General features: G+C 38.0%; 1 protein-coding gene and 1 pseudogene across 4 annotated transcripts; both read right to left on the minus strand.

The window, feature by feature from the left end:
- Positions 1–35,028: 35,028 nt before the first annotated feature.
- SMAD9 (SMAD family member 9) lies at positions 35,029–120,988 on the minus strand. 3 transcript variants are annotated; one of them, XM_081130521.1, is made up of 6 exons: positions 120,962–120,988; positions 73,565–74,201; positions 62,557–62,814; positions 56,710–56,931; positions 43,305–43,561; positions 35,029–38,499 (listed from the first exon to the last, which is right to left on the minus strand). In XM_081130521.1, exons 2-6 carry the CDS (start codon positions 73,974–73,976, stop codon positions 38,356–38,358), a joined length of 1,293 nt encoding a protein of 430 aa, XP_080986647.1. In that variant the 5' UTR covers positions 73,977–74,201; positions 120,962–120,988; the 3' UTR covers positions 35,029–38,355. The 3 variants fall into 3 exon arrangements, with proteins under 3 accessions (XP_080986647.1, XP_080986648.1, XP_080986649.1); XM_081130522.1 differs by lacking the exon at positions 120,962–120,988 and adding an exon at positions 120,813–120,859; XM_081130523.1 differs by lacking the exon at positions 120,962–120,988 and adding an exon at positions 99,079–99,129.
- Positions 47,280–48,427, minus strand: LOC308553970 (autophagy protein 5 pseudogene; annotated as a pseudogene). The gene has a single exon. The product of its transcript is annotated as an autophagy protein 5 pseudogene (transcript).
- Positions 120,989–144,179: the final 23,191 nt, after the last annotated feature.

Genomic DNA, 144,179 nt, shown 5'->3' on the forward strand with positions numbered 1-144,179 from the left:
TACCTTTTTTCCTTCTTTCGTAGAAATTGGATTTTTGGTTGGGAACAGTCACACAATATAGCTGATTCTCACAGAAGATCATGCCGAAGAATCCAGAGACAAATGATTTTTGGATGATTTCATTTATATATAGTACAAAAGCAGGTGAAACTATTAACCTTAGAACACAGAGGAGTGGTTACCCTTGGAAGGGTGTAGAGGGAAGGTTCTGAGGTTCTTGTAGTACTGTATTCTTTTTTTTGTCCTGGATGCTAGTTATGCCTGGGTGTTCTGTTAATGAAAGTTCAGCAAGTTATACACTTATGATTTTTGCACTTTTCGGTATATATTTTTTACTTCAATTTTTTAAACTGTTAAGACTGTCATTTGGCCCTTGCGACAGGGTGTGGCTATGTGAGTAAGTTATGGCCAGGAGGAGAAGAGAGCCCATTTCCCTTCTTCCTCTATCCTGCCGCTCGGAATATGGACAAAGCAGCAGATCATTTGTAGGACAAATGAGGGCAATTCATTGGGGAAGGTAGAACAAGATAAAAAGATCTTGTGTCCTTGGATGGCCTTGGGGAGCAGAGCCACCAACCTAACCTAGGACCCCGTTTTTGGACTACTAAGTAAAAAGAGAGACTATCTTGTGTCTGCCATAGCTATTATGATATGTCTATTACATTCAACCAAACCTTTATCCTAAGTAATACTACAGGTTACAGGATTGATGAGTAGCATCAAAGATTTGGCCTCCTAGAAACCAGTGATCTATAACGGCATTCTGCAGTTATGTGAAACTGTTTCATGGGACTGAACCAGCCATAGTAGCAGGAAAGATAGATTGCAATTTTATCCTGAATTCATTTAATGGAAGGAGATGAGGAGGAAAATAGGATGCTTTTGAGACAGTACTTTCAATAATAGAAGATGTGTTCTGGCTCAGCATAAAAGAAATGATGCCAACAGGGAATGGAGTTTTCTATGACATTGTAGAGCAAGTTTAGGAAGAATAAGAAAGCATGAGATATTTAAACTAGCAAACAGTACTAATTACAATGAATTAGTGACTGCCCCAATTTTGATTATACTCTATAACAGCATGTATATCAACAAATTAAACACTTTGAAATCCTCAGGTATAAACCATTCCCAGGCTTTCACTTGAAGAGCATGATGTGGTGGGAGTGAGTAAATAAGCCTGTAGATTTAACGACAGAAAAATCACTCAGGAAGGGCTCACTTCAGGGAGAAACCCACAGTGATTTTGGTTCTGCTCATCAACCAGCAGCTCTAGGGTATTGCAAAAACTTGTTAAAAAGTGATAATGAAAGGAAAAGGAAAGAAAAAACTATAAAAGATGTTTTTCTACAGGAGTAGTTAATCCAAACTACCATGGAGAAAAAGGAGACAACCAACTAGATGGACCTCAAATGAAGGTCCGACAAAGGCATTATTGACCAAAAATTATAAGTGGACTGTAATTAAAGATTTAATTATGACTAGGCAAATACAGTCAAACCTCCATTCTTGAATGTCTCCCATCTCGAACAATTTATTTCTTGACCAAGTTCATGGAAAAATGTGTTGGTTGTCAAACAAAACTTCAGTTATTGAGCCAACAACCCTTTCATGCTGAAAACCTGTATGATCAATCATGCATCAGTCACCAGTCTTTCAGGCGAAAAACAAAGGAGAGAATGCTCAAGTATGAGTCAGTTAGCTGCTAAATCTCATGTTAACATCTCAGGAAATTGTGCTGTGAATATTTTTGTGTTTTTCTGCTTTTGTTGCTGCTTATTATTATTAAATATGTACAGTAAGTCACCGTAGGTCCTAAGAACGTTAGTGATAGCAGCAAAGTGAAAAGTTGTGAGAACAACAATAGGGCTTAAAAAGGAAATAATTGCAAAGTATAGAGGTGTTCCTGTGTCTGATTGGCTACCCTGTATGGCATGGTGAAACAGATGATTAGTACAATTTTAAATTGTGAGTCCATCAAGAGTGCTGATGTTGCTAAGAGTGTGAAAGTGCTCACGAAACAGCAATCACTGGCAATTGAAGGTTAAAATGGAATCATGTAGGGGTCTGGAATGGATTAATTCAATTTACATTATTTCTAATGGGAAAAAAATGATTCAGTTTTAGAACAAATTGCTTCTCTAACAGATTTCCAGAACAAATTAAATTAGAGAACCAAGGTTCCACTGTACAAAGAATCATAACTAATGTTACCAAAAATTATACATGAAGTACATACATGCACACATACAAAATTGACAGTTGCTTCCATAAAGGAAATTGGTGCTCAAGGCACTGGTGCTCTGGGTTAGGGGAATGGGGAACTCAGCAGTTGGGAGACCATCTTTTATAAAAATAATCCTTTGTACTCCTTGAATTTTTATCATGCACGTATGACATTTTCAAAATGTTTTATTATTATAAACTGAAATCTTGTTACAAATTGAGAAGAGCATACAGTTTATTCTTTTTACTTTGCTTTCTATGTCATTTATGGGAAGAAATACGTTTTTATTAATGAATCTTTATTTCCATATACATAGCACTTATTTATAGTGTGATTTCCTTCCTGCTGTTTTTTACCATCTATTCTAAGGCCCAAAATGCATACTTCTCTACTGGAGGTGCATGAAGAAAGCATAAGCTAAAGACAGCATGACAAAATGATACCAAGTTTCTAGCCCTTTATTTTCAAAACAGTTCTGCATACATACTTGCTCTTCACAACAATCCCATAGTGTATGCACAACAATTATACATACAGGGTTGTCCCAAAAAATATATACAAACTTTGATTATAAAGTCAGTGTTTATTAACATACAGTTCAATTTCAAAATTTAAAAGAATCTACAGAAACGAATGATTTTTTTGCCAATGCCCATTTTCAAACTGATGACCATTCTGGCCTAAGCATTGCTGATAGCATGAAGCAATGGAATCTCAAACATCAAGAATCATTTTATTCAGTATGTGTACTTTTATTGTTTACTTTTATTGTTTTATTTTTGTGTACTTTCAAGTCATTGACTGTTGCTCGTTTTGTACCATATACTTTATCTTTTATGTTTTCCTATAAAAAAAGTCTAGTGGCACTTTAGGATAAATTTTCTTTGTTCAAAGCTTAGTCTGGCTTTACTCATTATTTCAAATCAGTTAAACCTGAAAAGGAGTGAAAATTGAGTTATCAGCTGTTCAAGTGTGTGTACATTTTTTTGGGACAGCCTATAGCTGCAGAGACAGTCTTGCAGAGATTAAGTTGCTTGCTCAAGATTGCACAGATACTGAACTGAAGTCCAGTTTTTCTGATTCCAAGTTACTGCACACAGTTGTAGGTAGTATAATCCATGTAGGTAATTATGGTGAGGCCAGTACAATTTGAACATGTATTTTGCATTTGACAGTGAATGCAACATCCTTGGGACATAAGAATAAAGCCTTTATGTATTAATCCTTGAATTTCAGAATTTTTTAAAAGATAAATTTTATTTAAAACAACCATAATTATGTTACTTTAAAAAGTATTCTTACATGTGCTAATTCATTTGAACCTCAAAACATGGCAAGGCAAGTTTTATTGTCCTTAATTTTGGATGAGGAAAGATACTCAGAGAGGTTAAGTGACTTATAAAACAGTGTTACTGCTAGAGGCAGAGCCAAGATTAGAACCTAAGTCTTCTGTTTCCATAAATGATGCTTTTTCCACAGTAGAATGTTGTTACTAAAGTAGGAGCTAACACTTTTAAATGTACAGTTTTGAGCACAGTAGGCACTTCAATAAATGCTAACTTTTTAAATACTTTACACACACCCATAAATAATTTATATAAATATATCAATGTAATATTGTATATACTGAGAGGTTTTTTGTTTAGGCTCCCACTTTTGTTCCTTTTCTAGATTCTTCCACTTTCTCTCCCATGCACTGTCCAACCTCCAGGTTGTCAGCAATCCAGCATGTATTCTTCCTTATTTTTTCCACACTCATGTAATTTTATATATCTATACACATTTTGCAAATGCCATTTTTATATAAAAATGTGGCCATGTTATACTACGTCAATATATTGCTTTTTTATGCACCAGTACTGTGTAGAAGCCCCTTAATCACATAACTCTAATTCATTCCAAAAGGTGGCTGCAGAGCCTCTTATGATGTGAATGCACCATCATAGTCAGTCATTCCACCATTGATGGGCATTCAGTTGGTGTCCAATTCTTGACCACTATGAACAATGCTGCAACAAACATCCTTGTAATGTGTCTTTATATACCAGTGTATACTGGTGGTTCTATAGCCTTTTGATAGATTCTCAAAAGTGAGAATTGCTGGGTGAAGGGGGATTATATATATATCTTTCCTTTAAATAGACATTGTTATTTTCCTTTTCCCCCAAAAGGCTCTACCACTTCACATGTTTATCAGCAGTAAGGAAAAATTTATTTTCCTCACATCTTTGTCAGCAGTAGGAGTTATCATTCTTTATTAACTCTTGCCTTTTTGATAGATATGTACTGCTAATTGTTACATTTATTAGCATTTCCCTGAATAGTGGTAAATCTGAACACCTTTTTTATGTGTTTGTTGATTATTTAGATTTTCTCTTCTGTGAATTGCCTTGTTTTATCTTTTGTCTGTTTTTTCATTAAGCTCCCATTTTCTATGCAATGTGCAAAAGTCTGGTGAATATCATGAAAACCCCATGTCATTTGTATTCTTTTTTTCTAAATCTAAAATTGGTCCGTTTACTTTTTTTCATGGTATCTTTTGCCATACAAGCTTTTAATTTTTTTATATTTCAATGCTTGACATTTCTTTTATGGCTTCTGAGTTTCCAGTGTTGTTCTAAAAGGTCTCAACTTGGAATTTTCCAATGATTACTGATTTATAATTTCCTGTTTCTTTGTCTAAAATTAGAAAATATAATATGAATATTGTCAAATAATCCAAGTTTCTTTTGTACAACTAATTGACATGGGAAATTTAATATTCTCTCTTTTTTTTAATCAGATACTCCCTCCTATTTTTCCTTAGCTTTAAAAACAAATATTATAATTATGACAGCAGATTCATTAGGACTTGTGTTCAGATAGCAATTTATTTGAAAATGAGCTGAACTGTCATTTGTTTAGCAAACTTCCCTCACTTAGAAAAAAATTATTAAATACTGCTTTTATTGAGTTCCCAAATTGTTTTAAAACATTTTAGTGAAAATATTTGGCATCTTTAATAATTAGATGAGTTGATTTCATCTTCCAATCAGGATATGGGCTACTTCCCCTATTATCTTTGACATATAGTACTCTATCCTCCTACTAATCATTTTTGTTATTCCAAAGCATTGGAAATGAACTTTATCATTTACTGCAACAATATAAAGGTTTCCTCTTCATAGCTTTACCCCAGTAAAACAGAAATGCATGCAGCCTGTCTTAAGGTGTATTCACTAAGCACAGATGCTGATTTTCATGAGCTATTAGTAGTTTGGGTTTAAGAGGAACTAAGAGTATGTGCAGCAGGAAAACAAAACCAGAGGGCTGAGGAAAATAACCAGAAAGGAAGTTATGACTAGTGATTTTTTTCTGCTTGTTTTTCCCTCTAATAATTGCATCTTGTATCATTCACTGTCCTCAAATTGAAGATCGCTGTCAGCACTAATAAGATTTTATACCTGTTGCCTTTGAAAATCTAATAAGAAACTAGATATGTTAATAATAATAAATTATTAAATACTTATACAAGATATATTACTACTGTAGTAATATAATCATAATATACATACTTGCACTTTACAATCATGTTGATTAGAGTCATCTGTGGGGTGATTGAGTGTAATTGTGACAGCATTATTTCTTTTCAGAAAATGAGTCTCTTTTTTAATCCTTGCCTGAGGATATTTTTTCTATTGCTTTTCAGAGAGAGTGGAAAGGAAAGAGAGAGACATTGATGTGAGAGAGACACATTGATTGGCTGCCTCCCGCACATGCCCTGACTTAGGCCGGAGATCAAGCCTTCAACCGAGGTATGTGCCCTTGGCCAAAATCGAACCCAGAACCCTTCAGTCTACAGGCGGACACTCTAACCACTGAGCCAAACCAGCTAGGGCCAGAAAAAGAGTCTTAGATCAGTATCTTTCTAAGATCATAAGGAGTTTTTGGTAAAATGGAAACTCTAGTTTGCTTTTTGCAGGGTAGTGCTCAGAAACCCTTCTTTTCAGTCTCCTATAATATTTTCAAAGCCTTCATGACATGAACACCTGACTTCTGTGCTTAATAAGTAGACTCTTATAGCCAGGGATATGAAGTCAGAGAAGAGCCAAGAATTTCTCTTTCCTGGGTACTGTTTCCTTATGTTACTGTGTTTCCTGTTTTTTCCATTTTTAAAAAATTTATATTACTGAAAGTATTACAGGTATCCCATTTTTTACCCCCATTGATCCCCTCCACCTCACTCCCACCCCCACCCCAGGCCTTTACCCCATTATTGTCTGTGTCCATGGGTTATGCATATATGCATATAACTTCTTTGGTTAATCTCTTACCACCCTCCACCCCCCTTCCCTCTGAAATATGACTATCTGTTGCATGCTTCAATGTCTCTGAATCTATTTAGTTTGTCAGGTTTTTTTGTTCATTATCATCTTCTTAAAGAAGACCCTTCAACATTTCATGTAGCACTGGTCTGATGGTGATGAACTCCTTTAGCTTTTTCTTATCTGTGAAGCTCTTTATCTGATTTCATTTCTAAATGACAGGTTTGCTGGGTAGAGTAATCTTGGTTGTAGGCCCTTTCTTTTCATCACTTTGAATATTTCTTGCCACTCCCTTCTGGCCTGCAAAGTTTCTGTTGAGAAATCAGCTGACAGTTGTATGGATGCTCCCTTGTAGGTAACCTTGTAGGTAAATGCTTTTCTTTTGCTGCTTTTAAGATTCTCTCTTTATCTTTAACCTTTGGCATTTTAATTAGGATGTACCTTGGTGTGGGCCTCTTTGGGTTCCTCTTGTTTGGGACTCTCTGTGCTTCCTGGACTTGTAAGTCTATTTCTTTCCCCAGGTAGGGGAAGTTTTCTGTCATTATTTTTTCAAATAGGTTTTCAATTTCTTACTCTATCTTTTCTCCTTCTGGCACCCCAATAATACAAATGTTGGGTCTCTTGAAGTTGTCCCAGAGACTCCTTACACTATCTTCATATTTCTAGATTTTGTTTTCTTTTTGCACTTCTGGTTGGGTGTTTTGTGTTTCCTCATAGTCCAAATTGCTGATTTGATTCTCAGAGTCCTCTTCTCTACTGTTGCTTCCCTGTAAATTATTCTTCATTTCAGTTGGTGTAGCCTTCATTTCTAATTGGTACTTTATGTCATTGAAGATCTCACTAGTTTCTTTAATAGTCTTACTAAGATCCTTGAGCATCCTTATAACCGTTATTCTGAACTCTGTATCTAGCTTGCTTGGCTCTAATTCATTTAGTTCCTTTTCTGGAGAATTCTTCTGTTCTTTCCTTTGTAACATGTTTCTTTGATTCCACATTTTGGCTGCTTCCAGGTGTTTGTTTCTATGTATTAGGTAGAGCTGCTATGTCTTCTGGAATTTGTAGAGTGGTTTTGTGTAATAGGTGTCTGTACGGTACAGTGGTTCAGCCTCCCCAGTCACCCAAGCTGGGCTTGCTAGATGCTCCCCTGTGTGGGCTGTGTGCACTGTCCTATTGTAGTTGATCCTTGGTTGCTGTTGGCATCACTGGAAGGAGTTGACCCCAGGCCAATTGGCTGTGAAGACTAGCTGCAACTACAGCCAAATAGCTGCTGTGCTGGAGACACCCCTCTAGAGCAGGATTTACTTCAGTGGGGCTTTGGTGTTCACCAAGTGCACCCCTTGAGTGTGTCACTTGTGGATGTGGTAGGATTGTAATCCAGCATGGTCAAGTCTGACCACCCGGGGCACTGTCTCTGTGGTCTCAAAAGGTGCAAAGTCAGCCTCTGCCTGTGCCTTGCCCAGGGCCACCCAGCATGAGCTACACAGCAATCTGTAGTTGGCTGCTACTTGTGGTGGCTTGGAGGTGTGCTGGAGAGGCCAAGCTATGAACCAATGCAGGCTGCCCCTAGTGCCAAGCCTAGGGCCACTTATCAAGATGTGCAGGGCACACTGAGGCCAGCTGTTGCTTGTTGAGAGATTTTAGGAAAGTCCTAAGCATGAGGCTCGAGAGGCCACTTGCATAGAAAAGCCACTGGAAATGGCTTGGATGAGCTTGCAAGCAGGGAAGGGTGGGGACTCTGGGAATCACCAGGGTGGGGCCAAAGGTCTGAGTCAGGTGATGGAGATTCAAATATGGTGCCTGCCTGCTGGCTCTGTCGGGGGGAGGGCTCACCAGAGGAGCAATGGCTTCTGCCAGCTCTTCTGTCTGGGAGAAAGCTACCCCTCCACCTCTCACCCAATTTCAGGCAAGTTAGTTCCGCCCCGAATGACCCAGGTTCCTTTCAAACTTCTGTCCAGCACTGGAGTTCAGAGGGAGCACGTCTGAGTTAGTCCCTGCACTGGCCCTTTAAGAGGAGCTGCCTGGGACTCTAGCAGCCTCCACATCACTCTGCCACAACCCCCACTGGTTTTCACAGCCCGAAGTTGTGGGGACTTCTCTTCCTGGCCCTGGAACCCTGGGCTGGGGGTTCTATGGTGGGGCTTGGACCCCTTGCTCCCCCAGGAAACCTCCACTGCTGAGATATCCCTCCCAGTTTTAAACTGCAGCACCTGGTATGGGAGCATGGCTGCATCTCTATGATTCAGCCCCCATCTCCTGGGTTTAAATTGTGGCACTGGGTGTAGGCTTGCAGTCAAGTCTCTGAGATTCAGCTCCAGCCTGCCCATGTCTCCTCCTCTCCTACTGATCTCGTTGCTTCTTCAGTTCCCTGGTTGTAGGAATTCTGTTCAGCTAGATATCAGGAGGTTCTTAATGATGGCTGTTCTGTATTTTAGTTGTAATTTTGATGTGGTTGTGGGAGGCAGCAGGTACTGTGGTTACCTACACCCCCATCTTGTTGTCTCACTATTTCTTTTTCACTTCTTTAATGCCAGCACCCTTTGCTCACTTTGATCTCTGTTCAGTATACTTACTTCCTTCCTTCTCCCAGACTATGTGGGAATGCTTGCCATTTTGGTTGCTAGAAATAAAGCAATCAATTCCAATCTCCTATATTTTTACACCAGAGGTGAGCTATTACATTTCTGAGCAAGGTTAGAGTGGAGGCAGTAAGGCAGCATTGGCTTCTGAGGGCTGTGCCAAGACCAGCCACTGCTGCTCCTGGCACCATCACTGAGGTGATCCCAGCACCTGACCCAAGGTGAGCTACAAGTCGACTGTGAATATTCACCCGCATATTCAAAATGTCACTTCTGTGACGTTTCTACCTTTAAATGAGGCATAAAGTACACCTAACTTCTCACTTTATTGAACAATTCCTGCTTTGTTAGTCATTGGAAAGTGACTACGACAGCCCCTGCCCATTCTGAAGGCAACGAGAACTTAAACTGAGACCACAGAGCAACTCTCAGGTGCCCAGTTTGGATGGGAGGTCTGGGTGCTTTCTGACCAGCAAAGCACCAGATCCTGGAATGTTCTCTAGCTGAAAGCTGAAGGTCAAGTGCTGGGATCACCTCAGTGACTATGCCAGAAGCAGCAGTGGCTGGTCTTGGCACAGCCCGCAGAGGCCAATGCTGCCGTACTGCCTCCACTCTAACCTTGCTCAGAAATGTAATAGCTCACCTCTGGTATAAAAGTAATAGGAGGTGGAAATTGTTTTATTTCTAGCAACCAAAATGGCAAGCCTTCCCACATAGTCTGGGAGAAGGAATTAAGTATATTGAATAGAGATCTCTTAAGTATCTGACGTATTGGCAAAGCAAATTGAGTCAGGATACTAATCAGAACCAGAGTAGCTTATTTCACTTAGCATAATACTTTCTAGTTCCCTCCATGCTGTCCCAAAAGTTAAAAGATTCTTCTTTTTTAAAGCTGCATAGTATTCCATGGTGTAAATGTGCCACAGCATTTTTATCCACTCATCCACTGATGGACACGTGGACTGTTTCCAGAACTCAGCTCTTATAAATTGCTCTGCTATGAACATAGGGGTGCAAAAGTTCTTTGTGATTGGTGCTTTGAGTTTCTTAGGATATATTCCTAGAAGTGGGATCACTGGGTCAAGTAATATAATAACAAAATAAACTGATGAACAAAATGGATCCAGAGTCATAGAAGCATGGAGCAGACTTAGGGATGACAGAGGAAAGGTGGGGATGGGGGAGTGGGTGGAGAAAGAATAATAAAAGAACTTATATTTTTATAAGCATAACCTATGGACACAGACGCTGGTCTGGAGAAGGCCTGGGGGTGGGGTGGATGAGGGGTGGAGGGGATCAATGGGGGGTAAAAAGGGGATATCTGTAATATTTTCAACAATAAAGATAAACTTAAAAAAAAAAGAATACAACCTAAAAAAAAAAATTTTAAAAGTTCATATGGGAGACATATGAAAAGGAAAAAGAAAAAAAAAGAACCAGAGTAGCAACCATATAATAAATTGTAGGTGCTTTCACATCAATGTGCCTGAACTTTGTGACAAGAAGCTACTCACACCCAAAGCCTCTTCATGAAAGAAAGGCAAAGTTTCATCAATGTTTCAAATATGGGAATGAGGTTATGTGTACTGTTTCAGTAACCTAACACCCTACTCAAAATCATAGTGGCTTAAAATGGCAACCTTTTTGTTCCTGTTCACAACCTTGTGGTTGGCTGAGTTTTAGCTGAGCTATTCTGGTAGTCAGGCATAGGGTGTTTCATGAGGCTGCATTCACATGGGAGCATGGCTGTGATTGGAATGTTCAAGATGGCCTCTCTGCCTCTAGAGCAGGGGTGGGAAACCTTTTTTCTTCCAAGGGCCATTGGATATTTATAACATCATTCGCAGACCATACAAAATTATCAACTTAAAAATTAGCCTGCTATATTTGGTAAAACATTTAATTAACCCACCCCTAAAGTGATGACTGGAACTGCTTCTTTGGTGAGGTGTGTGATGTTAGCTGGTATTGATGATGTTGCTACTTGCAAATGTTTTTCCAGGTTTGTGTCAGTCAGTCTGGAGCACAGTTGACTCTTTGTGATGGTAAATTTTGAAAAGAACTGCTCGCAGTGGTAAGTTGTTCCAAACACAGGTGCATATTTCAATGCATGACTCCTCAAAGTGGGAAATTTATTATTGCTTAGTAATGTTTATAGAACTCAAGCAGTGGGAGGTTGTTGTATCTAGCTTTCAGCTCATCATGGCTTGCAGCTGAATGATTTCATGTTGTAGGTTATCAGGCACATCAGCTGGTTCCACATTAAACAGTGTAGGAAAGATGTTCAATTTCATTTGTTTACTTTTCACATCCTTGAATCTTCTATTAAATGCCTCAAATAGTTTTGCACATTCACCAGCATATTCAAGTGTCCTAGAAGGTTTTTGTTCTTCCAGATTGGAGAAATGCACTGTGTTATTCCTTTCAAGTTGCACTTTCCACAGCCTTAATTTAGCTTTAAATGATTTCACGTTTGAAAGCAGGAAGATGAGAAGCTGGTTGGGGCTCTGGAGCTTGATGTCCAGCTCTGAGAGGTACTTGGAACACTAGATCACACAGCCACTTGCTATCATTGAGTTCCCTGACAGGTTTTCCCTTCATCTCCTTAAACTGTTTGACTTCATCCTGTATTTCATAAAAACCCATGAGCATGTCCCACGACTCAGTCACCACACTTTACAGTGATAAGCAAGATCACGGTACTCAGAGTCAAGATCATTCAGTAACCCTTAAACCCTGTGCTTGTGACAAAATTTATACCTGACACTACTGTTGACATCACATTGTTGAGCTACAATGACTGTGCACAGAGACTTTCTTGGTGTATGATGCAGTGGCATATAATTAAATCACTTAGCTCAGTTCTTTCTTGACAAATGCAATTAACCCATTCTGTGAGCCAACCATGGATGGAGCCCCAGCTGTAGTAAGGCCACTTACCTTTTCAAATGTTAGCTTAAATTTTTTCATTGATAAAACAAGTCCCTCAATCAAGCCCTCACCTCTTGTAGTGCCATGCATGGCTTCCAATGACAGCAGTTCCTCTCTTGTGTCAAACTACAGTTATCCTACAAAAGAAAATGACCTTTTGAGCAGTTTTTTGTCCATCCTCTCATTACAAGCCAGAGAGAAACATTGGAAATCTGTGGAATCCTTCAGTGTTTTTTCAATACCTTGTGCTAAGTCAGTAATCTGATCTGACATGGTTCTCCAAGATAAACTAACACTAAAACAGTTTTATTTTGGTGCTAAAAACTCCACAGAAGCCACCATGCATTCTTTCACAAACTCCCTGTACATGAGGCCTCTTTGCGATTTGCTTGCTCAGCATTAAACTCATCTGAATAATGTTGTCTCTGTCACGATGAGGCCTAGTGAAAGCTGCTTGTTGTGATTCCAAACTCTGATGAAGAGCATTGCTTTTATCCAGACTCATTTGGACTCCCAATTCCTTGAGTTTAGCATGTTTTGAGCTGTAATGACACTCCAGATTGGCTTTTTTTGTTACTGTACTACTAACACATTGCCACAAGCTAGGCACACAGGTTTGCCTTTGACTTCAACAAAAAAATAATCATTTGTTCATTTCTCTTGTGAAGATCAAAACTCAGCATCAACTTTGCTTTGCTTTGTAGTCACCATTTGTACGATGTCACAACACTTAAGTTTTTATAACTATCCAGTATGTGTGTTGTCAGCAACTGGATTATTTTGATTTGATCACTGTTCTAATCCTGCATCTTGGATTTGGAATATATCCAATGTTTGTATCATTGACTCTTGAGGTCTTTTCTGTGTACTGTAATTTCCTTAATCTTCATCTGAGATTCAGTTTTGGGGAGGATTGTTGATTGTGGATGTGTGGATAAAGGTTGGATTGGAGTTATCATCTGTGTCAACAAAGAAGGTGACAACATTGTCATCAATCAACAGAGGCAAGGTCATCAATGTCATGAGGAATCATCTCATTGCATCACATCTAACCATCACTGGATCATTGTAGTTTGGCCACAGTGTGTTAATACTTTTGCAACATGTGCACTCCCAGCCTGCCTACCACTGACTGTCCTCTGAGTCACCACAATACAAGCAGACAGGCCACAGGGAGCCAAGGCAGAAACATATATGTCGGTCTCGTCATGTACTCTTATGTGTCCTGTCTCTCCCTTAATGGATGTTCCTTGCTTTCCCCTCAAAATTTACATTATTATTATGATTCACTTAATATAAATTTATGTTGCTATGGAAAAAGCTCCTAGGATATTGAATTTCAAGTCCCACCTGCAGTTGCCTTGACAGGGCCAGACTAAGTGATTTCTTGGGCATTATTGGCCCACAGGCCAGGCGTCTCCCATCCCTGCTCTAGAATTAGGGTTTGGCAAGCTATGAAACCATTCCCCAGGCCAGATGCCACAGGCTGAGAATCATTTTACATTTTTAAATGGTTGGGAAAAAAGCAAAATAAAAATATTCTGTGACATATGAAAGTTATATGAAATTTAAATTTTGGTGTCCAAAAACTTTTATTAGCACAAAGGCATACTCATCTGCTTACATACTGTGTGTTGCTGCTTTTGCACTGCAGTGGCAGAGCTGAGTAGTCACAACAGTCAACAGAGGCCACAGGGCTCGAAAGATGAAAATATTTACTATCTAGCCCTTTATAGAAAATGTCTCCTTACTCTTGCTCCTAGCTTTCTCCACAGATAAATGTTCTTCATTAAATATCAGTGGATTATTTTTAGAATGGTTAGGGTTTTATTTATTTCTAACTGGTGAGATTAGAGATAAGTTAGCCTGTTATTTGCAAGCATTATGTGCAAATAACATTGCAGCTGTGAGAAATTTGGGGCTTAAAAGTCAAACTGAATATAATTTTTATTATATTTACTCCATTTAATATCATTTTTCAGACCATTGAAGTAATTCTGAGGCCATGCCTAATATTTTTATCAGAGACATGCAAATAATGGAACCATCAATGGTCATACAGAAGTAAAGTTGCAGAATTGGAGGGTTTTTTTAAATACCACTTAAGAATGATTAACTTGGTGTGGCAACATCAGAATTCCTTATGCTTCTTGTCTTTACTAAAATACATATTTTGAAAATAAATGCTTAGAATAAAAAAATTTTAACTGTTTAACTGTAAAAGCTACATTTACTACTGCTGTGCAACTGAATATATATTGTTGACCCCTCAACAACACAGGTTTGAACTGTGTGGGTCCACTTACATGTGGATTTTTTCCCAATAGATATGTACAGGACTGTAAATGTATTTTCTCTTACTTATGATTTTCTCTTTTTTGCTTGAAATTTTAAAAAAATTAATTAAGTTTATTGGGATAACATTGGTTAATAACATTAAATAAATTTCAGGTGTACAATTTTATAATACATCTGTATACTCTATTGAATGCTCACTACCCAAAGTCTAGTCTCCTTCTGTCACCTTGTATTTGACTCTTTGTTCTGTCCCCATCCCCCTTCCCCTCTGGTGAGCATAATTCAGTTGTTTGTATTTATGAGTTTGGGGTGTTTTTGTTATTGTTTGCTTGTTAGTTTGTTGTTTTTTGTTTTATATTCCACATATGAATGAAATCATACAGTTCTTGTCCTTTTCTGTGTGACTTATTTTACTTAGCATGATTCTCTCAAGATCTACTCATGTTCTCACCAATGGCAATATTTCATCTTATTGATGGCCAAATAGTATTCTATTGCATATTATTTACCACATCTTCTTTATCCAATCACCTATCGAAGGACACTTGGATTGTTTCCATGTCTTGGCTATTATAAATAATGCTCCAATGAACACAAGGAACATATATCTTTACAAAAAAAAGTTTTCAAAATTTTCAGGTATATACTCAGAAGAGGGATTGGTGGGTCATATGGTAGCTCTTGTCTTAATTTTTGAGGCACCTCAATACTGTTTTCCATAGTGGCTGTACCAATTTACATTCCCACCAGCAGTGTTCTAGGGATCCCTTTCCCCACATCCCCTCCACTTGCTATTTTTTGTCTTATTGATAATACCCATTCTAACAACTGTGAGTTGTCTTATTGTAGTTTTGATATGCATTTCCATTATAACGTGATGTTGAGCATCTTCTCATATATCTTTTGACCATCTCTATCTTCATGAGAAAAGTATATATTCAGGTCCTCTGTTCATTTTTTAAATCAGATTGTTATTGTTGAGTGGTATTATAATACAAATAAATAATATAAAAATAAAACAAAAAATGTTAAGTTGTATAGATAATAGTTATATTGTCTATTTTGGATAATAGCCCCTTCTCGGAGGTATCATTTGCAAATATCTTCTCCTAGTTGGTTGGTTGGCATTTTGTTTACTTAATGGTTTCTTTTGTTGTGCAGATGCTTTTTAGTTTAATGTAGTCCCATTCGTTTATTTTTGCTTTTAATTCTTTTGTCTTTAGTGTCAATTTCACACACAAAAACCTTCTGAGACCAACATTCATAAGTTTAATGCCTAAGTTTTCTTCTATGTATTTTATTGTTTCCAGTCTTATAGTCAAGCCTTTAATTCATTTTGAGTTAATTTTTGTGTATGCTGTCAGATAGCACTCTAGTTTCACTCTACTGAATGAGGCTTTCCAGTTTGCCAGCACCATTTATTAAAAAGTTCTTTCCTTTCTCCATTTCTAGCCTTGGCTCCTTTGTCAAAAATTATTTGCCTATATATGTGTGGGTTTATTTCTGGACTCTCATTTCCAATCTTTTGATCTTGTGTCTGGTTTTCTGCCAATACCATACTGTTTTGATTACTGTAGCTTTGAAATATAGTTTGAAGTCAGGGAGTATGATACTTTTTCTTTTGTCTCAGGATTGCTTTGGCTACTCAAAGACTTTTGTGTTTCCATACAAATTTGAGGATTTTTTTTTGTTCTACTTCTGAAAGAAATTCTATTGGGATTTTGATGGGGATTGCATTAAATCTGTATATTGCTAGGTCATATGGAAATGTTAACAATGTGAATTCTTCCAGTCCATGAACACTCAATATCTTTCCATTTCTTTCTCTTTTTCATTATCTTTCAACAGCGTCTTGTAGTTTTCGGTGTATAGGTCCTTCACTTCCTTTGTTAAGCCTATTCCTAGGTATTTTATTCTTTTTATTATTTTTTATCATTTAAAAATATGTTTTTATTGATTTTAGAAAGAGAGGAAGGGAGAGGGAGAAAGAAACATCAATGAACTGATCTGCTGCCTCCTGCACACCCTCTACTGATGATCAAGTCTGCAACCTGGGCATGTGCTCTGACCTGCAATTGAACTGGTGACCTCTCGATGCATGGGATGATGCTCAACCAATTGAGCCACACCTGCCAGAGCCTGTATTTTACTCTTTTTCTTGATGTGAGATTATTTCCTTCATTTTCTGATATTTTGTTAGTATAAGAAATAGATCCAATTTTTTAATTTATTGTTTCTAATCATTTTTTTGGTGGCAATTCTAAGGGTTTTTATACATAGAACCATTTCATCTGAAAATAGTAACAGTTTATTTCTTCATTCCCAGTTTGGATGTGGGGCATTTGGGTCCCCTACTAAAATTGTATTTTTGTTAGTTTCTCCCTTTAGGTCTATTAGTATTTCCTTCATATATGTTGGTGCTCCCAGGTTGGGTGCATATATATATGGATGTTATATTTTGTTGATGAACTATCCCATTCATCATTATAAAATGCCCATCTTTGTTTCTTGTTAGCTTTGTTATCTTGAAATCTATTTTGTCAGATATAAGTACTGCTAACCCCACTTTTCTCTGAATGCCATTTACTTGGAGTATCATCTTCCATCCCTTCACTTTGAGCCTATGTTGTCCTTGGAGCTGAGATGAGTCTCCTGCTGGCAACACATAGTTGGGTTTGTTTTTTAATCCATCCTGCTATTCTGTGCCTTTAGATTGGTGAGTTCAGTCCATTTACATATAGCGTGATTATTGATATATGAGAACTTACTACAGCTATTTTATCTTTTGTTTTCTGGTAGCTCCGTGTCTCCATTTTTTTTTTTTCCAAGTGGTTCTGTCTGCTATTTTATTTGGTGCTTTTCTATATATTTTTTTCCATTTCCTCTTTTTGTATGTATCATGTCTCAGCTGGTGGATTTTGTTTTGTGTAAGATGTCTCATACATATAGTAGTACATTTTTTTTTCCTGATTGCATTTTTTTCTTCTTTTTTGTTTGTTATAGTTATATATATATGTATATATATATATTAACATATCTTTATTGTTGAAAATATTACAGATATCTCCCTTTTTCTTCCCCTATTGATCCCCTCTGCCCTGAAGACACCTACTGCCCCAGGCCTTCCCCACACTATTGTCTGTGTCCATGAGTTATGCATAGATGCATATAAGTTCTTTGATTAATTTTTCCCCACCAACTCCCCCACCCCCACCTTCCCACTGAGATTTATCAGTCTGTTCCATGCTTCTATGTTTCTGGATCTATTTTGTTCCTCAGTCTATTTTATTAGATTCCACAAATGAGTGAGATCATATAAAATTGAATCAGGAGATTAAAGATGGTGGTGGACTGAGTGGAAGCTACACTGACACTCTCCCAGGAACAAACTGGAATTACAACTAAAATATTGAAAAACCATCCTGAAGAGTCAACTGCTACTGAAGATAAGCTGGAGAGAACCCTCATAACCCAGGAGGAAAAGTGGAAACTGCATAGAGACAGGTAGGAGGTGAGGAGTTATGAGAGGGCTGGCTGGGCTCCCATAAGCACCAACTGAAGGTCCAGAAGAATATCTCAGCTGTGGGGGGGAGTTCCCACTAAGGACACTGGGGCCTAAACCCCAGGCTGGGAATCCCAGCAAGAGCACCAGAACTGAGAAAGGTGCCCACATAACATCTGGCTGTGAAAGGCAGCGGGGTTTCTGTCCACTAGAGAGAAATGGCTGTAAAGGCAGGCACCCTCTTAAAGGGCCAACACACAAAGTTTCATGTGCAGCTACTAACATTGGACTCCAGCAGGGAGAGGGCAGAGTGGACTGGAACTGTGTGAGGAGAATCTAGGGTTGTGGGATCTGGAGGTAGAGCTCAGAGGGCACCCCTCGGGATTCCTGTGCCTAGTCATTCCCCCATACTGCAGAGACAGAATTTACCTTTCAAACAGCTTTTGTTGAAGGGGAAGCAATTGCCTCATCCTGCCGGAAAACCCTCTCCCTGTCCCATGGAGTTTCTACAGCCTGAGGCTCATTAAGAGAATCAGATTAATCAGCCTGCAGGCAGAGGCAGACCTCAGAGTGCTTTGAGTCTTTGCCTGATCTGCTTCTGGACCCAGGCCTTGAAAAACAGACTGGTGTACATCTTGACCCTGTTCAAATGCACTCAGTCCCAACAAAGGGGACCTCAAGCTATGGGTTGTTGATAGCTCCAAAGACGAGTCACAAACAGCATCTGACATTGGCCTGTACTAGGGACCATCCAAAAAGATTGAGAGTCCTAGCAGCCTACCTAATACATAGAAAAAAACCCAAATAGACAGCCAAAATAGGGAGACAAAAAGCAAGCCCCAAATGAAAGAACAAAAGAAGTCTCCAGAAAAGAGTTAAATGAAATGGAGATAAGCGATCTAGCAAATATACAGTTTAGAATAATGATTGTAAGGATGCTCAACAGCATGAGAAAAGAAATGGAAAGAATTAAGAAAATGAAAAATGACATAGCAGAAATAAAAAATACATTGGAAGAAATAAATAGCAGATAGAGGAAACTGAGGATTAGATCAACAAATCAGAAGACAGGGTAGAAAAAAATCACTCAATCAGAGATCCAAACAGAAAAATCAATTAAAAAACAGGACAACAGTCTAAGGGAACTGTGAGACAACATGAAACGTAACGATGTTTGCATCATAGAAGTGCCAGAGGAGGTCAAAAGTAAGCAAGGGTTAGAGAACCTCTGAAGAAATAATAGCAGAAAACTTTTCTAACCTGGTCAAGGAAAAAACTACACAAGTTCAGGAGGCACAGAGAGTTCCAAGCAAGAAGAACCTAAAGAGGCCCATGCCCAGACACATCACAATTTAAATGCAAAATTTTAAGACAGAGAATTTTAAAAGCAGCAATAGAAAAACAGTCTGTTACTTACAAAGGACCTTTCATAAAGCTGTCAGCTGACTTCTCAGGAGAAACTCTACAGGCCAGAAGGGAATGGCATAAAGTATTCAAGGTAATGCACAACAAGGACCTGAAACCAAAACTATTCTATCCAGCAAGGCTATCATTCATAACAGATCGTGAAATAAAGAGCTTCCCACACAAAAAAAGGCTAAAGGAATTTATTATCACCAAACTAGCATTGCAGGAAATGTTAAAGGGACTGATGTAATTAGAAGTAGAAATAGCATTGCAAGAAATATTAAAGGGGCTACTGTAATAATAATAATAAATAGAGAAAAACATAGGCATAAAGAATTAGAATGGCAATAAATAAGGACCTATCAATAATAACCTTAAGGGCTTTACAACTGATGAAATTGAAGCTGTAATAAAAAAAACTCTCAGCAAACAAAAGCCCTGGTCCAGATGACTTCACATGGGAGCTTTCTAATTCTTTAATTCATAGGGTTAGATAGTTTACTAAAAATTTTCTTGCTTTTTGAGGTAGGCCTATAGAGCTATGAATTTTCCTCTCAGGACTGCTTTCATTGTGTCCAATAGATTTTGGGTTGTGTGTTCATTTTCATTTGTTTGCAGGAAGGTTTTTTTTTCTTTCTTGATCTTGTTGGTAACCCATTCATTGTTTAAAAACATGCTATTCAGCTTCCATGTGTTTGAATGTCTTGGGGTGTTTTTACTGTAGTTAATTTCTAATTTTGTGCTTTTGTGATCTGAGATACTTGATGTAATTTCAATCTCCTTGAACTTGTAGAGACTTGTTTTGTGTCGTAATATACATCCTTGAGTATGACTCATGTGCACTTGAGAGGAATGTATGTTCTGCAGCTTTGGGGTGAAATGTTCTGTAAATATCAGTTAAATCCATCTGATCTAGTGTGTCAATTAGAGTCATTGTTTCCTTATTGACTTTTTGTCTGGAAGATCTGTCCAGTGAGTTCAGTGGGGTGTTAAAATCCCAGACTATGAATTTATTGCTGTTGATCTCTTCCTTAAAGTCCTTAAGGTTATTATTGATAGGTCCTTGTTTATTGTCATTTTAATTCTTTAAGCCTATGTTTCTTTCTCTATTTCTTATTATTATAGCAGTCCCTTTAACATTTATTTTAGTGCTGGCTTAGTGGTGATAAACTCTTTAGTCTTTTTGTGTCTGGAAAGCTCTTTATTTCCTCATCTATTTTTTTTTCTTTTTTTTTGTTTGTATTTTTTAAATTTTATTTTTGTTTAAAATATTACAGATGCCCCTTTTTCTCCCCAATGACCCATTCCACCCTGTCCCATCCCTCTCCCCAGTCCCTCTCCCCACCATTGTCCATGTCCTTGGGTTGTGCATATATGCATATAAGTTCTTTGGTTAATCTCTCCCCCTCCACCCACCCACCCTCCCTCTGACATTCGTCAGTCTCATCTATGCTTTCATATCATTGAATCTATTCTGTTCATCAGTTTATTAAGTTCTTTAGATTCCACGTATAAGTGAGATCATGTGATGTTTGTCTTTCACTGTCTGGCTTATTTCACTTAGCATAATTTTCTCTAGGTCCATCCATATTTTGAATGATAGCCTTGCTGGTTAAAGCAGTCTTGGCTTCAGATTCTTGTTTTGCATTACCTTGACTACTTCATCCCATTCCCTCTGGTCTGTAGAGTTTCTCCTGAGAAGTCATCTGACAACCTTATGGGGAGCTCCTCTGTAGGTAACTGATTGCTTTTCTCTTGCTGCCTTTAATATTCTCTCTTTGTCATGAATTTTTGGCATTTTAATTATGATGTGTCTGGGCATGGGCCTCTTTGGGTTTTTTTGCTTAGGACTCTCTGTGCCTCCTGAACATGTGTAGTTTTTTCCTTGACCAGGTTAGGAAAGTTTTCTGCCATTATTTCTTCTAACAAATTCTCTATCACTTGCTTATTTTCTTCCCAGATTGGCATTCCTATAAATATATTACGTTTCATGTTTTCCCACAGCTCCTTTAAACTGTTTTTTGTTTTGGATCTCTAATTCTTTTTTTCTATCCTGTCTTCTAATTCACTGATCCAATCCCGACCTTCCTCTAATCTGCTGTTTATTCCTTCTAATGTACTCTTTATTTCTGTTATGTCATTTTTCATTTCTCTCTGGTCATTTTTCATGCTTTTGAGCATCCCTACAATCAGTATTCTGAATTCTATATCTGATAATTTGCTTATCTCCATTCCCTTTAGCTCTTTTTCTGGAGACTTCTCTTTTTCTTTCATTTGGGGCTTGTTTTTTTGTCTCTCCATTTGGCTGCCTATTTGGGTTCTTTCTTTGTGTTAGGTAGATCTTCTAATCTTTTTGGAGGGTCTGTGGTGCAGGCCACTGTCAGATGCTATTTGTGACTGGCCTTGAGTACCTTGTTTGGGGCTATCAACAACTCATGGCTTGTGGTTACCTATGCTAGGCTGGCTTGTTTTTTTCTCTGCTGAGACTGGGTGGGTATGAACAGGGCCAAGATGCACACCAAAGTCATCTTTTCCAAGGCTGGGTTCCAGAAGCTGATCAGGCATACTCAAAGCTCCCAGGGGTCCACCTCTGCCTGCAGGCTGATTCACATTTGTCTCTTAATGAGCCTCAGGGCACATCAATGTGTTAACTCTACAGGGTGGATCAAGAGGTTTTTCAGTGGGTGGGGCAATTGCTTCTCCACCCCCACCCCAGGCAAAAGCTGCCTGGCTGGCAAAGGTCTGCCTGAAAACTGTGTCCTCTGCATTATGGTGGAATGAGTCAGGACAGGAATCCAGATGTGCACCCTATGAGATCTGTATCCAGAGCCCAAAACCCCACATTCTTGTCACACAGTTTTAGTCCACTCAGCACTCCCTCTGCCAGAGCCCAAGGTGAGTGGCAGCACACAAAACTTTGTATGTTGGTCCTTTAACAGGGTACTTTCTTTTCTAGCTGTCTCTCCCTGGCAGACAGAAACCCTGCTGTTTTTTGCAGCCACATGTTTTGTGGGTATCTTTCTCAGTTCTGGTGCTCTGGGCTGGGAAGCCCAGGTTGGGGTTTAGGCCCCAGAGTCCTCATTGGGAACCCCTACAGCTGAGATTCCCCTCCGGACCTTCAGCTGCTGCCTATGGGAGCCATGCCAGCCCTCTCAGGCATCCCCAATTTCTACCAGTCTCTATGCAGTCTCTGCTTTAGTCTTTGGTTATGAGGGTTCTCTCGGGCTCATCTTCAGTTGCAGTTGATTCTTCAGGATGTTTTTTCCATATTTTAGTTGTAATTCCAGTTTGTTCCTGGGAAAGTGTCAGTGTAGCTTCCACTCAATCTGCTGCCATTTTGGAATCTACTTGATTATGTCTTATTTACATTTACCTGTACATGTCCAGTCCTTTTTCTGCTCCCTTTTTATAATTTTGTCACGAATAATCCCTTTTTATGTTGTGTATTTTTTTTTTTCCAAAATTGCTGTAGTTATAGTTATTTTTAATGGCTTCCCCCTTTTAACCTTTATGTTATAATTGTTTAATATCCTCTTATAAAGTACAGTTACAATAGTTACTTTTGTCTGTTAGTCATATTAAAGATTTTTAACTTTTTTCCTTTTTTTTATAGTAAAAGACTTCTTTTCCACATTTCCTGTAATGCAGATCTTGTGGTGGTAAATTATCTCAGCATTTGTTTTTCTGGGAAAGCGTTTATTTCTTCTTCCTATCCAATGGATAATTTTGCTGGATATATTATCCTTGACTAATGGTTCCTCTCTTTATATTTTGAATACTTACTTCCACTTTCTCTTGGCTTGTAATATTCCTACTGAAAAATCTGATGGGTTTTAATGGGGTTTCTTTTGTAGTTTGCTGTCTTCTTTCCCCCGTGGATGCCTTGAGAGTTCTTTCTTTGTCATTAATTTTTGACATTTTTTTCTTTTTTTTAAATTGAAATTTTTTGAGTGACATTGGTTAATAAAATTATATAGGTTTCAAGTTTACAATTATATAATACATCACCTGTATATTGTATTGTGCATTCACGTCCCCAAGTCAAATCTCTTTCCATTACCATTTACCTTCCCTTTATCCTCTTCTACCTCCCCCCACCCCCTTTCCCTCTGGTAATCACCATACTGTTTTCTGTGTCTATTTTTGACAGTTTTAACAAAATGTATTTTGGAGGTCTTTTTGCATAGAGATAATTAGGTATTCTGTTAGCATCTGATATTTTGTAGTCCAGTTCTTTTCATAGGTTTGAGACATTCTCATCAATTTCTTTGAGTAGCCTCTCCATTTCCTTCTTCTCTTATTCTTCTGGTATACCTCCTTAATCTTACGTTGCTCTTTCTAATGTAGTCAGATAGTTCTCATGGGGTTATTTCATATTCTAAATCTTAGTTCTAACTCTTCCTACTGAGTCATTTCTAGGTTTCTCTTTAAGCTCGCTAATTCTCTCTTACATCTGTACTGCTGTATTTCCACTGTTCTCTAACAGATTCCTCATTTTATTTATTCGGTTCTTCAGCTCTAGGATTTTTGTTTGTCCTTTTTTATAGTTTTAACATCTTAGGCAAAGTACTCCTTTTGTTCACTAATTTTATTCCTGAACCCACTGAAATGTCTTTCTGTTTTAATCTCATTGAGTTTCTTCATAACTATATACCTTAAACTTCCTGTCACTTAAATTACAGATTTCCATGACTTTAGGTTTAGGTTCTGGAGCCTTTTCATTTCTATTTCCATGTTACCTTGGTTGTTCATGATAATTGATGGATTATTTCTCTGCTTGTACATTTGAGGTACTGAACTATTTTCTTTCTTAGGTACTATTTTGCTCTTAGCAATTTAACATATTAATCAGTAGAATAATCTCTTTTGTTTTATAGTAGATGCTGCTATACTATATGTTTTTACTTTCTTACCCATGCTATTTCTGCCTCTGAGGTCATGGTGAAGTGGCTTCACTTTTGTTGAGGAAAATGCCACACACTGGTGTGTTGGGTGTCCCCTGTGTGACCAACTTGCTTCAGATACTGGGCACCCCCTCCATGGTGGGGGAATGTGGCAGGTACTATAGAACCCATTTTGTGGGCTTCCAGCACTCCTTATTGCTATGGCTACTGCTGTATTGTTGCAATTGTCCCTACTACATGTTCTGGGCTCTACTGGAATGGTCAGGGAAAGGAAGACAAATTTATGATTTCATGCCTCTGTCTCCCTGCCACCAATGGCTGCCAGCACCACTGTACTGATTTTGGGTGTTTTTAAATGTTATTTTTGTTTAAAATATTACAGATGTCCCTTTTTCCCCCAGTGACCCATCCCATCCCCCTCCCCAGTCCCTCACTCCACCATTGTCCATGTCCTTGGTTGTGCATATATGCATATGAATTCTTTGGTTACTCTCTCCCCCTCCACCCACCCACCTTCCTCCATCCCTCTGACATTCATCAGTCTCATCTCTGCTTCCATGTCATTGAATCTATTTTGTTCATCAGTTTATTAAGTTCTTTAGATTCCACATATAAGTGAGATCATGTGATGTTTGTCTTTCGCTGCCTGGCTTATTTCCCTTAGCATAATATTCTCCAGGTCCATCCATACTGTCCCAAAGGGTACGAGATTCTTCTTCTTTACAGCTGTGTAGTGTTCCAAGGTGTAAATGTCCCACAACTTTTTTATCCACTCATCTACTGATAGGCACTTGGGCTGTATCCAGATCTTAGCTATTGTAAATTGTACCGCTGTGAACATAGGGGTGCATGTATTCTTTCTGCTTAATGTTTCAGGATTCTTAGGATACGTTCCTAGGAGTGGAATCACTGGGTCAAACAGCAACTCCATTTTTAATTATTTGAGTAACCTCCATACTATTTTCCATAGTGGTTGCACCAGTCTGCATTTCCACCATCAGTGTACTAGGGCTCCCCTTTCTCCACATCCTCACCAGCACATGTCATTTGTTGATTGTAGATGGAAGCCATTCTGACAGGTGTGAAGTGATACCTCATTGTGGTTTTAATTTGCATCTCTCTGATGATTAGATAAATTGAGGATTTTCTCATATGTCTCTTGGCCATCTGTATGTCCTCTTTGGAGAAGTATCTATTCAAGTCCTTTGCCCATTTCTTAATTGGGTTGTTTGTCTTCCTCTTGCTGAGTAATATGAGTTCTTTGTACACTTTGGAAATTAGCCCTGTATCAGATACATCCTTGGCAAATATGTTTTCCGAGACCGTGGGGGTTCCTTTGTATTTTTAGGCTGATTTCTTTTGCCATGCAGAAGATTTTAGTTTGATGTAGTCCCATATGTTTATTTTTTATTTTGTTTCTCTTGCCCTAGGAGATGTTTCAGTGAAAATTCCACTACGTGGGATATCTGTTACTTTACTGCCTATGTTTTCTTCCAGGATTTTTATGATTTCGTGACTTATATTTAAGTCTTTTATCCATTTTGAGTTATTTTTGTGTATGGTGAAAGTTGGTGGTCTACTTTCATTTTTTTGCATGTATCTGTCCAATTGTCCCAGCACCACTTATTGAAGAGACTGACTTTACTCCATTGGATACTCTTGCCTTCTTTGTCAAATATTAACTGACCATAATGACGTGGGTCTATTTTTGAGGTCTCTGTTCTGTTCCATTGATCTATATGCCTGTTCTTGTACCAATACCAGGCCGTTTTGATTACAGTGTCTTTGTAATACAGTTTGAAGTCCGGTAATGTGACCCCTGCCACTCTGTTCTTTTATTTCCAGATGGCTGCAGCTATTTGGGCTCTTTTTTGGTTCCATATATTTTTGAAATGTTTGTTCTTTGTCTGTGAAATATGCTGTTGGTATTTTAATAGGAATTGCATTGAATTTATAAATTGCTTTGGGTAGTATGGACATTTTAATAATAATAATTCTTCCAATCCATGAGCATGGTATATTTTTCCACTTGTTTAAATCTTCCTCTATTTTTTTTTTCAGTGTCACATAGTTTTCTGAGTACAGGTCTTTTACATCCGTGGTAAAGTTTATTCCTAGGTATCTTATTTTTTAGTTGCAATGGTAAATGGTATTGCTTTTTTAGTTTCTCTCTCTGAAAGTTCATTGTTGGTGTATAAGAGTGCCATTGATTTCCGGATGTTGATTTTATATCCAGCTATCTTGCCAAATTCATTTATCAAATCTAGCAGTACTTTGATGGAGTCTTTAAGGTTTTCTATATACACTATCATGTCATCTGCAAATAATGACAGTTTTACTTCCTCCTTTCCAATTTGGATACCTTTTATGTTTTCTTTCTATCTGATGGCTATGGCGAAAACTTCCAGTGCTATGTTGAATAAGATTGGTGAAAGTGGACATACCTGTCTTGTTCCGGTTTTTAATGGAAATGGTTTTAGTTTTTGCCCATTGAGTATGATGTTGGCTGTAGGTCTGTCATATATGGCCTTTATTAATTTGAAGTATGATCCCTCTATTGCCACTTTGCTGAGAGTTTTTATCAGAAATGGATGCTAAATTTTGTTGAATGCTTTTCCTGCATCTATTGATATGATCATATGATTTTTGTCCATTTTTTTTTTTATGTGATGTATCACATGTATTGATTTGCGGATGTTGTACCAGCCTTTCATCCCTGGAATAAATCCCACTTGATCATGATGTATGATCTTTATAATGTATTGCTGGATCCAGTTTGCTGGTATTTTAGTGAGGATTTTCACATCTGTGTTCATCAGAGATATTGGCCTGTAATTTTCTTTCTTTGTAGTATCTTTTTCTGGTTTTGGGATTAGGATGATGCTGGCCTCATAAAAAGAGTTTGGGAGTTTTCCCTCCTCTTGAATTTTCTGGAATAGTTTGAATAGAATAGGTGTTAATTCTTCTTTGAATGTTTGGTAAAACTCTCCTGTAAATCCATCTGGTCCAGGACTCTTGTTTGCTGGGAGTTTTTTGATTACTGCTTCCATTTCATTAGTTGTTATCAGCCTATTCAGGTTTTTCTGCCTCTTCTTGATTCAGCTTTAGAAGGTTGTATGCTTCTAGGAATTTGTCCATTTCCCACATGTTGTCCAATTTGTTAGCATATAGTTGCTCATAATATTTTTTTACAATTATTGTATTTCTGTTGGGTCAGTTGTTATATCGCCTCTTTCATTTCTGATTTTACCTATTTGGGTGCTCTCTCTTTGTTTCTTAGTGAGTCTGGCTAAGGGTGCATCAATCTTATTAACCTTTTCAAAGAACCAGCTCTTGGTTTCATTGATTTTTTGTATTTTTTTTTAGTCTCTATGTAATTAATTTCTGTTCTGATTTTTATTATTTCCTTCCTTCCTTCTACTTCTTTGGGGCTTTTCTTGCTGTTCTCATTCTACTTCTTTTAGTTATTGTGTTAGATGGTTCATAAGATCTTTTTCTTGTGTCTTGAGATAGGCCTGTAATGCTATTAATTTTTCTCTCAGGACTGCTTATGCCGTGTTCCATAGATTTTGGGTAGTTGTCGGTTCATTTTTGTTACTTTCCATGAAGTGTTTAATTTTTTCCTTGATCTTATTGGTAACCCATTCATTGTTTAATAACATGCTATTTAGCCTCCATGTGTTTGAATATTTTTGAGTTTTTTTATAGTGGTTGATTTCTAGTTTCATGGAATTGTGATCTGACAAGATGCTTGATATGATTTCAATCTTCTTATATTTGTAGAGACTTGCCTAATGCCCTAACATGTGGTCTATTTTTGAGAATGTTCCATGTGCACTTGAGAAGAATGTGTTTTCTGCTGCCTTGGAGTGAAATGTTCTGTAAATGTTAATTAAATCCATTAGGTCTAGTGAGTATTTTAAGGTCTGTGTTTCCCTGTTTTTTGTCTTGATGATCTGTCCAGTGCTGACAGTGGGGTGTTAAAGTCTCCCACTAAGATTGTGTTGCTGTTTTCCCTTCAAAGTCCCCCAAGAAATTTTTTATAGGTTTATGTGTTCCTATATTGGGTGCATAAATGTTTATAAGGGTTACTGCCTCCTCCTGGATTGATCCCTTTAGTATTATGTAGTGACCTTTTTTGTCTCTTGTTATGGTCTTTTTTTTGAAGTCTGTTTTGTCAGAAATAAGAATTGCTACTCCAGCTTCCTTTTCCTTTCCATTTGCATGGAATATTTTACTCCATCCCTTCACTTTTAGCCTGTGTGAGTCTTTTGCTCTCAGATGGTTCTCTTGTAGACAGCATATATTTGGGTCCTGTTTTCTGATCCACTCAACTACCCAATGTCTTTTGATTGGACAATTTATTCCGTTTATATTTAAGGTTACTATTGATATCAACTTATTTAATGCCGTTTTCCCCCTTTATGCTGATGTACCTTTCTCTCACTATGCCTTCTTTTTCTTAAAGCAGTCCTTTTAGCATTTCTTGCAATGCTGGTTTGGTGGTACTGAACTCCTTTAGCCTTTTTTTCTTTTTTCTGGGAAGCTCTTTATTTCACCTTCAAATTTAAATGATAGCCTTGCTGGATAAAGCAATCTTGGTAGCATGTTCTTGCTTTTCATTACTTGGAGAACTTCATGCCACTCCCTTCTGGCCTGAAGAGTTTCTGTTGAGAAATCAGCTGTCAGCCTTATGGGGGGGGGGGGGGTCCCTTGTAGGTCACTGCTTGTGTCCCTCTTGCAGCCTTCAATATTTTCTCTTTGTCCTTGCCATTTGCCATTTTAATTATGATGTGTCTTGGAGTGGGTCTCTTTGGGTCCCTCTTGTTTGGAACCCTCTGTGCTTCTTGAACTTGTGTGGCTTTCTCCTTCGCCAGCCTAGGGAAGTTTTCTATCATTATTTCCTCCACCTAGTTCTCTATCCCTTGCTCTCTTTCCTCTCCCTCTGGCACTCCTATATGTGAATGTTCTTTTGCTTCATGTTGTTCCAAAGCTCCCTTAGACTGTCCTCATGTTTTTAAGTGTTTTTACTTTTTGCTGCTCTGATTGTGTGATTTTCTCTACTTTGTCTTCTAAGTCACTTATTCTATCCTCTGCTTCATTGAGCCTGCTTTTAATTCCTTCCAGTGCATTCTTGATATCAGATACAGCATTCTTTATCTCTGAGTTTTGTTTATGGTATGTATCTCTTTTTTCACGTTTTCACTAAGGTCCTCTATCTTATCTTCTAGTGTCTTCTTAAGTTCCTTGAACACCTTCATAATCAATACTCTGAACTCTGTTTCTTATAAATTGCTTAACTCCATCTCATCAAAGTCTTTGTCTGCTGATTTTTCCTTTTCTTTAATTTGGGGTTGTTTCTTTGTCTCCCCATTTTGGTAGGTCTTAGTGTTTGTATCTCTATATTAGATATATTTGCTGTCTGTGGGATGGGATTTTGTCTTGTGGGTCCAGTGGAGCACAGAGGTGTGTTTTCCTTATAGTTCTGAGCTCTTTGCTCTAGGTGTATTCCTCTCCTGGGTATCCCTTTTTTGGTTTCTTTATGTTCTCCTGTTGTGGTTGGGTTTAGATTGTTGATCAGTCCTTGGAAGGACCCTACTCTCAGGTTGGGTAACTGTGTCTCATCCCCAACCTCATCATGTAAGCTGTTGTATAGATGCTGACAAGGCAGGACACAACTAAACTTCCAGGAAACAAGATGTATCTTACAAAATATCTTGACAGTCACAATGAAAACAACCCACATGTATACAGAACTGGGAGAGTGAAAGGAAAACATACACACACACAAAAATGCTTAAAAAAAAGAAAGAGAGAAAGAAAAGTAACGCTTAGAGAGAGTGATGTATATTGTTGTTAATACTGGTGATAATTTAGAAAATAATAATAAACTAAAATGTAAAAAATAGAGAAACTACTGGGAGATAACAGAAGCAGAGAATAGATTCTGAAATAACGGCCAGCAAAAAATTAAGGGAGAGAATAAGAATAGGATAATAGTTCAAAATGAGAAACAAAAATACAATAAAGAGAATAAGAGAAACTAACAATCAAACAAAAAGGCAGGAAGACGGAAGGTTGGATAACAAAAGAACAAAAAAAAAAAGCAGAAAAAGAAAAAAGAAAAAGAAATAAAAGTTATGCCAATGGATCGAGAGGAGAGAGAGAGATATAGCCCAGGCAGTGAGGGAGTCCAGTAAGAGATTTGGTCGAAGCTATAGAGGAAAGCAGTAACCTTGGTTATAATGATAAAGTCCCAGTCATTAAGCAGGGATATCAAGAAAGTCTTGATAGTAGAAGCAAGGATAAAACAAAACAAAGCAAATAACCAAAACAAAACTAAAAACAAGCTAAGCAAGACAAAATCTTTTTATAAAAAAAAGAGAAAAAATTTAGTTAAAAAATGTTTTTAAAAAAAGAATTAAAAAAAATTATTATAAAATTTTAAAAAGAAGAAAAAACAAATTTTCTCCACTTTCTCTTCTTCCTAAGGAAAAAAGAGAAAAAACAAACACACACACACACACACACAAACAACAAAAAATACAAACCAAAACCAGAAAAACAGAAGAAAAAAAGAGAGTCAATCAGGTGAGTTTCTTCTGGGTAACTTATGTTGTCTGAGGGTCACTGTTTTGTATGCTGATTTCAGTTCTCCTAGGATGTACTTGTGTATAACCCAATGTGAGTTGCTGTGTAGATTTGGCTCTGGTGTCCTTAGGTAGATGGTTGATCTGAGGCTCTTTGTGGAACACCTCCTCTTGTCAGCTTTTTTGCAACCTCGTAGTTGCCTGGTCTTACTCCAGTGTCTTCTGTAGAGTCTTTAGGTTGCAGGGTGGCTAGTGTAGCTCAGGGTATAACTCCCCTTACAGGTTTTGCTGTCAGGTGCTCACTCTGTGGGAGTTAGTCTCTGTTCCACCACCAGCTCCTCAGTCCCTACCTTGTCCTCTGATTCTAGTTCTCCTTGCTCTGACCTGCTGCAGCTTCAGATTGATTTCAGCCTGTTACCTTTTCTGTATGGGCAATTTCAGCAGCCAGGCTCGGTGGTTCAATTAAAAACACATTCTGGTGAGCCCTTTGCCTGCCCAGCCCCCAGCAGGGGTTTTTAGCTTTTCCTCCAGTTCCCAAACAGTCCCTGAGAGCCTTATTCTAGTAATGTTCTTCCGTGAGCTACTTTCCCTTCCCCCTCAGGACTGTGCCCTGCAGGTGTGTCTGCGGCTTCAGTGAGCTGGACCTGCCTCTTTCCTGTTGGGGCAGTGCTCCTGGCTGCTGGAGAGGCCGGTGGGCTCCTCCCCTCCCTGCTCAGCTCTGGTTGGCTGGTTGCACCAGGCCCGCCCCTCAGACCATCTACTGTGCAAATCCCAATCCCAGCCTCCCGTGGTCTGTCTGCACAGTTCACGCAGGGAAGGTGGGAGCCAGTTCCTCTATCAAACTCACAAACGCACAAAGCAACACACAGGCCGAGAGTCTGCCCTGCAAGGTCCTGCCGACTGTTCACCAAGGTACCCAGCGGGAAGGGACTGAAGGCTTCAAGCAGCTCCCCGCACTGCAGGTCTCAGCTAAGCTGGGGCAGCTTCACACACCTCCACAGTGCCCCTCAGGGCTGGTCACAGATCCCAGCCTCTCCTCACCAGGAGCTCAGGGTGGGAGGGCTCGTCCCCTCCCCCATGGCACACAGATTCAGCGCTTTCTGGGGCTCAACATAATGCCCCACAGGGAGGCAGAGGGTCCCCGTGTGCGGCTGCTCAGCATAGTCCTCTGGTCCCTTACCACTTGGGTGCTATAGATCTTGGGACAGCCTTCCCTATTGTTGGCACCTGAGCATTAGACGCTGCCATTAGAAGCTTTGTTTCACTAGGAAGGCACCGTCCACCATTAGGGGCTTTGTTGCCTAGGAAGTGCCTACTTCTTCAGGACTCACTGCTCCCCTGGGTCCCTCTGCCCTGTGCCCGGGGCACTCCTTCCCTCTCGTTGCTCCGGGTGTAGGATCCCTGCTTTTGGATGCCATCTGCACTCCCAAGGGGAGGGAGGTTTGCAGCCTCCAAGCCTCTGGGCTTGGAGCCCAGAACAGGCTTCAGGGGGGACTCCCCCTTCCTACGCCCCCCCCTCTCTTACCAGACTCCGTGATGTTTCTTCAGTGCTCCCCACTCACACTCTGTCCACTCAGGTATGTTTCTCTGGTTTTTCCAAGCTGGCTATGTAAGATTTTAGGAGTAAATTGAGTCTGTGGCTGGAAGTGGGGGCGCTCTGCTGCTTCTCATAGTGCTGCCATCTTCCCCTCCCTGTACTGTTTAAAGTGTCCCACTGCCTCTACTATGCTGGGCTGCAATGGGGAGTGGGAAAATGAGCTCCCTTTTCCCAGAGGGACATTGCCTATGCCCCTCTTACACTCCAGGCCATAGTGTGAGGACTTCAGCCATAGTTATCCACCACTACCACACTCACTGAAGCTGCAGTGGTGTCAAATTGTGACTGCGACCACTGTCCCTGTCCTTCCCCTTTCCTGTTTTCCCTAACTTGTTACAATAAGTCCACTTTCAGATGCAGATGTAAGTATCTTTCAGGCATGTTTGTGCTGAACTGGGGATCTGTTGTGTTATAGTTGTCCAACTTGTAGATTCAAGGGGAGAAATAAAGGAGTCTTCTCACTTTGCCATGATACTGACATCACTCCCTTATGATTTTCTTAATAACATTTTTTCTCTAGCTTACTTTTTTGTAAGAATACAGTATATAATACATATAGCACAAAAAATACATGCCAATTGACTGTTATCAGTAAGGCTTCTGGTCAACAGTAGGCTATCAGTAGTTAAGTTTTGGGGGAGTGAAAAGTTATATGTGGATTTTTCACTGCATGGGGATTAGTGCCTCCTAACCCCAGCATGTTCAAGGGTCAGCTGTATTTACAAACTAAATCATGAGCATGCTTCTGTGATTCCCATTACTTACAGCATAGTCACTGGACTTGCAATTATTCTTATTTTGAAGAAGAGGAATAAAATACTTGCTGATATTTGAAAAGGAGAATTGAAAATAAATACCATTTCTGCCTTTACAATGTGACCCCAAATGCATTTCTAAACACACAATAGCTGAAGAATGATGAGCATGAATACACAATCCTTACCCATAAAGAGCTTCCTTCCTGGTAGAGAGACAAGTAAACAATGTGGTGAAAAAATTGGTAACTGATCATTGATGAGCACAATTTATGATGGGAGCCCAGAGAATAGGCACCTAATCTTGTTTAGGAATGTCTAGAATGAGTTGCTAAGGGAATAAATGAGAAGGAAGGCAAGTTGGATCAGCCCAGAAGCCTTCCTGAGTACCCCCAGGACCTGATGGAGAAATGTCATTCCTGGGTTCTCCAGCAGCTCATCAAACTGATAGCACAGTGACCCTTACTGGTTTACTTGTTCATCCTCCCTCACAAACTGGTAAGCTTCTTTAAGGCAAAACACTGTGTTGTCACTGTTATCTACACTGCCGACCCAGTAGCATCTGATAAGTGAATATATGAAAGTTTTCAGGATGATGACTCCTACTCTAAGATGGACTAATGTTTAAGGACAATATTTTATGTCAGCGATTTTCAACTGGTATGCCTCAAGAATTTTTAAAACATGCAATACCTGACTAGTCAGGGGCACTGAACTCTTTTCCCTTAGACTGTCAAATAAATAAATGACAACAGCAACACAACAATAGCTGTCTGGTGTGAATGAATCAAAATTATACCTTTTCTTTTTGTCATATCAGCAAAAAAAATTTTTTTTTGGTGTGCCACAGAATTTTAGTAATTAGTTTATCTAAGATGAAAAAGGTTGAAAATCATTGTTTTATGTCTATACCATGATATATTAAAAATCTCTACCTGTTAGTGTTTGAAATGCTAGTACCAAATACTAGATGTAAAAACAGGGTCAGTCACCATGGGAGATGCAAAGACAAACAAGACACAATCACTGTTCTCCATAAACTTACACCTTCAACTGGAGCTTTCTTAATTCCCGCCTTTATCTATCTGACTCAGAATATCTGTTTCATTTGCTTAAATTTTGGAATTCCACGAAATATTTCTTTTGAATAAAGAGCTCCATTTCTTTTTTTTTTTTTTTTTAAAGAAAAACCTTTAAAAAATGCTTATTTTTCTTTTTAAAATTTTTTATTGATTAATTTTAGAGAAAGAGAGGAAGAGAGAAAAAAGCATTGATTTGTTGTTCCACTTACTGATGCATTCATTGGTTGATTCTTGTATGTGTCCTGACTACTGGGGATTGAACCTTAACCTTGGCATATTGGGATGATGCTCCAGCCAACTGAGTTACCAGGTCAGGGCAAAAAAAAAAAAAAAAAAAAAAAAAAAAAGAAAGGAAAACCTCGATCAAGTTATTAAAAAGACAGACTAAGTTTTTTTCTCAATATTGTTACATATTCCACCCTTTATGTTAAGGAATGGAAGGAAATTTAAATGGAGGGAATTGAAAATTTATATTTTTAGAGCTCTTGGATTTCATTGTAGTTTTTCCTTACTAGCCTTCTTTAGCACTTTTCCAATAGGTAATATATAGCAATATACAGATGTTTACAATAAAATTGTTCATGCTTTCCTGTTTATTGCAGAATCATTTAATATTTGCTATTCAGAAAAAAAAGCTTCTATGCATATCCTCTCTAAAATAACAGCAAAGTATCTTCAAGATTCTATATTTAATGCCTGTCATCCCCAAATGCTTAATTTAAAACCATTACCTATAACATATTGGACTTTAAAAGCATACTATTTTCAAAACAAGATGGTTTAAGATCATCCTAAGAACCCATGTGCTGTGAATCCTGCTATGAGGTTTGCAGGGGAAAATGAGCCAAAAGGCATGAAGGTACAGTATTCTTTATTATAAATAATCAGATAACAGTACAAGTGTGCATTTGAAGGATAGTTGAAACCTAGGTATTATAATAAAAAACATGACTTAAATAGAAGTAGTTTTTTTTGTGTTTTACATTAATTTGAACTTATCCTTAACATATGCCAGGATCACCTAATCTTGAAAGCTGTTAAATTATAACAGGGAAAGACAAAATTTGGTATGCATGTTATATTTTGCTTTATTTACTAAATATATATAACAAATATTCAGGACACGTTAAAGTTAAGCAGGTGCTTAAAGTCTAGCAAGTGATATTTATAAAATGCTTGTGTTTTTGTTATAGGGTGTTCAGTTCCTTAGAAGACAATGAAAAGGGAATTCTAAATGCTAGGTTGTATCCCAGCTTTTCCTGACTTATACTGAGTGTAAAAAAACCCAAAACATACAGTCAGTGTGTTGAACAGTGACATCATTATAGTTCCAAAGCACTAGAAGACATTAAAAGATCATCTAACTAACACTTTTTACATCTCAATTTTTTTTAACAAGAAACCCCTTCCCCCCCAAACAAACAAACAAACAAACAAACAAAAACAGGCTGAAACAACAGGATAAAGTTCTGGGTCTTGTGAGCCAAAATGTTATTATTCTCTATTGCGCAACCCTTGTCCATGGCAATGCTGAACATGTTATGTTTAGCATCAGTGATGCATTCACTGGCTTAGCATGTCTACTTTGCTAGTTATCCTATAAAAGAATGCTATTACATTTTTTTGTATTGTCTACCTAAAGGAATTAATGCAAATGAGCACATTTGTAAGTCTAAAATAAAATACCGTACTACAGCTTTTGACAACTATTACCAGAAAATAATTTTAAAGGCTGATTAAAATGTGACTATGTTACAATGACTGAAGGGTTAACTTCTCATCAATTGTAAATTTTCTAAATTTCACACATATCCTAATAAAAGCTTTTGGTGAGACATGACTGATGATGATCCATATGTATCATTTTAATAATTTATTTTTCAAATAAATAATTTAGGTTCACTGGAATATTTTGTCCTGGTTTCCCAAAGCTATATGAAAATAAAAGTTTTTTAAATGTTGTTTACAAATAAGCAGTTCTGATTAATTCTGTAAAGGTATAAGATTATCAAAGGATAATTATGATCAAGAAAGCTATGTTTGATCCCTGGATCAAAAACCATGTGGTGTACTTGCTGCTCTCTCATGGAATGATACTCATCTGAGGAAGATTCACTATATTAATGCCCTTTCCAAGAAAAAAGGGAGATGGAAAATTAATAGAAAATAGAAGCAACAGGAGGAGAAAAAATACTTTGAGACATAGAAGAAAAGTAGCATTTATCCAAAGAAGCCTTCATCCATTACCTGATTGCTCAGAAGAGAAGGGAAATAAGTTTCAAAAAAAGATAATTAAGAAATCAATACCTTTTCTTAAGCTAAGAAAGATGGCACATTTTGCTTTGTTTTGCAAGTTCTGAAACATGAAGATGTCTACACAAACAGATTTACTATCAGACTCTCAGTCCCAGAGGGCTGGGCTGTCTCTTGTTTACATTTGTTCCACAGCACCTAACATTGTACCTGACACATGCAGGTGCACAATACATAGTTGATGAAACAATAAACTACAGGGTTTTCTAAACACTAAATGGGCCACCTAGTCTACAAGTAAAATGTAATATTTATTATCTGTTATATATATGAAAGTTTATATCAGATAATACTAGTCATTATAAGAGGTGACAGTAGTAGCTCACTCATATTTTTTTCACATGATCATTTCTACCTTGAATACAATTTAATGAGAAACAACAACTGGGTGCACTAATGCTAGAAAGAGTTGAGATAGAATGTATAAATGAAGAAACCTCTTGGATTACTGAAGTTACCATCTGTTACAAGCATAATTACCTTCTTAAATTTTATATTTTTAAGAAGTGGAAAATATTTTTTCAAGCAATGCAGTGTTTAGTGGGTATGAGAGTGCAGTACCTAGAAATTTGGGGGATTTTCCTCTTTATTATCCAAGGGTAAATAAAAACAGGTTTTTAATACTGTGTGTTTTTTAAATGTACCACTGTTCCCCAGAAATTATAGAGATTATGAAATTATTGTCACTTTACTTGGAAAGTTATTTCCAGGTATGAGGCTTTAGCTTTATAAGAAGTTACCAAATTTGACCAGTAGATAATTTATTCAATAGAGACACTAAGTTAAATAACTCATAAATTTGATCCCAGCAATGTGTCTTAATTTTCCCAAAAGTCTTCACCATTGTTTTAGTAACCTATAAATAGTTAATATTTGCCAACAGGCAAGGAAAGGGCCCTCAAGTAGAGGCTTTTAATGTGGGAATGTGAGAAGGTATAAGTAAACATATGATGCTTTTGCCCAACCCTCATTTTTTACCTATTTCTTCCTTACACAGGACCTACATACATGATCTTGGAGATCCCTGTACAAACTCAGAAGTCTTCAGGACTGCCTGCATGAACGGGAGCCTCATTTCCAATGTGGAAAGCAGGAGTCTCCATGGGTGATTTTGAGACTAAGTTCTGGTCTTACAGTTTGGGAATATAGCTCATTTCATGCTATTTTCATATTTATCTTGCCACATCAGCCTCATTTTTTTATAGATGTAGATTATGAGGCAACATGACTTCAGCTTTACAGCTTGTTTCTTTTCCAATCACAGTTTAAATTTGTTTAAAATGAACCGTTAATATGCGCACAATTGTCCACCTATAAGTATTTCAACTTCAGAAATAAAGCTTATGTGTCTTATCTTACATAATTGATTATATAAGCTTGATTTTTTTTCTTGCCAATAGCACTAAAAGTGAAATCATTTAAATTATATGGGTTTGGTTGCCTCATTTTGTCTAAAAGTGTTATTTACTCTAATGCTGCTAGTACTCGACTTTTACTATATAAACAGTTTTAGTATTTTTCTGGTAGGCCATGCAACATGACTTATAATAACTTGGCTGACTAAAGATGCGTTTTATTCTGCCAACACCCTTCAAATACTATTGACAGAGTTGCCTCTCTTTGTTTCCTCCCACAGAAGAAGCTGCTGCTTCTTACATCATAGTCATGAAAAATCTACTTTCCTAATTGTATTATACTGGCATCAGGTTAACTAGAAAGCACAAAACAAATGGTGATAAAATAGATGAATAGTATATATTATATGTATTTACACATATACTTAGACACTTTAGTTAATTGCAAATCTGAAATGATATAAGCCACTGCCTGCAACAGCATCAATTCTATAGAAACATGGATTAAGACCTCTTAAGACACTGAAGAAATTGGGTTATGTGGAGAGCCCATTTGAGTCAGAACTTTGTCCAGCCACTGCAGTGGACCATGAAGATGAATCTCAATCCAGCAGGGGGTGCTCGTGACATCCTGGCGATGGTACTCAGCTCCCCAACCCTGAAAAGCAAGAGTGGAGCCAAGAGTGAGTGTCAGACTTTACAGTCAGCCTCCAGAGGCACAAGACAGAGCTCTGTGCACACCTAGCACACACACAGAATAGCTCCTGAGACCTTAGAGAACATAAACTCCACCTTCCTGTAAGTACTTTTGCATCAATCAGATACTCTAAGATGAGTCCAAATCAATGCTTCTCTTTGAGTTCACAACTAAATACATGGACCTAGACATGGTTGGGCTCCAGTCACATCAGAAACACTGGCAAATCATTATCTCTTCTACAAGGAAAGTAATTTGGCCTTACATTCACCCCTTTAAGACTAAAGACAGTGTTTTGCACAAAATGGTAGCTACATACCAAAGATGGATCTGAAACTTGTAAAGAAAGAACTAGAGGGTGTTCTTGATTTTTCAGGATTGATTAACAAAGTTTGTTCCTCCTCTCTCTCTGCTCACTTTTGGCAATTTCTTGTTTATTACCATTTATAGAAGAGCCAGCAAATAAATAAATAGATAAATAAGTTTGTATGTTTTTATCTGCATGAGAAGTTATTTTTAAAATGAGGAGAGATCTAGTCAAGCAAATTAGTTTTGTTATTGGGAACAATGATTCTCTATAGAGTTATTTAAAACTTGGATTTCAAACGCCATGCTGCCTGATCACACTTTACATTTATGACCAGAAACTTCAAGTGGACCTTTGATGCTACTTGGAAATCATAGCACTCCCCCAGTCCATTTACTCTCCCATTTCCCCCACTCCTTCACCTACTCCCCCCAGCATGCTTACAACAGATTTTCTTCTTTCCTAGTTTAATGAGAGAAATGAAGCAATCAGAAGAGAATTTCCACAGCACCTGTACCCAAAGATCTTACTATAGATTATCTACGTTTCCAAATAAGCCATCCACTTGTGCATGATTCACTTGTGCATAAAACTCACTCACCTTTCTGGGGACAGCATTCCAGAAGCTCTCCACATTCTCTCCTGCAAACTTTTTCTTTCTATTGGATCATTCCCATCAAAGTACAAACATGCTGAAATATCACCCGTCTTCAAAATACTTCTCTTGGCCCGACAACCACCACAGATTACTGTCCTATATCTTTGATCCCCTTTCTAGGAAAAGCTTTAAAAAAGAGTCATCTGCACTGGCTGTCAATTCCTCTTCTTCCATTCTCCCTTAAATGCATTCTAATAAGCACTTCACCTCAGCATTTCAACAATATTTTTCCTGTCAAGATAGATAAAACCCTTTATATTGCTCAAATTAATGGTCAGCTTTCAGTCTTCATGTCACTTGGGCAGTACTTGCTTTAGTTCATCCCCTCTCCTCCTCAATGTACTTTCTACTTTGGCTTACAAAGGATCTTTCTTTCTTGGTTTTACTACTACTTTGCTGGTTGCACATTCTAAGTTTTCTTTGCTGGTTCTTTCTATTCTCCACTATATTTTAACACTGAAGTGTCCCAGGACCCCATCCTGGAACCCCTTATCTTCTCTGTTTAAACTCAGACTGTTGGTGATCTCATCCAGGCTCATGGAGTTCAATTCTGTCCATATGCTGACAATTCCCAAATTTACATATCCACCCCAGCATTCTCTCTGCAAGTCCAGACTAACTTGTACATCTAACTGCCTACTCAGTATCTGCTTGGATGTGTGACAAACATCTCAAAGTTATTATCACTAAAATGGAACTCTTAGTCTTATGTCCAAACCTGAGACACCAGCATCTTCTCCATCTTGGTTGAAGGCAACTTCCTCTAATTCCTCTCTTTTTCTCATACCACACATCAAATCGACCTTCACATTCAGATCCTTCCTCTTCTCACCACTTCCATTGGAACTCTCCTAGTGGGAGCAACCATCCTCTCTCATCTGAATATTGCTATAGCCTCCTAACTGGTCCCCCTACTTCCAACCGTGCCTGTATAATATGTGTCCTCCACACAGCAGCCAGAAGGATCCTTTAAAAGCCTAAATCAGCCCGGCCAGGTGTGGCTCAGCGGTTGAGCTTCGACCTAGGATCCAAGCGATCAGGGTTTGATTCCCGGTCAGGGCACATGCCTCAGTTGTGGGCTTGATCAATGACTCTCTCATCATTGATGTTTCTATCTCTCTCTCTCCCTCTTCTTTCCTCTCTCTGAAATCAATAAATATATATTAAAAAAAAAAAAGCCTAAATCAGATCATGAAAATCCTCTGCTCAAATCCCTGCAATGGATCCCCTTCTCTTTAGAGTAAAAGCCAAAACCCTCGCAGTGGCTTACAAAGCACTGATCTGGTTCTGTTACTGTTCTGATCTCACCTGCCCCTCACTCATTACGCTCCAGTCACATCAGTCTCCTTGCTTCTACAAATTCCTAGGCATGTTCTTGCTTCTTGCTGTAGGGCTTGCCCTTCCCTGTGTGTCTACTGCTCTTCCCCCAGATATCCTTATGATTAACTCTCTTGTGTCATTCAAGTCTTTGCTCATATTTCATCTCTTCAGTGAGACCTCCCCTGACCACCTTGTTCAAACTTGCAATCTACCCCTTCCCCAGCACTCCAATTTCCTTTACCTTGCTCTACATTTTCTCTTTACACTCAAATTCTTTATTATACTTGTTTATTGTCTGTCTCTCCTTCTACAATATTGACTTTATGAGGGCAGAGGTCTCTGTGTAATCATTGATGTATTCCAATTCCTAGAATGGTGCCTGGCCTGGCACATGATAGGTGCTCAACAAATATTTGTTGACTGATGAAATGAGTTTTAGGATTAGTAAAAATTAGAGCTGAAAGAGACCTTAAATATGATCTAGTCTATCACCCTCCAATAGTAGTCACTAGTGTTTAGTCATCTATAATTTATTTCAATTTTATTTTTTAAAAATTCTAATACTGTGTTTTACTCAACCCAGTATATCCAAAATATTATATCAATATGTAATCAATATGAAATTATTAATGAAATATTTTATATTCTTTTTGTTTATACTGTCTTTTCCCCCCGTTTTATTGAGATATAATTGATATACAACATTGTATCAGTTTTAGGTATACAACATAATGATTTGGTATATGTATATACTGCAAAATGATTACCACAATAAGTTTAGTTAAGATCCATCACCCCCCATCCCTTTTTTTTCATCTGATGAGAGCTTTTAAATTCTTTTAAACTGATCATCTGCAGTTATATTTGCTAAGGATTTTTTTTAAAGTCCCTGCAATATTAGTAATAGTTTGTTTTCTGTGAATTGTGCAGCTTTATGATTTAAATGTTGAATATCTAATAAATATGTCTAGTTGATTTTAGGAAAATCAGATTTCTATGCAAGTATATATTATAGTGAAATAATTACCTCTGAGATACTGGCATTTCATCCTAATTTTAAAAACAAAGGGCTGGAAAAATAACCGTTCAATTATTTATTTTTATTTTTATTTTTTAAAATATCTTTATTGATTTCAGAGAGAGGAAAGGAAAGGGAGAGAGAGAGAAAGAGAGAGAGAAACATCAACGATGAGAGAGTCATTGATCAGCTGTCTCCTGCACGCCCCCGACTGGGAATTGAACCCGCAACCCGGGCATGTGCCCTGACCGGGAATCGAACCCTGATCGCCTGGATCTTAGGTCTACACTCAACCACTGAGCCACGCCCAGCCAGGCTAACCGTTCAATTTAAATGATCATTTGTTAATGGCAATTTAATGCCCTCTGCTGAGTCTAAAGCACCAGAAATTAAAAAGAATTTCCAGGTGTTAATTTTTTTACAATGTAAAGATGTTTTTCACAGCTTACCAGTAAAACTGAATAAAACTGCTTTGTCATAACAAAAGAGAAATGGTTTCAAGAAGCCATTTTTTAAAATTGGAAACTGTATTCTTGATTTTTTTAAATTAGTAAAATTAAAAATACAATAAAAACAATTTAAGTACAGAAAAAAGGGACAATTCTTTTTCATGGTAATTATAAAGGACTAATAAAATTTACTTTGAAAAACACCTAGAACAAGCCATACTGATTCCTTGGATGGATATTTGAAAATGTAAAAATTGTGTCAATATACCCAGGTACTTTGATAAATAAGCTAACACCTTGAAATATTATAATTATTTGCAATCACTTTACAAGAGATGAAACAGTAGATGTTGAAACTGAAGCTTTTAACTTCAATGTGCAAATCCAGCTGTAACTTCCTTAGTTCTCCAACCTTCACATCAACTTTAATAAGATCTAATTTGAGAAATTTAATAAGTATTCATAAACAGAACATTACTACTCTCTCAGAATTACTCATACCCACCATGTTTCTAACCCAATTTGTTTATGCTTTTATGAAAGCACTTAATTTACAGTGTCATGTATTAGAGTCAGTTATGTTTTGTAGCTTATTTATAAATATTACCTCTTTCATTTGCCTGCATGCTTTCTAAGAGTTAGAAGAGTCTTTAATTTCATTCAAGCAAATTCATCAACATTTATTAAGTTACAATCGTGCTTGACAATTTGAGGGATGGAAATATCTCTGTAGCATTGCGTCTTATATAAGTATTACTGTCATTTTATCTTCTGCACTAAAATAAAATAACTACTTTAAGTTGTTTTTCCTTCAAAAGTGTTATCTTCAAGAATTTTATAATTGCTAAACGAGAGATTATACTCACAGAGGAGCTCTTCCTAAAAACAATTAAATAGACTTCCCAAAAAACCTGCTGTCTACTAGAACTGGCTGTGTAACTGCCATACCAACCAAAGAATGTCTTTTTTGTTTTTCATTTTCCATCTTACAATCTGGAAGCAAGCACTCCTTACCTTAACAAAACTCATCCGGATAGTGCACATCTTAGTTAACTCATAGACGACTTCAAATCCATGGTGAACTGACTGAGCAAGTAGCTGAGCAAAGAGCTGGTTGTTGAAGATCTTGAGGCTGCAACCACTGGGGATCTTGCAGACAGTGGCTGGGTGGAAACCATGCTGATAATTGCAGTTCCGGCTCTGGACAAAGATGCTGCTGTCACTCACACACTCAGCATAGACCTCTCCCCCAATGTAATATAAATGCACACCTACAAGGCAAAAACAGTCTTCAAACACCTGCAACATATTTAGCTTAGGTATAACACCATTATCTTCTCATTGATCTTTGTAACCTCAACGGATGTGACTACCTACTGAGGTTAATTTTCATATCACCAATCATAGATTTATAAGATACGTGACCCAAATGTCAACTTGTTTTAATTACAATCTGTGCTTTTTCCATGAGTCCATTTAAAAGTGGATTGCAACCCATGTGTACAATCATTGCCAAGAACAAGTAAGTCAGCTCCTTCCATCATTTTCTCAATCTCACACCCATTTACTCTAAAAGTAAGCTCATAATACTAGATACAAAATGAATACATAATGGAGAAAACATCAAATAGTCCTTCAGGTACATATATAAATAAAAAAATTAAAACTGGACACAGGTAATGTGAAAAATGTTACTTAAGTGTATACATTAAACCTACTTCAGAGGTTGTCCATTCGTTGTCCAACAAAATCCATTCGTTGTCCAGTTTCACTTTCTCTCACATTCTTGGAATTAGAAGGCACTGCTCACACTAGTTTTTATTCCAAATTAAATTTGAGTTATTTCCCTTCAAATTTCTGGGTTTGGAATTAAATACCAGAACAAATTTTATTTTACCAACAATTATAAAGCCATTTCTCTTAACAAATACCTCAGAGACCTAATTCATTTTAAAGCTTATCATCTTCTACTGTAGATCATAGAAATAATGCTTATTTTTTACTTATAAAAATGAAATTCTTGCCACATTTTCAGATATAGACAATCAAATGTAGCTTATGTTACTTTTGTTAGGGGCAAAAATATTAATCATGTTCTGTTAACCATAATTTTTAGCTATAGTTATAAGAAACGTTAATCATGCTCTATAAACTGTGATTGTTCTGTTCTGATTAAAGAAAGCACATTCTGACCTGGTTGAGAGTTGTATGACCTAGGACATGGGAGTTAAATTTGGAATGTGGTCCATTCTCCAGTTCCCAGAGCTGCCTATCATCCTGGGAAGATTAACAGCCTTATTCCCAAAACAATGGAGTCCTGGAGGCACCCACCCTTTTCGACCTCCAGCCCTCATTGCCTGTAACCTGTTAGCATTATACCTTGCCTACTTCCCCATGCCTGTAATTCTTACTTTCCCGTGTAATCTTTGTCCTTCGACTAACCTAAGCAGCTGCCTTATGGGGGCCAGTAGAGCAGATTTTCATGGATGACCTCCTGCTCTCCCATATTGCCAGCAATATTGGAATAAACACTCATATATGAGTCAATCTTGTCTCTGCTTAATTGGCTCAATTAGTGACAGGCCTCCTGAATCCATTCATTGTCCAGTTTCACTTTCTCTCACATTCTTGGAATTAGAAGGCATTGCTCACACTAGTTTTTAATCCAAATTAAATTTGAGTTATTTCCCTTCAAATTTCTGCGTTTGGAATTCAACATAAATTTATAGTAAGGGATTGGAGTTAGATAAAATGAAGAAGCTCTAGTCTAGTGGATATTAAATACCAGAACAAATTTTCTCCAACCTTTTAACGGAAATAAAATTCTCCACCACTAGGTGTCAACATAATTGTAAAATCAATCATCCTACAGTTACAAGGTATTTGTAGAAATGAACCGAAATATAATTACAGTGATATACTTTAGATTCCCTCAAAATAAAGTACATTTTTAACCCCCCTCCAGGGGTTCTCTGACCCAAGTTTGCATAATTTGCATTTAGGAAACATTTCTGAGACAGCTGCTCCATTTCTTTGTCAGGTTCTAAAGAAGCACTTGAAACATTTTCTATGTGAATACCTTCCAACATATCTATTATTTCTTTTCCCCATCTTCTTTCCCTTAATCCAATTTTAGAAAAAAATAGTTTTTAGGATTATGTATTCCAACCATATCAGTCTGAAGAAACTGATCCAGCACAGATAAAGCACAGCTCTTGATATGCAGGCCAAGTTTCCTCTCACGCTGCCCAGATCAGACTTGCTCCCTTCTCTTCTTTCAACCTTCCTCTCTTTTTTTTTCTCATATTCTTTATTCACTGTCCCTGAATGGCCTGGGGTCTGACACCCATGGCTCAGGCCCTGAGGGGTAGGCAGAAGGATGGTCCTAATTGGAAGGGACATAGTTACTTGGCTGGATATTATGGAGGGGCACCTCCAAACCCTGACTTCCTTGAACAACCTTGTGAATACCAGATGATAGGTCTGCCTCTGGGGTGCTTATGGTGTTTCAAAAGAGGGAGTAAGGTACTGAAAGAGGGGAGAGTGGGGCTGCTAAGTGTTTAGTATGTATTTGAATTGAATGACCTTCAAATATATAATTCTCCCAAACCTATTAAGGAGAATAGTAAGATTTGTTATCTGACGTGGATCTTTATTTAGGAGATAATTTTCAATCTTGTTTAGGTCTTATCTGAAACCACAGCCAGTAGGCAGAATAACAAAGCAGAGAAGAGAGTCGGCACGTAGGCAGTAGTTTAGCATACTGAGCAAGAAAAGAGAGCAGAACCAATGGGATGGGGATGAGCACATGGAAGGCTGAGCCAGCTCTGAGCACCACAAGGATGAAATTCAACCCCAATGTGAAGGAGTCTGGCTTTAGCTAGAGACAGCAGCATCTAAAGAAGAGTCAAGTAGACACATGATTTTATTTGCAAACATATAATAGGCCAAAATAGTGGCTTCATATGTGTTCTTTTAATTGATTTTTTTAGAGAGAGGAAGTGAGAGGGAGAGAGAGAGATAAATCTATGTGAAAGAGAAACATCAATTGGCTGCCTCTGGAACTCACCCTGACCAGGGATCAAACCCACAACCTGTGCATGTGCCCCAACCAGGAATCGAGCTGGCGACATTTTGGTGCATGGGACAATGCTCAGCCAACTGAGCTGCACCAGCCAGGGCCAAAATGGTGCCTTTAAACCACATATATTAGATTCTAGATGGTCACAAAGAATAGTAAGCAATAAGGATAAATGCCCAAAGAAAGCACAATCTGAGATGCCATGAGAACCAAGGCAGTATGGTCCTCAGGCAAGTTCTACCCATACGTTGGGCTGCATCTTTCTTTTTCTTTTTTTCTCTTTTTTTCATATTTTGAAGCTTTATTTAAAAATCTCTCACTGTTCATTATCAAAGTTACAAGATTGCTTGCATACCAACAGACAGACTGTAAACATAGGAAATTTTCATTAAGGAAAGATGGGTTTACTGTAATTTGATCTTTTATAAAAAATTGCTGCAAGTTATTGATAACAGAATTTCTCTTCTACTTTCTTAAGTCTAATTCTCTTGAAAATTAAACCAATGTTTCCACTCCCTGAAGCTAAATTTCAACCATGGTCACCTTAGGAAATACCCCTGTTTATTTGTTAATCAGAAATACAAACTGAGTGGCACATATTTCCATTTTCTTCTTAGGCCAAAGGTTTTGGCTTCATTGTATTTTACAAGAAAACAAGACTTGCAGTGGTCCTGTAAAGTCTTTCCTGTCGCAGCTGAGGTTTAAAGATGGCAGTGGAGGAAAGCAGTGGTGATGCAAAGCAAGACCAGCCCCCAGTGCCCTTATCAGACAGGGAATCTTTTTCCTGTTTGGCTTGCAGCAGGGTTTCTGGTCAGGTTGCCTCCACCAAAACTGACTGAAGCAGAAAGGTGACAATCTATGGTAAATCCTATGTAAGGGCAATTCTGTTCAAGCAAATAGTCAGTCCTTCAATCTGTTGGTTGTGGGAATGATACTAATATGGAGAAAATTATCTGGGTAGCTCAGATGTTCACTCAGCCACTGTGGAGGTGTTTCCAACATTGGCTCAATTCCATGAATCATCACTTGATTCTTTTTTCCCCCATCTTGCAGGACAAACTTCTTTGAGGAAATCTCCTAATGTGTGCAATTGTCCATCTGTAGCCACAGGACAAAAAAGCTTCTGAATGAAAGTTGTTCAGTCGTTGTCTAATATATTCTAAAAAGGATGTAACGAAATCCATTTTCTTCTGCAGGATATTCCATGAGTTTCTGATTGATGGCCCAAAACTGGTCAAATCTATCATTATGTAATCCCATCCAGAGCTGCTTGTGATCTTTTTTCTGCATTTCATCGATTACTTGACTTTTGTGCTTTAGAGCATCAGCTTCTTTCACACAATACATAAAATGAGCTTCAACTGCGTCTTTAGATGGACAATGCAGAAGGTCCTTTTCTGGAAAACTCATTTCAGTGGTGTGCCTTCATGTTCAAACCATATCTCACTAATGTCTTCTTGTCTCATAACCTTCTGAAAGTGCTTCTTCACTTTGTCAGTTACCAACATCAAGTAACTTACTCTTGGCAAAAGCAAATAATATAGTTCTGCCTCTTGTTCAGTTATCTCATCCTGATACAAGGTGAGGCAAGTTGGAATTCGTCCAAACCACACATCTCGAAGCACATTTTTGTCACCTGTCATTCTTCCAGTGGTTAAAGCAGTACATATGGGCAAAATTCTTTTTTAGCCAAAGTTAAACAGAAGCGCTGGCTCCTCCTCCGGCCTCCTGCACGGGTGAAGATGACCTGGGTCCTTCAGTGGTGCAGGGTGCTTCGGGCTGCATCTTTCTTTATCTGAGCTTTCCATTTGTGTGTGACTGATGCCCACCTTTTATGAGATTAGGGAGGTGGGGGTCCTGTGTTGTGCTTAATTAAGACCAGAGATATGTTGTGTTTGATCTGGGCCTGTTGAGTCTGACTGCTAGAGCGTTCCCTTTTCATCCTCTTCTGTAGCCTTGAATGACAGAGGAGAAGCTGGGAGGAGGGCAGGTTAATTAAGCTGATGAGAGGGTTCTAATGTTCTGGAATCTACTAATAGTCAGAAGAGGAAGTCTGTGTCCTTATGGGGAAGGAATCCTCTCTTGAAGGGGAAGGAGGGAAAATACTACCACAGAGAGTAATCTCATTACCCCAACCCTCTGTCCAGAGACTGAGGCATCTCCATTCTGCTTAGGAAAAAAAACCCTAAACTTACTTGCACAAACTCAACACCTTCCTTTGTGATTGATCTTCCCCTTGCCTCTGTTGCCCTTTCTTCTGCACAACTATTTTGAAATTGGGATCATCTGGAGCTTTAAAAAGTGCATATTTCTGGGTGTAATAGTGTTTGAAATGTTCCAACATAAAAAATGTTTTGATCAAAAAATAATAATATAAAAGTACAGATTTCCAGATCCACACCAAGGGTTTGGGTCAGAGGATGGAGGTGGGCCCTCCACAGGATTGTACCTGCAGGTGTGCACTGGGCAACTCCAGGGTTTGCCTCAGTATTCCCAGATCTGTGTACGTAATTATTACAAGCCTTCTCCAACAGATGGCATAACTTCTCTAGAGAAAGAGGCTCCTAATTCACACAAAGCAGCCTCTACCTTATAGCAAGGTTGATTCCCTAAACCTGTACTCAAAAACATATAAGTCTCTCTGAACAACATGATGAACAGGTAAGTTTGTGTACAACCGAGCTACTGAATGCCCCACCTTTGCCATTTGCACCTCAGTGACTCTCACCAGGCTGGGCTGCATGCAAGGCTTCTCTCTCACCATAGCTTCTGGGATCCTGGCATGCCCTCACAGACCTCCTCCCAGCCCATCCTCACCTGAACAAAGTCCATTAGAGAAAATTTAGAAAATGCAAACACTGAAAATAAAAATCAGCCCCAAATCCAGAGCCAGAAATAATCAAAGCTAAACACTTGTTATATGTCTTTCAGTCAGTTATGTGCATTTTTAAAGCAAAATTAGAATTATACTTTATAGGATGTTTTATAACTTTTATCATTTATTAAGATATTGTGGACACTTTCTTATGATATTAAGTATTCTGCAACGTCAAGTTTAATGACTGCAATAGTATGACATTCTATGTTATTATTATATATATATATATATTTAGGATTTGCTTTAGAATGAGAAACCTTACACTTGTTCAAAGGCAGAATGGAAAGGGCATTTTGAGACAAGAAAACAAAGTCCATTGGAAAAGGAAGCAATCCAAAATCACCTTGAAGTGCAAACTGTCTTTCCAAGAAACTGACAAACCAAATTCTGGCCCCAGGGTAACTCTTTTTATAAAATAGGAAGAATTACTGGAATTCTTCAGAACTTGAAATAGGATTAAGAGAGAGAGAGAGAGAGAGAGAGAGAGAGAGAGAAACAAGGGAAGAAAGAAAAAAATCATCAAAAGGTGAAAAACTAGCTCTAAAAACAATTCATTGACTTGGTATACATGATGATGATATTCAGGAAAGGTTTGGTTTGCCTCAGTAAGTTCAATAATTGGGGTAAATGCCTGAAAAATTATCATAACTACCGATTTCTTTCCCACTAAGGAATGAATACCTGATAGGTAAATGCAACATATATACACCTGCAAAAGTGAAATGTACCTGTCTTGGTCAAGTGTCATTTTCATGCCAAGAACCTGGAACAGGCTCATTACAAACTGCTAACTCCAGTTACAGCACAAATCATAAGTGCTCAGAAATGAGTGTACTACTTTTTAAAAAATTTTTATTGTTGAAATATTACAGATGTCCCCCCCACCACCATTGATCCCCTCCACCCTGCACATCCCTCTCCAGGCCTTTACCACACTATTGCCTGTGTCCCTGGGTTCTGCATATATGCATATAAGTTCTTTGGTTAATCTCTTCCCTACCACCTCACCACCCTGCCTTCTCTCTGATATTCATCAGTCTGTTTCATGCTTCTATATCTCTGGATCTATTTTGTTCACTGGTTAATTTTGTTCATTAGATTCCACATATGAGTAAGATTATGTGATGCTTGTCTTTCTCTTACAGGCTTATTTCCCTTAGCATAATACTCTCCAAGTCCCACCATGCTGTCTCAAAGAGTAAGGGATTCTTTTTCACAGCTGCATGGCATTCCATGGTATAAATGTCTGAGAACATGCTTGATATGATTGCAGTATTCTTAAACTTGTAGAGAATTGTTTTCAATACTAACACGTGGTCTCTCTTTGAGAACGTCTTATGTACACTTGAGAAGAATGTATTTATATAGTTTTGGTATGAAATGTTCTGTAAATGTCTATTAAATCCATCTGATATAGTGTGTCATTTAGAGCCATTGTTTCCTTGTTGATTTTTGGTCTGAGATCTATCCAGTGAAGTCAGTAGGGTGTTCAAGTCCTCTACTATGACTGTATTCCTGTTGATCTCTGCTTTAAAGTCCTCCAGAAGTTCTTTGGGTTTTTTTCCAGCCTGTGGATTTTGTTCTGAGATGGGTCTCTTATAGAAAGCATATATTTGGGTCATGTTTTCTTATCCATTCAGCTACCTTATGTCTTTTGATTGAAGCATTTAATCCATTTATATTTAAAGTTATTATTGATAGGTACTTACCAATTGCCATTTTAATTCTTTATACCTATGTTTCTCTCTCTATTTCTACTTCTTACTATACCAGTTCCTTTAACATTTCCTGCAATGCTGGTTTGGAGGTGATAAACTCCTTTAGTCTTTTTTGTTTGGGAAGCTCTTTATTTCACCATCCATTTTGAATGAAAGCCTTGCTGGATAGAGTATTCTTAGTTTCAGATCCTTGCTTTTCATTACCTTGAATACTTCATGCTATTCCTTCTGGACAGTAGAGTTTCTGATGAGAAATCAGCTGACAGCCTTATAGGAGCTCCTTTATAGGTAACAGATTGTTTTTCTCTTGCTGTCTTTAAGATTCTCTCTGTCTTGAATTTTGGGCACATTAATGTGTCTGGGTGTGGTTCTCTTTGGGTTCTTCTTGCTTGGGACTCTCTGTGCCTCATGAACTTGTGTGACTTTTTCCTTAACCAGGTTAGGGAAGTTTTCTGCCATTATTTCTTCAAACATGTTCTCTTACCCTTGCTTACTTTTTACATCTTCTGGTAGTCCTATGATGCGACTATTGTTACTTTTCATGTTGTCCCACAGCTCCCTTAAACTGTCCTCCTGTTTTTGAGTAGTTTTTCTTTTTGGATCTCTGAATGAGTGATATTTTTCTACCCTGATCCAATCCTCAACTTCCCTTAATCTGCCGTTTATTATTTTCAGTGTTTTTTTGAAAATTTCTACTATGTCATTCTTGATTTCCTTCATAGTTTTCAAGTCTTTTCTCATACTGTTGAGCATCCTTATGATCAGTACTCTGAACTCTATATTTGATAGATTGCTTATGACTATTTCATTTTGCTCTTCTTCTGGAGACTTCTCTTGTTCTTTCATTTGGGGTTTTTTTTTTGTCTCCCCATTTTGGGTGCCTGTTCAGGTCTGTTTCTATGTATTGGGTAGATCTTCTAGGTCTTCCAGTCTTTTGGATGGTCTCTGGTGCAGGCCGTTGTCAGATGCTATTTGTGACTGGCCTTGGATACCCTGTTTTGAGCTATCAGTGATCCACAGCTTGTGGCTCCCTCTGCTGAGGCTGGGTGCATTAGGAAAGGACCAACACATGCACCAAGGTCTGCTTTTCCAAGTCCTGGGTCTAGAAGCAAATCAGGCAAAGACTCAAAGCACTCAAAGACTGATTATTATTCTTAGTCTCCTAATGAGCTTCAGGCTGTAGACCACAGCAAGGTCTAAACTCCACAGGGTGGGGTAAGAGGTTTTCCAGTGGGCTGGGCAACTGCTTCCCCCCTAGGCTGCCTGGATGTTAAATGTCTGTCTGTAAAAGGTATCTTCTGCCATAAAGGGGAATGACTCAGTACAGGAATCCAGACATGTGTCCTGTGAGCTCTATCTCTAGAGCCCACAACCCTAGATCCCTCACATGGCTCTGGTCCCCTCTGCCCTCTCTCTTCCGGAGTCCAAGTTGAGTGGCTACACACAAAACTTCGTGCCTTGACCCTTTAAGAGGGTCCCTGCATTTCTTGCCACCCTTCCCTGGAAGATATAAACCCAGCTGCTTTGCACAGCCATGTTATGTGGGTACCTTTCTCAGTTCTGGTGCTCTGGGGTGGGGATCCCAGCTTGCAGTTTAGGTCCAGAGATCTCAGTGGAAGCCTCCCACAATTGAACTATCCCTCTAGACCTTCAGCTGTTGTCTATGAGAGCCCAGCCAGTCCTTGTGCCTCTGCAATTCCTACTGGTCTCTATGCAGTCTCCACTTTAGGTCCTTAGTCATAAAGGTCCTCTACAGCTAGTCTTCAGTTGTTTATTCACCATGATTTTTCTATATTTTAGTTGTAATTCCAATTTGGTCCTGGGAGAGTGTCAGTGTAGCTTCCACTTAATCAGCCACTATCTTGGAATCTCGATGATTGTACTATTGATTATGATTATCTTAAGTCATGCCTTTCTAATAACATATACAACCCTACCTCGATTATCTTAAGAGCACATCTCTGTTCATTCAGTCAATTCCAAATGTGCTTTTCTTAATTATTTGGAAATAGGTGCCATCCTAAAAACCATTGTAAAAAAGCAGGCAACTATTATACTCCAATTACCTAGACTGCATATTTATTCCATCATTACTAAATCACAAGAAATGACCTTTGCTTTATTTTTGGCAGTCATATATAGGTGTTGTATGTCAGTAGTTCTTTTTTCTATAAAGATCCTTATTATTCTCCTATGGGCTTCTGTGTAACTTTCAGTGCAGTACTCCTTTTCTAGAATATTTTTTAAGGAAAACATAAAATTTCCTCTAATTAACATTTTTAAAGTAAATCACTGTAAAATTCAAGCCTTTATTTTTAGTAGGGCCTTATTTCAACATCTCAGAGTTGACTATGAGTTACCACTGCTGTGGCATATGCTAGGTATTTTCATTACATATAGAAAGGTTCAGTTCTTCACACAATGCATTATGAGGGGTATCAAGATAAAAAGGCAGGAGGGTTCCCTCCCTTCCAGTAGAGGGGAGCAACTGGGCCTGGGAAACAGCCACGGGTGCAATTCCCTGGCATCACTCATGTGATCATGTGTAAGCTACTGAACTCTGAGCTTCAGTTGTCTCATCTGTGAAATGGCACTAAGAAAACCTAACTTACAAGGTTAATATAAAAATAATACATGCAAGTGTATGGTAGCATGTCTTACACAGATTAGGTAATCAGTGGGGGTAGATATCAATCATTTGAAAGAGTTCAAGTGGTTTGCCTAGTTTTCAGGGAAAAATATGGATAGACTTTATATTAGAATGCATTGTTCCAGGGTCTTCAGGGTATTGCCTCTGATATTTAATTGGTAGTCTCTGGTATGCTAGCACTAACTTGCTAATGACAATTTAAAGCATTTTCTAGTGAGGTCAAAGTAATAGGTTTGATTCCTTTTGCACCAGCTAACTGTTGCAAGGCAATAAATAAATACTTTGTACTAGTCTCACCATCTCACAGAAAGCAGGGTGAAAGAGCATGTATGAGAGAGTCAGCATAGTGGTATTGACCACTAGAGAAAACAAGTCGAAGTACATGCTCTGCTGAGAGGGTAGTGGCATTAACTTCCTTAGGAGGATCAGCCATCTGAGCTAACTTTAGTGGCAAGGAACACAAACCAGACATGGTCTCAAAGCTAATTGATAACTATTGAGGGGAGAAATGGCTGGGATAGAAACCTTTCACCCTTGCCCCTCTTCTACAGTTTAATATTAATATAGCACCCAGCCGATCCTTTTAAAGTGAAAACTCAGATCAGTAAACTCAATTTAAATCTACCTTCCCATTTCTCACAGCATCACAGTGGAAGCACTCAAATCATACAGGGTCTCGTTCGGCCTCTCCTTCTATGACTTTCCCATCTGCTTACTCACTCTGTTCCACTCTCCCTGGCTTCCCTCTGGTTTCTCCAGTATGCCACACAAAGCAGACAAGATCTGGTTCTGCCTCATCTATGACCTGCTTACTCACTCTGTTCTACTCTCCCTAGTTTCCTGCCTGTTTCTACAGGATGCCAGGAAGGTTTCCGGGCCTTTGCACCTGCTGTTCCCTGTGCTTGGAAAGTGTTCCCCCAGATATTCACACTGCTAATTCCCACTTTAGCTCCCTGTTCCAATGTTACCTTCTAAGGAAGGACTTCCCTGGCTACCCTGTTCTAAATTATAACATACCCTTCACCACCCTCTTCCCCTCTTTTATCTCTAAACACTTATCATTTGACATATTATATATATTTCTTTTCTGTCTTTTCTTAGTAATTCGTGATTCACAAAGGCAGGAAATTTTTGTCATCTTTGTTTGGTTTGTTTCCCACTGCTGCATCCTTAGTGGCAGAATAATCTGGATAAGAGTAGATGCTCAATAAATTTTTGAGAGATGAATGTGTATCTCTGAAATCTAAGTCTCTATTAATTAACTCACAGAGCAAGTTGATTTATTCACTAATTTAAGAGTGCATTGTATTGCAAATTTATTCAGGCTTGTGCTCCAGGAAGCCATGCCATTCTGAACCAAATAATCCACAGGAGTACCTGAAAAACAGTCCTCTGACCCCATAGAAGACTGATACCTCTTGCTTTAAAACTATTCCAAGCCAACCCTAGCCAGTGTGGCTCAGTTGTCTGGGTGTTATCCATGTACCAAGTGAGAGTGGACTGCCCTTCCATCCAAGTAACCCCTTAGTTAAGCTTTCTTAAGCTCCTGCTCCTATGGTTTCTTAACCCTGTGGGTCAGCTCTCAGCCAACAACAGAGAACATCAACTCTCCATGTCTATACAGCAGCACCTTAAATAACATACTTGCAGAACAGTTCCCAGAATGCATTAAATACTCCTTCAATATTTTAACTCTATCTTTTGATCAAGTGGCATCAGTAGAAGACTAATAGGTAGACAAATCTGCAAAGCTCCTCAGCAAACAGCTCCACAACACTACATTTTAATGTTCTGCCTTTAGATTTTACTTGAAGATTCTTATTAAAAAAACACTTGAAAGTAAAGCCATACCTGAGAAATTTGTTTAAAAATTCAATAAAAGTAAAAGTATTATTTCTATTGAGGACTTGTTATATCTCCCCCTTTGAAATAAAAATTACATTACAGATTGAGTGTCCCTTTTTTGACCTCCCTGTCAAGGAAATATAGAATGAAATTTTAATCACAATCACAATGCTAACCCTAAGGATTACATGCTTGTATTTTTCTCCCCCTCGACTCCAGTTTCTGATTTTCTATTTTTCATTTATCACTTAACTGCAAAGGTTTCTTGGAAACCACTTCAAAGCCATATGGGAAAATACAGGATATAAATAAATGTAAAGTAGTTACAGTTGTAACCATTAAGAGTCAACATCAATGAATGAATTCAACCTGTTTCTAATCAATGGCTTGTACATTTACTACAACAGGAGACACTTAGAAGGTATGTTAAGAAGAATATTAGAATGCATAACTAAGTGAAATAATGAATCTCCCCTGGAAATTTGAAAGAAAAGGCTCATGTGACTCTTTTTCTGAGGTGGTCTAAGTGCTGGATGGGGAGAGAAAAGATCAAATGACTCTGAAGGTTCTGTACACCTGTGAATCAAGTAGAGTCTGACACGACAGTGGACAGCCAGGAGTAACTCAGATACTACAAAAGAAAAGAAAAGGAAAAAGGAAAAGAAAAGAAAAAAAAAGAGAAAAGAAAATGATTTAAAAAGTAAAATAATAAAATAAAATGATTTAAAGATCCTCAACCAGGCTTCACTGGGATTTGCAACCGTTGAATTCTGCCAATAAAGGAAGCTTCAAAAATATCACTGACCAGTCCCAGTGAGGCCCGTGCCCATGGGCTGTTGTAACAATGCCTGGATATAGGCCAGCCCCAATCACTTCCAAACATAAATAAGTCAGGATGTATAACTCCCTAGTTTCTAAGTCTCCAAAAGTAACTTTACCTCAAGTAAATAATCAGCTAGCCAGAATTCTTCTTCTTCAGAAGTTATCTTATTAAGCATCTTTGGGCAACTCAAAAATAATTCACAATCCTTTTCATCAATAATTTCGTCCTGCATTCATATTTATCATCTTATTTGTTTTCATAATATGAACCCTATGCCACCCCACAGAAGATGCCATCCCCACTTTGTAGGCAGTGAAGCCCAGCCCTGTGCCATCCCAATATGTTACAAGCCAATGCAAGGCCTGTTTTTTCCCCCATGTTTTAGCTCAGAAGAACAGAAAAATAAATTACATATTTCTTTTACCCTTTCCTATATGTCTCCTGGTATTTTCTATTGTTGAGTTTCTGTTTACATTAGAAAGAAGTCCAAGACAGAATCTGTTCCTGTTATTTGAAGGGTCTGTGAATCCATCTATAAGTATACTTCGGGAGGAAGCCTGGAACATCTCACCAACTCGGTTGTTCAGTTCATAGTAGGCAACTGAGCACCAGTGCTGTGGCTCCTCGTAGCAAACTGGCCGAAAGTCTGAAAGAAAATGAACCGGATAGCACATCACTACCATTGTGCTTTGGCTTCCCATCTCCTGATTCCATCAGGAAATATAGATTAATGTTGTTAAGCAAAAAGTTGGCTGCAAGACCAAGTGAGCTGCTTTATAATCATTTCAAATCTGTCACTTTAATGAAAACTGTTTGTGGTAAACTTATCTGGGCAATGCATCTGTGGTAGAGGCCACAGACCTAGTGATTCTCCCATAGTTACAGTATTTGTACCCATATTTATGAGTATTGAGGGGGCCAAGCAAACAAGGATATGAGTGGATCCATGTAAACTTCATCACCCCTAAAGGAAACACAGCTTAAAGGAAACTGGCAGGTCACTTCATCTCCACATGTGAAAAATAGCATATTATTGTTACTGTGTGCCAAACTGAGTCCCTGTGGCAAAGAGTACCGTTTTCTAACAAACTAAAGATGAAATAAAATAGTTTGGATATGACAAAACCAAATCAGAAACAATGGATAGAATTTTAAATTATTTGAGAAAGAAAAGTCTACCTAAATAAACTCACATTTTCTTTAATGTACATATAGAATAGTTAGTTATAACATAAAAATATTTTAAGTAGAGCTGTATATTTCATTAGGAAATACATGAATGTTATGTTTTCACCCCAAACTTTCAGTTAAGTGACCAAGAAAAGTTCAGAGTTCTTTCTTTCTTTGTCACCCACACTCATTCTCGGCCTGTTGATTGTATAATCTTCCTTTTCTTTGAATATCCTTGAAATTCTTGTATTTAGAGTGTGTTCTATTATGCACTGAATACAAATTTATAAAACAGGTAAATTAGGGGGTTATCTGATTTACAAAAAATCTTTAACTTAGAATTCACTTGGGAATACTTTAAGTAGTAAACTTCTTTGGACCCTCCCCACTCAGTGTGGTTCATAGAACTGCAGGCCTGCATCACCTGGGAACTTGTTAAGAATGCAAATTCTTGACCCCCCAACCCAGATCCAGGGTATCAAAATCTTATTTATACAAGATCACCCCTTGCTCTATCTGAACATTAAAGTAGAGCAGCATTTTTCTAGCCTATTGTAAGACACAAACAAAATTTTGTAAAAACCCTATTTACATCTATTTCTAAGAGCACCCTTCTAAAGCCAATGAAAGACACCACTCTAAATCTATAGTAAAAACAGAAATGGGAAAAAATTGCTAACTTCTTAATATCCAATTCCATAATAAACAGCAAGAATTACAAAACTCTAAATGTTAAGTTAAAATAAAAAATTAACTTATTCTAGTAAACAGGATGATAAACAAAATGTCCACTCTATCATACTGAGGAATGCCAGTTAAAATGCAAAGATAGTCATGCTATCAGCTCCTCTTAAAACACTTGGGAAATAGAAGGCCAGCACATTTGGTTTGGTTTTGGTTTTTGATTTGCTTTATTTTGGGATAATAGGAAACACTCCCGGAAAATAGCTACACTTTTGTCTGCAAATTTACCTCCATTAGGCATTGATAGCACTAAATGACTATCAGCTGTGGCATCTATAAGTCAGCCATTCTGCTTCCCTGGGGTTTCTGTGGCAAGATAAGACAGGGCTGGTGTGTTGACTACAAGAAAGCAGTACAACAAAGGAATGTCAGACTGATAAACTACACAAAGACAATCTGACCCAACCTTTTTGACCATTAACTCCTTAGCTTGGTGGACTGTGTTTTTAGTAGAGAGACCGGTAACATAATAAAGCTATTATGAAGTAACATTGTGAGTGTCCTACAGGGGAAGTGGGCTGTCCTAAACTCCTCACCAAAGGATTGATTAGTTTTCCCTCTGACTTATGAGTTATCATTGAGTTCAAATGGCTTCACAAGATTTTCAAACCTAGCAGCTGTTCTCCTAGCTTTTCTCAACAGCAGAAGAGTCTGTTGTTTTCTGGCTTTCATAACAAAGCCAAACCTTCTTTGAACTAAGCTTAATTTTCAGTTCCTCTGTTGTCATGGGTTGTACAATGGCCACAGCAATATCCTGTCTCTGAGATAGTTCAAATATGCCCCTAAAACACAGGACAGCTGAAACCTGATTATAACCTTGAACCCAAGGCACACTGAAAAGGGTTCTTCTCCCCAAATATCAGTCCTATGGACAGTGATCATGGTTAAGAAAATGGTATGCAATCAAGTAGATAATATCTTATCAAAAATGAATTCATTACACAATAAAAACTCCTGAGGCAGAAGAAAAGCTCTTTAGAGAGGACCTCAGAATAACTGCTTCCTTCTGTATACATTCCTAATGTCAATTTGTTATATAATCAATAGCTAAAAATTTGGATCAGTCTGCTTTGGTTGAATTGTCCATTCAAATAGTTTTTACACTTAAATGTGCATAGAAATCACCAGTGGAATTTGTTAAAAATGCAGATTCTGCCCCAACTGGTGTGGCTCAGTTGGTTAAGCATTGTCCTGTGCACCACAACGTCACTGATTTGATTCCAGGTCAGGGCACATGCGTAGGTTGTGGGTCCAAACTCCAGTCAGGTTATGCATGGGAGGCAGCCAATTGATGTTTCTCTCTCTCACTCTCTCTCTCTCTCTCTCTCTTTCACTCTCTCCCTCTCTCTCCCCCCTCCCTCCCTCCTTCTCTCCCTAAAATTAATAAAAACATATTATAAATAAATAAATAAATAAATAAATAAATAAATAAATAATAAATAAATGCAGGTTCCTGGCCCAACCCCCAGGAATTCTTAGTCTATATATCAGTGGTTGGATACAGCCATGTGTGTATGTTTTAGCAGGCGCTGCAGGTGGTGAAGTGACCACACCGAATAACCATGGATAAGGCATTTCCCTTTGAGAAAATGAACTATAATGCTGGTGAAAAAGTTATAAAGCAAAGTCACCCTTCTGCAGGTCCTGGAGTAAATCTATCTATAAAATTAAGGGGCTTAATATAAAGTGTTACCGTGTGACCCAGCTGTTCCACAATTAGGTATATTCCCACATAAAAGCAGGGACTCAAACAGATACTTGGACATCAATGTTCATAGCAGCATTATTCACAATAGCCAAAAGATGGAAAGAACACAAATATCCATAAACCAATAAATGGATTTTTTTAAGTGTGGTATATCCATATAATGGAATATTGTTCAGTCACACAAATGAAGTAACTGATAAATGCTACAACATAGATGAACTGTGAAAACACTATGCTGACTTAAATAAGCCAGACACACAAAGACAAATATGGTATGATTCCATTTATATGAGGTACCTTAGAATAGGCAAATTCAATATATAGAGACAGAAAGTAGATTAGAGGTTACCCAGGGGCTGGAGGAAGGCAGGGAATGAGAACTTATTGTTTAATGAGTACAGACTCTCTGTTTAGGGTGATGAAACTATTTTAGAAATAGATGTGGTGATGGTTGTGCAACATTGTGAATATACTTAATGTTACTTAAAAATGGTTAAAACTGCAAATTTTACATGATATGTATTTTATCACATGCCTGTAGCAACTTAAAAAATATAATACAACATATGAAAAAACATTGAATTGTACACTTTAAATGGTTGAGTTTTGTGACATATGAATTATATCTCAATAAGGCTATTTAAAAAGTTTAAGGAGCTGAGCCAGTTAATCTCAAAAATTCCTTCTATTGTTATTTAGCCTTAGATCTGTTACTTAGGTTGGCATTTTGTTGTTAATCATTCAGAAAAGAATTATTTTCTTTGAAATTAAAAATGCTGTTCCCTTTGTGAGAAACTAACCAGCTTCTGCATAGATCTTGGCGTCTGTCCTTCATGGGAGGGAAGAAGAAAAAGAAATCAACCTGTTAGTTTAACAAGTGCAGGAACACAAACCTAATACAGGAAATCTTTATAGCACAAATGTGTTTTATGTAAATGTATATTTTGCAACATAATTATCCTCTAATACCTTAACTGGGGCTCTGTCCTCAAATGAGTTCTCTTTCTGTTGCTGTCCCTTTCTCAGTGAATATAGCCACTTGCAAGACTACAACGGCCTCCTCCAGTCTGTAAATGACTCCTGCCACATCTCAGCCTTCACCCCCACATCAGGTCCTGGTGATTCTGCCACCTCAAATTCATTGCCTTTTTTCTGTCCCCATAACCCTTCTTTAGTTCAAGTCCTTATAATTACTTGCCTGGATTGCTAAGACCTTTATCATACTTGTCACTTATTTACATGATTGTGCTCAATAGTCATTGCCTCTGGAAGGTGAGAGACCATTGTAATCAACCATTGTACTTCTAGCACCAGCACAGTGCCTGGTACTTAGCAGGTGCTCAGTCATTACTTACTGACTCAATAAAATCTGGATCTATGACCCCAAGCTCTTCTCCCAAGTTCCAAATGTGAGTGTTATTAACTAATCAGCAACTTCTGCATTTTAGGCTCTAAACTAGGCATACAAAAGATAAAATTACTGACAGACACACACAAAATTATATAATACAGTGTGATAAAGTTAAATAGTAGATGTATATGTAAAATAGATGTACTGCAGAGTGGGCAAAAGGAAGAACGGAATAACTCAAAGGGGAGGAGGCAACTTCTTTACCTTCCCACATTTTATGAATTCTTTGAGGGCAGGACAATTTTTATTAATCTTTTCATTTTCCTTTAGGCACCCTAAGGCAACGCTTGCATATAGTATGAGTTCAATATCCATTAAATAAATAAATATATGAAGAAATGAATGAGGCAGGTCACAACATCTAGGACCAAATGCATTTATGCATGCCTGTAGGAACTTGTTCGCTCAGGATATAATTTTCTCACATCATGAGGTAAATAAAATCTTTTTTTCATTATCTAACTTATGCCCACTTTATAGGTGTGATAGTACATGCAATTCTCACAATGGGCTTGGTTCTCCCTCTCCATTCTACATGCTTTTTCAATTCAGCAAATATCAATTGACTAGGTCTGCCCAGCCAGGCATGGCTCAGCGGTTGAGCATCGACCTAGGATCCAGGCGATCAGGGTTCGATTCCTGGTCAGGGCACATGCCCGGGTTGCGGGCTGCAGCTGATCAATGACTCTCTCATTGTTGATGTTTCTATCTCTATCTCTCCCTCTCCCTTCCTCTCTCTGAAATCAATAAAGATGTATTTAAAAAAAAAAAAAATTGACTAGTTCTACCTTCAGATGCTGTGCTTGCATCCCATAGAAAAAAGAGAGAATGCACTGCCTGGAATTGGGGCCTCCCTCTGTCCTACACATCTTTTGTAGGAAGGACACCCTTTGATTGTTGAAAGCAGCAATCACACCGCTTGCCCTCAGGCCAAGTCTGTCCGCTGAGTCTAGAACAATCTTTTATAATCTTATTGCTACTGCCTTTTTAAAAAAAAATCCCTTGAAATGCTATCAAATTCACTTAGTTTCTGAGAGCTTCCAGGGGATTAGAACCAAAAACCAGAGCAAAGACATGTCGACCATCTTAGAGGCAGGGCAGGGTCCAAGAGCCCACAGGAGATTGCCATGTGAACTGTAAAGCTCCACATGAATGTCAGTTACAGTGATTAAAATTATGATGGTCACACCATAAATGTGTTGAGTTGTATTCCACAAAGACTGGCAGCTTTTACTGACCTGAGTGTTGATAGGGGTTTTCTGGCTCGGAAGGGCTTCCTGGGGAGTGAGGGTGGCTGGCCATGCACGAGGACTGCAAGAATGCTTGCCCTGGTGAGGGAGGGAATGCAGAGCACGGAGGCTGCTGGAAAGAGTCAGGATAAGTGGCGTTGTGCGGCATGAGTGGCTCACTGTAGAGGGAGGCACTGCGGAACTTGGCCAGAAGGCTGAGCTGGGGGTTATATTCACTGTGTCTCGGCACCAATACAGGCGGCAGCACTAGCATGAGAAAGAAACCAGTGGGTTAGAGCTGAACTTTGGCTCCTCAGCACAAGACAGAGTGGACACCTGCTGTTTTTGTCCAATTTTTGATGATAAAGCTGTCTTTCCTCTGGGAAGTACTGTTTCACCATTCTTTGTGCTCATCATGAAATTATCAGTTGTAGTCCCATCTCTTCCCAAAAAGTGAGCTTGTGAATAAAGCTAAACCAATGGTTTCTCTCCTTAAAGCCTGAATCTTAAACAGAAAGTAACAACAGAAATTTCTCCTCTATAGAGGAGAATTATTGTGAGGTCAGCACTCTAAAGAGAAACTGTTTATTCATTCCTACCACAGAAATTAGCAAAGCTGCCCTATTACTTCATCTTCTGGACACTTATTGTTCATATCTTCCTTTGATTCTGCCAATAAAGTGTTTGTTTTTTGGGGGGAGGTTAAGGCAAAATAGGTTTTTATTGCCTGTGATAAAACCATAAGTGATGTACAAAATATTTTTTCCTCAGAGGCCATGTTGAATTATTTGGATGACCAACATAAAATTTAGCTGCAGTAGTGCTACTAAAGTAAAAATATTCTATCTTTCTTTACCAGAAAGATTTAAAGGCAACTAAAAGTTATTTGGTAAAAGATAAACAGTGAGTAATAATACAAGTGAATAAGTAAAAAGTAAGCAGCAATAAAGAACTTATAAATAAAGCCTGTTCACTTAGTATGTTCCTTGTGGGTTACATACTTTAAAAATAGCATGAGTTTTCTTGATTCTGACTCTAAACAAAAACTCATGAATTGATGCAATTCTCAAGGGCAAGCACTGTCCAGGCATTCATGGCTCCTGTTGACTTCTAAAGTGTCACAATGCCCAATAGAAAGAAGGTATTCCATAAGTGTCATTGAGGTGCAACCTATGACCAATGTAAAAGCAGACAGAGAAACACAGAAAACAGGAGGAAATAATCAAAGAAATAGCCAAAGAAAATTTTCCAGAACTATAGAAGAATCCATGTCAACAGACTGAAGAGAGCCAGAGTGCACAGCCCAATGAATGAAAAAAGATCTAAACCTGGTCATATCATATTGAATTTCAAACATCTAGACAAGTGGAATGTTCTAAAAGCTACCAGAGGACCACTTCAAAGTCACCTATAAAGAAATGAGAATTGAACTAACTTATGATGTCCCATCACCAATACTGAATGCTAGAAGGCAATGGACCAGTCTCTTCTAAGGGAAAATAATTCTTATCCCCAAATCCCACAATAGAAATCAATAGAATTGCCAAAACATAACTATAAACCAAAATATAAATATTAAGAATTGAGAGAAGAAAGAAAGAAGGCAATATAAATTAGATAAATCCTCATTTTTTTATGTTAGAATCAGTGAAATTATATTAAGGTGATAAATTTGGAAACTGATGTATTATATTATATAAAGTTACCTCCATAATTTTTAGTAATAATAGAGGGAAATAGAAAAAGAACAAAGCAAGAATGATTAAAAGAGGTTGTTCTTAGAGATGGATGGGGTAGCTCTTGTTTTTAATCACACTGTTGATTTCTTACCACCTGCAAGTATTGATAAAATCTTTCATAAAAAGTAAATGTTTTCAAGTAAACAGACAACAGCAACCACAAAGTCTACCATTTACCTACCACAGTACATTTATCTCCTTCTTAACAAGCAATAATTTTCAGTTCTACATGTGGATTATAAACTCAAACAGGTGAACGAAAAGTTAGAAACTAAACAACAGGCGAGAGTAGCAGAGAAAATGATCCCTTCTCCCTTTAAAAGTTGTATTTATATATACTGCTTATGACATTAGAGAATAAACACTCAACATCACCATGCAAAAACGACCTGGACAATAAGCCTCTGAATTTCCTTTTATGTATTTTATGAATATGCAAGAATAAAAAGATGACTTGCCTCATTAATAGTCTGAAAGTGAGGGGCTGACAAAGTAGTAAATGACTTATGGCTTCTTTTCAATGATGCTTCTTCATCACAGTGTTAACGAAGTTCAAATAAACACTCATTTTTCTTTTTTAGTGAAGAAGAATTTGAATAATCTCTGTGACTTCAGTTTTCATGTGAGATATCTACAGTGCATTCCTACCATTGATAAACAAAATGCCTCATTGTCTCCTGAATGCAGATACTTCTATCTTCATGGCATGCAGAACTGAGGCACCAAAAGAAAAGAAAGAATATGTTTTTCTTTATTGAAACAAATATCGTGACAATATATTTTTACCATATGGGTAAAACCAAAACCAGTAAATATTTATGAAGAAAACTGATGGTATCATCCTGGTTATTTGGCCAAAATGGCTCAGCTACCTTAGATCTGTACTGATCATATTTTTAAATACTTTTATTCAAAACATAGCTGTCTGAGCCCATTTGGTCTGCCATAACAGAAATACCATAGCGACTGGGTGGCTTATAAACAACAGAAATTTACAGTTCTGGAAGCTGGGAAGTCCGAGATCAGGGTGCAGCATGGTTGGGTTCTGGTGAGAGCCCTCTTCATGGTTGCAGAGGGCCATCTTCTCACTGTGTCCTCACATGGGGGAAGGGGCCAGAGATCTCTCCAGGGCCCCTTTATAAGAGCACTAATCTTATTCATGAAGTTCTGCCCTCATGACCTAATCACCCATCAGAGGCCCCACCTGTTAATACCATCACCTTAGGCATTAGGTTTTCAACATAGGTATTTTAAGGGAACACAGACATTCCATTTATAGCAATAGCTATACCTAAATAGCAAATTCCATTTCTACATCTCAACTGCTACTTGCAAATATGATGTAGTGAGCTTACACACATTTCTTTCAAAAATTTATGCCACCTTTTAACTACCACACTATCTTGATATTTAAGTAAGGGAAAATAGTGGGAGGAGTTACTGGCATATATGGGGGTGAAAGAGCTGCAAAAAGCTTTTGTATCTTTTTCACAAAACATGTGGTTTTAATAGAGCACGAGTATTTAACGTAAAGTAGAAATTACAGGATAGATTCCAAGATGGCTGCAAAGTAGCTGGAAGCTGTGTCCACTTGTTCCCAGCCCGAAACCAGATTTACAGCTAAATTACAGAACAATCGACCTGAAAAACCAATTGAAGGCTAGTGAAACTGAAATATTAAAAACAAAGATCTACAGAAGAAGTCACATAAAGACAGGTAGGAAGGGTGGAGAAGTGGAAAGGGAGCGCTCCCTCATGCAGGTGTGGTGGCTGCTGAGAAGCTGGAGGGATACTGCAGCTGCAGAGCTCCCTCCGGTAGGAGCATGTGGACTCAACCCCATGCAGGAATCCCCAACTCAGAACAGAGACAGGAAGAGGAGCCTACATGGTGTCTGGCAGTGGGAGTCAATAGGGATTCGGACTGCCTGGGAGACTTGGACTGCACCCTCTCAAGGAAAGAGCACTCCTTAAGTTACAGCGCCAGCACAGGGGGTTCACCCTGGACTCTGGCTGATGGAGAGGCTACACTGCTCTATTTGTGTCCTATGGAGAGATTTGCTGGCTACACCTAGCAGTGACTTTAAAGGGCCCTCTGTTTTCTGGTGAGGCTTTTGGCAGAGACCTAGACAGTGACTAAACTTTGTGGCTTGGGAAAGAGGAAAATTTCCCCAACCTCAAGTGTAGGGCTGGCACCACTCCCCCACCTGTGGAGCCCCTAGGCCTGCCCCATCCTGCTGGGTTCAGCAGCGCAGGGGTGCTGCACAGGGCTGGGACTTTTTACCCTCTCCTAGTGGGTGGGTTTGGAGCTTGAGCGGAGTTGAGGCTTTTGGCCCCACCCTGCTCACACCAGCACGTGGAGATGAGAATGCCTCGCAGGGCTGACCTTTGGCCCTGCCCTGTTTGGTTCAGCAGCATAAGCAGTGGTGCAGGAAGCAGTGCAGGGCTGGGTTTTTGGGACTGTGTCTCCCAGAGAGGGTTCTGTCCAGGAGCCAGACGGGCGAGTACAGGGCTGTGTGACTACGCTGCAGGGAGGCAAATCCAGGTTCCCCTCTGAGTTCAGACTACACTATCCTAGGAAGGAGAAGAGGAACCCGTCCCCTCTTACAGTTTGTGGGCACCACCCGCAACAGGAGGCTGTTTGGATCAGCCCTGCCAAGTCCCATGTATCGCCACTGAGTGTAGTTCCATGGGAGAAGGGAGAGCAGCTCAGAGTGAGGACATTCTTCAATCTCTAAAATAAATAGATAGGTAGATAAATAATATATCCATGGGTGAAGATTTTTTTAAAATGATACACAAGGAACTTAGTGATGCCTACAACAGCATGAAAAAGGATATAGAAACCATGAGTAAGTACCAGTCTGAAATGAAGAATACCATATCTGATATCAAGGATACACTGGAAGGAATAAAAAGCAGGTTGAATAAAGCAGACAACTGAATAACAAATTTGGAAGACAATGTAGGGGAAAAAAATCCAATCAGAGCAGCAAAAAGAGAATGAATTAAAAAGAATGAGTATAGTTTAAGGAAATGTTGGGACAACATGAAATGTAACAACATCTGCATCATAGTGGTGCCAGGAAGTGAGCAAGGGATAGAGAAGGTGTTTGAAGAAATAATGGCAGAAAATTTCCTTAACCTGGTGAAAGAAAAAGTCACAAAAGTTCAGGAAGCACAGAGAGTCCCAATCAAGATGAACAAAGAGACCCACACCAAGACACATCATAATTAAAATGGCAAAGGTTAAAGGCAAAGGGAGGATCTTAAAAGCACCAAGAGAGGCACAGTTAGTTACTAACAAGGAAACTCCCATTAAGCTGTCAGCAGATTTCTCAACAGAAACACTTCAGGCCAGGAGGAATTGGATGAAGTATTCAAAGTAATGAAAAACAAAGACTACTCTATCCAGCAATGCTATCATTTAAAATTGAAAGCAAAGTAAAGAGCTTCTCAGACCAAAAAAAGCCTAAAGGAGTTCATTATCATGAAATAAATATTGCAAATAATGTTAAAGGGACTGCTTTAAGAAGAAGATATATATAGAGAGAAGAACATAGGCACAAAGAAAAAAATGGCAATAACTAAGGACCTATCAATAGCCTTAAATGTAAATGGATTAAATGCTCTAATTAAAAGACATTGGGTAGGTGAATGGATAAGAAAACAGCACCCATATTTATGCTGTCTACAAGACACACTCAGAACAAAAGATTCATACACAATGAAAGTGAAAGGATGAAAAAAATATATACCATACAAATGGAAATGAGAAAAAAAAAGCTGGGGTAGCAATACTTACATCTGACAAAAGAGAGACTAAAAAGCAATACAAAAGGTCGATGAAAGTAAGAATTGGTTCTTTGAAAAGATAAACAAGATTGATGAAACTTTAGCCAAGCTCATCAAGAAACAGAGAGGACCTAAATAAATGAAATCAGATATGAAAGAGGAGAAGTAATAACTGACATCACAAAAATACAAAGAATTGTAATAAAATACTACGAACAACTATATGCCAATAAATTGGACAACCTGGGTGAAATGGACAAATTCTTAGAGACATACAATCTTCCAAATCTAAATCAGGAAGAATAAAAAAACCTGAATAGACAGATTACAAGTAATGAAATTGAAGGAGTAATCAAAGAACTCCCAGCAAACAAAAGTCCAGGGTTGGATAGCTTCAAACAATCAAAGAAAAACTAACACCTATCATCCTCAAACTACTCCAAATAATTCAAGAGAGAAGAATTCCAAGCTCATTTTACAAGGCCACAATTTTCTAATTCTAAAACTAGATAAAGACACTACAGAGAAAGAAAACTATAGGCCAATATCCCTGATGAACATAGATCGTAAAATCCTCAACAAAATATTAGCAAATCGGATCTAGCAATATATTAAAAAGATCACACACCATAATCAAGTGGGATTTATTCTGGGGATTCAAAGTTGGTACATTATCCACAAATCAATAAATGTGATACATCACATAAACAAAATGAAGGATAAAAATCACATGATCATATCAATAGATGCAAGAAAAGTATTTGGTAAAATTGATTTATGGAAGAACTACAGCAAAGTGGGAATAGAGGGATCATACCTCACCATAATAAAGGCCATATATGAAAAAATCTACAGCCAACATCACACTCAATGGGCAAAAATTAAAAATGTTTTCCTGTCTAGATCAGGAACTAGAAAGGGATGTCTGCTTTCACCACTCTTACTGAACATAGTACTGGGAGTCCTAGCCCCAGTGATCAGACAAGAAGAAGAAATAAATAGTATCCACATTGGAAAGGAAGAAATAAAACTTTAATTATTCACAGATGATATGATCTTGTACAAAGGAAACCTTAAAGATTCCACCAAAAAACTGCTAGATCTAATCAATGAATTCAGTGAAGTCACAGGATACATAATTAATATTCAGAAATTTGCAGCATTTTCATATACCAACAATGAAATATCAGAAAGAGAAACTAAGAAAACAATCCCATTTACTATTGCAACATAACCAAAATAAGGTACCTAGGAATAAATTTAATACAGGAGGTAAGTGACCTATACTTTTAAAACAATATGACATTGAAGAGAGAAGATACAAATAAGTGGAAACATATACAGTGTTCAAAAAATTAACATCATTAAAATGTCCACACTACACAAAGCAATCTATAGATTCAATGCAATCCCTATACCAATGTCATATTTCACAGACCTAGAAAAAATACTCTAATATTTATATGGAACCAAAAAAAAAAAAAAAAAAAAAAACCCTGAAACCTCAGTAATCCTGAGCAAAAAGAACAAAGTTGGAGGTATCACAATGCCTGATATCAAACTATACTACAAGGTCATAGTAATCAAAACAGCTTGGTACTGGCACAAGAGCAGGCATATGGATCAATGGAACAGAGCAGAGAGCCCTGAAATCAATCCATGCCTTTATGGATTATTTGTATTTGACAAAGGAGGCAAGAACATACAATGGAATAAAAACAACCTGTTCTATAAATGGTGTTGGGAAAATTGGACTGATACATGCAAAAAAATAAAACTAGACCACCAACTTATACCATACACAAGAATAAACTCAAAATAGACTAAAGACTTAAATGGAAGTAACAAAGCCATAAAAATACTAGAAGAAAACATAATCAGTAAAATCTCAAACATCTCTTGTAGTAATACTTTTGCTGACATATTGCCTCGGACAAGGGAAACAAAGGAGGAAATATACAAATGAAACTACATCAAACTTAAAAGCTTCTGTACAGCAAAAGAAACCATCAACAAAATGAAAAGACAACCCACTGTATGAGAAAACATCTTTGCCAATGACACATCTGATAAAGGGTTAATTTCCAAAATATATAAAGAATTTATATAGCTCAACACCAGATGACAAATAATCCAATTTTAAAATGGGCATAGGACCTTAAGAGACACTTCTCCAAAGAAGACATATAGATGGCCAATAGATATTTAAAAAAAAGCTCAACATCACTAACCATCAAAGAGATGAAAATTACAACTACAATGAGGTATCACCTCACACCTGCCAGAATGGTCATCATCATCAGTAAATCAACAAATGACAAGTGCTACTGAGGATGTGGAGAAAGGGGAACCTTATTGCACAATTTGTGGGAATGCACACCAGTTCAGCCACTGTGGGATAAAATAAAGATCATCCCCACAAAAATTAAAAATGGAACTGTCATTTGACCCAGTGATCCCACTTCTGGGAATATATCCTCAGAATCCAGAAAAAACAATCAGAAAGAATATATGTACCCCTATGATCATTGCAGCATTATTTACAATAGCCAAGATCTGAAAACAGTCCAAGTGCCCATCAGTATATGAGTGGATAAAAAAAGCGGTGGTATATTTACACAATGGAATACTACATAGCCATAAAAAAGGAGATCTTACCTTTTGCAACAGCATGGATGGACCTGGAGATTATTATGCTAAGTGCGATAAGCCAGAGAAAAACAAATAACATATGATCTCACTTATATGTGTAATCTAATGAACAAAATAAACTGGCTAACTGACTGACTGCTGTCAGAGGAGAGGGAGATGGAAGGGACCAGATGAAAGAAAGTGAAGAGATTAGCCAAAAAACATATATGCAAAACCCATAAACACAGAGAACAGTGAGGTGATGGCCAGAGAGAAGGGGAGGGCAGGGGATGGGTGGATGTGGGCAAAGGGGGAGAAAATGGGGACATCTGTAATATTGTCAACAATAAAAATAAAATGAAAAAAAGAAAACAGAAATTGATAGAAAAAAATCAATAAAAAGAAAAGAAATTACACTCCTGAAATAACCTTCAGTCACATGGAGTAAAACCATTGTGTGCCACAAAAACATTTTTTGCACAGCTTCTCCCAGACGTGAGACACACAAAGTGGCCTGAAGAAGAAAGGTGACATTTCACAAACTGTTAGGTGCCAGTCCATGAAGGTAGAAGTATTTATAATGAAAATTAATGGTTAAAAACTTTAATAGCAATTTGACAGAGTAATTCTGTTATCAATGGGGTGCCATCTGCATCTCCCCTATTATTGGTAGAAGTAGTTTTTGGGGTGCCACTGGGAAAAGAATTTCTTGAGGCCCCCACAGGATGGGGTTTCATGGGTTTCATGGGAAGTTTTATTAATGGTGTAAAGTTAAGGGGGTTCCTTTCCAAGGTCCCATCTTCTTCTATCTCGCCATAGAAAAAGCCCAGTCTTACCTTAAGCAGGGCTAGGATTAAAGCCGCTGCCCAGAGTCTCCACTCCATATTAAGTAGAGTACAGTTTAGCACCTGGATAACTTAGCTTGTCTCACAGCTGCAGACCACTGAGTGTGGGGTCTGAATGGCCATGGGCCATGCAGCTGCTTAAGACTACATGGCATGCAAGTGGGGGTCATGGAACAACAGAGTGCAAGAGCCAGCAAAATTTGAGAGATTTCAAAGGGGAAACATAAGCTTTATAATAATCAGTGAACCAGCAAACTTGCTTAACATTAGTATATTAATTGTTCTCAAAATATTAACTTTAAATATGGCCAGAAAGTTAGATATAAAATCTCCTTTTTATACAAAAAAAATCAAGTTAGGAAATTTAAAAACCTTAAAATTTACTACAATCTTTACCCACCTTTCATTTTGGAAACTCAAACCTAAAATATGATATGAAATCTACCTGCCATATGTAAAAACACTACCATTCATAAAAGAACCTTACATAATATGAAACACTAAAATATCAAATAATCCTGTAAAATTAGGTATTTGAGTATTCAAAAGGAAAACAGATACATTTTACAAGATAGCTTTTACAACTCTATTACTCAGGAAGAGACATGATTTCTTTTTTTTCTTTCTTTTTTTAAAACTTATCTTTATTGTTGAAAGTATTACAGATGTCCCTACCTCCCTGCCCCCACATTGATCCCCTCCACCCTGCCCTCCCACTCCAGACATGATTTCTTAATGAACATTTTTCCATTGGGTGTATTTTAAATGCTTAATATAACTCAAATCTTTGAAACAAAAAAAGAATCAAGTTGTTTCTGTCATGAACTCAGACACTAATGACTTTTTAAGTATGCAAAGAGAGCCCAGAGGGAAACAGGAAAGAAGGGAAGAGAGCAAAGACTTATATGATTTAGGGAATATGCATTAGATTTGACAGGAGAGTGGGACTTTCTCATCACAATTTTATACAGGGCCTCAATCCCAGGAAGAAGTAACTGTGAAAGGCATTCACATCCAGGCAGGTGACTTCCTTGACTATGGTTTTACAAGATGATGGCAAGATTTGGGAGTCTGAGATGTTGCCTAGAAAGTCTGCTGTAGGCTGGGCACAAAGCACTTACCAGTACTACTGTAAGGTTAACTGAACCTCCTTGACCAAGTGACTGGCTGCACTCCCACCATGGCCTGTCTACCTCGACAGAACTGTCTCCTAATGGACACGGTCATTTCCCTGAGTTCCTGGAATGAGGCAGATGGCCAATCAGGGAGAGGAAGCTCTCGTAAAAATTTATTCCTATAGACACAAGAACACGCAATCTAAAGAAAAGTGCAAACTGTTATAGCCAGTGTGAAGGAACGAAGATCCACACCAGACTTCTCCAAAAGGGAGGTGAACTGTATATACACATACATACACATCCAGATGTGTGAAGAGTTTAGGGCAATAGTTTCTTATATTTAAAATCATATTTAAGAACAACTGCCAGCTTCCCTCAGTCCCCTATTGTTTTCAGTCCTAGAAGGATTTCCAGCAACTATTTCATTGGCTGTTTTCAGACCCAGAAATGAGATACCTCCACTTACCTAAGCTTGGGGAAAATGACAGCAAAGAAACTTCTTTAGTTTACTTCAGTTCAGTTCAGTTGAGGGAGAGGGGTCAGAGAGGAGGATTTTTTTTTTTTTTTCCAGTTAATCATATCAAGGCCATATTAAGACCCTTAAACACCCCCAAAACTGGAAAAACATCATGATGATGACTCCAAAACAAATGAAAACAAAACTGCATTTTCAAAATCACATAGAGTTTACATATACGCTGAAATGAAAATCCTTCTTTCTAGATTTTTCTCAGCACCAAATTTTGGATTAGTTCCTCAAAATTGACTTCCTCCTTCTCTCTTCTGGTGACTGGGGTGGTCCTCGTATTGCTTATGACCCATAACTCTCTATCAACTGGGACATACCTCCTTAACTTTTAAAATAAACCATGATTTCATGAAGAAAACTCACCTGGCATCTCCACCCGGCAGTAGTGATAGGGGTTAATGCACACCTCTTTCTGCTTGGAGCCAAATGGGAACTCACAGCACTCCAGGGGCTTCAACTCATGGTGAGACTGGAGATCAGGCCAACGCCACACTCGGCAATAAATAACATGAGGCAAACCCTTGCGGTGGGACACCTGCAGCCGCCCGTCCAAGGACCGAGGAATCGTAACACATTTGCTGGGCTGCCCTGGACAACTGAGAGCCCTCTCCAGCTCATCCATGGCTCCTTTCTTCTTCTTTAGCTTCTTCACTAAAGAGTCTACTGCCTTCTCTGCCCACTTTTCCTCTTCATCTCCTTGCTTCCAGCCTAGCAGTCTCTTCACTGCTGGGCTGGTGAAGGAAAAGAGAGAGCTGATGGGGGTGCTGGAGTGCATAAGAGGTGGACTGCCAGTGTCCAATGCAAACAGGAACTGAATAGACAGAAATTCACTTCCTGAAGGGCTAAGGGAAGTAAGCTGCAAGTAATTTTCCAGGGATTTATAGGTACAAACTCTACAGGGATGTCACAGGTCTTTCTTTTCTTCTGGTAATCACTGTGAATGACTCAGATTGGGAAGCATGATGAATTTCTCCTAATCCCTGGAATGGACTGGCAAACTCTGAAAAACAAGACAAGACTTCAGTTAGCTTAATCAAGATAATTTTCAGAAAAGGTTAAAGTTGAATATAAGGGAGAAAATATTTTTCGAATGTTTGACTTGAAAACTCTTAGTCATCTTAATTCCTCCCTCTCATTTATCCCCTATATCCAAGTCTTGGTATTTCCGCCCTCAAAATTTCTATCAAATTTTGAGTTTTCTTCTCCATTTCCACCAATATCTGAGGCATAACCCATCTCATTACTCACCTTTAGTACTGAGACAAACTATAAAGTAGCTTCTCTCTTCTAATTCTACTCTATTTTCCCCCACATTTTCTTTAATTCTTACCTGAGAATATGTTTATTGATTTTTAGAGATAGGGAGAGAGAGAAAAACAAATAAACATCAATGTGAGAAACACCACCGATCAGTTGCGTTCTGTATGTACCCTGGCCAGGTATCAAACCCAAGTATGTGCCCTGATCCGGAATGGCACTTGCAGTCTTTTGGTGTATAGGATGATGGTCCAATAACTGAGCCACACGGCCAGGGATAAATACAATTTTTAACAGGTCATTTGCCTATTTAAGAAATTACAGCCCAGCGGGGCCTGTCTCAGCAGTTGAGCATCGACCTATGATCCGGGAGGTCAGGGTTCAATTCCTGGACAGGGCACATGCCCGGGTTGTGGGCTGGATCCCCAGTGGGGGGCATGCAGGAGGCAGCCAATCAATGACTCTCATCATTGATGTTTCTATCTCTCTCTCCCTCTCCTTCCTCTCTCTGAAATTAATAAAAACATATTTTTAAAAAAAGAGAGAGAAGAAAAGAAATTACAGTGGCTCTTTGGTTTCCTAAATATAAACTTTTCTGCTTCTGTTTCTAGGGTCTCCAAAATCTTTCCTCAACATACTCATACTTCTTCCTTTCTCATTTATAATTTGCACAAATAATCCATCTCTGTTGTAGAATATATAAATGAAAAAGGAAACAACTAGGACCGCAAATAATCTCACCACTCAAATGTTCTTCCAAACTACTTTATAGGACAGTGGTTCTGAAAGGGACTCTGGGGGTTGCAAGGTCCTCTCTTTCTCAACTACATATCTGAGTCATTCAATTTCCTCATGTACTTCAAATCAAACAACATATCACAACAGACTTTACGCAAAATCAAATGTGAGAATTCAAGTGTCATCCATCAAACCAGCCATTAAAGAGATTTTCAAAGATAGAAAATAACACTCTTCTCACAATTTTTTAAATTTAAAATTATTTTTAATTGCTTAACAAGTAGAAACACAATCAGTTACAATTAATTAAAACATTAAACAACTCAATTACTTTTTTAAGGGTTATGATGAAAAGTTTCAGTTACTCTCTACCATATATGCTCCAAAATCTTCCTAATAGAGCATCAGTGTACCTCACACCTGTGTGTGGAACCTCTGGCACAGAGGTGTTGTTTCCTCTTCCCCATATTTGTTTAACTACACCTCTCTCCCGAATGTCTTTTATGCTCCACACTATTGTGCAAGCTCCTGCAGGTGTCTAAAAGGTCTATCTCAGTGACTACATCCTAAGGCCTTAATTGACCAATTTAATTAAAAGCACGATGTGGTCATTTTGGAAAAATGAATGGTAAATTCTCAAGCTATAATATCTACTTAAAAAAATATACACAAGCAGGTAGAGTAGACTAGACATCTTAAGAAATAAAAACACAAATTGACTTCCAATGTCTATTGAAAAGAGTATACTAATAAAAAAACACAGCAATACTATTTTTTCCCAGCAATGCTATTTCACAGTAAAATATGTAATTGCAGAAAAAGAACAAAATTATAGCCATGATTCTTTTCTTTAAAAATTTTCAGTTTGGCAATTACTACTCAAAAATTTGGGATAACATTCCTGATCAAATAACATGAAGTATATATACAAAGATAGTATGACAAGCCCTTCTTAGTCTAATTGTGTAATGTTTTTAATTATTCACAATGGGGCCTCAACATTTAAAGATTAAATATGTAATACCAAATGTAGGAAATTAAAGACAATTTAATGAATAACTAAAATGAAGATAGTTCCATATGAAATACAAATTTTAAAGAGTTAAGGAAGATTATTCCTGAGTAGACCTTGAACATTATATTTTTTAAAGATTATGTTTACATAAATATATAAAAAGGGACTAATATTATTAAGAATAAGTTTAATTTTATGCAAATATTTTTACACCATTGCCTTTAAAAAGTAGGTATATAAGTCACATAAAAGTCTAAGCAAGTAAAAGGAATAGAAAAGAAATAGAGATTTGGAAAGATAGAAAACAATAACACTCTTCTCACATTTTTTAATTTAAAATTATTTTTAATTGCTTAACAAATAGAAACACAATCAGTGAATAATCTGTACAGTACAAATGAAGAAATAATGCTATTTGGGAAATATATAAACAATATATGAATTCCAAGTTAACTGGGAAACTGTCATACCTCTAACAGAATACATGATTTATATATTTGCATTAATATGTATTTTTCCTCTGTACATTTCTTTTAAATTATTTCAAAGGAATCAAGGTGTTCTTTTTATTCCAGCAATGTAGTGCTCTAATTAAAGCAGGAATACAGCTGAGTGAAACCCACAAAGCACACTGCTGGTAAAACTTTTAAGCTGTTTCCATGATCAGTTTCCATTACTCTCTTCTAATAATCATAAACAAGATCTTGAAGGTTATTACATATATAAATTAGAGCCACATGAGAGGCAGAATTTACAGAAAAACTAATCTGTGACAGCTTTATTTATATTCATTTTCATTCCTAAAAAAATAAACTAGAATAATCTGTACAGTATAAATAAAGAAATAATGCTATTTGGGAAACTATAAACAATAGTCAAGAGCTTTTCTATTTTTTAATTCTTTTAACCTAAATATATGAATTCCAAGTTAACTGGGAAACTGTGATACCTCTAATAGAATACATGATTTATATATTTGCATTAATATGTATTTTATTCCTCTGTACATTTTTGAAAAAGAGAACAAAAATACAAAGCAAATATAAAATTTTGAACACAAGAAAGCAAAAAACGCAGATTTTCAAATACATCTGTACTAGCTAGTAGAATGCTGGCCTTCTTTAGAAAGCAAGTTCAAGAATTCATTATCCTGAGTCTCTTCAAAGCTACTTGATGCTGGGTGGTAATATCTTTACATTTCCTCAAGCCTTCTTCTAATAACTTCTACATCTTCTGTGGATCAGAATTCATCTTCCATTGGAGTACTTTTTATACCCAGGTCATCATCACTGTCACATTCTGTCATTTTTAGCCACTGATCCACACACAGTGTTGCTGCTTCTGTATCAGAATGTCCTCAAATAAATTCCAATTCTTGTAACCCATGAGCATGCTGAAAATGGATTTTTTCCCTGAAGGCTCTATTCTTTTCTTCTTTTTGCTATTTCTCCACTTCAACATTGCAGGCTAGACAAGCCAGAGTTAAAACAACTTTATCCCTTTGATGGTTGATATGGTCTTTATGCTTAACACTATCATCACTGTGAGAACTGCTAGGCTCTTCATCATCACTGCTGACCAGATCAATGTATTCAAGCACAGGTCTTTAAAAAATATATATATATATATATTTAACATATATATTTTAAATATATATATAAAATATATATATATATATATAATCTTTATTTCAGAGAGAGGAAGGGAAAGAGAGAGATAGAAACATCAATAGAGAGAGAGTCGTTGATGGGCTGCCCCCTGCAGGCCCCGCTGGGGATCAAGCCCACAACCTGGGCATGTGCTCTGACTGGGAATTGAACCTCAATCTCTTGGATCCTAAGTTGATGCCCAACTGCTGAGCACCAGCCTGCCCAGCAAGAACGGGTCCTAATTGTCCTTCACTAACAAACTGAATGTCATCTTCATTTTCACCCGTTGCGGACTCAGGTGCTTCAGGCCCGTTGGAGGGGCAGATTCCACCGTCTCCGACCCCGGGCCTCCCACTTCTCGGACGGTCTGCGCGCTGTCCCTGAGGCAGCCGCTGGCTGCTGTCCCCGCCGCGACCTCCCTTCCCACCCAGCACTGCTTTGCGCCGCCTCTTCTCACAATTTTTTAAAAACATCATTTTTAAATAAAAATATGTTGTTACTATACAACGTGTTTATAATCTTTTTATGAATCAATAAATATTTTAAATTTTCTGTTTTAGTTCTTAAAATGGTAAAAGGTGATAGAGGTAAGCCATGTAAGCAAAGAATCTTTGGAGTTCTCAATAACTCTTAAAAGTGGAAAAGGGTCATAAGACCAAAAAGTTTAAGACCTCTTTTCTAGAAGTTATACATAGTCACACACATCGATGTGCATAAAAAAGGTACTGCTGTCACATTTGTTATTCTGCCTGAAAATCAGTTGACTTATTTGCCCTCTCATCCAAAAGAGGCATTCTTTCCCAGTTATTCAGCAGTCCATTTTAATTTCTTGAGAGAGAACTGCATTTCCTCTTCTGTGAAACAATTGGCTTAAACAAAACTCTCTTCTTCCAGATTTTAGAAACAGCTAACTTATTAATGTTTGAAGTGGCTGCTGATAACATTTTGGAGCAACCTGACTCATTTTAGTGTTTTGGAATAAATCTAGCTCATAATCTCCAACTGCTTGCTCAATATGCATTAAATATAATTTTCTCTTTCACCTCCCTGCAGACATAACTGCATCTTTCTGAGTCCAATTATATAAACTTTGAACACAGGTGCTATATAAACCTCTCTTATTGTGATCACTATTATGCACCTCATGTGAGGAGAATGACAGCCTAGGTACACAAAAATTTATGACATTTAATAAATATAAAGCAACACTTACATCATCTTACTCCTTATGTGGACTTTATTCAGCACATTGGACAGAAGTAAACTATGGTGAAAAGGAGAGTTGAGGGTTTCATAGTTGTTCTTTTTCACTTGGCAGTTTGACTTAGTTTATTTGGAAAGGCTGATTTTGTGGCTTAACAATTAATTAATATAGTTAAGTCATGATATTCAAGTTCTGATTACTTAATCAAGACAGGCTGCCTTAAAGCAATGATTGAAAAGGGTTAGGAGCCTTAAGGAGAAGTAACACGACACAGAATAATCTGAATTCCAATAGCACTTTGAATTCTGCCAAGGTTGTTTGGGGTCTTTTGTGGTTTCTTATAAATTTTGTATTATTTGTTCTAGTTCTGTGAGATATGTCATTGGTATTGTAATAAGAATTGCATTGAATCTATAGATTGCTTTGGGTAGTATGGACATTCTAATGATGTTAATTCTTCCAAGCCATGAACATGGTATATTCTTCTACTTATTTGTATATTCCTCAATTTCTTTCTTCAATATCCCATAATTTTCTTAGTACAGGTCTTTTACCTGTTTTTATTCTTCATTTTGTTTATGTGATGTATCATATTTATTGATTTGCGAATATTGTACCAACCTTGCATCCCTGGAATAAATCTCACTTGATAATGTCGTATGATCTTTTTAATGTACTCCTGGATCCGGTTTGCTAATATTTTGTTGAGGATTTTAGCACTTATGTTCATCATAGATACTGGCCTTTAATGTTCTTTCTTTGTAGTGTCTTTATTTGGTTTTGGAATTAAGATAACACCAGCCTCATAAAATGAGCTTGGGGATCTTCCTCCTACTTTAAATGTTTGGAATAGTTTCAGAAGGATAGGTTCTTTGAATGGTAAAGTTGACCTGTGAAGACATCTGGTCCAGGACTTGTTTGCTAGATTTTTTTTTTTATTACTTCCTTTATTTTTTTAATTGTAATTGGTCTATTCAGAATAACACATTCTTGCCTGGCCGGGTGTGGCTCAGCGGTTGAGCGTGGACCTAGGATCCATGCGATTGGGGTTGGATTCCTGGTCAGGGCACATGCCCGGGTTGTGGGCTTGATCCCCAGTCGGGGGCGTGCAGGAGGCAGCTGATCGACTCTCTCATCATTGATGTTTCTATCTATCTCTCTCTCCCTCTCCTTTCCTCTCTCTGAGATCAATAGAGATATATTTTTTTTAAAAAAAAGAATAACACATTCTTATTTATTCAGTTTTGGAAGATTCTTTGTTTCTAGGAATTTAGCCATTTCATCAAATTTATCCAATTTGCAGGCATGTAGTTGTCCATAATACTTTCTTACAATCCTTTGTATTTCTCTGATGTCAGTTTTTACTTTTCCGCTCCTGTTTCTGATTTTATTTATTTGGGTCCTCTCTCTTTTTTCTCTTTTCAATATTGCTTAACTTTTCGAAAACTCAGCTCCTGTTTTTATTGATGTTTTGTATTGTTTAGTCTCTATGTCATTTATTTCCACTCTACTTTCTATGGGCACATTTTGTTGTTCTTTCTCTAGTTCTTTTAGGTTTAAGGTTAGATTGTTTATTTGAGATTTTTCTTGCTTCATGAGGTAGGCCTGAAATGAACTTCCCTCTCTCAACTGTTTTTGCTATGTCCCATATATTTTGGGTTGCTGTGTTTATTTTCATTTGTCCCAAGGTAACTTTTATTTTCTTCCTTGATCTCATTGTTAACCCATTCATTGTGTTGTAAGATGTTATTTAGTCTCCATGTGTTTGACATTTTTCAGTTTTTTTCTTGTATCTGATTTCTAATTTCATACCATTATGGTCAGAAAAGATACTTGATACAATTTCAATTTTTTTTTACTTTATTAACATGTATTTTGTTTCCTAGCATGCAGTTTCTACCCTAGAAAATGTTCCATGTGTAATTGAAAAGAATGTATATTCTGCTGCTTTAGGGTGAAATGTTCTGAATATATCAATTAAATCCATCTGATCAAGTTTGTCATTTAAGGCCTGTTTCCTTGTCTTTTCTTGTCTGAAAGATCTATCTACTGATGTCAATGGGATGTTAAAAACCCCTACTATGACTGTATTACTGTCAACCTCTCCCTTTATTACATATTTGCTGCATATATATTTAGGTGTTGTATATATTTAGGTGCTCCAAAGTTGTACATATTTGCTGCATATATTTAGGTGCTCCAAACATTTATTTAAATGTTTACAAGGGTTATATCTTTTAGTTGGATTGCTCCCATTATCAATATGTAGTATCCTTCTTCGTCTCTATATATTTAGGTGTTATATATATTTAGGTGCTTCAAAGTATATATTTAGGTGCTCCAAGGCTGTACATATTTGCTGCATATATTTAGGTGCTCCAAAACATTTGTTTAAATGTTTACAAGGGTTATATCATTTAGTTGGATTGCTCCTGTTCTCAATAAGTAGTATCCTTCTTTGTCTCTTATTATAGACTTTTTCTTTTAAAGTTTATTTCGTCTTATATAAGTGTTGCCACGAAAAGCTTTTTAAAATTTTCCATTTTAAAAAATGAGGTTATTTGCATGCAATATCTTCTTTCATCCCTTCCTTTTTGTCTGAATGTGTCTTTTGTTCTGAGGTGGGTCTCTTGTGGTCAGCATATATATGGGCCCTGTTTTCTTATCCATTCAAATATCTTATGGCTTTTGATCGGAGTATTTAAGCCATTTACACTTAAGGAGATTATTGATAGGTACATATTTATTGCCATTTTATTCTTTATAACTATGTTCATCTTTTCCTTTTCTTCTCCTTCTTCTTTCCAAGAACACCCTTTAATATTTCTCATTAGTGTAAGTGAACTCCTTTAGCTTTTTCTTTTCTGGGAAGCTCTTTATTTCCCCTTCAATTTTAATGACAGTCTTGCTGAAAAAGTAGTCTTGGTTGTAGGACATTTCTTTTTCAGTTTAAATATTTCATGCCAGTCCTTTCTGGGCTGAAGTGTTTCTGTTGAGAAATCCTTTGTGGTTAATTGTCTTTATCCTGCTGTTTTTAAGATTCTCTCTTTATCTTTAACCTTTGCCATTTTAAATGTGATGTGTCTTGGTGTGTGCCACTTTGGGTTCATTTTGTTTGGGATTCTTTGTGCTTCTGGACTTGTGTCTTTTTCCTTTATCAGGTAGGGAAGCTTTTAGTCATTTTTCAAATAGGTTCTCAATCCTTTGCTCTCTCTTCTTTTTCTGGTACTGCTGTGATGTGAATGTTGTGTTTTGTGTTGTCCCAAAAGTCTCTTAGACTGACCTTGTTATTTTTTTAATTATTTTTTTCTTTTTGCTGCCCTGATTGGGTGTTTTCTGCTACCTTGTCTTGCAATTCTGATTCAATCCTCTGCTTCATCCAACCTGTTTATTCCTTCTAGTGTATTACTCATTTCACATGTGCTCTTCATTTCTGCCTGGTTCTTTTTCATGGTTTCTATGTCCTTTTTCATTTTAGTTCTCATTGAGTTTGTTGAGCATCCTTGTAAGCATTTTTTTGAACCTATATCTGGTATATTGTTTGCCTCCATTTCATTTTGCTCTTTAGCGATTTCTCCTATTCTTTCATTTGGGGCATGTTTCTTTGTTCTCCCCATTTTGACTGCATCTTTGTGTGTTTTTTTATGTATTAGGTAGATCTACTATGTCTCTCAGTCTTGGTATGGTGACCTCATGCAGGTTTCCTGTGGAACCCAGTGGTGCAGTCTCCTTGGTCGCCTTAGCTGGGTCCTCTAGGAATGTCTCTTGTGTTGGTTATGTGAGACCTGCTGTTGTAATTGAGTGTTGATTGCCAATGGCCCATTCATATGTGGGTTGACCTTCTGGCTAGCTAACTGTGAGGATCAACCCCAACAACAGTGTATGAGCTGTTGTGTAAGTACTTACAACACAAAGCAGAATTTGCCTCAGCAAGATCTGGTGCCTGCCAAGATCTCCCTTTGGATATGCCACTTGTGAAGCTGTTTGGATCCTGCTCTGATGTTCTCTGAAGCTGGCCACTGGCTGTGTCTGTTCTAGGAGGGACTCTAATGCTGGTAAATAGCAGATGTTGCCTGTGATTGGCCTTGGACAACCTGTTTGGAACTACAAAGTGATCCACAGTTTGTGGCTACCTCTGCTGGGCTTTGGTGTTTGTGAGAAGGACAAAGCTGCACACCAAGGCTGGATTCCACCAGCACTGAGCCTAGGGAAAGGTCAGCAAAAGGCCCAAGGCACCATGATATCTGCCTCTGCCTGCCTTTCAGGGTCAAGCACTAAAAGAGGTTCCGTCTGTCCTTGAGCTGCATGAAGTAGGTTCTTAGTGAGTCACCATGTAGGGGTGAGTGGTGTTCACCAGATTGATACAGATTCAAACTTGGTCCTAGTGTTGGGTCTAAGGCCACTTAGCAAATGTCCCAAGGTATACCAAGTTTAGCTGCCCCCCACTAGGTGCCCAAAGACTTTTGTGGTGGGACAAGTGTCTCAGGGACTAATCAGGGTGAAGCCAGCAGAGTTTATCAGGCCCAAACAGACCAAGATTTGGCCATGTGAAGGCAGGGCTCTGCACCAGTAGAGTGTGAGAGGGAAAAATGGCCCTCATCCTAGAGCCATAAAACTCAGTCTGTCCTCAAATCTTTATAATAGCCTCACAGTGGTTCCAAAGCTATAATTTTATTGCTACAAGACACAGCACTTGTCCCATTACATCACTGCCCAGTTTCACCATAATAATTTAAAAAGGGCACACTTGTAGGACATTGAAAAACAACTGTAGCAAAAATAGGAGGGGGGATTATAGATAATGCTTGTAGTTTTTATAACATACAAAGAAGAATAAAACAAAATATACTATAAATTAGACTCTATCTCTTAAAGATGAGTGTACAGGAAGGATTTATGAACAAAAACATTACCAGATAATTTCTACAAAATATAACGAGAGCTATGGAAGAGAGATGCAGGAGGTGGTATAAGAGGAAGAGTCCTTAGCCAATGCAGGGGGTTCTGGAAGGCTTCCTGGATAATAACTGAGCTGTATTTGGAGACATTTAAATCATAGTTAAAAAATAAACTAACTTTATGGATTAGGATAATTTTCTGATATTTGCTAGTGCCTTCATACCCCCAGATAACCACAAGTGCTGTTGACCAGTAGAGCTTTCCTTCTTTAGGAAGAAGGAAAAAAATCACCATGCCTGTCCCTTAGCTGGTTCACTTATGGTCTACTTAACACACTCGAAGCACAAAAACAGTACTCTATTTCTGGCATCTGTGTTTTACAATCAACCTCAAATGATTGAGCAAATCAACTTCTCATTTTCAAGTTTTTAAATAAACAGGACCATTTAAAAGAAAAGCAGCACTGACCACATGCATATACCATGATTTAACTGTACATAATTCCACACTAAAATTCAATTGGCCAGGCCAGATAAGAGTTTAAGAGATATGAACCTTTCTTTGGCTTTTAAGTTTTCAGTTTAAATCCAACTCCTGTTAGCAGTTACTCAAGATTATTTCCCTTTATTTGGCTTCCTTGGAAGATTCAATTGGTGATTTTAATTCTGAAGAAAATAAAATTCAAAAGATACTATTTAAAATGGATATGTTGTTGACTGCTCCGTGACCATGCCTAAGCACCGGACAGTTGGAACCTTTGAACGATTCATGAGTACTGCTTCTTGGTCAATGTGGTTAAGAAAAGTCTACATCACCTACCAAGCTGCACACCACAATCAGTCCAGGGGATAAGGTAGCACTCATCCATTCTGGAAGGTTCCATTCCAGAGACATTCACCATGACAGAACATCATTGTTTCATTATTGTTTTGTTTTAAAAATTTCAACCTTATCAGTTTTGACCGTCTAATCTATGACCAGCATAAATATACCTTGATATTCCCTTTATAAAAGTTTACTAACCAAATTTAGAATTTGAAGACACTTGCCAAAGGAAAATTAATTCCCTTAAAAGAATACTGTTTCCTTGACTACTTTTACAACACTTTTTGTCACCAATAATTAATATAATAATAAGTGCTATTAAAGTATATAAACAGATCCATCTACAAGATAGTTGACTGTTATCACTATTGGCATATGTATATATCATTTCTTATTACTGTACTGACTTCTTAAAAAGAAACTAGGTTTAACACACACACACACAAATGTATGCATTTTATTATCACTTAAACTAGTCTGTTATACTTATGTGTTACAAATAAGTGGCAATCACAAGTTTATATTGTAAGGTATAAATAACTATTACATACACATACAAATTTAGTGGCATGCAATTGGATAACTATGAAATAGTATCATGAGTTCATATTCTGGGAAAAAGGCTTTTCTAGCTGTATTCAGATATTATCTGCAAATCTGTGAGAAAACAGTTCCCACCAGTCTCCTCGTAAGTATCTTGTTACAGGGTAGATATCTTTTGCCCACAGTGCCAAAGGAAGATGACAGGGATGCATCTTTATAATAAGGGCTTTATTCAAGTGGGCCAGGTGGGATTTCAGAGCATCTATGGACCTTTGAATTATCTGTTTATTTTGGGTGATTGTGCTATATAGATTTTTATAGGGAGACAGCCATAGGTTTTTTTCTTCAAATTCTTAAAAGAAACTGTTAGCTCCAAAAGGTTTTAAAAATCTCACTGAATTAGAATAGGAAAAAGAGAAAGTAAAAGAGAGAAGGGGAACAAGTTGAAGAAACTAAAAGGAATAGCTGATTATTAGAACTGACTAAATTGATTGCTAGATGAGATCCTTAAAAAATTTAGAGTCAGAGGATTCTGGGAAGATGGCAGAGTATAAAGCATCAGGAATGTGTCTCCCCACCTAGAAAACACAAGATGGCAGTAATGCAGAAAATGAGGAACAAAAGCTATCCGGTATACATAAAACAAGTAGTAAAATGGCAGAAACCTCTTCTTACCATTAATTCCTTTAACTGTAAATGGATTAAACTCTCCAACCAAAACACAGAGATTGGCAGAATAGATTAAAACACACATGATCCAACTACATTTTGCCTACAAGAGACTTACTTTTGAGCCAAAGACACAAATAGATTGAAAATGGAAGTGTACAAAAAGTTATTCCATGCAAACAGCAACCAAAAGAGAGCAGGGGTGAATATGCTAATATCAGACACAATAGACTTTATATAAGAAAGGTTACAAGAAATAAAAAAGACATTATATATTAATAAAAGCTTCAACACAGGAAGAAGATATAATGATTATAAACATTTACGTACCTAATGGCAGACCAGCAAAATATATGAAGCAAAACTGACAGAATTGAAAGGAGAAAGAAACAGTCTTACAATAAGCATTGAAGTTTCAAAACCCCATTCTCAATAATGTATAGAACAATCAGATAGAAGATAAGCAAAGAAACAGAGACCTCAAACAACACAATAAATCAACAATTCCTAACAGACACACAGAGAACACACTACCTAACAACAACAGCATACACATTCTCCAGTGCACATGGAACATTTTCTGGGGTGGAGTATATGTTACACCACAAAAATAAGTCTCAACAGATTTAAAAAGGCAGATTTCATACAAAGTATTTTCTCTGACCAAAACAGGATCAAGTTAGAAATCAACAACAGAAGTAAAACTGGAAGATTTACAAATTTATGGAAATTAAACAACAAACTCTAAAACCAACAGGTCAGAGAAGAAATCACAAGGGAAATTAAAAAATACTTAGAGGTGAGTGAAAAAAAACCCACAACATACCAAAATTTATGGAATGCACCAAAAACTGTGTTAAGGCAGAAAACGTTAGCTATAAAGACATTAAAAAATAAGAAAGCCTTCAAAATAAAAAAAACTTTACAGCTTAAGAACTAGAAAACTAATAACAAACTAAACCTAAAGCTAGGAGAAGAAAGGAAATAACAAAAATGAAAGCAGATAAATAAAACAGAGAACAGAAAAAAAAAAAAAAAGAAACCAAAATTTGGTCCTTTGAAAAGATCAACAAAACTGACAAACTTTTAGCTTAGACAAATGAAGAAAAAAAACAAGACAAAATTCAAATAATTCAGATCAGATCTGAAGGTGGGGACATTACTACTGACTCTACAGGACAAAAACTCATGATATCATTTCCAGGGTTATTCAATTGCATGCAATTAAACTTGTATATTTGTGAGGTAGTTATTTATAACTTATAATACAAACTTGGGATTGCCACTCACTTGAAACATGGAGGTATAAGAAAAAAGTTTAAGTGAAGACAATTTGAATTAATAAAATATATACATCCATGTATCTCTGGGTGTTTGTGTTAAACCTGGTTTCTCTTTAAGAAATCAGTAGAGTAATAAGACATGATATACATATGCCAATAATGATAATAACAGTCAGCTATCTTCTAGATGGATGTACTTTTGGATCTGTTTATACATGTTAAAAGCACTTAATAGTGTCACATTAATTACTGTTGTACAAAAGTGCTGAAAAAGTAGTAAAAGGAACAGTCTGTTCCTTTAAGGAAATTAAATGTTCCTTTGACACCTACCACAAAGCTACAGTACTCAAAACAGTGTGGTACTGGCATAAGACAGGTATATAGACCAATGGAATAAAATAGAGAGCCCAGAAATAAGCCCTCATATATGGTCAAATGATTTTTACAAGGGTGTCAAGACCATTCAATGGGGAAAGCACAAATCTTTTCAACAAACGGTGCTGGGGAAATTGGATATCTAGATGCAAAATAATGAAGTTGGACCCTTATCTAACACCAAAAATCAACTCAAAATTCATCAGACTTAAATGTAAGATCAAAAACTATAAAACTCTTAAAAGAAAATATACTTCGAAAGCTTCATGACATCAGATTTGGCAATGATTTCTTGGACATAACACCTAAAGCACAGGCAATGGGAGAGAAAAAATACACAAACTGGATTTCATAAAAGTTTTAAACTTTGTGCATAAAAAGAAACTAACAGAAAAAGTCAACCCATACAATGGGGAAAATATTTACACTCTGATAAGGGATTAATATCCAGAATATATAGAAGTCTCCTAAAACTCAACCACAAAAACAAACAACCTGATTAAAAAATGGGCAAAGAATTTGAAAGACATTTCTCTGAAGAAGATATACAAATGGCTAATAAGCACATGAAAAGATCCTCAATATCATTAACCACTCAGGAAGGGCAAATCATAACTACAAAGAGATACCACCTCACACTGATTAGGATGGTTACTATAAAAAAAAACAAGGGTTCCAACAGCAGAACCCTTGTGCACTGTTGGTGGGAATGTAAAATGGTTAAACTGCCACGTAAAACAGTATGGTGGATCCTCAAAAGATTAAAAACAGAATTACTATATGATCCAGCAATTCCAGTTCTGGGTCTATATTCCCCAAAAACACTGAAAGCGGAGGCATGAATAGATACTTGTACAGCCATGTTGCTAGCAGCACTATTCTCAATAGCCCAAATGTCCATCAGTGGGTGGATGGATAAACAAATAAAATATATACATACAGTGGAACATTATTCAGCCTTTAAAAGTAAGAAAATTCTGAAACATGCTACAATATGAATGAACTTTGAAGACAGTATGTGAAGTAAAGTTAGCCAGACACAAAAGGACAAATAGTGTATGATTCCACTTATTTGAGTTACCTGGATTAGTCAAATACATAGAGACAGAAAGTAGAATTGTGGTTGCCAGGGACTGTGGGTAGGAATGGCAGGTTAATATTTAATGGGTATAAAATTTTAATTTTATAGGATGGAAACAGTTGTGGAGATGGTGATGATGGTTGCACATTATGAATGTTATGAAGGTTCTGAAGTTGTACATTATGAATATATTTAATACCACCAAACTGTACATTTTAAAATGGGTAAGATAAATTTTATGTTATATGTATTTTATAATAATTTTTTTTTTTTTTTAAAGATCAGAGTTAATGAAAAACAAAGTAGAAGTAAGAAAGGCATATGGCTAACATGGATTGGGTATTATGGTCAGTGTTTTACATGCATTCACCACTGAATTACTGCAACAGCTGTGTGTGGTTATTAGCCCCACTTTATAAATGAGGAAACTGAGGAAACATTGAAATTAAATAACTTGACCATGGCTACCAGGAACACAGTTATCACCCTCCTTGTCCAGTCCACTGGACACCTGAGGAAGCTGACTCAGGAGCTCCATGCCCTGGTCTAGTAAGTTGTAGTGACAGGATTCAGACTCCAGCCTTCTGGCTTCAGACTCACAGCCTTAGTCACTGCAACATAACTGTGCTCCCAAAGGAAATGGAAGGAAAGCAACAATGGTTGCCTCCCTATCATGCTGAAGACTGACAGCAAGTGAGTGCCTGAACCTAAGGCTGGGTCTGAGCTATAGTGAAATGTAGGTTGGGGCAAGGGGCATTCAGGAAGGTAGAATAGAAGCCCTCAAAGGTCTCAACCTCCAAAATGTTGTGATTCTAAAGGGCCATGTAGCACAATTGAAGGATTGGCTCTTGTTCTAAAGAAAAGGATAAACTATAGTCAAGACTTATTTTTTAGCCAGCTTTCACTCATTCATACATTTCAACAAACAAAGCGACTAGGAACACTTACTGTGTAACAGGCACTGATTAGTGATGTGCAAATCAGACATAGTCTTTGTCCTCATAGAGCTCAGTCTTCTCTGGATATTAAACAAACAAGTATTAACAGTCCAGGCAGTATTATGCAGTAAACAAACATGGTGTTAGAATAGTGAAAAGCAGGAGTAAGAGACCTCTTTGGACCTACTGGTGAAGAACTCACTGCAGAGTATCAAACTGAGAGGATGAGAAAGTGCCAGCATCTTCAGAAGCTGTGCAATGAGAATTCCAGGCTAAAGTTCTAAAAAGATGGCATATGGGTGGAGAGAACTTGGAGCTTTTAGGTAACTGAAAGAAAGCCTGTGTAGCCAAGGAAGAGTGGGCAATGAGGTATGTAGCTGTAGGTAAGGCAGGAGGAGTGGGCTGGAAGCAGCTCCTGCTGGACCTTGAAGGTAATATATAGATTTTAAGTGCAAAGGGGAGTCTTTGAACGTCTTTAAAAAGCAATGAAGTGAGGACCAAACTGGAATTAAAAATAAAATATAGAAAAAGAATCTTGAATAACCAACTGAAGATTGGCTGAAGAAAACCCTTATAAGCAAGGACCTAAAGTGGAGACTGCATAGAAACTAGTAGGAAGTGTGGACACAGAGACACGAGAGGGTTAGCTGGGCTCCCACAAAGAACAGATGAAGTTAAGGAGGGATATCTCAGATGCAGAGGTTTCCCACTGAGAACTCTGGAATCTAAGCACCAAACTGGGCTCCTCAGCCCAGAGCAGAGAAAGGTGCCCACATAACACCTGGCTGACAAAAGCAGCAGGGCTTCTGTCTGCCAGAGACAGATGGTTGGAAATGCAGACACCCTCTTAAAGGGCCAACACACAAAATTTCATGTGCAGCCACTCACCTTGGGCTCCGTCACAGAGAGGGCAGAAGGGACTAGAGCTGTGTGAGGATAATCCAGGGCTGGTGGTTCCTGGGATAGTTTGAAAGGCAGCTGCCTGGATTGTGCTGAGTCATTCCCCCATACTACAAAGGACATATTTAGCAGGCAGACCTTTACCATCCAGGCAGCTTTTGCCAGGGGGAAGAAACTGCTCCACCTATTGGAAAACTTCTCAATGCCTTTTGTGGAGTTTAAGCCTGGCTGTCGTGTACAGCCTGAGGTTCATTAAGAGACTGAGAATAACAATCTGCCTACAGACAGAGGCAGATCTCTGGATGCTCTGAGTCTTTGCCTGATCAGCTTCTTGACTAGAGGCTTGGAAAAGCAGGCCCTGGTGCACATCTTGATCCTTTCTAAATGCACCAATCACCAGAAGAAGAAGCCATAAGCTGTTGATTGCTGATAGCACCAAAAAAGGTACTCAGAGGCAGTCACAAACAGCATCTGACATTGGCCTGCACCAGAGGCCATCCTAAAAAGCTGGGAGTCCTAGCAGATCTACCTAATACATAGAAACAAAACCAAACAGGCAGCCAAAATGGGGAGACAAAAAAACAAGCTGCAAATGAAAGAACAAGAGAATTCTACAGAAGATAAATGAATGGAGATAAGCAATTTATCAGATATAGAGTTCAAACTAATGATTATAAGGATGCTAAACAGCATGAGAAAATATATAGAAAGTCTGAAAAATGATCAGAAAGTCTGAAATGAAGAAAGACATAGGAGAAATAAAGAATATACTGGATGGAATAAACAACAAATTAGAAGAAGCTAAGGATCAGATCAGTGAATTAGAAGAAAGGGTAGAAAAAAATCGCTCAATCAAAGAACAAAAAAGAAAAATAATTGAAAAATAGGACAGTTTAAGGGAGCTGTGGCACATGAAATGTAACAATATTTGCATCATAAAAGTGCCATAAGGTGAAGAAAATATGCAAGGGATAGAGGAACTGTTTGAAGAAATAACAGCAGAAAACTTCCCTAACCTGGTGAAGAAAAAAGTCACACAAGTTTAGAAGGCACAGACAGTTCCAAGCTAGAAGAATCCAAAGAGGCCCAATGCCAAAAATTGAAGACACAGATTCTTAAAGGCAGCAAGAAAAAAGCAATCTGTTACCTACAAAGGAGCTCCCATAAGGCTGTCAGTTGATTTCTCATCAGAAACTCTACAGGCCAGAATGGAATAGCATGAAGTATTAAAAGTAATGCAAAACAAGGATCTGAAACCAAGACTATTCTATCCAGCAAGGCTATCATTTAAAATAGATGGTGAAATAAAGAGCTTCCCATACAAAAAAAGGCTAAAGGAGTTTATCACCACCATACCAGCATTGCAAGAAATGTTAAAGGGACTGCTGTAATAATAAGAAGAAATAGAGAGAGAAACATAGGCATAAAAAATTAAAATGGCAATAAGGACCTATCAATAATAACCTGAAAGTAAATGGATTAAATGTCCCAATCAAAAGATACAGGGTAGCTGAATGGATAAGAAAACATGACCCAAATATATGCAGTCTACAAGAGACCCACTTCAGAACAAAACAGTCACGCAGGATGAGAGTTCATAGGTAAAAAAATTTCAAAGCAAATAGAAATGAAAAGAAAGGTGGGATAGCAATACTCATATCTGACAAAATAGGCTTAAAAATGAAGGACATAAACAAGAGACAATGAAGGTCACTACATAATACTAAAGGGATCAATACAACAAGAGAATATAACCCTGGTGAACATACAGTGGTACTTCGGTTTTCTAATGTAATCCATTCCGGAAGACTGTTCAAGTTCTAAAACATTTGAAAACTGAGGGATCAACAGCAGACAGCTAGGTTTCAAGCTCCTGTACTCAGTGGAAGCCATGTGGTATGTACAATCTCTGAGGTGTTCAAAAACCGAAGCATTTACTTACAGGTTTAAGGCGTTCATAAACCGAAATGTTCGTCAACGGAGACATTCAAAAACCAAGGTACCACTGTATCTGCACTTAATTAAGGAGCACCTAAATATATTTTAAAAATTTCTGGAGGACTTTATGGGAGATAGTGAAAGAAATACAGTCATAGTAGGGGAATTTAACAGCCCATGGTCTTCACTGGATAGAACTACCAGACAAAAAATCAACAGGAAAACAGTGACCCTAAATGACACACTAGAACAGATAGATTTAATTGACATTTACAGAACATTTCACTCCAAAGCCGCAGAATATACATTCTTCTCCAGTACCCATGGGGCATTCTCAAAGATAGACCACATGTTAGGACACAAAACAAGTCTCTACAAGTTGTAGAGATTTGAAAGCATATCAAGCATCTTCTTGGATCACAATGACATGAAAAGAGAAATCAACTACAGTGAAAACATTAAAAAACATTCAAACACATGGAGGCTAAGTAGAATGTTCTTTAACAAATGAATGGATTACCAATTAGATGGAGGAAGAAATGAAAAAGTTCCTGGAAACAAATGAAAATGAACACAAAACAACCCAAAATCTATGGAATACAGCAAAAGCAGGACTGAGAGGAAAGTTCATAGCACTATAGGCCTACCTCAAAAATGAAGAAAATTTTTTAATAAACTATCTAATGCTACAACTTAAAGAATTACAAAGAGAAAAACAAGAACAGCCCACAGAAAGTAGAAGGAAATAAATAAATAAATATCAAAGCTGAAATAAATGACATAGAGAGTAAAAAACAAAAAAAACAAAAAGATCAATGAAACCAAGAGCTGGTTCTTTGAATAGATAAACAAGATTGATGAACCTTTAGCCAAACTCATCAAATAACAAAGAGGACCAGAATAAATAAAATTAGTAATGAAAGAAGTGAAGAACAACTGACACCATAGAAATATAAAGGAAAGTAAGAAAATACTATGAACATCTATGTGCCCAAAAGCTGGACAACCTGGACAAATGGGCAAATTCTTGGAAAAATACAATCTTCCAACACTGAATCAAGAAAAATCAGAAAACATGAGTAGGCTGATAACAAATGATGAAACTGAAGCAGTAATAAAAACTCTCAGCAAAATAAGTCATGAACCTGGCTTTAAGGGTGTTTTACTAAATATTCAAAGAAGAACTAACACCTATCCTTCTCAAACTATTTCAAAAAATCCAAGAGGAAGGAACAATTCTGAGCAATTTTTACAAGACCAGCAGTATCCTAATCACAAAACCTGACAAAGACACTACAAAGAAAGAGAATTACAGGCCAATATCACTGATGAACATAGATGCTAAAATACTCAAGAAAATATTACCAACTTGGATCCAGCAATATAGTAAAAAGATCATAGACCATAACCAAGTGAGACTTATTCCAGGGACAAAAGGCTAATACAATGTTCACAAATCAATAAAGGTTATACATCAGATAAACAAACTAAAAAACAGAAACCACATGATCAGTAGAAGCAGAAAATGCACTCGACAAAATCCAACACTAATTTCTGATAAAAACTCTCAGCAAAGTAGGAATAGAGGAATCATAACGTAACATAATAAAAGCCATATATGACAAATCTACAACCAACAGCATACTCAGTGGGCAAAAGCTAAAAACATTTCCCCTAAGTACAGGAACAAGACAAGGGTGTCCACTTTCACCACTCTTATTCAATACAGTACTGGAAGTCCTAACCACAGAAATCAGACGAGAAGAAAAAAAAGGCATCCAAATTGGAAAGGTGGGAATAAAATCATCATTATTTGCAGATGACATGATATTGTACACAGAAAACACTAAAGACTTCACCAAAAAACTACGAGATTTAGTAAAACTTCAGCAATGTAGCAGGATACAAAATTAACATCCAGAAATTGATGACATTTTTATACACCAATAATGAACTATGAGAAAGAGAAACTAAAAAAAAAAAAAAAATCCCATTTTCCATTGCAACAACAAAAAAAAACATACTTAGCAATATACTTAATCAAGAGGGTAAAAGGCCTATACTCAGAAAACTATAGGATGTTGAAAAAGATACAGAGGAAGATATAAACCAGTGGAAGCATATACCATGTTCGTACTACTCAAAGCAATCTTTAGATTCAATGCAATCCCTATTAAAATACCAATGCATATTTCACAAATCTAGAATAAATATTCCAAAAATTTATATGGAACCAAAAAAGACCTCAAATAGTTGCAGCAATACTGAGAAAGAACAACAAAGTGGGAGGGATTACAATATGGGATATCAAGTTATACTAAAAAGTCACTATAATCATAGCCTGGTGATGGCACAAGAACAGGCGCATAGATCAATGGAACAGAACAAAGAACCTAGAAATCAACCAAAGCCATTACGCTCAAATAATATTTGACTAAGGAGGAAAGATCATACAATGGAGTAGAGACAATCTCTTCAATAAATGGTGTTGGAAAAATTGGACAGGTGCATGCAAAAAAATGAAACTAGATCACCAACATACACCATACACAACAATAAACTCAAAGTTGATAAAAACCTTAAATGTAAGTTATGAAACCATTAGAAGAAAACATAAGCAGCAAAATCTCAGACATCTCTCATAGCAATATGCTTGCTGATACATCTCCTAGGGCAAGAGAAACAAAAAAGAAAATAAATAAATGGGACTACATCAAACTAAAAAGCTTTTGCAGAGCAAAAGAAACCATCAATAAAATGAAAAGGGGGCCCACTGTATGGGTGAACGTGTTTGCCAATGATACATCTGATAAGGGGTTAATTTACAAAATATATAAGGAAGTCATACAACTTAACCAAAGGAAGACATAAAATCCAATTTAAAAATGGGCAAAGGATCTAAATAGACACTTCTCCAAAGTGGACATACAGATGGCCAAGAGACATATGAATAAATGCTTAAAGTCACTAATCATCAGAGACATGCAAGTTAAAATGACAATAAGGTATCACCTCACACCTGTCAGAATGGCAACTATCAACAAATCAACAAATGACAAGGGCTGGAAAGGATGTGGAGAAAAGGTAGCCCTAGTACACTTCTGATGGAATGCAGATTAGTGCAGCCACTATAGAAAACAGTATGGAGTTTCCTCAAAGAATTAAAAATGGAACTGCCTATTGACCCGGTGATCCTACATCTACTAATATATCCTAAGGAGACTTAAACACCAATCAGAAAGAATATACACACCCCCATGTTCATAGCAGCACAATTTACAATAGCTAAGATCTGGGTACAGAGTGCCCATCAGTAGATGAGTGTATAAAAAAGCAGTGGTACATTTACACCATGGAATACTAAGCAAGCTCTAAAAATGAAGGATATCTTACCATTTGAGACAGCATGGAGTTACCTGGAGAATATTATGTTAAGTGAAATAAGTCAGTCAGAGAAAGACAAGTATCACATGATCTCACTCATATGTGGAATCTAATGAACAAAATAAACTGATGAACAAAATAAATCCAGAGACATAGAAACATGGAACAGACTGATGAATATCAGAGGGAAGGTGGGGGTGGGAGGTAGAGATTAACCAAAGCACTTATATACATATATGCATAACCTATGGACACAGACAATAGTGTGGTGAAGACATGGTGGAGGGGGCACCTGGTTGAGGTGAACTGTGTCAATGGTGAGAGAAAGGGGACATCTGTAATACTTTCAACAATAAAGATTTTTTTTTTAATAGCAATGAAGTTAAATGATTTGACATATTTTTAAATGATCACATTGGCTGGTCTTATGGAGAAGTGGTAGGATGGCAGACTAGCAGGGAGCCCCAAATAGAAGACAGTGTAAAGTACAGTTGAGACCATGGGAGACCATCAAGGGCAGAAATGGCTAGGGAAGTTGGGATTAGTGGAATGATGTTCAGCTTTGTTGTCTTAGGATGGGGCCATCTAGAGAGCATCTTACAGATCAAGAGGAATTAATCAGGGGAATGTCATGTTGCAAAAGATAGAGAGAGGAAGAGAGAACCAAAGAAGGGAAGAGGAGAGAATGAGGGCAGATAGGTAGTATTGTCCATCTGGTCACAGGAAGATGAGAGATACCCCCTGAAAGATTCTGTCTTGGTGAAATTTTAGTAAGACTGGGAGGGAGGGTGGTGAGAGCTTTGAGGAGCAAAGAAAAGGTGGCAAGTGGGAAGAGAGTGGGAAAGCAGGAGTGTGTTTTGAAATACTGTATAGAAAACAAAAGGCAAGCTCCTGCAGGAACCAATAATTCAGCATGAATGACAACAAAGCAATTGTAAGGTCCCACTCTGAGAGGAGCTTCAGAAAAAGTAGTTCTACTCTCAGAAAAAGAGGATTGCTCATTGCTCAGTCCAAAACCTGGGTTCTTTACCATTGGGATATCCTCTTGATGATACAAGGAGATGACCAGAGCTAGAAAAAGCAGCAGGTACTTGGGCACTTACCTTTAAGAGTTGCAAAAATGCCACTACAATAAAATCTCAAACTGTAATTTGATCACATTCTTACTAAAGTAGGCAGTGCCCTCAAGTGGGTAAAAAAGTAACACTTCTAAATATTTTTGTGATGAGTATGCCACTCAGCACTTGGAAGTCAGAAGAAATTTTGAAATGGTAATATAGAGTATTTCTATCCCTTACAGAAAGAAGTGATTATCTTTTGAACCATTTAATATAATAGCTTAGAGGAAGAGTTTGGAGACAAATAATTTCATAACTCTACAAGAATGCACAAGAAACTGACATCAGAAAGGGAGTAGTGATGAAAGAGAAGAAGGGTGGAAGACTGTTACTTCTGCACTTTTTGTATCAACTGAAAAATATTTCCAGTGTCAAAGATCAAATATAAAAAGCCAAGAAGAAAAAAACTACAAAAGAGTGGACATTACATATTTTGTCCATTGTTTTTCCACGCACTGATTCTGCTTCATACTCTAATTTCTTTCTGCATAAACTTTTTATTAACAAAGACTGAATTTTTCCCACCCTTCATCAACACATTTTGAGTCAGTACCATATATTAATTAGTCTCCACAGATCTTGTTAAAACTAGAGGAAGACTGGTCCAGTTGGTATGGCTCAGTGGCTGAGTGTCAACCCATGAACCAAGAGGTCCTTGGTTCAATTTCCAGTCAGGGCATATACCCATGATTCCAGCTCAATCCCCAGGTGGGGGCATGCAGGAGGCAGCAAATCAATGACTCTCTCATCATTGATGTTTCTATCACTCTCTCCCTCTACCTTCCTCTCTCTCAAATCAATAAAACATATTTTTTTTAAAAGTTAGAAAAAACAACTACAAGAAAACTAGATTTCCAGTATCTGTTAAGGAAGTCATTTGATTTACTCTCAAATGCAGCTCCATGTTTTTTTCACTCCCAAGGTAAGTATTGCATTCCCACTTAGACAGAGAGCAAATATCTTACAGAGACAACCCATTCACCAGGAGCTGTTACTTGTCCTAAAACTTTAAATACATATTAATTGACCATTTAATATTTGACAAAGGCAAGAGCATACAATGGAGTAAAGTTAGTTTCTTCAATAACTGGTGCTGGGAAAACTGGACAGGTACATGCAAAAAACTGAAACTAGTTCACCAACATATTCAAACCACAAGAATAAATTCAAAATGGATAAAAGACTTAAATGTAAGTCTCTAAACCATAAAAATCCTGGAAGCAAACATAAGCAGTGAAGTCACAGACATCTCACACAATGGAATTTTCACCACTACATTTCCTAGAGCAAGAGAAACAGACAAAAAAATAAACAAATGGGACTGCATAAAACTAAAAAGCTTCTGCACAACAAAAGAAATCATCCTCAAAATACAAAGGAACCCCATGGTATGCGAGAACATATTTGCCAATGATACATCTGACAAGGGGCTGATTTCCAAAGTGTACAAAGAACACATACAACTCAACAAGAGGAAGAGAAACAATCCAATTAAAACAATGGCAAAGGACCTGAATAAACAATTCTCCAAAGAGGATAGATGGCCAATGTTCTCTAGACCAAAGCTGGATGGACTCAGGCCTGACCGTGAGCTTCCCCAACTTGTTACATTTTTCTCCAGGTATAACCCTCTGAAAATGTAGATATGGTGTGACTGAGGAAATGACATCAATTAGAGTCTTAATATTTCTACACTCTAAATTCATCTACTCCTTCCACTCCATGTGGCATCTGTTTACTGCTACCCTGCTTTTCTACTGTGCAAGCAAGTGCTTCTTTAGAACTCCAGTGTGGATTCTCACTGATGAGAAAGAATTACAGAAACTAAAAAGAAAACAAAACAAAAACTGAATCTGTACAGAAATAAAAGTGAGCTCATACATTGTAATGAGCTCTGTATATTCTCAAGCCAAAAAAAGCACACATCCAGAAGAATGACAGAGTGTCCAAGCATGCTGGTAATAATGATGATACTGTTTTTGAAACATATGAAATGGTATTACTGGGTGACTGGGCTTTATTGTACCACTGACTTGAAAGATGAACGGAAGGGAAGTTTACCTCTTGTTCCAGCCACCCAGGAAAGTAAATGCCTTACAAGGCTGATTGTCCATTAGCCAGGGGGATATCCATGAATAATGAAGCCAGTCATTGGGCAGAACAAAAATTCTTCCTATGTAGATTTAGTTATCGAATCTAGAATAACAAGGAGATTTTTTACATGTTAGGGAGTCATTAAACACAGTGAAAGCCAAGAAGAGATGCACTTACAGAAGCACTGCCCAACAAGGGTAAGAAAAATATCAGGAAAAACATTCTCAATTTACAAACTAACTAAACTAAATTCTTTTTTATGTTTTAATTTATCTTGATTCAGGTCCTAGTGGAGAACCCCACTCCCACGGAGGCTGTTCCGTTTACCCCCAGGTAAAGTCTCCCTGAAAATCCTGAGCCAACCTTTTAAAAAGATGCCAGTGATCTAAGCCCTTGATACATTTACCGCCCCAAGAACACTTTCTGGCTGTGATTTATGATTGGTTTGATTGACCCTATTGAAACATAAATTAATTTCATGATCCTTCTCTGTTCAAAACTCTCCAATGATTTTATTCTAAGTAAAAGCCAAAGTTCTTTCAATGGTCTTCAAGGCCCTCACCACTATTCCTCAACCCTGGTAACACATTACGATGGCCCTTACTTGATCATCATCCACCCGTTACCTTCCTAGACTTCTCTTCCATCTGCTCTCCCTTTGCTCTCTCTACCTCTGCCAGTTGCCTCTTCTTTTTCCCTTGAACATGCCAGACATGCAACTACCTCTGGGCATTTCTGTTTCTTCAATAGTCTTCCTGCAGATAAGCAAATAAATGCCTCCCTCATCCTCTTCAGAACTTTACTCAAATGCCATCTCTATGAAGCCTTCCCTGACCACTTTATTTTAAATTGCAACACCCACCTCCCACATTCCTATTAAACTTTTCTGTTTTATTTTTCCAGTGGACTATCATTAACATACCATATGACTTACTTTAAAAAATTATTAAGGTGAAATTCACATGACATGAAATCATCCACTTTAACGTGAACAATTCAGTGGCATTGGGGACAATCACAATGCTGTGCAACCACCACCTCTATCTAGTTCCAAACATTTCCACCTTTCCAAAATAAAACCTCTTTCTCATTACTCAGTTTTCCCTTATTTCCTGCTCCTGCCCTTCCTCAAACCCTGGCAACCACCAATATACATTCTATCTTTTATGGATTTACCTATTCTGGACATTTCATATAAATGGAATCACAGTATGTGACACTTTTGTATCTGGCTTCTTCACTTAGCCTAATGTTTTCCAGATTTATACTGAAACATGTATCAGTATTTTTTTCCTTTTCATTGTTGACTAATATTTCATTGTATATATAGACAATTTGTTCATTAATTCAACTGTTGATGAACATTTGGGTTTTTTCCACCTTCAGACTATTATGAATAGTGCTGCTATAAACATTTGTGTACAAGCATTTGTTTGAGTCCCTTACTCAGTTCTTTTAAATATGTGGAATTGCTGGGTAACATGGTAATTTTTTGTTTAACATTTTGAGAAACTACCAAACTGTTTTCCACAGCAGTTGAACCATTTTACATTGCCAACAGAAATATATGAGTTCCCATTTCTCCACACCTTCACCAACATTTCTTATCTTCCACTGTTTGTTTACTTGTTTATGATAGTCCCCCAAGTAGGTATAAAGTGGCGTCTCTGAAAGACTAATGGTGTTGATTAGTTGGCGTCTTTTCATATGCTTGTTGTCCATTTGTATATTTTCTTTGGAAAAATGTCTATTCCAGTTCTTTGTCTATTTTTGAATTACATTGTTTGTCTTTTTATGTTGCATTGCAAGAGTTCTTTATATATTCTAAATATATACAGTAAGCTATATGATTTGCAAATATTTCCCCCTTTCTGTTTGTTATCCTTTTCATAATTTATTTTTATTATTGAGAATATTACATATATCCCTATTTCCCTTCTCCTGCCCCCCTCCAACGGGCTCCCACCCCACCTCAAGTCTTCACTGCACTATTGTCTATGTCCACAGGCTATGTATATATGCATATAAGTTCTTTGGTTAAGTTCATCACTTTCATGTTAATGACCTTTGATGCCCAAAAGTTATTCATTTTGATAACATCCAATTTATTTACTTTTTATTTTGTTACTCATACTTTCTGTGTCATATATAAAAATCCACTGCCAAATCCAAGGTCATGAAGATTTACCCCTATGTTTTCTTCTGAGAGTTTTATGATTTTAGCATTTATACTTAGGCCATTGATCATTCTCAGTTAATTTTTGTATATAGTGTGAGGTAGGGGTTCAACTTCATTCTTTTGCTTGTGGCTATCCAGTTGTTGCAGCACCATTTGTTGAAGAGACAATTCTTTCCTCACTGAATGATCTTAATGCTTTTGCCAAAACTCAGTTGGCTGTACATGTTTGGGTTTGTTTATTTATTTCTGGACTTTCAATTCTATCCCATTGATCCCTATGTCTATCCTTATGCCAGTAACTCACTGTTTTGATTACCGTAGCTTTGTGGTGAGTTTTAAAACTAGAAAGGTGGAGTCTTCCAAATTTGTTCTCCTTTTTCAAATTGTTTCATATTTTATTTTTATTGTTTATTATCTCCTTTTCCCCATCACAACATAAGCTTATTAGGACATGGATTTTTGTCCATTTTGTTCACCAGTACCCCAGCACATAGAACTGGTCCTGGCCATACATTGGGTGTTTAATATTTGCTAAATGAATGAATGGGCTCCTGAGAATATAGAGTCATCCACAGCTCAGAGGTAAGCGTTGGAGTGGAAGGAGAAGGGGCAAGGAGAGAAAGAGGATACCATAGTTGAGCAATTCTTATCAGAGAAAATTGAAATGGCAGGAAGGCGGTGTGGGTTAGGCCTTGCGCTCCAGTGCCAAGGAGTCTTTCAAAACCTTACTGGCAGGAGACACAAACAGCAGTAGCCATCCTGGTGTGTGTCTGTCTTTAGTAATTCCAGTATACTAAAACTAAAAATCATTTAGTTACTATCACATTGAACATTTTATGTTTTTCAAAAACGAAACATCAGATAAGATGAAACAGAATGAATAACAATGAATTGTTTTCTTTGAACTGAGAGAGAAAATAGCTTTTGCATCTTATCTCAAAAGTCTCCAAAGCTTTTAGTATCTTTAAATAATCATTCTTGATTAAGTTAATGCAATTCTACAATCATATCAGAAAATATACCCTGCAATGCAAAAGTACCATAGTGACTTTTTAAAAAAAACCTGAACAAAATCTTAAATAAACACATTTATCACATGTATTCAAATTAAATCTCTGGGCAGTGACCTCAGCATGTCTGAACACTTTTGTTAGTAATGGGACAGAAGCCAGTGAAGAAAAAGCAGAACTAGAGTCCATGAGGTGCAGTTGAAGTGCAATTTCCTTTGATGCACATTACTTTCTTTTCAGTATAAAATTTTTTAAATGTAAATAGTTAAGGAAGCATGAAGAGCACCACTACTGTTGAATATATTATGTACACTACAACTAAATAATTGTGTTTTTCTTGCATAATCATAAATACTGATGATATGAGATAAAGGAATATATTGCCACTCCACAAATTAGAGACTGTTAACCAGAGGATGCATTATGCCTCTTATTTAACTTTTTCAAAATAAACAAGGTGTTGTCAATATGATTTGGCAAAGAGTCTGGTTTATTATGGGAGTTAAATATTCATTTCATCCTCTTACACTGATAATGATTTAAAACAATATGTGAAGTATATAAACTGTCACTAAAATTGCATTGCTCTGGGATTTCCAAGTGTTACTCACTCTACTCAAGCTTCAGGGAAAACATATAATTGTGCCAGGCAGTCATTTCAGGTTTAATTATGATTGGGGTATTTTATTCCTTGGACAGAAGTGAGCCTGGAGAAAACTTTGTCTCAATTTGGTCTTCAACTCAGCCACTAAAAGACCATGGGCAATTCACTACCTCAGTTGAAAAACCCTCTACAGGAAGCAAACTGCTATTCATCCTTCAAATCCAGCTCAGATATACAAGCCTCTGTGACCTACCCAGATAAAATTCCCTTCTCAGTCAGTACATTGTACACATTACTATTTTCAGTTTGATTTGTAATTTATTTGTTCATGTCCTCTTTAAGGACAGTGACTCTTAGTCAACTATTTAGCTCTAATCTCTCACACAAGATAGGCATTTAATACATATTTATTATTATTTACTTTAAATGACCAAGTCACCTAGTGCTGGTGCCTGGGAAACAGTAGATGCTTAATAAATATTAATTATCAGAAACTTTCTTCATTTCTTTTACTCAAAATTTAATTTGTTTTCATCCTTTTATCACCGTTCTGCTGATAGAGTTCAGCTCAGGCTCTTCTCTCCCTAGACCAATGGTTCTCAGTTTGGTAAGAGGGAGTGATTTTGCACCAGCCCCGACAGGTCACTTGGCAATGTCTAATGACATTTATGGTTGCCACAAATGGGCTGGAGAAAATGTGTGTCAATGGCATCTAGTGGGTAGAGGCCAAGGATGTTATTAAACATCCTATAGCACAGAGGAGAGCCCCATGGCTAAAACGTATCTTCTCACAATGCCAGTAGAGTCAAGGTTTAGAAACCCTGACCTAGATTTTAATTTCTTTAAACTGACTCCTGGTCATTCTGCTCTACTCCTACTCTTACTCTCCACTAATTTATTCTTCCTAAAAATATATTTTTTAATTGAGGTATAATAGACATATAACATTACATTAGTTTCAGGTGTACAACATAATGATTTAATATTTCCATATATTGGGAAATGATCACCACAATAAGTCTAGTTAACATTACCATACATTACATTTTTCTTGTGATGAAAACTTTTAAGATCTACTCTTGTAGCAACTTGCAAATATGAAGTAAAGTATTAGTAACTATAATTGCCATGTTGTATGTTACATCCTCATGATTTATTTTTTAACTAGAAGTTTGTATCTTTTGACCTCCCTTTCACCCATTTTGCCTACATGCCACCCCTCCCAACCACCAATCTGTTCTCTGTATCTATGAGCTTGAGTGTGGTTTTTTCCCCCAGATACCACATATAAATGATACTAAAAATCTTCATTGTCCTCCTATTCAAAAGATCTCACATTTAAAAAAATATATGCTGCTGCCTGGCCGGGCGTGGCTCAGCGGTTGAGCATCGACCTAGGATCCAGGCGATTGGGGTTCGATTCCTGGTCAGGGCACATGCCTGGTTGCGGGCTCAATCAATGAGTCTCTCATCATTGATGTTTCTAGCTCTCTTTCTCCCTCTCCATTCCTCTCTGAAATCAATAAAGATATATTTAAAAAATATATATCTGCTGCTGAATTTTTAATAACACTATCAATATATCAGTATGTCAAAAGCAGAACAGGAACCAATTAAAAAATTATCTCTAATCTACCTTCTCTATCACTCTCAGTTCAAGGAAAGCTTTTAAATGAGGGGGACATTGGGGGGTAAAAACAGACACTGGGAAATGGAAGCTAATTTTCCTTCAATGATTCAAATTTGTAGAGCTATAAAGGCCAAATGGACCTTCTAATTTCATTTGCAGAATAAAAGCTGTGTCACTGAATGTTATACGACACAGTGGGCTGGTATATCTTATGAGGGCTGGATATCCTTTAATCTATACCTGATTTATTTAAAATTAATATGACCTAAGATTGGTACATTTTAGAAATGTAACAAAATTAATTCTTAGATGTGAAAAGTCATATAAACAAATAGGTAGAAGAAAAATGAAACAGTTTTTAGAAACTTTCCATTAAAAATTACATTCCATGCAAATCATGTATCTGTTAAAGGATTCAAATTCAGACTATAGAAAGAACTCCTACAACTCAACAATAAAAAAACAAGGAACCCAATTCAAAAGTGGGCAAAGCACTACAATAGACATATATCCAAAGAAGATATACAAATGGCCAATAAGCATGTGATAAGATGCTAAACATACTTAGTCATTAGGAAAATGCAAATTAAAACCACAGTGAGATACCACTTTACATCCATTAGAATGGCTACTATCAACAAAACAAAAACTAACAAATATTGACAAAGATGTGAAAAAATTAAAACCTTTGTGCACTGTTGGAAAGAATATAAAATGACTCAGTTACGCAGCTCCTCAAAAATAAAATGTAGAATTACCATATGACTCAGTAATTGCACTCCTAGGTATAGATACAAAGGAATTGAAAACTCAGGTACCTGTACACCAATGTTCATAGCATTATTCACAATAACCAACAAGTGGAAATTAAGTGTCCATCAACAGATAAATACATAAACAAGATGTTTATATATATACAAACTATAGAATATTCACCCTCTAAAAGGAAGGATCTTCTGCCCAGTAATCATGGCTCAGCAGTTGAGCACTGACTTAGGATCCAGGAGATCACAGTTTGATTCCCAGTCAGGACACATGCCCAGGTTTCAGGTTCAATCACCAGTAGGGGGTGAGCAGGAGGCAGCCGATTAATGACTCTCTCATCAATTATGTTTCTCTCTCTCTCTCCCTCTCACTTCCTCTCCCTGAAATCAATAAAGATATATTTTAAAAATAAAATAGTAAAACAAAAGGAACTTCTGACACATGCTACAACGTGGATAAAATGTTGAGGACATTATGCTAATGAAATGACTTATTCACAAAAGCAAATTTTGCATGATTACACTTATATGAGGTAACTAGAAAAGGAAAATTGATAGAGACAGAAAGTAGAATAAAGATTACCAGGAACTGGAAGGAAGGTGAATAGGGAGTTTTTGTTTAATGGGTACAGAGTTACAGTTTGGGAGGATGAAAAAGTTCTGGAGGTGGATAGTGGTTGTCGTTGAATAACAATGTGAAGGTACTTAATGTGACTAAATTATGCACTTAAAAGAGGTTAAAATGGGAGATTAAAGAAGGTCCACAGACTGAGTGGAAGATACACTGACACTCTCCCAGGAACAAACTAGAATTACGACTAAAATATAGAAAAACCATCCTGAATAACCAACTACAACTGAAGATGAGCTGGAGGGAGCCCTCATACCAAGGAGGAAATGTGGACTGCATAGAGAATGGTAGAAAATGTGGAGGCAGGAGAGGGCTGGTTGGGCTCCCACAGGCAGCACCTCAAGGTCCAGAAGGATATCTCAGCTGTGGGGGGTTCCCACTAAAGACTCTGGGATCTAAACCCCAGGGAGGGCTTACCAGCCAAGAACATAGAACTGAGAAAGATGCCCACATAACATCTGGTTGTGAAAAGCAGCTGGGTTTCTGTCTGTCACAGGGAAATGGCTAGAAATGCAGGTACCCTCTTAAAGAGCAAAAGCACAAGTTTCGTGTGCAGCCACTCACCTTGGGTTCCAGTAGAGAGAGGGCAGAGTGGACTGCAGCTGTGTGAGGAGAATCTACGTTGTGGGCTCTGGAGAAAGAGCTCAGAGGGCACCCATCTGGATTCCTGGGCCAAGTCATTCCCCCATACTGCAGAGGACATCTTTCACAGACACTTACCTTCCAAGCAGCTTTTGCCTGAGGGAGAAGCAACTGCCCCACCCTGCTGAAAAACTCTCCCTTTATCCTGTGCAGTTTCTACAGCCTGAGGTTTATTAAGAGACTGATAACAATCAGCCGCCCCACCCTGTGGTTTCTACAACCTGAGGCTAATTAAAATAATCAGATTAATCAGCCTTCAGGCAGAGGCAGACTTCAGAGTGTTTTGAGTCTTTGCCCGATCTGCTTCTGGACTCAGGCCTTGGGTGAGCAGACTTTGGTGTGCATCTTGTTCCTACCCAAATGCACCCAGCCCCAACAGAGGGGACCTCAAGCCATGGGCTGTTGATAGCTCCAAAGAGGGTACTCAAGGCCAGCACCAGAGACCATCCAAAAAGACTGAGAATCCTAGCAGGACTGCCTAATAAAGAGAAACAAACCCAAATAGGCAGCCACAATGGGGAGACAAAAAAGCAAGCTCCAAATGAAAGATCAAGAGAAGTCTCCAGAAAAAGAGCTAAATGAAATGGAGATAAGCAATCTATTAGATATAGAGTTCAGAACACTTGATTGTAAGGATGCTCAACAGCATGAAAAAATTTATGGAAGAAAATTAAGAATGGCATAGAAATAAAGAACATATTTGAAGGAATAAACAGCATATTAGAGGAAGCTGGGGGCAGATCAGCAAGTTAGAAGTCAGGGTAGAAAAAAATCACTCAATCAGAGATCCAAAAGAAAGCAGCCATTAAAAAACAGGAAGACAGTCTAAGGGAGCTGTGGGACATCATGAAATATAACAATATTTGCATCATAAGAGTGCCAGAAGAGGTCAAAAGTAAGCAAGGGTTAGAGAACCTCTTTGAAGAGATAATGACAGAAAACTTCCCTAACCTGGTGAAGGAAAAAGTCACACAAGTTCAGGAGGCACAGAGAGTCCCAAGCAAGAAGAATCCAAACAGGATCACACCCAGACACGTCATAATTAAAATGCCAAAAAGTTAAGACAAAGAAAGAATATTAAAGGCAGCAAAAGAAAAGCAACCCGTTACCTACAAAGGAGCTCCCATAAGGTTGTCAACTGACTTCTGATCAGAAACACTACAGGCCACAAGAAAATGGCATGAAGTATTCAAGGTAATGCAAAACAAGGATCTGAAACCAAGACTATTCTATCCAGCAAGGCTATCATTTAAAATAGATGGTGAAATAAAAAGCTTCCCACACAAAAAAAGGCTAAAGGAGTTTATCACCTCCAAACCAGCATTGCATTAAATGTTAAAGGGACTGCTGTAATAAGAAGAAATAGAGAGAGAAACATAGGTATAAAGAATTAAAATGGCAATAAATAAGGACCTATTAATAATAACATTAAGGACTTTAAGGGAGAGATCAACAGCAATACACTCATAGCTGTGGACTTTAACACCCCATTGACTTCACTAGATAGAGCTTCCAGACAAAAAGTCAACACAAGACACAGTGACTAAATGGCACACTAAATCAGATGGATTTAACTGATATTTACAGAACATTTCACCCTAAAGCTGCAGAATATACATTCCTATCAATTGCACATAGGTCATTCTCAAAGACAGACCACATGTTAGGACAAAAACCAGTCTCTACAAGTTCAAATAGATTGAAATCACATCAAGCATCTCAGATCACAAGGGAATGAAATTAGGAATGAACTATAGTAAAAACATTCAAAAACATTCAAACACATGGAAGCTAAATAACATGTTATTAAACAATGAATGAGTTAGCAATAATATCAAGAAAGAAATAAGAGACTTCCTGGAAACAAATGAAAATGGACACACAACAACCCACTTTGCTGGGCCCAAAGTGTCACTGGTTGGATTCCCAGTCAAGGGCAGATGCCTGAGTTACAGGTTCAATCCTGAGTCTGGGTATGTGCGGGAGGAAACCTATTGATGTGTCTCTCTCACATCAATGTTTCTCTCTTTCCTTCCCCCAGCCCCCTCAAACTCTCTCTAAAAAAATAAATCAGTGGGAAAAAATACCCCGGGTGAGGATTAACAAAAACAAACAAACAAACACACAAATATTTCATTCCAATGTTATAATAATTTACTTTATCACCACCTTCCAGGAATTTTACAAGTAAAATTTCCCTTTGACAAAATTAGATGGTTTTCTAAAACTCTGATTTTGAGGTGGAAAATATGTGCCATTGGTAAGTGGAAGCCTTGAAAGAAATTAGAATCCCTAATAACATAAAATGCTGCAAAATCTTCACATACACCCCAGGTCCTATTATATAAGTCAGTGATTTTTAAACTTTTTCATCTCATGACACACATAAACTAATTACTAAAATCCTGCAGCACACCAAAAAATATATTTTACAATCCCTCCCTGGAATAGAAATACAACAGAATATACTACATAAAAATAGTATTGAGTTAAATAAACTTACCTTATAACACACAACTAAATACAAGAATATTCAAAGTTCATTATAAAATATAATTTTTTATCATCATTCCTAGGTTTGCATACACTGTGGCCCAAAGGAAGTGACATAATGATTGCTTGAGTCTGTTCTGATCAACAACTTAATTTCTTTTTATGTATTAATACTGAATTTCACATAAAACAAAAGGCCCTGAACGAAAGTGATATATTCTGCCCAAACCAAGACTTAGACTAGGCAGCCTGGGCTCATAACATAAAGGGCTAAGGTAAGCTGATGTCATTGAAAATTTATACTTAATAAGCCATTGAGGAGTCTTGATTTATGTTAATTTAAATCCCTGACCACGTATATAATTTGACTTTTCCAGCTAGAGTGCCAATGTTGATTAGACATCATTTCTTAAGTTTCAATGGAGATCTAGAATTATTTTTAAAAATAAGGAGATGAGATATATTTTTTGTCACCGCTTAGTACCACTTCTTTTGGAGATGGAATTGCCATTCCATTGCCTGTTTGATACTTTATTTATGCCAAATGTAGTGAAAGGGAAGAATAAGCATTAGAGCAGCAAAGAAGGAACCTAAATAACATGCCTCATTATTTGGGTCTTGTTTAAAGTAGACTAAGAATGCTATAGTTTTTTTCATGTATTATTTTGGATATTAACAACATGACTGAACATTTTAAGGATAAGCAACTCATAACACTGTTGTCAAAGAATGCCAATGCTACCTTGGGAAGATTATGACCTGAGTTTCTAGCATTTCAATCTCTATTCTTGTTTTCTTTTTTTAAAAAATATATCTTTGTTGATTTCAGAGAGAGGAAAGGAGAGGGAGAGAGAGAGATAGAAACATCAATGGTGAGAGAGTCTTTGATTGGCCACCTCCTGCACGCCCCTGACTGGGGATCGAACCCCAATCCCCTGGATCCTAGGTTGACACTCAACCGCTGAGCCACACCAGGCTGGGCTCCAATCTCTATTCTTTACATTGTGAGTATATGCTTGGAAATACTGTAAACCACCCCACAAGTGGGATATTTTATTATTCAAGTTTGGAAGGGCCCACAATTTAACTAGTGCTTCCACAAACAAGAGGCAACATGATGTAATGGCTAAAGCACAGGATTGGAAGAAGACCTGAGTCTGAATGCTAGCTCATTACTAACGATGACCTTCAAGTAATTAACCACTTTAATCCTGTTTCCTCCTCTGTGCAAAACTAAAACAAGTCACTACCTTTCATACTGAGAGGATTTGTGCAAGAGCAGTTTGAAAACTGTAAGCTAATATATGGATTATTACTATTAACAAGAAGTTATTTTTCAGTTTACTCTTCCTGAATCTTCATTTTGTAAGTAAAAGGTGCCAAGAAAAAGAAAGAAAAAGAAAAACAATTTCAGAAATAGATTAGAGACAAAGAAGGGGGGAAAAGATAAATTTCACATATCTCAGTTATCTCAACATATTAGCATCTCACTAGGAATTAAAATTATGGCTTCATTTTCCTCCTAATCAGCATTAACTGCTACTATTCACCCAACAGACTTGGTGAGCCCATAATATATACTTTCTATATAATTCCAGGATCAGGCAGAAAGAGCAAGATGAGAGGATAACTGACCCTGACAGAAATGGAGTGATCACTGAAAGGTTAAGGTCAGTGGTGCGCCAGCTAAAGAGCCATCTCAGATGGTAGATAAAGAAAAAAATGAATTTACTTAAGGAAAGGGACTGGGGATATCCAAAGTGGAGGGCTACACAGCACTGAATCAATGGGTACTGGGTCCATGATGGCAGCAAAAGTATACTTGGGACAGTGAAACCAGTAAGAGCATAGAAGAGGCAGCAGGAGAACCTAGGCTGGGCTGCACTGGCTCACTGAGAAGTCAGAGAGAGAAGGGGGCCCTAGAGGCAGGTTAAGGGGGTAAGCCAGGGATGAGCTGCCTCTGCCCTTTGCTCCTCTGGTTACAAGTCTCATAGGGTCCCCTTAGAGGGAAGAAGGGAGATGGAGATGGCACTGGCATGTTCCCCTGGTGGGTTGTGTCCCTGGGTCCTTTGTCCTGAGTGTATTTATCTCTTTCTTGCAGGTGGGATTCTTAGAGGAGGCCTCAGGGGAGTGTCTCAATAGAATATTCATCAGCTTTCCAGGTGTGCTCTTTCAGGGTCATGGTCTCCACTGATTGGTCGGTGCCAGGGCAGTGGGTCATTACTCAGTGTAGCTGGTCCTGAGGCAGACACTAGTCTGGTTTTGCTGCTTTTCTGGGCCTGGAGCTGAAATACAACTGAGGCCTAGATGTTATCTTTAGGGATGAACCGCTCAGGGGTCTAAACTGCATTACCAGTCATATGCTGGGGGAGGATAGGTTTCCCTGGGGACAAGGTTCCTGTTTTCTCAGTTTTGCCCCTTGCTAGGCATCTGGGGCTTTCTGCCCTGGTGAGTTTCTGTACCCAAGTTTCTGTACCTGGCCTATCACTGTACAAAATTTGACTATCCAGGAACTACATCTGTACAAAACATAACTGAGAACTAACAACAAGCAAAAAAAGGGTTCTACTGCCAAAACAGATGTTTCTAAGTCTTTACAGAAAAGATCATGAAAGACCTATTTGCAAGTATTTTCTTTCTTTTTTCAATATATCATTATTGATTTCAGAGAGAGGAAGGTAGAGGTTGAGAGAGAGATAGAACATCAATGATGAAAGCCATCATTGATGGGCTGCCTCCTGCAGGCCCCGGATTGGAGATCTGTGATCTCTTCGATCTTAGGTCAATGCTCAACCACTGAGCTACGCCCAGCTGGGCTATAAGTATTTTCAACTCAGTTAAAACAAGTATGCTCATAGATTTCCAAGTTTAGAGTAAATCACATCATCAAAATGGGAGAGGGAAGAGGAGATGCTACCAGCAGGTGCAACAATAGAAAAGCAAAATCAAAGCTGGCAGCTTGATTCCTAAGGAAAGGGAACAAATCAAACAAACAGGGGAAAATGCAACCCTATTAAAAAACAGATACCTGGTCTCAAAAGCACAAAAGTTCAAAGTCATTGTATCTGGGAACTACCTGCCCATCCTCTGAGCTCCAAACTCGACTACCATGCAGTTTCCAAGATTCCAAATGTGTTCTTCAGGATTCTGGAGATGGCAGAGAGCCTCAGACACAACAGAAACAAGAGAATGGTGGGGTGGAGTTAGACATCAGGGGGAAGGCAAAGCACAAGACTGTCCATTTGTGTCTGTCGCCTTCCACCAGAGCAGCCCTTCTTCATTCAGACTTACTTAATAAGGCTTCCTTGATGAAAGGGCCCTGGTTTAAAATAATAATTAGTTATTAATTAATTAATTAAAATTTGACCACCATTGACTTCCACACTCCAGGTTTCTGAAAAACAGTATGTTCCAATGTAGAAATGGAATCTATGCCAGGAGTTGGGGAGAAGGTGGGATGAGTAAGTGGAACACAGAGGATTTTTAGGGCAGGTGAAACTGCTAAGTGTCATTGTACATTTGTACAAACTCACAGATCATACACGAAGAGTGAGTCCTAATGTTAACTACGCATTTGGGGTGATAATGATGTGTCAGTGTAGGTTCATCAATTATAATAAATGAACCACTCTTTTAGATAAAGGGAGGCATGTCCACAGTAGGGGAGGCTGTGCATGTATGGGGTTAGGAGGTAGGAGAACTCTCTGTACCTCTCATTCAGTATTTGCTATGAACCTAAAATTGGTCAAAAAAATGAAGTTTATTAATTTTAAAAGAGAAAGGTATAGAACCTATTAGCTTTCTTAAAATACCAGTTTCGTTCCTGCATTCCCTATTTGCCTGCAGTCCCACACTATAACCACTTGCCCAGCTAGAGACCATGATGCCATTGTTGACTCAGAACAAGTCCACATAAGTTCTATACGTACCTTTGCCTCAATCTTACATTCAAATAGGTCATCAAATCCTGCCACATATTTCTTAGTGTGGACAAAAAGGGGCCACATGCTAAACCTGACAAGCTCAGGGAAGGCCTGCCTGGTGGCCTTGCAAACTCAGAGACCTAAAGTAACCACAAAAGGTGGTCTGAAATTAAAACTTTTTAACTAAAAGCAGTGTAAGGTGGATAGTCTTGCCATAAGGAAGTATTTGTCCTTCACAAAGGTTAATTTTCACCTTAACTAAGCCTGTCCCTTGTCTTTTGCATCTGAGCTAACATACCTGATTAACAAAGTATTTCCCCTTTTTTCCAGCTCTCAATGCACCAAGGCAGAGACCACCAGGAAACCTCTCATTGTTACTGTTATTTTGTTAACTGTTGACTGTTAACTATCCTGTACTCACCTATGTAAAAGAAGTGTGCATCATTTTACTTTTTATCCAATCCCAGAGGTTTCTCCTTTTTGCTTTCTCCCACCTTCTTAAACTATCACCAATGAATTTCATGTAACCCACTTGCATCTTCTCCTTTGATTGTAATGTATAAAATAAGGTGCAAAATTGCCATTCTCTAGAGCATTACAGTGGTACCTCAGTTTTTGAAAGTCTCCCTTGATGAACATTTCCATTTATGAACACTGTAAACCCAGAAGTAAATGCTTCAGTTTTTGAACACACCTCGGAAGTCAACACATGCCACAAGGCTTTCACTGAGTGCAAGATCCTGAAGCCTAGCTGTCAGCTGTTGATCCCTTGGTTTTCCAATGTTTCAGAACTCAAATGGTCTTCTGGAACAGATTACATTAGAAAACCAAGGTACCACTGTATTTAAATTTGGCTCCTGGGCACATGTCAACAGTTTGGTTCAAATAAACTCACAAAAATTTTTCGCAGTTTTTCATGTTTGTTATGTTAACATTACCTGTGTCACATCCCAGACATCCCAATGAATCTCTTCCACTCCAGACAGCTATATCCTACACTAAGGGGAGACCAGAGTTTGTCACTCCAAAGCATGCCTTTTGGGATATTGATTTTAAACTGATCATTTAACAAAAGACAGAAAAAATTTTTGACCCTCTCCCTTTACCTGACTAAAGAAATTCAAATTGAAAAACCTGTTTAAGAGAAAGGAGATACTCAACCCATTTACCTCAGAATATTTGAATTAAGTGTGGCAGACAAGGAGGATCCAAACAAGTCTTGTTTGTTGCACTCCCTCTATGTCCCATTGTTTTTGGTGGTCCACCCAGCAAGAATTTGCTTACTTGTTTGCTCTTTCTCATCTACCTGTGAATTGCCTACTTTCCTTTTGAAATCCCAGGCCCCTGCCTTCCTCTTTTTAGTCCAGAATGGCATATAAACCTCAATTTCCCCATATGTCCTTGGGTCTCATATTCTTATGGCACCTCTATATGTACATATGTAATAAATTTTGGACATTTTCTCCTGTTAATCTGTCTCATATTATTTTGATTATTAGCCAAGTCAGAAGAACAAAGGTGGGAGAAAAATTTTTTTTTTCTGCCCACACATTAGTGCATCCCTTGACCAGCCCAACCCTAGAAAGCACCCTCCCTGTTGGGCCCCTCATGTAATATCATTCCAAGTCTAGAGCTGATCCTGTCACATTCCTGAGTGATACACCTTGCAAGACTGCAGCCCAATGGGACAGTAACAATTTCCAGGGTTTGGGATTAAAAGCGCTTCATTTGTGCTTTAAAATGTCTTTCTCCAAATTTCTATAGGCTTGTATTTATTTTTTTTGCATGGAAAAAAAGAAACACAGCATATATATACCATGGGGGAGTATGATTTGATGCTTTTAACATCAATTTAAAACCAGGCTCTTCACAATCTGGCCTCCCCTATCTACATTCCCAGCTTCATCAATTCTCTCATCCTTTGCCCTTCATGCCCCAACCCCACCCCACCCCCAGAAGGCCTTTGCACAGCCTTATCCTGCTCCTCCCTCAGGAAGACCTGGAAGCCTATTTCCTGGAAACCTTCCCAGTGGTCCCCAGGCAGCAACATTAATCAGCTCTCCACAGCTCCTCTGTACTTCCACAGACCTAGGATATACCTTCACAAACACTTGGCTCCTTATGTTTGTTGTTTTCCCTAGAGATGCCAAGCTCCTTCTAAAGGCCACAGGCCATGCTACAGAGTGGCATTATATGATTCTGTCTTTCAAAGGAATTTATTGTATCACATTAGCAAAGCAATGGGCTTTAGGTCAGAAGTTAGACTAATTATATAGGGCTTAGTAATACAATAGTTGAAGTTATTGATAAAACTGGATTTTACCTTCATGCACTATTTATTGCATCATCTCAACAGCTTCACTAGGTGTGAATGTGACCATTCTGTAGCATCATCCTACTTGGCTTTATCTTCACTCTCTTTCAAATACCCCTTTGATTATGTGATTCTCCTGTTCAAATTCTTTAATATTTCCCTTTGACCACAGGTTAAAATTTAATAGTTCTCTTTGCCTACAGATTAAAATCCAAATGCCTTATCCTTACTTCTCCTTACACTACAAAACACCAAACTATCTTAAGGAAGGGAAAAGGGGATAGTTAAAGGAAGAAACTAAATGTATCAAGTAGTAATGGTAAGCCAGACACTATGTTAGTGAAAGGGGGGAGGGTACTTAATAGGAAGAGGACATTAGTCGTTTAATGACTATTCACTTTACTAACTATAGATAAGAGGTTTCCTTACAGACCCTGGAAAACTGGAGAATGTGTTGCAAGAAGACAAATGGAGCTGTAAAACAGATGAGACACCTCTTACAATCTACAGGGGGAGACAGAAATCTAAACACATTATTACCAGACAGGTAATAGGTACATTATTAAAATACTATTAATAAGTTCAGGGGGTTTCCCATAAGAGTAGCTATGCAAACTCACTCTTGACACAGTAGTGAATAAGGAGTAAAATCAGAGAATGAATGGCTTTTCCTTCCAACAGAAACAGCTGTATAATTCTAAGCCTCAGCATCCTTAAGTTCTCACAAGGACTTACTTCAAGAATCTCTATTCCCATTATGCCTTCTATTTCACTTCTCTTTAGAGTCCCATACCCCAAATAGGACTATTCTAACTTTGTCAGGAGTGACTCAAAATTCACACACAGTAAAAATGGAATTCTAACAGGAAAAAAATATAGAGAAATCCAATATAAATTATATTTGTTTTGCATAAAGAATCTTACTGTTGGGTAAACATTTTGATATCTGCCTTCTTGACATCTCTCCTAATTAGGTTATGACATCTTGGATACCAGGATTTTATTTTGTTGCTTTATTTTGTTGTGGTCCCATGGGCCTGGTTTGGGGCCTCAGAGGCAGTGTACAATAGGTATAGAATAAATAATAGTTGAATGAATAACCTATATAAGCCCTCCAAATTGATAAGTCTCACTTTCTAGAGCAATTACTTCACAAAATCACATTTTAAAACCCCAACACACAATTAGTACACTATTTTTAAAATAATTAAAAATGCATATTTGAAATAAATTAGGTCAATGATAATAGAAGAAAGGTTCTACTCTCATGAAAGAACAGCTAGGCACCAACTTGCCATTGTTTGCAAACAGCCAATGCCTAAGGACTGCTTTGCATAAACACACAATTAACCAATAAGGCCTAGGGGAAAAGAATTGATGTACACAAAAGTTTGTCTTTGACAAACATCTGTTCCAACTTCTGCTCCTAAAAAAACCCAAAATTCTAGTAGAAAATAGGGAGTGATATAAATGCATCAAGAAGGAAAAGAAACATGAGGCCTAGAATTTTTTTAACTTAACACACTTTCTCATCTTCCATATTCATTAGCTTTTAATAATGGCTCATATCATTAATAATAATCACTCATATAATTAATCATTGTCAGTCCCTTTATAAACAAGTTGGGCACATCTCTGTGTTGTCTTTTGGAAACTGGAATTCATTTTCCCTTAGAAACAATGTTGAGTGCTGATATATTCCCGGGCCAGTCCCCTAAGACCCTCCTAACCCAACAGGTGGCCTCTAATACTGCTAACCCAAGCCCACAGACTTGATGTCTACTTTTGGTGGCTGCCAACCTGCTTTCTGCAGTACCCCATCTCTGGCCCCTGTCCAAGCTTGAGTGCACTGAATCCTCACAACTGCCAGAATGCAGAAACTTTTTTTACCCACCTACCTACTCTTTCTCCTTCCTCATCTAACCAAAGTCCAGTGCTTTCATGTGTGATTCTTAGCAAAGAAAAAGCAAGATAAATTAATGGATTTATAATGCAATGTGAATAATAGAATTCATCAAATATCCATGAGATGCAAAGCTGATGGAATCTGTGAATCCTTTTCTGAATTATTTTCTGAAACGCATTACCACTAAGTCAGTTCAGTTTAGATACAAGAAATTCAGAAAGCAACTCCTAGCATTTCAGTTGAGCTCTACTATCCATCAAACTCTCCTTAAAAAAATACCTGAAAATCTGCTCTAAACCTTCCACAATCCACAAGTACTTAGGACAAAATCCTTCAAGGATTTCAATAAACTGCCACAATTTACATTTCTAGGTATATCTCTTACCATACTGATTTTAGTTAATTTTGTAAAAATAAATCAAACAATTAAAATTGGTTAATTAGTTAATTTTGTAAAAATAAATCAAACAATTAAAAATAGAATTACCTTATGACCCAGCAGTTCCACTTCTGGGAATATATTCAAAGAAACCCAAAACAGTAATTTGAAAGAATATATGCACCCCTATGTTCACTGCAGCATTATTTACAATAGCCAAAATTTGGAAGCAGCCCAAGTGTCCATCACTAGATGAGTGGATAAAAAAGCAGTGGTACATTTACACAATGGAATACTACATGGCTGTGAAAAAGAAGGAACTCTTACCTTTGCAACAGCATGGATAAGCCTGGAGAATATTATGCTAAGTGAAATAAGCCAGTCAGAAAAACGTAAGTACCTTATGATCTCATTTATATGTGGAATGCATTTTTCATATGAATTCCTGTAAACCTACTTTTGCCACACCCTGTATGTGGTGCTCAGGATGGTTCAGGTGGAAGTGTCAGGATGCAGCTCACCTGCCAGATTAACACCCAGTTTTCACTGATATGATGGCTCCTAATGCTAACAAATATCTTGAAATCTCAACAACTTTAGTTAGTACACTTTTCTTGAGACATAATTTATAGGAATATTTATTTTAAAAGGTTACTTTATTGCCAAGTGCTTTTTGTTCTTCCTGTTAAGTCCCTACTTATGACATTGGACATTCACTAGATTAACAGAAAAAAATCACTAATGTGTTCATACTGTTATAACTACTTATAATTTATTTTTGAATAAATTACTTTTGAGTAAATTATAAGTAGTTATAACATATAACTACTTTTGAGTTAGAATAATTTTTCAACTTACTAGCAACAGTAACCAATGAAATATAAAGCCAACAGCCTAGAATTATAACTATTAGAAGAGAGTCATGCTTTCAATGTATACTGTTTTATTCTGGACACTTCTCTGTTTCTGAATTCCTTTCTAGATGTTATGAGTAATACACAGAAAATCTGCACTAAGCTTCATTAGAGCTTTATAATTTAATATAGTATGATTTTCAAATTAAAAAAAAAAAAAAGAAAAACCTTTATTTTCCACAACCTTTACCTTCCCTTAAATCAGAATACATTCTGTGGATCAGTGTTATTTCGGACATAATAAGGCAGAATATGATGAAGTTGCTATTCTGTTGTTTTGCAGAAGGAATGTCAGATATAAACTAGTTCGTTATCTAAGTGCTATAGTGACCACTTATTAAACACTATCTCTCCACTTTGGCAAAGGAATGTGTACTCTTATTAATCAGAATTAAAACTATTTGTAAAACTGAAATTAAGTATTTTCATATTTATAAAATAATTTCTTGACAGATTTTTTTCTCCTCCAACTGATGGCACAATTAAAAAGGAAAACAAGTTTTCCAATTATTCCTTATAGATATTCTTGGCAATGTTTCTTTAAAAAACAAAACTCATCTCTGTCATTCCTTGTCTTGGGCAATCAGAAGTGTAGAGTTGACATCTGTGAATAATTTCTGATTACTCATTAATTGGAGATGTAAAAGTAAAAGATCTTAAGAAAAGTCAAATAGCTCATGCTGATTTTAAAATATTGATGACAAAGGTGTGAGAATTGTAAAATACTTAGGGTTTAACTTAAAATTTGTTTATATCTTTGATTTTTAGTAGGCATTACACCGATAAAAAATAAGTTTGCTCAGATCAAGAATATGTTGGCATTCTCTTAAACACAGCCTGAAACCAGGGAGCTGAAGCACAAAACATTTCTTACAGATAGCCAGTCAAGCATAAAAATGGGTGTTGGTTGTGTCAGAATAGATCGTTGTCTTGTCATCAAGGAAGGCAATTATTATTACTAAAAGTTATTTTTATTATTTGAAACTTCTGTCATATTATATTTAAAATGCTCCTTATTTATATACTACTACATCATTTCCTTATCTGCAGCGTCCTTCTTGGCTAATCACAAACTTGAAAGTGGTCCAAAATCTTTTTCCTAAAAGCACAGGGAAACTCACATACTGAATTGTCTATTTGGAGTTAGGAGGATGTGTCTGGGTTTTACTCTTACTTCCTTTTTAAATATAGATAACTATTTTTTTAATGTAAACATCCAAGGGCATCCCCTCACAAGACAGGAATCCTAAGGCAGAAGATAAGCCTGTCCTATTAACATGTCACTCACCCAGAAGGATGCCCCAAATGCTTATTAAGACCAAGGAGGTAGCATTATTAAATGCCTTATGACTTTACAGTTATCCTCTATTACTCCTGCTAAACCACACTTCCAAAAGATCACCGGATAAATCAGGCAGGGCACTGAAACAGTATTTGTAAACCGAACTTATTAAAAGCAATCCAGCGTCCTGAGGGTTTGTATCTGACTGTGAATTACTGGGTAAAAAATTTACATGCAAATTTATTCCAAAACTAGATTTACATCATTTGCAGTTATTTCTTAGGAGTACCAGTTCTAGCCCAGAAACATGGCAACAGAGTATTTCTAAACTATCATTTCAAATTACCACTGTCGAGGGTGGGAGGAGGAAAGAGCAGTAACTGGAAGACTTTTCAGCGATCAGTCCTCCATAAAAATGTTTTCCCCGCGCTCCTCCTTCGGATCACAACGCTGGCCTCACTCAGTCTCTCGTATCTGTTCCGCAGTTCGCCCTCCTACCCTCTGTAGAGAGCTGGCGCCAAAAGCAGACGAAGGAAAACAAACATCCCAGCTCTCAACACAATCCAAGCGCTAGCCCAGAGACACTTGAACGTTCCTAACTTTCATTTTGTTCCCCCTCACTTCGCGTGCCTCAAAGGTAAGCATTGTACAAAACCTAGGAGACAGAAGACCAGGGAGGTCGGCTGAGCCACAGTTATTACCCCACCTCCATCTCTCCACTGTCCCCCTCACCGACCCCCACTCCCGCCACAGCAAAAGGTTACTAAGCTCCGAGTCTGGATCTCCAGGCGGCGCCGGTCCTCGGTGCTTGGCCCCGGAGCGGTGCCAGCCCCGGGGGCAGACAGCTAGGGCGCACCCATGCTCGCGCCCTGGGCCACAGCCTTGCAGGGCTGGCGCCCCCGCCCTGAAACAAGCATCCTCTGATAGATCCCAGGTGCCTGCAGCCAGGTGGCTGCAGCCTCCAAAAGAGCGCGCGGTCAACTCCCCAGAGCTGCCCTCTCCCGCTCCTGTCCCCCATCTCCCAACCCACCCCAAACAGGATCCGCCGAGAAATACCGCGATGGAGAGTACAAAGAACCAAGCCACACACGAACAGCCTCAAAGACTTCCCCTGTAGCAGAAAAACTTAGCACACACGCACACACTTGCCCGGCGCGCACCGGGGAAGGCACTTCTTACCTGTCCCCACCGTGGCACTCACCCCTCCCCCACCCCAAGTCTGGCTGTCCCCCACCCTCCGTAGTTGGTCTCCAACAGCCCTCTGGAAGCGCCACGCACACACCGCCTGGCCGAGCGCGCCGGCGGCTGCAGTGCCCGGCGCCGGCGGTGGGGTCGAAATCAACGGCTGCAGCGCTGGCGTCGGCCCCAGCCGGCGTCAGTCAGGCTGGAGCCGAGAAGCCTCCTCTAGTGCGCCGACCTGGCGAGCTGCCAGCAGTCCTCCTCAAGGTCCCGCCCCCGCCAGCAGCCCGAAGCCAGCCGGCGCTCCGGCCGCCTTGAGAGCCAGCGCCAAGGGGGAGCGTGGCCCGCTACGCAGTCACTTGCGGAAACTTGTGGTGCTGTCGCCTGCAGCAGCCAGAGTTCCTTGGCCCCTGATCTAGCTCTTCTGTTTCTTCCTGGGAAACCCGAGGCTTGCCTCTGTCCGAGTCTGAGCCCCTCTCCAGACCGCTGTGTCCCGTGGTTGGCCAGCGTTGGTAACCTGTCTCCTACTCGGATCACTCCCCTCCATCACCCACCTCCAACGCCAGAAACTTCTGTTTCCTACCTGAGGCGAAAGGAGGATTGTTAACAGAAGAAGAGATATAAGATCAACAAATCCGTTTGGAACACCACACCCACCCCTGCCACTCTGATTGTTACCGTTACTTTGTTCCTTATTAGCTTTTCAAAGTTAAGGGGATCATTTCACCCCTGAACTGTGCCAGAACAACTAGTCCTCTCTGGCTAAGGCAGAAAAAAATCTAATCACTCTTGAGTGGGAAACGGTGGTTAAAACTAATCATATAATTATGTGGCTTGTCATTTCCTTATGCATATTTATTTGCTTAACAGCCATTAAGATATATTATCTAAGCTGTTAGATGTGAAACCTGACAACAATAGGTCAGGACTGCCTGTCACCTCTTGAGCCAATTAAGCAGAGACCGTTGAATCCTTTATGGAATTTATTCCAAGATTGCTGGCAAATTGGGAGAGCGGCAGGATTTGTCCACATAAAATCTGCTCTGCTGCCCCCCCCCCCCATAAGCCAGCTGCTTATATTGGGTAGAAGGACAAAGATTACATGGGAAAGTAGGAATTACAGGCGTGGGGAAGTAAGCAAGATGGGCTGGGGGCTTGCAAAGGGAGGGCCTCAGGACTCCAGGGAGCACACATCTGGGACCAGATTACAGGCAATTCTGGCTGGGGGTTGCAAAGGGCAGGTGCCTCTGGGATGCCTTTGTTTCTGGAACTAGGTTAATCTTTCCATGAAGATAGGCAGTTCTCAGAAAATGAGACTGGACAATAATTCCTATGTCCCTGGGAATACAACTTGCAGCCCAGTTAGAAAGTGCTTTTTCTAATTAGAACAGAACAATCATGGTTAACAGAACAACCTTGCCTCAAGGCCTGGCTACATCCTAGGTAGCCTGACTTTTGAGGTAACTAAAGACTTCTACGAATCCACTCATAATAATACTCTTAGGAAATGCCATCAACATACTGATCACCTTAGATACCTTATTAGCCAGGAGCTCTTCATAGAAAAGGCATTTACTGCAGAGGTGAAAGTAAAATAAAGCCACATAGGACAGTATTCAATTTGCTCCTGTGCATAGAAAAATCAGTCCTCCAAAAGACCCAGATACTCCAGAAATGTAAACCCAAGGTCTTACTCTTAACTGCTTCTTCAGGTTCTCAAAGCACTGCCTTTTCTTCCCATGGCAGATGCCATTTTTGCATTATCATACTGTTGTAGTTGAATAATCACCTTGTTTAAAACAGTATTTGTAGAAAAACCTTAAACTTGAATTTAATCATCTTTCTGCATCTGGCCCATTTACCTCTGCTCCAAGCTAGGTGTTAGGTTTGAGATTGCTCTGACTGAAACACCAGGAAACATTTGGACTGCTAAAAGCTACAGATTGTGTTTGATGTGTTTTATTGCAAGTAAACTAATTGGATCCTCACTCAGAATTGATACCATTCACAAGTGACTCACTTTAAAAATTATATTATTGCCCGGCCGGGTGTGGCTCAGCGGTTGAGCGTCGACCTAGGATCCAGGCCATCAGGGTTCGATTCCCGGTCAGGGCACATGCCCGGGTTGTGGGCTCGATCAATGACTCTCTCATCGTTGATGTTTCTATCTCTCTCCCTCTCCGTTCCTCCCTCTAAAATCAATAAAGATATATATATATATTTAAATTATATTATTAAGAAATGGCCCAGTCACTGTCTCAGTTTCCTTCTCTTATATGCATTAGACAATGCAGAGGACACATGTGGATAACAAGGAGTTTATAGCCTCTGCCTCACTGGCTTATGCTTCTGGCACTGAGTCTTTTCAAGTTACAGAATTCTCTTGGCTTTTGGTAGGATTTATATGTACAGATTCTTTGAATGTGTGTAGTCTGCTTTTTATGTACAGCCTTACTTACTTACCAAGAAATTTTGGCCCCTAAAAGTTAGCCTGTCACTTAAATAATTCCTATCATTTGTTCCTCAAAACTACTATAGAAAGTTAATCCATTACATACCCAAGAACAACAGAATCTGGCGAGTTCCAAGAAGAAAATACACTCTCTGGGAAAGAAGACTCAGTGCTGATACTCCATTTTTCAGAAGCTGACTATCCTTGAAACAGGAAATCCAAACTTATTTTTTTTTCTCTTGATTTCTTTTTTTTCTTTTTCTTTTTTAAAAATTCATCTTTATTGTTGAAAGCATTACAAATGTCCCATTTTTTCCCCTATTGATCCTCTCCATCTACACATCCCCCCTCTAAGCTTTCACCGCACTATTTCCATGTCCATGGGTTATGCATATATGTATATAAGTTCTTAGGTTATTCTCTCCCACCCATCTACCCCTGCCTTCCCTCTGAGATCCTCAGTCTGTTCCATGCTTCTATGTTTCTGGATCTGACAGTGGGGAAGGGCACGTAACAAGAGTAGAACCACAGTTTAATAATTATTCACTTTGCTAACTATAGATAAGAGGGTTTTTTTGTAGACCCTGGGAAACTGGACAATGTGTTGCAAGAAGAAAAACAAGGCTGTAAAAAGAAATATATTTTGAGAACAGATCAAGGACAGGGCACACTTTGATTCGGTTGCTATGCCCCGACCCTGACTCCCTCTTGGATTCTGCCTTGGGAATGATGACCATTCTCTGGTCCCAAGAATGGGCTGAGCTGTTTATAACATGAAAAAGATTAGCCACCTGGTTATTGGACTTTGAGCTTCTGAAGGCCAGACTGCTGACCGTCCCTTCCTCTTTCTCTGTTACACTTGTAGCTCACAGCTGCATGTAGTTATCCTCTCCCTCAGTGGAATATAATCAACCAACTGGCAAGAAGAGTAAAAGCAGAATTTCCAGGGTGACCAACAGCTCTCCCCATATTTCAGTCATTACTGGAATAAATGCTAACATATGATTCAACTTTGCCTCTACTTAATTTGGCTCAAGTAATGATAGGTGACCTCAGACCCCTTGTCTCTGGTATCAGATCGATTTTGTTCATCAGTTTATTTTGTTCATTAGGTTCCACATATGAGTAATATCATGTGATACTTCTCTTTCTCTGTCTGGCTTATTTCACTTAGCATAATACTCTCCAGGTCCCACCAGGCTATCTCAAAGGATAAGGGATCCTTCTTTTTTATAGCTGCATAGTATTTCATGGTATAAATGTCTGAGAAGATGCTTTATATGATTTATGATTTCAATCTTCTTGTAGAGATTTGTTTTGTGTCTTAACATGTGATCTATCTTTGAGAATGACCCATGTGCACTTGAGAAGAATGTGTATTCTGCAGCTTTGGGGTGAAATGTTCTGTAAATGTCAATTAAATCCATCTGATCTAATGTGTCATTTAGAGTCACTATTTCCTTCTTGATTTTTTGTCTAGAAGATCTACTCAGTAAAGTCAGTGGGGTGTTAAAGTCGCCTACTATGACTGTATTGCTGTTGATCTCTCCTTTAAAGTCCTCCAGAAGTTTCTTTTTTTTTTTTTCCCAGCCTGTGTGAGTCTTTTGTCCTGAGGTAGAACTTGTGTAGACAGCATATATATGGGTCATGTGTTCTTATCCATTCAGCTACCCTATGTCTTTTGACTGGAGCATTTAATCCATTTATATTTAAAGTTATTATTGATAGGGACTTATCTATTGCCATTTTATTTTTTTATGCCTCTCTTTCTTTCTCTCTATTTCAACTTGTTATTACAGAAGTCCCTTTAACATTTCTTAGAATGTTGGTTTGGTGCTAATAAACTCCTTTAGCCTTTTTTTTGGTCTGGGACTCTCTTTATTTCACCATCTATTTTGAATGATAGCCTTGTGGAATAGAGTATTCATGGTTTCAGATCCTTGCTTCTCATTACCTTGAATATTTCACGCCATTCCCTTCTGGTCTGTAGAGTTTCTGATGAAAAATCAGCTGACAGCCTTATGGGAGCTCCTTTGTAGGTAACAGATTGCTTTTTTCTTGCTCCGTTCAAGATTCTCTCTTTGGCTCAGCCTGCATGGCTCAGCAGTTGAGCATTGACTTATGATCCAGAAGATTGAGGTTTGATTTTCAGTCAGGGCACATGCAGGGGGTGTGCAGGAGGCAGTCTATCAATGACTCTCTTATCATTTTTGATGTTTCTATCTCTCTCTCCATTTCCCTTCCTCTCTCTCTGAAATCAATAAAAAATATATTTTTTAAAAAATATTCTCTCTTTGTCTTGAATTTTTGGCATTTTAATTAGGATATGTCTGGGTGTGGGTCTCTTTGTGCTCTTCTTGCTTGGGACTCTCTGTGTCTCTTGAAATTGTGTAATTTTTTTCTTCACCAGATTAGGGAAGTTTTCTGCCATTATTTCTTCAAACAGGTCCTCTAACCCTTGCTTACTTTCTACATCTTCTGGTACTCCTATTATACAAATGTTGTTACATTTCATGTTGTCCCAGAGCTCCCTTAAACTGTCTTCCTGATTTTTAATTGTTTTTTCTTTTTGGTTCTCTAATTGAGTGATTTTCTTTTTTACACCCTGTCTCTAATTCACTGATCCAATCCTCAGCTTCTCCTAATCTGTTGATTGTCCCTTCCGATGCATTTTTTTTATTTCTACTATGTCATTCTTGATTTCCTTCATAGTTTCCATATGATTCCATAAGGATGCTCATGTTGCTGAGCATACTTATGATCAGTATTCTGTACTCTATATCTTATAGATTGCTTATCTCCATTTCATTTACCTCTTCTTCTGGGGAATTCTTTTCTTCTTTCACTTGGGACTTGTTTATTGTCTCCCCACTTTGGCTGCTTGTTTTTATTTGTTTCTATGTGTTATGTAGATATTCTAGGATACCCAGTCTTTTAGAAGGTCTCTGGTGTAGGCAAATGTCAGATACTATTTGTGACTGTCCTTGAGTACCCTGTTTGAAGCTTTCTGCACTCCACAGCTTGTGGTTCCCTCTGCTGGGGCTGGATCCATTGGTAAAGGGCCAATATGTGCTCCAAAGTCTGCTTTTCCAAACCCTGGGTCCAGAAGAAAATCAGGCAAAGACTCAAAGCTCCCAGAGGCAGATTGTTATTCAGTCTCTTAATGAACCTCAGATTATAGAAACTCTAAAGGGTGAAGTGAGAGGTTTTCAATGGGTGTGGCAATTGCTTCACCCTCCCCCCAGGTAAAAGCTGCTTGGATTTAAATGTCTGCCTGAGAAAGATGTCCTCTACAGTATGAGGGAATGACTTTGCACAGGAATCCAGGTGGCTACCCTCTGAGCTCTATCTCCCAAGCCAGCATCCCTGTATTCTCCTCACACAGCTCTAGTGCACTCCTTCCCTCTGCCCGAGCCCAAGGTGAGTGACTGAACACAAAACTTTGTGCATTCGCCCTTTAATAGTGTGTATTTCCAGCTCTCTCTCCCTGGTAGACAGAAACCCCACTGCTTTTCACAGCCAGATGTTTTATGAGCACTTTCTCAGATCTGGTGCTCTGGGCTGGGAATCCTAGCTTGGAGTTTAGGTCCAAGAGTCCTCAGTGGGAACCCTCCACAGCTGAGCCATCCCCATGGAAGTTTAGCTGCTGCCTATGGAAGCCTGGCCAGCCCTCTCACAATTCCACACTTTCTACCAGCCTCTATGCAATCTCTGTTTTGTGTTCATGGTTATAAGGGTACTCTACAGCTAGTCTTCAATTGATTATTCAGGATTTTTTAAAATATATTAGTTGTAATTCCAGTTTGGTCTTGGGAGAATGTCAGTGTAACTTCCACTCAATCTGCCACCATCTTCCAACTCTCTTCTTGATTTCTTGATTAATTAAATTTCTACCAGTTCTTAAGCCTTTCACCAAAAAAACCCTACATAATGGGAATCATATGAAAGGCTGAGAATCAGTCACAGGTTGTGATTTGGTAGAACCTCTAATAAAGTTTTGTTTCAAGACCTGAAAACCATGATGAAAATAATCTCTCCCTTTTCTGAACTACAACAACTTGGTGCAACATGAGCTCCTGCAGCTTATAAAACAGCTTCCTTACTCATGAGAGTGTTGGCTCTTCTCACTTGTCATATGTGCAGCATAGGACAAGCTTGTGACAGTTTATAGTAATCCATAGATGCAAAAACTGTGCTTTGTACATCTGTTGTACTTTCTGTCCAATCTAGCATTTAATTGTTCCACTCATAGCCATAACAAAGAGTTGTTGCCTACATGCCCCTCCCAATTCTATTTTTCTTTCTGCTTTTCTTCTGCATCTCCATCCTAATTGTGCGCTTTTTCTGCCTCTTCCTTGAACTTTTCTTCAAGAGCCATCATTCATCCCATAACAGTATTGAACACTTCCCTGAGTACCAGGTATATATAATGACCATGTGGACACAGTAAACTAGAGCATTGGACCTCAGTAAATTAGATCTCACTAAGAGAGACACATATACCAATGGTTCTTACACAACTTGATATATCACTTAGGGGTTCAGGCACAGGGGAGGTATCATGGAGGTCTCCACAGAGGTGAAATTTCAGCTACACTTTGACAAGCAAGAATACTGCCCACCACCACTGTTCTACCACCAGAGAACCTCCCACCCCAGTTGTAGTGGATGCAGTTTTATGGATGTCAGCTTTGCCTGCATCAGCACAAGCTATATTTCAGCCCCCATGGCCAAGCACTCTGATGCAAGCACAGCTTGCCCAAATGGCTAATATGTGCAGAGTTCCTTCAGACTTTGAGTATGAAAACAGTTTTCCTAAAAGAGCTGTCAAACTTATTATATAAATAATAAAATAATGTTACAAGGTAAAACAACAGTGAATAAATGCTGTGTGATTATGATAAGGAAGCAGTCAAGCAAATTGGTTTAGTGATGAAGGGTGACAGCTGTTTCATGAGGAGATGTTTCCCTGCTAGTACCTTACTGCTTTACACACCTCATCTAATTTCACCCCTTACAGCATCTCAGGGAATGAGAATTATTATCCCATTTAATAGTTGAGGAGCCTGAAGCTTAATAAAACATCCCCAAGGTTTTGACTCTAGTAGTCCTAACTCCAAAGCCCAGATGTTCTACCACTATACCTCATGGTCTTTCTGGAACTTGAAATTGAATTGGAAAGTGAGCATAATGTGATGTGAGTAATGATAATTAAGAAGAAAAATCTTCAGTCCATAATTTAGAAGTGTGTGGTGGAGAAAAGTTTAAGGAGATAAGAGGTAGGGGACCAATTAAAAAGCCATTACAACCATCTAGGCATGGTGTTAGGAGTGTCTGGCATAGGATAGTGTCTATGGGATTCTGGAAAAGGCTGGAAGGGATGCATTTATGGACACTATGGAGGAAAGAACTTGGTAAACACACACACACACACACACACACACACACACACACACACACTAGAGTAATCAAGAATCAAGGATGGGAGAAAACTGGTATTTTTGGAAGAAATAGGTACTATAGAGTGGAAAACTGCTTTGGGGAAAAATAAGAAGAAATAACTCTCATCCATAATTGTTCCCCAAATCTCTGTTTATTTAGTTTTTTTCTTGTAACAGAATCACTACATGAAATTATATAAACTATTTATGTTTGTTTTGCCTGTCTCTCTATAAGAATGCTGATTTTTACTACTACTGTTATCCCCACAGCCTACAACAATGCTTGTCACACACTAGATGCCCAATAAATATTTGTTGAATGAATGAAATGTTTAATTTTGGGTTAAAAATATCATGAAGTTGTTTAGAGAAGAGATGTAGATTTGGAATTTATCTGTAGAGTTGATAGTAGAAGCTATCAGAGAATGACTAGAGGAGTAAGATCACACTCATTAAGGAAGTGGGACGAAAAAGTGAAGCTTTAAAGAAACACCAAGGAATGGTCCCAGATGTAAAAATGTAGGTCATAATTCAACTGCTTATCTTTCCCCTCCCCTACATTTCCACCTTTCCTCACTTCGCCACTGTATTCTGTAATCAGGATTGCAAACAATTGGCCTGAACCAGGCCAAGACTGTCAATACATGAAGTAGGCCAGGTGAAATAGAATAAAGAGGTAGTTTCAAGGTACAACAGATATCCAGAGTTTTACAGAAAATCTTAAGATTTAAAATTTTTACTAACCCATTTTTTAAAACTTGAGGCAAATAAAACATTTGGGAGACAAGTTTGACTGAACAGTTTGCTACCTCTCAGTTTTAGCTTCACTCTAATCCATTTTGGCGTCTCTTTTTTTACAATAGAAATAACTAAGGTCATTATTTCAATCAAGTCAGAGCTTACTTATCTTGGAGGAACAAAACTCTCCTCAATCCATATCATATCTTTCCTTTATTCACTGTCAAATTTCATGATGCATGGCTAATATCTGTCTCTCTTTCCTCTCCTTCCTTACTTTCCACCCGGTCTTAATTTCCACAAATCTGGCTTCTGCCTTCCATCCCTACTGTTTAATTTCAGCGCTGTCCCAAAATTCATAGAAGTCACCAGTGATCTTTCAATTAATAATTCAGTGAGTTTTCTTGAACCTCCTTTTAAAAAACATTTTATTTCAGTTAAATTGAAATATTTATTTTATTTCAGGTTAATATTGAAATCAATCAAATTTATTTATGCATTAAATTATTGCTTAGTAACATGCTATTTGGGAACTTTTTTAGGGAGTACAGTTCAGTAATGTTAAGTATATTCACAGTGTTGTACAACAGATCTCTAGAACTTTTTCATTTTACAAAACTGAAATTGTATGCCTATTAAACACTAATTCCCCATCTCCTTGTACAGCAATTACTTTTCCACTTTCTGTTTCTATGATTTTGACTATTTTAGATACTTCATGTGAGTGGTATTACAGTATACTGTATTTGTCTTTCTGTGACTAGCTGATTTCATTTAACATAGTATCCCCAAGTTTCATCCATCTTGTAGCATGTGACAAGATTTTCTTCTTTTTTAGGGCTTCATAATATTCCACTGTGTGTACATACCACATTTTCTTTATCTATTTACTTATTCATGGACATTTGGGTTGCTTTCAGCTCTTGGCTGCTGTGAATATGAGTTTCTAAATATTTCTTTGAGATCCTGCTTTGAATTATTTTGGATGTATCCTAGTAGTGGGACTGTTGGATCATATGGTAGTTCTATTTTTAATTTTTTAAAGGAAACTCCATACATTTCCCATATGGCTATACCATTTTACATTCTCACCAACAGTGCACAAGGGTTCTAAATTATCTGCATCCTTGCCAATACTTATTTTCTGTTCTTTTGAGAGTGACTATCCTAATGGGTGTGAGGTGATATCTCATTGTGGTTTTGATTTGCATTGCTCTTATTATTAGTGATGTTGAACATCTTTTCATATGCTTCTTGGCAATTTGTATAACTTCTTTGGAGAATTGTTTGTTTAAGTCTTTTGCCCATTTTTAAATAAGGTTATTTGGTATTTTTGTTGTTGAGCTGTAGGAGTTTCTTATATATTCTGGATATTAACCCCTTACCAGATATGTGACCTGCAATTATTTTCTCCCATTCTGTAGGTTGCCTCTATCCTCTGTTATTTCCTTTGATGCACAGAGTCTTTAAGTTGGTGTAGTCCCATTTGTCTGTTTTTGGTTTTGTTTCCCATACTTTTGGTATCATGTTTGATCCTAATTCTTGATGCCTCTGCTGCTTTTAACAAACCCAAAGTTTTTGAATAAATTAAATGAATAAATGAATTAATGCAATACAGAGGAAAAAGTACAGAAAACATACAACTTAATTAAATGCCAGGAATTATTCAACCATCAACTAACTCAAATTTCACTTGATCTTCATGTTATTGAGCTCTCCCTTTCCCTCCTTTCCTCATTAACACCTACTTTTCCTTCAAATCTCAGTTCATGTGTCACATTCTAGAGAAGCCTTCTTGGTAATCTATGATTTGATCAGACACTCTGCTTTATAATGTTATAGAACCAGGTGTCTCTCATTCATCACCAATACCACTGTTTCAAATTGACATATATTTCATTACTTGATTAGTGTCTGTCCTCTTTAATTAATTGTGGTGTCTAAAAGAATGGGGAATGTGTCCAATTTTGCTCTTGTTTATTTCCAACACCTAAAACAGTGCCAGGTATATAGAGAGTACTCATCAAATACTAGATGTATGAAGATTAATCAGGTGTAGAAGAGATTAGAGTAATAAGTCCTGGGCTTGGATTCATACAAGGCTTTTCGTATCCCAAGGGCTTAGTAGTATAGGGGAAAGCAATGCCTGCCTCTCATCTTCTTTTTGGAAAACTAACAAGGAGGTGGAATCAGGGGTGATTCACGGTAATTTGGGAAAATTGGCAAGCATACTAAAGAAACTGGAGAGGGGGGGGAAGGGAGGGGGGAAGTATGATTCATAAAACTTACCTCTACAAGTATGGGTAAGAGTAAGGTTTATTTTTATGTGGGACTTAATTATTTAATTATTTGATGGTATATATCATACAAACTCTAGTCCAGTTTTAATTACTTGTAAAATATATATATTTTTATTGATTTCAGAGAGAGTAAGGGAGAGGGAGAAAGAAAAAGAAACATCAGTGATGACGAAGTCATTGATTGGCTGCCTTCTGCACACCACCTGCTGAAAATTGAGCCTACAACCCAGGCATGTGCCCTGACCAGCAATTGAACCACAGTCTCCTGGACCATAAGTTGACGCTTAACTGCTGAGCTAGTTATAATTACTTTTTAATTTAAATTTTATTTATTTATTTCTACTTTTGTGGGTTATGAGGGGGTGTTTGATTTTGTGATATCTGATCCCCACAGAATTAAAAAGGCTCCCATTCTTTCTGAAGAGCAGACATTTGTTTGACATTATACATAAATTTAATTTTGATTTATGAACTGTGAATACTTTCTGAAATAGAAGGCAACATCCAAGGGTCCCATAGAATTACAGTGGGAGGTTATTACTACTAATGTTTTAGTCCATTTGGGTTACTATAACAAGATACCAGAGACTGGGTGGCTTAAACAAGTGAAACTTATTTCTCACAATTCTGAAAGCTAGAAGTCCAAGGACAAGATGCTGGCAGATTTGGTGTCTGGTGAGAGCCCTTTTCCTAGTTTGCAGTTGGCTATCTTGGATTTATATCCTCACATGACTGAGAGACCAAGCTATGCTCTTATTTTCTTCTTATAAGGGCACCAATTCCAACATAGTGGCTCCACACTTATGATCTCATCAAAACCGAATTTCATGCCTTTGAGATTGTACAAACACAAAGCAACAAACTAGACTGCATATTCAAGGTATTTATCTGTTTTTATTTATTTATTTGTTTATTTATTTATTTTTTAATTTTATTTTTGTTTAAAATATTACAGATGTCCCTTTTTCCCCCCAATGACCCATTCCACCCCCTCCCACTGCTCTCCCAAGTCCCTCTCCCCACCATTGTCCGGGTCCTTGGGTTGTGCATATATGCATATAAATTCTTAGGTTGCTCCCTCCCCCTCCACCCAACCGCCCTCCTCCATCCCACTGACATTCGTCAGTCTGATCTATGCTTCGATGTCATTGAATCTATTCTGTTCATCAGTTTATTAAGTTCTTTAGATTCCAAATATAAACGAGATCATGTGATGATTGTCTTTCACTGCCTGGCTTATTTCAGTTAGCATAATTCTCTCCAGGTCCATCCATACTGTCCCAAAGGGTACGAGATTCTTCTTCTTTACAGCTGTGTAGTATTCCATGGTGTAAATGTCCCACAGCTTTTTTATCCACTCATCTACTGATGGGCACTTGGGCTGTTTCCAGATCTTAGCTACTGTAAACTGTGCTGCTTTGAACATTGGGGTACATGTATGCTTTCTGATTAATGTTTCAGGATTCTTAGGATACATTCATAGGAGTGGAATTACTGGATCAAAAGACAGCTCCATTTCTAATTTTTTGAGGAACCTCCATACTATTTTCCACAGTGGTTGCACCAGTCTGCATTCCCACCAGCAGTGTACTAGGGTTCCCCTTTCTCCACATCCTCGTCAGCACATGCTGTTTGTTGATTTCTTGATGGCACCCATTCTGACAGGTGTGAAGGGATACCTCATTGGGGTTTTAATTTGCATCTCTCTGATGATTAGCAACGTTGAGTATTTCTCATGTGTCTCCTGGCCATCCGTATGTCCTCTTTGGAGAAGTGTCTATTCAAGTCCTTTGCTCATTTCTTAATTGGGTTGTTTGTCTTCCTCTTGCTGAGTACTATGAGTTCTTTGTACACTTTGGAAATTAGCCCCTTATCAGATACATCCTTGGCAAATTAGTTTCCCCAGACTGTGGAGTTCCTTTGTATTTTGAGGCTGTTTTCTTTTGCTGTACAGAAGTTTTTTAGTTTGATGTACTCCCATATGGTTATTTTTTCTTTTGTTTCTCTTGCCCTAGGAGATCTATCAGTGAAAAGTCCACTATGTGGGATGTCTGTGACTTTATTGCCTATGTTTTCTTCCAGAATTTTTATGGTTTTGTGACTTACATTGAAGTCTTTTATCCATTTTAAGTTTATTTTTGTGTGTGATGAAAGTTGGTGGTCTAGTTTCATTTTTTTGCATGTATCTGTCCAATTTTCCCAGCACCACTTATAGAAGAGACTGTCTTTACTCCATTGTATGCTCTTGCCTCCTTTGTCAAATATTAACTGACCATAATGGCGTGGGTCTATTTCTGGGGTCTCTGTTCTGTTCCATTGATCTATATGCCCATTGTTCTACCAATACCAGGCCATTTTGATTACAGTGGCTTTGTAATACAGTTTAAAGTCCGGTAATGTGATCCCTTCCACTATTCTTTTTTCTCAAGACGGCCACAGCTATTCAAGGTCTTTTTTGGTTCCATATAAATTTTTGAAATGTTTGTTCTAGGTCTGTGAAATATGCTGTTGGTATTTTAATAGGAATTGCATTGAATTTATAAATTGCTTTGGGTAGTATGGACATTTTAATGATATTAATTCTTCCAATCCATGAGCATGGTATATTCTTCCACTTGTTTAAATCTTCCTCTATTTCTTTTTTCAGTGTCACATAGTTTTCTGAGTGCAGGTCTTTTATATCCTTGGTTAAGTTTATTCCTAGGTATCTTATTTTTTTAGTTGCAATGATAAATGTTATCGCTTTTTCAATTTCTCTCTCTGAAAGTTCATTGTTGGTGTATAAGAATGCCATTGATTTACGGATGTTGATTTTGTATCCAGCTACCTTGCCAAATTTGTTTATCAAATCTAGTAGGACTTTGGTGGAGTCTTTAGGGTTTTCTATGTACAATATGTCATCTACAAATAATGACAGTTTTACTTCCTCCTTTCCAATTTGGATACCTTTTATGTTTTCTTCTTGTCTGATGGCTATGGCGAGGACTTCCAGTGCTATGTTGAATAAGAGTGGTGAAAGTGGACATCCCTGTCTTGTTCCTGTTTTTAATGGAAATGGTTTTAGATTTTGCACATTGAGAATAATGTTGGCTGTAGGTCTCTCATTTATGGCCTTTATTATGTTGACATATGATCCTTCTATTCCCACTTTGCTGAGAGTTTTTATCAGAAATGGATGCTGGATTTTGTCGAATGCTTTTCCTACATATATTGATATGATCATATGATTTTTGTCCTTCATTTTGTTTATGTGATGTATCACATTTATTGATTTGTGGTTGTTGTACCAGCCTTGCATCCCTGGAATAAATCCCACTTGGTCATGATGTATGATCTTTTTAATGTATTGCTGGATCCGGTTTGCTAGTATTTTAGTGAGGATTTTCGCATCTATGTTCACTAGGGATATTGGCGTGTAATTCTTATTCTTTGTAGTATCTTTATCTGGTTTTGGGATTAGAATGATGCTGGCCTCATAAAAAGAGTTTGGGAGTTTTCCCTTCTCATGAATTTTCTGAAATAGTTTGAATAGAATAGGTGTTAATTCTTCTTTGAATGTTTGGTAAAACTCACCTGTAAATCCATCTGCTCCAGGACTTTTGTTTGCTGGGAGTTTTTTGATTACTGCTTCCATTTCATTAGTTACTATCGGCCTATTCAGGTTTTCTGCCTCTTCTTGATTCAGCTTTGGAAGGTTATATGCTTGTAGGAATTTGTCCACTTCCCCCATCTTGTCCGATTTGTTGGCATATAGTTGCTCATAATATTTTCTTACAATCCTTTGTATTTCTGTTAGGTCAGTTGTTACATCGCCTCTTTCATTTCTGATTTTACTTATTTGGGTCCTCTCACTTAGTTTCTTAGTGAGTCTGGCTAAAGGTGCATCAATCTTATTTACCTATTCAAAGAACCAGCTCTTGGTTTTATTGATTTTTTTGTTTTTTTTTTTTTAGTCTCTATGTCATTAATTCTGCTCTGTTCTTTATTCTTTCCTTCCTTCTATTTTCTTGGGGCTTTTCTTGCTGTTCTCATTCTAGTTTTTTAGTAGTTGTGTTACATGGTTCATTAGACCTTTTTCTTGTTTCTTGAGATAGGCCTGTAATGTTATGAATTTTCCTCTCAGGACTGCTTTTGCTGTGTCCCATAGGTTTTGGGTTGTTATCTGTTCATTTACGTTACTTTCCATGAAGTTTTTGATTTCTTCCGTGATCTCATTGGTAACCCATTCATAGTTTAAGAACATGCTATTTAGCCTCCATGTGTTTGAATATTTTTGAGTTTTTTTATAGTGGTTGATTTCTAGTTTCATGGCATTGTGATCTGAGAAGATGCTTGATATGATTTCAATCTTCTTATATTTGTAGAGACTTGCCTTGTGCCCTAACATATGGTCTATTTTTGAGAATGTTCCATGTGCACTTGAGAAGAATGTGTATTCTGCTGCTTTGGGGTGAAATGTTCCATAAATGTCAATTAAATCCATTAGGTCTAGCGAGTCATTTAAGGTCTGCATTTCCCTGGTGATTTTTTGTCTTGATGATCTGTCCAATGCTGAGAGTGGGGTGTTAAAGTCTCCCACTATGATTGTGTTGCTGTCAATCTTCCCTTTAAAGTCCTCCAAGAAATTTTTTATATATTTAGGTGTTCCTATATTGGGTACATAAATGTTTATAAGGGTTATTTTCTCCTGTTGGATTGATCCTTTTAGTAATATGTAGTGACCATCTTTTTCTTTTGTTATGGTTTTATTTTGAAGTCTATTTTGTCAGAAATAAGAATTGCTACTCCAGCTTTCTTTTCCTTTCCACTTGCATGGAATATGTTATTCCATCCTTTCACTTTTAGCCTGTGTGAGTCCTTTGCTCTCAGGTGGGTTTCTTGTAGACAGCATATATTTGGGTCCTGTTTTCTTATCATTCAGCTACCCTCTGTCTTTGATTGGACCATTTATTCCATTTACGTTTGTTACTATCGATATCAACTTATTTAATGCCATTTTTCCCCCTTTATGCTGATGTACCTTTCTCTCACTATTCCTTCTTTTTCTTAAAGTAGTCTTTTTAGCATTTCTTGCAATGCTGGTTTGGTGGTACTGAACTCCTTTAGCCTTTTTTTTTTTTTCTGGGAAGCTCTTTATTTCACATTCAATTTTAAATAATAGCCTTGCTGGATAAAGCAATCCTGGTTGCATGTTCTTGCTTTTCATTACTTGGAGAACTTCATGCCACTCCCTTCTGGCCTGAAGAGTTTCTGTTGAGAAATCAGCTGTCGGCCTTATGGGGGTTCCCTTGTAGGTCATTGCTTGTGTCCCTCTTGCAGCCTTTAATATTTTCTCTTTGTCCTTGACATTTGCCATTTTAATTATGATATGTCTTGGAGTGGGTCTCTTTGGGTCCCTTTTGTTTGGAACCCTCTGTGCTTCCTGAACTTGTGTGGCTTTCTCCTTCGCCAGCCTAGGGAAGTTTTCTATCATTATTTCCTCCACCAAGTTCTCCATCCCTTGCTCTCTTTCATCCCCCTCTGGCAATCCTATAATGTGAATGTTGTGTTGCTTCATTGTTGTCCGAAAGCTCCCTTAGACTGTCCTCATGCTTTTTAAGTGTTTTTTCTTTTTGCTGCTCTGATTGTGCGATTTTTTCTACCTTGTCTTCTAAGTCACTTATTCTATTCTCTGCTTCATTGAGCCTGTTTTTAATACTTTCCTGTGCATTCTTGATATCAGATACAGCATTCTTTATCTCTGTCTGAGTTTTGTTTATGGTATGTATCTCTTTTTTCACATTTTCACTAAGGTCCTCTATCTTATCATCCAGTGTCTTCATAAGTTCCTTGAACATCTTCATCATCCATACTCTGAACTCGGTTTCTGATAACTTGCTTAACTCCATCTCATCAAAGTCTTTTTCTGGCAATTTTTCCTTTTCTTTAATTTGGGTTTTTTTTCTTTGTCTCCCCATTTTGGTAGGTCTTAGTGTTTGTATCTATATATTAGATATATTTGCTGTCTTCCAGTCTTGTGGGATGGGATTTTGTCTTGTGGTTCCAGCAGAGCCCAGAGGTGTGTTTTTCTTAGACTTCTGAGCTCTTTGCTCTAGGCATGTCCTTCTTGTGGGTGTCCCTTTTGTGGTTTCTTCATGTTCTCCTGTTGTGGTTGGGTCTATATTGTCATTGATCAGTCCTTATGAGGACCTTCCTCTCAGGTTGGCTAACTGTGTCTCAGCCCCAACCTCGTCATGTAAGCTGTAGTATGGGTGTTGACAAGGCAGGACAATACACATCCAAACTTCCAGGAAACAAGGGATATCTTACAAAATATATTGACAGTTACAATGAAAACAACCCAAGTGAAAATACAACTGGGAGAGTCAAGGGAGAACACACACACACAAAAAAAATGCTTAAAAAATAGAGAGAAAGAAAAGTAATGCTTAGAGAGAGAGAGATGTATATTGTTGTTAATACTGGTGAAAATTTAGAAAATAATAATATACTAAGATCTAAAAAATAGAGAAACTACTGGGAGATTACAGAAGCAGAGAAAAGATTCTGAAAGAAGTGCCAGCAAAAAATTAAGGGAGAAAATAGGAATAGGATAATAGTTGAAAATGACAAAACAAAAATACAATAAAGAAAATAAGAGAAACTAACAATCGAACAAAAACACAGGAAGACAGATGCGAGGATAATGAAAGAATGAAAGAAACGTAGAAAAAGAAAAAAGAAAAAAAAAAGTTATGCCAATGGATTGAGAGGAGAGAGAGAGATAAAATCCAGGCAGGGAGGGAGCCTGGTAAGAGATTTGAAGGCAACTATAGAGGAAAGCAGTAAACTTGTTTATAACAATAAAGTTCCAGTCGTTAAGCAGGGAATATCAAGAAAGTCTTGATAGTAGAAGCAAGGATAAAACAAAACAAAGCAAATAACCAAAACAAAACTAAAAACAAGCTAAGCAATACAAAAATCTTTTATAAAGAAGAGAAAAAAAAATTTAGTTAAAAAGATTTTTTTTTAAATTAAAAAAAAACTATTATAAAATTTTAAAAAGAAGAAAAAACAAATTTTCTCCCCTTTCTCTCCTTCCTAAGTAAAAAAGAGAAAAAAAATAAAAAAACAGAAACAAAAAAACCCGAAACCAAACTAAACAAAAAACAGAAGAAAAAAAGGCAGTCAATCAGGTGAGTTTCTTCTGGGCCACTTATGTTGTCTGAGGGTCGCTGTTTTGTGTGCTGATTTCCATTTTCCTGTGAGTAACTTGTGTATCAGCCAATATGAGGAGCTGTCTAGGTTTGGCTCTGGTGTCCTTAGGTAGATGGTTGACCTGAGGCTCTTCATGGACCACCTCCTCTTGTCAGCTATTTTGCAAACTCGTAGTTGCCTGGTCTTACTCCAGAGTCTTCTGTAGAGTCTTTATGGTGCAGGGTGGCTAGTGTAGCTCATAGTATCTCTCCCCTTAGAGGTTTTGCTGTCAGGCACTTCCTCTGCAGGAGTTAGTCTCTGCTCCACCGCCAGCTCCTCAGTCCCTTCCCTGTCCTCTGATTATAGTTCCCCAGGCTCTGGCCTGCTGTAGCTTCAAATTGATTTCAGCCTGTTGCCTTTTCTGTATGGGCTGTTTCAGCAGCCTGGGCTCAGTGGGTTCGATTAAAAACACATTCTGGTGAGCCCTTTGCCTGCCCTGCCCCCAGCAGGGGTTTTCAGCTTTTCCTCCAATTCCCAAACAACAGTCCCTGTGAGTCTTATTCTTATAATGTCCTCCTGTGAGCTGCTCTCCCTTCCCCCTCAGGACTGTGCCCTGTGGGGGTACCTGGGGCTTCAGTGAGCGTGACCCACCCCTTTCCTGTTGGGGGGAGTGCTCCTGGTTGCAGGAGAGGCAGGCAGGCTCCACTCCTCCTTGCTCAGCTCTGGTTGGCTGGTCGCACCAGGACCACCCCTCAGACCGTCTACTATGCAGACCCCAATTCCAGCTTCCACTGGTCTGTCCACGAAGTGCATGCTGGGAAGGTGGGAACCAGTTCTGCAATTAAGCTTGCAAATGCACAAAGCAACACAAAGGCAGAAAGTCCGCCCTGCAACGTCCTGCTGCCTGCGCACCAAGATACCCAGCCGGAGGGAACCCAAAGTTAGCTCCACGCAGCTCCCTGCACTGCTGGTCTCAGCTAAGCTGGAATGGCTTCACGTGTCACCACGGCACCCCTCAGGGCTGCTCACAGATCCCAGCCTCTCCCACTGGGAGCTCAGAGCAGGGAGGGCTCCTCCCCTCCCCTGCGCCATGCAGATTCAGTGCTTTCTGGGGCTCAACACAATGCCCCACAGGGAAACAGAGGGTCCCAGTGTGTGGCCACTCAGCGCAGTCCTCTGGTCCCTTACCACTTAGGTGCCACAGACTTTGGCACAGCCTTCCCTATGGTCGGCACCCTGAGCACTAGACACCAGTCGCAGCCTCCACTAGAAGCTTTGTTTTGCTAGGAAGGCACCGTCTGCTATTAGAGGCTTTGTTTCCTAAGAAAGTGCCGATCCCTCTGGGACTCAGTGCTCCCCAGGGTACGTCTGACCTCCCGTGGGGCGCTCCTTCCCCTCTCATTGCTCTGGGTGTGGGATCCCTGCTTTTGAATGCCGTCCATACTCCCAAGGGGAGGGAGCTTTGCAGCCTCCAACCCTTGGAGCTCGGAGCCCAGCACAGGCTTCAGGGGGGACTTTACCTTACCGGACTCCATGATGTTTCTTCATTGCTCCCTACTCGCACTCGGTCCACTCAGGTATGTTTCTCTGGTTTTTCCAAGCTGGCACAGTAGGATTTTAGGAGTAAATTGAGTCCGTGGCTGGGAGATGGGGTGCTCTGCTGCTTCTCACATGGCCACCATTTTCCCTCTCTATTTAGCTGTTTTTAGAATGGATAACCTCATTTGTATAATTTTTTTGACAAATAAATTTTTAGAAGCCTTCATCAGACAATCATAATTTAAGAGACTCTGGAGACACACAAAGAAAATAAAAGCCAAGGTTTTTACTCTTAAGGAAATTATAACTGAATAATGAAAATGGAAACTAGAACTGGAAAATCAATTATGAGTGGAAGTACACAAACTATATGAAATTACAGATGTCCAGAAACACAGTGTCATCCAGATGTGATCTCAAGTTAAATAAACTTCAATATAAATATTATATAAAAACAAGTCAAAACAACCCCAAACAAGTCAGAGGTAGAAAATGAATGGTCAAGTTGTCTGGTATTAATGAGATTATACTCTCAATTTTGATAATGCTTGATGATCCTTTATGGTTCCTATTTTTCATTTCAAGAGAAGCATGACTACTGACTCCTAGTGTGATCTTAGGAAAATTACTTGTCTAAGCTTAGTTTTTCACTTGTCAATTGTGGGTAATTTGATCAAACTAAATAATGCATACAAAACTCTTATCACAGTTCCTTGCACACTGTAAAGTGATAGTAGATGATGTTTTCACTTTTGCTATGGTTACTTATTTTTATTAATAGGTTCTCTAACATAAATAAGTTAAATTATCTTTTCTCTCACAGAAAGCTTCAGATTCTATACTATGCTGTTAGCTTCAGTGAATCTATGTTTAGAAAGGTAAATTGGTATCAAAGATATTGGAAACCTTTCTTAATAATGTTCATGGGTAAAAAGTATTGACACCTTCCCTCAAAATTCTTATTATGTTTCCAATATGTTTTCTTATCACTAGCTTACAAAGAGCAGTAAATTGTTTTGTCATCTTATAGTTCCATTAAGGATCTTACTTGTGGTTCAAGGCTTATACTTTAAATTCTTGTAAATGTTCATAGTGATTTTGAAATTTTCTTTCTATCATTTCTATTTGCATAAGCCTTGCTTTGCTCTGTTCATTTAGGTGACTTAAGTGCTCTCAAATCTGATAGTAAATGAATTTTCTTACTTCATAAATATTAAGTGTTTACTATATGGTAAGCACTATACTGGGAATACTAATTTGAGTAGGAGTGGTTTCTATTTTCAAGGAGCCTATTGTCTAATGAAGATGCAGCAGTATCATTGTTGTTGAAACCACAGGAAAATAGTCATTTTTAGCTTATTTTCATTTTAAATGTAAAATTTTATTTTAAAATGTTATATTTAATGTATTTTAAAAACTTTCTACTTACATATTCCACATTTTTGTACCTTCAGTAACAGGTAGCATAGATAAAGAGAGTAGGCCCTGGATTCAGACTACATGGGCTAGAAAAATGATTTTACTATTGCCTAGCTATGTGATCTTGGGCAAGTAAACTCTTTGTTGCCTCAGTTTTTCTTCTTTTGTTACAAAAGTTAAGTGAGTCATTTTGTAGTAGGTGCTTAGAACTATGACTGCCATACACTAAGCATTCAATGTTAGGTATTATTATTAGTTTCTCTAAAACATCAGAATGACTTTACTTCTGATTTTTAGGGCTTCATTATTTTGTAACTTCTATTTATTAGTCTTTATAGTATCTCAAAAACACAGGCTTCTAATGTTGAGTAAATTTATTAATATTAAAACACTTTCTCTTTTTAATAAAGAATTTCTAATTTCTAATAACATGAACTCAAGAGGAAAGGAGGTAAGTTAGTAAGTACTATATAGATATGTAAATCAGGAAGGAGATAAATAAGACTATGGATACCTTTATGACTGAGCCTATCCTAGTTTTTAATATATAAACCACATATATTTAAACATTTTAACTTTGACTTCTAGTCAAGATGGTTGGGTAGGTAATTGTGGTACTCACATCCTCCCACAACCAATCATATCAAAATTAAACTAAACTACAGAACAACCATCATTCAGAACTTTCTGAACAGAACTCCTACAAATAAGGATATAAAGAAGCCACATGGAGACTGGTAGAGTGGGCAGAGAGATGGAAAGAGCTAGTCCTACACCCATGGCAGGCAATAAAAATTGGGAGGGATATCTTGGCTGTGGGGGTAACCCCTGAGGGTCAAGTGGTCCTAGCCCCACACCAGAACCCCAAGCCTAAGGTTCCAGTGCCAAGAAAAGAAGTCCCCATAACTTCTGGCTGTAAAAACCAGTGAGGATTATGGCTGAGTGAGACAAACTGCTGGAGTCCCAGGCAGTTTCTCTTAAAGAGTCTGAATGGACTTATTTGGACTCACTTGTTGTGAGCTCCACTGCTCAGGCAGCAGCTCAAAAGGCACCAGGGACATAAGCAGAGGAAATTAATTATCTGGCATCAGGGTGAGATGTGGAGGGGGAGCTTTCTGCCAGACAAAATTATTTCTGGCAGAAGCCATTGTTCCTTTCCTGTGATCCCCACCCTCACAAAGTCAGCCAGCAGGCACTATATCTGAGTCTCCATAAACCTGACTCACACTCTTTGCCCTGCCCTGGTAATTTCCTGAGACCCTGCCCCATTCAACTAGCGGGCCCATCCAAGCAGTTTCCAGTGGTATTCCCATACAAATGCTTCATGGCTCATGCTTCAGACTTTCTTAAAATATCTCAAACAAATAGCACCTCTTGCTAAGTGGCCCCAGTCCCAGCACTAGCAGCAACAGGCCTTGATTCATAGCTTGTCCTTACCTGGGCACTACCAAGCCTAACACAAGTAACAGCCATCTGAAGATCACTTTGTAGCTCATGCTGGGTAGCCCCAGGAAGACACAGGTGGAGGTTGACCTTGGTCTTTACTTCCTGGGAGGCCACAGAGACAGCCCACATGGTGCATAGCTTCAGGCCAGGTCAAAGCACCACCACCCAACCACTTCCACAAGCAACACACTCAAGGGGCAGACTCAGTGAAAACTAGAGTCCTTCTCTGTAGTTGGGCCCCTGCACAACTGGCTCTTCACAGTGTTGTGTGGTCACAGCCAGTCCTTGCAGCAGAACCAGCCTGGGGGTAAATCCTTCCCATTGATATTGCAACAGCAATCAAGGCTCAACTATAACAGGATGTACACAGTCTTGTGATGGCATAGGGGGGTGCACCCACCTGGAGTATCCAGCATGGGTGACTGGGGCACCATGCCACTGGACCCTACAGAACACTTACTAAATAAGACCACTTTACAAAGCCTGTGAGATGTAGTAGTTTTACCTAATACGTAGAAACAAACACAGAGAGGTTGCTAAAATGAGAAGACAAAGAAACATGTCCCAAATAAAAGAACAGAACAAAACTCCAGAAAAAGAACTTAACAAAATGGAGACAGGCAATCTACTAGATGCAGAGTTCAAAACATTGGTTATAAGGGTGCTCAATGAACTTAGTGAGAACTTCAACAGCATAAAAAAGGATA

Source organism: Miniopterus schreibersii (genome assembly GCF_964146895.1).
Source record: "Miniopterus schreibersii genome assembly, chromosome: 2".
Lineage (NCBI taxonomy): Eukaryota > Metazoa > Chordata > Mammalia > Chiroptera > Miniopteridae > Miniopterus > Miniopterus schreibersii.

Excerpts from the sequence above, each read along its gene's own strand:
- SMAD9 (XM_081130521.1), bottom strand. The coding sequence starts at position 73,976 with ATGCACTCCAGCACCCCCATCAGCTCTCTCTTTTCCTTCACCAGCCCA. Across the intron at positions 56,932-62,556 it reads AAACCCCTATCAACACTCAG|ACTTTCGGCCAGTTTGCTAC; the intron begins GTCAGTAAAAGC and ends ATTTTCTTTCAG. Across the intron at positions 43,562-56,709 it reads CAGGAGACATATAGGAAAGG|GTGTGCATTTATATTACATT; the intron begins GTAAAAGAAATA and ends TTTGCCTTGTAG.